This window comes from Coloeus monedula, assembly GCF_965178545.1.
Source record: "Coloeus monedula genome assembly, chromosome: 14".
Lineage (NCBI taxonomy): Eukaryota > Metazoa > Chordata > Aves > Passeriformes > Corvidae > Coloeus > Coloeus monedula.
This window is the reverse complement of record NC_138794.1, coordinates 12,131,618-12,252,543: the sequence shown is the minus strand read 5'-3', so window position 1 is coordinate 12,252,543 and position 120,926 is coordinate 12,131,618. Positions and strand designations below refer to the sequence as shown.

Sequence of the window (120,926 nt, the reverse complement as noted above, 5' to 3'; positions counted from 1 at the left end):
CTCCTGCTCCTCCCCGTGGATCCCAAATCCCGGGATTTTCCCCCAGGAGGCGCCAGCAGAAGGCGGAGTTGTTCCCATCGAAGCTTCTCCAGCCACAGCCTGGCACGGTGGCGGCTTCCCGGCTGCTGGGACAGCCCCGCCATTCCCGGGATGATGCAGAACCTCTGGAAAAGCTGGGATTGGAATCGCAAATCCCGCTGCTTTTCCCGGCCGTATGGTAAAATTCCAGGGAATTGCCGGGTTCTCCTTCCCTTTGGGAACGTGGAACCGCCGTGGTTCCCAGGGAAAAAAAACCCTTCGGGAATGTGGAACCACCATCGTTTCCAGGGAGAACCCTTTGGAACCACCGCTGTTTTCCAGGAAAAGCCCCTTTGGGAATGCTGTTTTCCAGGAAAAACTCATTGGGAACGCGGAACCGCCATGGTTTCCAGGGAAATTCCATCGGGAATGCGGGACCACCGTGTTTTCCAGGAAAAGCCCCTTTGGAATGCCACGTTCTCCAGGAAAAACTCTTTGGGAATGCCATGTTTTCCAGGAAAAGCCCTTTGGAACCACCGCTGTTTTCCAGGAAAAGCCTCTTGGGAATACTGTGTTTTCCAGGAAAAGCTGGGATTCGCTGGGCTCTGGCCGTCCCTGTGCCCTCCCTTTCCCAATTGATGGAATTTTTATCCCGTTCTCCCACTTTTCCCCCTTTCCTTTTCCCCAGCAGCTTCTCCGAGGAAATATTTGGGACAATTCCCGGGATCGGGTGGGAAAATCCTGCTGGAAATTTCCCAGGTTGGGGGGGGGATCCATCCCGGATTTGGAATTCCCCGAATCCCAGGAAAAGCAGCTCCCGAACTCCGCCATTCCCGAGAAATCCCTGGCACCTCAAAGTCTGGGAAAGCCACAGGAATTCCATTGGAATTGCAGGGCAGTCGAGGCCCAGCGGGATTTTCCGGGAGTTAATTCCATCGCCGCGCTCCCGCGAACTCGGAATTCCCGATGCAAGCCGGGATCTCCACGGATTTCCCTTGGGAATTGTCGGAGCCGCGTTTGGCAAAGCGGGAGGAATGAAACCTGGGAATGCCGGGATTTCGGGAGCGGGAATTGGGGATAACCCAATCATTGGCATATTCCTAAATTTCCAGGGTTGACTGATTCCCAAAAAAACCCCGCAGGATTGTGGGAATGTTTGGAGGGATGGAAAAGCAGGATGGATTTCATGGAATTCCATAGGAACGGACACTTCCGTTCTCCCGGCAGTTTTTCCGGGAATTCCAGCCCAGGCAGGAATTCCTCCCCGCTCTCCCGGGCCTCCGGAAGCGGGAGCCATTCCCTGTTTGCCACCTGGCCCGCGGGAATGCTGGAATGGCATCCCAGGACACAAAGAGCAGCGGGAAAAGGGAAGCCGGCAGCTTGGGAAGGGAAGGGAGGAGCAGGGCAATGCCGACGGATCCAAGGAATGCCGGGGGAATGGAAGGAAGGGCTGCGGGATCATTCCGGATCAGCTTTTCCGCACTTTCATCCCAAAGTTTTCCCGGGATTCCGCGGGATTTCCTCATTTTCCCAGGAGCTTAATCCCTGTTTTTTATGGGAAACCACCTCCCATTCCCAAGTTCTCCTCAAATTCCACAGGATTTGCTCATCCTGAGGAATCCAATCCTTGGTTTTTACAGGAATCTCCCTCCATTCCCAAGTTTTCCTTGGATTCCGTGGAATTTCCGCATTTTCTGAAGAATTCAACCCCTTTCCATCCCTGACTTTTACAGGAACCACCCTCAATTCCCAAATTTTCCTGGGATTCCACAGCATTTCCTCATTCTCAGAGGATTTCCATCCCTGATTTTCACAGGAAACCACCTCCCATTCCCAAGTTTTCCTTGGATTCCGCGGGATTTGCTCACCCTGAGGAATTCCAGCAGCTCTTCCCGTGGCAGGAGCCTCTGGAAAACCCCATGGAAGCAGCTCCTGCTCCAGGAAATCCCATGGGATTTATCCCTGGAAAAGGGCAGGAATGGGCAAACATTCCCAAAAGGAACAACCTGCAGTGAAAACTCTTGGAAAAACAGGAAACCAACCTCCGGATTCATCACAATGTGCTGGGATTGGAGCAGAATTCCCAAATTTTCTGTTTCCTTGGAATCCTGCCAGTATTTCTGGGAACAGCTCCATCAATCCTGCAAAGCTTCCTCAAGGAAATCCCTTGAAGACCTGGAATTCCGCCATTCCCATTCCCAGTTTTCCCATTTTCCTTTTCTATCCTTCCATTTCCTGCAAGTTTTTAGCCCCAAAAATCCCCTTTCCCCCCCCCAATTTCCCAAGGAATTTTCTCAGGAATTTTCCAAGCATCCCTGAAGGGTTTTTTTCCCCACTTTTTTCTCATCCCCCTCATGGATTTCCAACAGCAAAAATCCCCCCAAAATCCAGGATTTCCCAGCTTTGATTTTAACTCCCGAGTCATTCCAGCTTTTCCATGCTTTACACCCATTTTTCCCTAAATTCCGAAGGTTTACGCCAGAATTCCTTGGATTTTTCATTATTCCCGAATTTTTTTTTTTTGGGGGGGGGAGGGGATTTGACCGAGTTCTCCCATCGCTCCAGGCCAAGGGAAGCAGGAAAACCATGGAATATTCCACTAGAAAATCGGGAATATCCCAATTATCCACCAGGAATTTTTACCAGGACGAAAGAAAATAGAATTTAAAACAAACCAAAAAAAACGGGAATAACGATTCCCACTCAATTTTAGGGAATTTTGGGGGGGATTTGGAGCCATTCTGGGATTTTTTCCCTCATTTTTTAACTTCAAATCAGCTTTTCCTCGTTTTATTATGGGATTTTCCCCATTTTTTCCCCGGAATGCTGCGAAAATTCCGATTTTAAGGAGCTGAACCACAAATTGGGGTGGTCAGGAAATTCCTATGGAATCCCAAGGCTCTTTTCCATGGAATTCCTGGATCCCAGGGATTGCTTTGATCCCAAACTCCCCTCAGGGAGCTCTGCTGGGAATGCTGAGGGTGGGAAAAAAGGGAATTTTTTCCCGTTGGCATTCCCAGCTCCGCAGGCAGAGCAGGGAGCTGCTCCCAGGGAAAAGAAGGAATTCTTTGTGTGGGAAAACAAAGGGACATTCTCTGGGATAAACAAACAGCTCCCAGGGATTTTCCAAGGGGAATTCAGCGGGGTGGGAATGTGGGGCAGCAGGAGGATTCCCATGGAAGCTGGAGGGGGTGGAATCCTGGGAAAACAAAGGGAAAAACCCGAAATTCCCGTGGAAAACAAACAAGGAAAAATGCCACAAATTCCTGGTGAAAATAAACCGGGAAAATCCCACAAATTCCTGATAAAAACAAACAAGGAAAACTCTCAAATTCCTGTTAAAAATAACCAGGGAAAAAAACCCCCAGAAATTAAAATTTCCTGATTAAGAAAAAAAAAGGGAAAACCCTCAAATTCCTGGTAAAAACCAATCCCACAAATTCCTAATTCTGGGTGAAAAATAAACCAGGAAAAACCCTCAAATTCCTGATTTAAAAAAAGCAATCAGAAATTCCAAATTCCTGATAAAAACAATCCAGGAAAAACCCTCAAATTCCTGGTAAAAACCAATCCCACAAATTCCTAGTTCCTGGTAAAAATAAACTGGGAAAATCCCATAAATTCCAAATTCCTGGTGAAAACAAACCAGGAAAAACCCTCCAATTCCTGTAAAAAAAAACAAACCCAGAAATTCCAAATTCCTCATAAAAATAAACCAGGAAAAATCCCAGAAATTCAATTCAAAATTCCTGTTCAAAACAATCCCCATGAATTCCAAATTCCTGATAGAAAGAAACCAGGAAAAAACCCTCAAATTCCTGGTAAAAACCAATCCCACAAATTCCTAATTGCGGATAAAAATAAACTGGAAAATTCCACAAATTTAATTTAAAATTCCTGTTCAAAACAAACTCCAGAAATTCCAAGTTCCTGATAAAAACAAACAAGGAAAACTCTCAAATTCCCCTTAAAAATAAACAAGGAAAAAACTCCCCAAATTAAAAACTCCTGATAAGAATAAACAAGGGAAAGCCTCAAATTCCTGGTAAAAAAACCAATCCCACAAATTCCAAATTCCTGGTGAAAACAAACCAGGAAAAACCCTCAAATTCTTGGTAAAAAACCAATCCCCCAAATTAAAAATCCCTCATAAAAATGAACAAGGGAAACCCCCAAATTCCTGGTAAAAATAAACAGGGGGGGACCCAGAAAGTAAAAATTCCTGATTTAGAAAAAAGGGGGAAACCCCCTCAAATTCCTGTAAAAAACCAATCCCACAAATTCCAAATTCCTCTAAAACCAACCAGGAAAAATCCCACAAATTCAATTCGAAATTCCTGTTCAAACAATCCCCATGAATTCCAAATTCCTGATAAAAAACAAGGAAAAAAACCCCTGAAATTAAAAATTCCTGATAGAAACAAACCAGGAAAAACCCCTAAATTCCTGGTAAAAACCAATCCCACAAATTCCTAATTCCTGGTGAAAATAAACCAAAACATACCCTCAAATTCCTGGTAAAAACCAATCCCACAAATTCCTAATTCCTGGTGAAAATAAACTGGGAAAATCCCAAAATTCCTGGTAAAAATAAACAAGGAAAAATCCCACAAATTCCAAATTCCTGAAAACAAACCAGGAAAATCCCTCAAATTCCTGTAAAAAACCAATCCCACGAATTCCAAATTCCTCTGAAACCAACCAGGAAAAACCAATCCCACGAATGGAAAATTGCAGAAGGAAAAGCAAAAAAAAAAATTCCTTAAAATTTATTCCAAATTTATCATTCCTTTTCCTTTTTCATTCCCAAACTCCTGGAATAGGAACCATGGAAGGAGCAGCTTTAAACATGGAGTTTGGGCTTTAAACTCGGAAGAAATTCCCTCAGTCATTAAAAAAACCAGGAATTTTCTGCACCTTTCAGTACTCGAAACACAGATTTTCCTCAGGAGAAAACAAAGGAAAAAGCAGCTCTGGATCCCCAGAAATTCCTTTTCAATCACAGCTTATCCCAGCAAATTCTCTTCCAGGAAAAAAGTCCTTTTCCAAAGGTCTCCTCCCGGGCCAGGAGCACAAATTCCATCAAAAATTCCTGAAGATTCAGCCCAGGAGCCACCTCTGGTCGCACCTGCGAAGGAGAAGTTCAAAGAGAGCTGAAAGAAAATTCCACCTTCATTCCCAAATCCCAAGCGATTAGAAAAGTTTGGAATATTAATCACCAATCGAGGATTTATCAGCCAATCCCAAAATTCCATCATAAACTCCTAAAACATCCCAAAAAGATGAACTTTTTACAGAATATCACTTTTATTTTGTTTTCATTGGAATTTTTACCTGGAGCTGGATGCAGCTTTTCCTGTCCCATTCCCAACACAATTCCTGCTGTCATCACCCACATTCCTGGGATTTATCCACGCTCACAGGTGAGACTTCACCTCCATCCAGCGCTGCAAAATATTTGGATGAAATAAAAGTTTCCCAAGGATTTTCAGCATTCTCTCGATGCTTTCCAACAGCTCTTAGGGATTTTCCAGCCCTGTGTTTTCCAGGGAAAGCTGGACAAGCCCAGCCACATTCCAGGAACAGCAGGAAGGGACAAGTGGAATTTTGGAAGGAAAAAAAAAAGCCCTTCTTACCTGTGTTCTGCTCCAGCTGATGAAAACGGTGCCCGCGGTTCAGAAATCCCAAATCCGTGGGCTTGGATCCTGCATCCAACAGCTGCCACCTCAGCCAGCAGCGCCTGGAAAAGGAGCAGGAGCAGGGAATGCTTTGGGATGGAAAGGAGCTTAAAGGCCATCCCATTCCACGGGCAGGGATAACTTCCACTGTCCCAGCGTGCTCCAAGCTGGCCTTGGACATTCCAGGGGCAGCCACAGCTTCTCCGGGAATTCCAGCCCCTCCCCACCCTCCCAGGAAGAAAATCCTTCCCAAAATCCCACCTAACCGTGCCCTCTTCCAGCCGGAATCCATCCCCCTTACCCTGGCATTCCAAGGAAAAAAAAATCCCTTCCAATCTTTCCTGGCGGCTCCCACCGGGAACCGAAGGATTCCCGTCCTTGGCCCTGCTCAGGGCTTTTCCCGGGGGGATCCTCCCGAGCCTCCCGCCCTGCCCTGTCCTTCCCAGGGACCCCGGACCCCGCCGTTCCGCCCCGGAGCCGCTCCCAGCCCGGTGAGGCGGCCCCAGCTGCGGGGACCCCGCTGAGGGCGGCCCGCCCGCTCCCCTCCCCTCAGCACCGCCCCCGCCCCGCCGGGGCCTTTCCCGGGGAGACCCTCCCGGCACTCCCGGGCACGGGCAGCGACTCCCGCCCTTCCCTTCGCCTCGGGAACAGCTCCTCAGCCCCCTGAGGCGGCCCCGGCCGCGGGGACCCCGCTGAGGGCAGCCCGGGCGCTCCCCCTCCCCTCAGCGCCGCCGCCCCTCCCTCCTTCCCTCCCCGGCCGCGCTCCGCCCGCCGCTCACGCTCCGCCCGCCCCCCGCCGCCGGGGCCCGCGCCATTACCCGCGCCATTCCCGTACCCCGTTCCGCACCTTTCCCTCCCTCCTGGCTGCGCGCCCCGGGCCGGGCGGCTCCGGCTCGGCCACCGCTCCCCGCCCCGGCGCCTCCCCCAGGCTCGGGCAGGCGGAGAGGGCAGCGAGCGCCGTGCCCGGCGCGGCAAAGCCGCGGCCGCTCCGTCTCCATCAGGCGGCAGCGCGGAATGAGCCTGGGCTCGGCGCCGGGCTGTCCCCCTGCCCGGCCGAGCCGCTCCCCCATTGGCTTCCGCCGCGCCTCGCGCTGCCGGTTGGCTGAGGCGCGGCGGCGGCGCGCCCTGATTGGCCGGCGGCGCTGTCAATCTCGGCGGAGCCCCCGGAGCGCCCGCCCCCGCGGTTATCAGGTTAGTGCGCGCCGCGGTGCTGCGCTCGGGCTTCCGAGCGGCGCTGGGCGAGCCCGAGTCCCTCCGCGCCCCGCGATCGGGGGGCTCTGCACAGGGGTCACTGCGCCAGCCGAGCCGGGCACCCTCCGCGCCTCCCGCCAGCCACGGACATGGACATGAAGAAAAGGATCCACTTAGAGCTGCGGAACAGGACGCCCTCAGATGTAAGCAATGCAATGCCAAAAAAAAAAAAAAAAAAAAAATTAATGATAATAATGCTAATGATGAGAATAATAAAAAGGCATCCCACGGTTATTTTTTTTTTTTTTTTTTTGGCGGGGTGGAGCGTGCCAGGTGTTGGCGGGGCCGCTGCTGCCCTTGAGGTGCCTACCTGTGTGTGTGGGGGGCCGTGCCCCCCGCTTTGGGGGGCGCGGGGCGCTCGCGGTGAGGTTTGGGGGGGTCCCCGGGGCTGCTCCTGCCCGTGCCGGGCTGCGATGCCTCGGAGAGGGCTCGCCGTGCATTAAATAAAAATAAGTTGCTCGCTCCTCTCTCTCTCGGCGTGTTTAGTTCGCAAATATTTGTGCAGGGTGCTGGGCAGGGAGAGGCAGACAGGGACTGCGAGTGAGTTGCGAATGGTTTAGTTTAAAGTGCGTCTTCATTTCTTTGCAGTGATCAGGCAAGAGAGACTGGGGAGCCATATTTGTAACTTTGTAGTCCTCATGAACGCGCCCTTTCTCTCTCTCTCTCTCTCTCCCTCTCTCCAGATGCTGAGAAGATAAAAGGAAAGAATTTTGAAACCAATGCTTAGCGTTGGTTGGGTTTGCTTTGGGCTTTTTTTTTTTTTTTTTTTTTTTTTTTTTTTTTAATTTTGCGGGCGATGGGGCATCGCCGCCGGTAGCGCGAGCGTTGAATAATAAGAATAATAATCATAAGAATAATAAAAAAAAAAAAAGGAAAGAAATCAACGCACTCTCCACCCCCTCCATCCCCACACACGCACAAAAAGGCTGGATGTGTGTGCGTGTTTTTCCTTCTTCCCCCTTTTCCCCCCCTTCCTTCCCCCGGGGCCGGACTTCAGGTTGTTGTTCCGCGTCTCGCGGAATAAACGGGGGACGGCGAAAAACTTTGGCAGGACAAAAAAAAAAAAAAAAAAAAAAAAAAAAAAGCCAAACAAACAAAAAAAAAACCCAACCAAAAAAACCAACAAAACCCCAAAACAAGCAAGAAAATAGCGGGGGGGAAAGGAAGCGGAAAAAATAGCAAAACCACCCCAAAAGAGTGGGCGGGAGGTGGCCGGGGGCAGGCGGGGCGCGAACCCGCGGCGGGGAAGCCCCTTCCCCTCATCCCCCCCCGCCCCGCCGGGCCCTCGGCGGTGACCGGGCAGGGCTCGCCGGGCCCCGGCCCCGCCGCGTCCCCCGGGCCGCCGGAGGCTGCGGGAAGGGGAGCGCGGGGGGCGAACGTACCTCAGCGGGGAGCGCCCGGGGCAGCGCGGCGGGACGCGGCCGGGCCGAGCGCGGTGTTGTCCGGGGGACAAAGGCGGGCGCGGGGCGGCGGAAGCTGCGCTTTAAAGTTTAAAAACTCCTGGGCGAGCAGGAGGAGGAGGAAGAGGAGGAGGACGGCACGGAGGGGGCACGGAGCGCAGAGCCCCGCGCCACAGCCGCCATGGCCGGCGCTGCGCTGCCCGGCGCGGGGAGCGCGGGGGCTCCGTGAGGCGAGCGGGGCAGCGCCGCACCGCAAGTAGGACGCGGCGCCATGTTCTGTGCTGCCCCCCCGCCTTCCCTCAGCGCCGCCGCCTCCTTCTCCTCCTCCTCCTCCTCCTGCCGCTGCCTCGGCCGCGGGCGGCCCCGCGGGGCCGTGAGGGAGCCCCGCTGCCGCCGGGGCTGAGGCGGTGCGGAGGCTGCGGTGGGGCCGCCCGGCGCCCTCCCGACATGACGGGCAGCGCCGCCGCTGCCATTTTGTCGCCGGCCGCGGGGCGGGAGGAGGCTCGTGACGGCCGCGCCGGGGTAAAAAGGGATAAAAAGCTTTTGAAAAATCGGGTTTTATTGAATATTCGGGGCACGGCGAGGCAGCGGCCGCCAAAGCGGGGCCGGGGCCGCCAGAGCGGGGGGAGCCCCGCGGCCCCCCCGGGCAGCGAGCGCGGAGCCGGGAATCCGCCTCCTTCCTGGGCAGGGCCCTGCGGGGACGCAGCGCTGGGCTTGGGGAAGTGTTTCTCTCCTTTTCAGCCTATTTTTAAAATTAATTTTCCGTGATTTTCTTCTTCTTCTTTTTTTTTTTTTTTTCATAGTTTTCTATCTTTTGGTGATTGTTTGCCCCCATTTCGCTTTGCTGCCTTTTTAACTGGAGGCTTCTTGCCCGGTTTAAACTCAGACTTAAGGATTTAAATGCAGCTTCCAAAGGTTTAAACCGGGCTTTCACCCCCCCGCTTTCCACGCTTGGATTTTGTGCTGTTTCTGCTCAGTTTTGCCTCACGCCAAAGAAAGTTGGGACAGCTCGGAGCAGGAGGGGCTTCCCTGCTCCTCAGGGCTGGGAATGGGCAGCAGGGAGCTGGAAAATCAGGATCATTTCACCTGGAAACGCTTGTTTTTCCTTGGCACCCTTGGAATCTGTCCGGGAATTTGGTGTCTCGGTGTTCCCAAGGTGTCCTAAACCCCAGTTTTCCAGGTTTTTAGGCAGAGGGCTAGAGATTCCAGTTGGGAATGTTGTTGTGTTCCGAGTTGCTTCCAGCTGTGTGCGCGTGTTTTTTAGGGGTTGGAGTGTGGGGGGTGAATTCTGTTCCTCGGCAATATTATTTAAGGAAAATTCCTTCCAAGTCCACCCTCTGAAAGTGGGATTGGGAAGGAATAGCTGTGCCAAAGTGATTTATTTCTGGATTTCAGGAAGTTCTGGGGTATGAGGAGGATGCGTTTGGGAATTGTTTTCCTTCGTTTTGGGCGGTCAGTGTTTGTCCTTGTCGTTATTCCCCAGTTTTGATGTGGAATAGAAAGAAATCCTGGGAAAATCCCTCGGAATTTCGGAGTTCCCTCAAATTCCGTGCTGCTTTTTTAGAGAGTTTATCCTGAAATCAGCCAGGACCAGCCCTTTTATAAGTCAGGCTCAAATAATGGGACACGGGTGGGGTTTGGTGCTTCTTCCTGAGCCTGCTTGGGAGATTTTATTGCTGCGCCGCCTGGTTTTCCATGGAATTCTGTGCTTTCCCATCAAATCATCCCATCAAGTGCCATCCTGATTAAGAAAACATCCTCCGGCTGTCCTCAGGTGGATTCTGTGGGAGATATTCCTTCCTTTATCTCATTTTTGTTGTTTAATCCTGTCATTTTCCCATTATTTTCCGTATCCACCTGGATTTTACTGCTGGAAATTTAGGATTTCTGGCTGTTGTTCAGGCAGGTGTTTTCCCAGATATTCCCACTTTTTCTCCTGTTCCATTCGTGAGGCGCAGCAGAATTATCCCTTGGTTTCTTTTCTCAATACGACTTTTCATTCTAATTCATCAGCTCCTGATAATTGTCATGAATTCCCAGGAATTTCCCTGATCATTCCCATGGGAAAATCCGGAGTAAAATCCAAATACTGGGAAGCACGTGCGGGTGGGGGGTCAAAATGAGGCCCAAAATTTGGTTTATCGGGAGAAAGAATTCCTTTATCGGCTCCAAACTGCGGCAGGGATAAAACTTGGAATTTATTCTGGCTCATTCCTGGGGTTTTTTTCCTCCCCTGGAAGTTTTCATTCTGGAGGGAAACGGTGGAAAAATGTGTGGGAAATTCCCTCTGAAAGTAGAACTGGATTTGAAAAGGCTTTTTTCCCTCTTCGTTGCTCTTCCCGTTTTCCCGTTTCTCTGGGATGCCGCTGGATTTAGTTTTGGCCTCCTGAGAATTCCCTTTTTTTTTTTGAGGAAGCTCCAAATGTTCTCTGGGATTCGGGTGTCCAAATTCCAGCTGGAAGGATGGGAATAAGAGGAAAAGCTGGGGTGGAACTGATGGAATTGTGTGGGATTCCAGCCCTTGGAATTCCCGAAGGAACCGAGCTTCTCATCCTGCCCTCGAATTGGTGGGAAAATCTCAGTCCAGACTTCTCCTGGATTAAACCTTGTCCTAACCCGGCCCTGGAGCAGGAATTGCTGGAATTCTCTGTTATTTGTCATGGAATAAATCCACATTTCTGCTGCTCTGCTCCAAGTGTGGCCCAAAACCTGGGAATTCCATGGGCATTTTCAGGGATTTGGGAATTTTAAATTCTTGTCCATTTCCCCGAGTTTCAAAAATCCATTTGTTTCCATTGGTGAGCCATCTGAAATATCCATGGAATGCTGGGAAAAGCAGCCCTGGCTGCTTCCTTAAATATTTCCATCCTGAATATCCATTGGCACCAGAATCCCTGGCTCTTGCCCTAAATATTTACATCCCATCAAACTGATTCTCCTTAAATCCTTCCATCCCGGGAGGCTGTGCAGTGGTTATTCCCATTCCATCCCTTCCCTGGATTGCTCCCTCCTCCTGCTGCTCCGGGTGCTGGAGAATCCTGGAAATTCAGGATTGGGATGTCTGGAATAGAGCCAGCTGTTGTCCAGGAATGGATGGAGAGTCAGGGAATTTGGGAATGCTGCTGGATTGCACTTCTGGGATCTCGGGAAGGCGCAGGGTTTTCCTGGGATAATGGGAAGGGAGAAGGGTCTGGATTGAGGTGGATCAAATCCTCTGTATCCACAAATGCCAGCTGGGAATAGAGGGTGGGAATGTTGTCCTTGGGAATGCTGGAATTCCTTGGGAGTGTTGGACAACATTCCCAGCTTTTTCCATGATGTTGCTGCACTTTTCCTGCAGGAATTTTTTCCCCGTCTCCCCTGTCCTGCAGACAGAACAACTGGGAAATTGGGATTTCCCTGGATTGCTGCAGTCAATCCCGAAATTTAGGGAAGCACAATCCCTGACAAACTTCCAAAAGCAGGGAAAAAAATCCACGGTTTTCCTTTCCACTGAAAGTTATCCATGGATTCCCTTGGATCCTTCAAAGCCATGAGAAAAGCCGGAAAAGCTCTTCTTTCCCAAATATTTCTCCTCATTAGTCCTTAATTAATCTTCATTTAAAGGCAGGGATTTTTTCTGCGTCTCCGCCTCATCCCGGGAATGCCCAGCTCCACATCCGAAGGCTCCCAATCCCAACCTGCGGAGTTTTCCAGGGAAAGCTGCACTGCAGCCCTGGGTTTTCCTTCCGTTTTATTGGATTTGGGAGCTGGCAGTGGAGGAAAAACATTTGGAATGTGGCAGCGCCGCTCCTCCAGGAAAAATCCCTGGAGCTGGAGCGATCCAGGGCAATTCCAGGCAGGAGCAAAGTGATCCCAGCTGGTGGAAAATAACGGGAATATTCAAAGGGAGTGGAATTTCACGGAAGGATGGAGCTGTTTATTCCCGGGTTTGGAAGAACAGCGTGTCTGGAAAATTGGGAATTTTTATGGAGTTGAAGGAACAACCCCAAGAATTCCCAGTGAAAGTTTTCCATGGAAAACTCTGTGTGTTCCTGGTCTGTTCATAGATGTGACTGTGGATCTTGGAAATGTGGGAAAGGGGATTTGGGGAATTTCCTGGGGGGTCAGCGATGGATTTTCCCTCCTGGAATTTCTTTGGGATTGGAGATGCCCCAGAATTAGACACAAGAATTCCCAGGATTCTTCACCTTTCTGCCACTTAGGGATTTCCTGTGGATCTTTGGATTCTCCCAGAACGGAGCAAAGGGATGTGAAATTACTGGAGCCATCCGTGAGGGGTTTTTTTGTTGGGATTAGAGCTGGAAAATCCAAACTCTTGCTGAAAAATTCCGGATATTGAGCCAGGTTTTTTTCTGGAGCTGTCTCCGAACACGGAGCGGCTTTGAGGTAAAAGAACTCAAGGAAGAATCCCTCAAAACCATCCCCAAATTATCCAAACTCCAGGACTTTCCTGTCCCTTTTCCCAGCCCGTGATGTGGGATTTTCCGGAGTGCCGGCGGGAAGAGGCCGATCCTTGTGGGATGAGCCTGGATAAGCCCGGCTTGAGTGAGCCGAGTTTAAAAGGTGCCTTTAAGCTCCTTTTTAGGGATTTAGGAATCCTGGGCTGGGGATCCACAGGGATATCCGGGTGTCAGTGCATTCCCAAAATTCCGGGTGCTTGTGTGGCTGCTCTCTGTCCTTCTGTCGCCCTTAAGGACACACCGGGATTTGGGAATTTGGGCCCAAATTCCTGTCTCTCCCTGCCCGTGGAGTGGAGATTTTCTGAAGGAGAGACTTTGGCTTTTTTTCCCAGTTTATCCTGGAAAAAAAGGAGGATGAGGAAGGAATCCTGTGGCTCTGCACAGCTCCCGGACAGGAGGGGGCAGGCAGCGGGATCGGGATCTGCTCCCAGGGAACAGGGATGGGATGAGCGGGAACAGCTTCCGGCTGTGCTGGGGGAGGCCCAGGTTGGACATCAGCAGGAATTTTTTCATGGAAAAGCTGGTTAAATATTGGAAAAGGCTGCGCTTGTGGAATTCCCATCCCTGGAAACATCCGAGGAATTCCTGGATGCGACACTCAGAGCTCTGGGGGGGATCGGGCACAGCTTGGACTCAATCTTGGAGGTCTTTTCCAAGCTCAGGGATCCCGGGATGCTGGGAGTTTAAGTCATCCCTGGGATTGTTCCAAGAAAGTTGCAGCAGAGGAGGAATTCCAATCTGGATTTTGAGGTGGGATTTTGGACACCCCGGGATGAGCTCTGAGGTGCGGCTGGAGTTTCACAGGATGGGAATTTGGTGTTCCCAGGACAGGCTGAATCCTGGAAAGGTGCTGGCCTTGGGTTGAGGGCTGCACTCCATGGCTTCGTGGTGTTTTTCCGAGGATTCTCTGATTCTGGTTCGGAATTCCAGCTGGGCTGAGGCGGGAATGGAGCGTGTTCCCGAGGAACCCGGCTTTGCTCGGCAGTTGTGGATTGCTCAGCCCCAACAGGGAATTCCTGAAGGGAACAGGGTTTTTTGGATAGGGAGAGTGTCCCTGGGGGAATTCCCATGAACTGGAGCGCAGAGAAATCCTATGAAATTCCGGGAATTCCTGGCAGGCGCTGGCATTGAGCCACGGTGTCGCTTCCATCCGTAGAGGTGCTGATGGAATTCTGCTCCCAATCCCAGGTATCCGTGGGATCCACGTTAATCCCATCCAGTCCCTTCCCTGTGGGATTCTCAATCCTCCGGCTGCTGGATTTCCAGGAAATTGGGCTGTGTTCCGTGGCCGTTTTCCTGCAGCGTCTCTCCTTGCCCCGGGATTTTCTTGGGATTCTCTTCCCAGTACATTCCCAGCCGGGAGATGGTCATGGATAACTGGTTGGAAATCGATTGATCCCATCTCCGCTATTCCCGAAAAAGCCTTGGAGGGCTGTATCCATATCCTGAATCCTGTGCGGCTTTGGGGAAGGAAATCTATCCGCTGTCCCCCGATGTCACCCAGGAAAAGGATGGAACACCTCGGGAATTTCCCCTTCCCTGGGGAATCTAATCCTGCCCCAGGTCACATCCTCATTCCTGAGCAGCAGGAGCAGCTGAGGCTCCCCCCATGGAATGGGAATCCCATGGAACGGGAATCCCCGGTGGCCACGGGCCATGGCACCTGCTGCCCTCCCTGCTGTGGGCAGAATTCCAGCTCTGGAAAACCGGGAAGAGCTCAGCAGCTCCGGAGCTGCGGCCGAGCGGACACGGGGCGGCCCAGCAGCTGCTCTGATCCGGGCTGGAGATATTCCATGCTCCCCTTGCCTGTTTTCCATGGAAGCCGTACGCAGGCTGGGATCACGCAGGGTTGGATCACGGAGGGCTTGGAATTGCAGCTGGAAAAGGAGGCTGGATTTCATTAATGAATGAATGAGTTGATGATTTTAATTGGGTTCTCCGGCTTGGGGACCTTTGGGGGTCAAGGAATGATCTTGGAGCAGGGATTGGCTCATGGGAGCAGCTCCGTCAATCCAGGGATCGAGTCGGATGCTCATCCAAGCTTTTGTTGGCCTGGTCACATTCCAGGTGGGATTGGAATGGGAAATTCAGGCAGTTCATCAGCTCCAGTTGGAATTTTGGGAAAGCTTCCAACATCAGTGTGGGGAATCCTTGTCCGCACTCGGAGCTGGCCATGGACGTGGGCTGCTGCAGGAGCTGGGATCGTGGAATCCCATGGAATTCCACAGAATAAGTTGGGTGGGAAGGACCTTAAGCTCATCCTTGAGCTGGGCAGGGAACCTCCCACTATCCCAGGCTGCTCCAAGCCTTGCCCGACTCGCTCCAGAGGGATGGGGCAGCCACAGCTTGTCTGGGAATTCCATCCCAGCCCTGCCCCAGCTCTTCCCAACTTCTGAGCCTTGCCACGCCCACGCCCTGCCCAAAAAACCGGGAATGTTGTGCCTGTGGAGGGCGGGCGGGCTTCCCTCCAACGCTGCAGCACAAACCCAGCGGAGCGGGAACCTGAGGAGATCCATTTCTGCTCAGGATTCCCGCGTCCGTGTGAGGAGCAATGGGGAATACGGGGCAGGACGCAGCAGGACACAGGAGCCAGCGAGGTCATTCCTTACTGGAGAGAGAGCCAAGGCTTTTCCTGGACTCCACAGGCTTGGGAGAGCAAGAAATTCCCCAAATTCCGGGTGCATGTGTGGCTGCTCTCTGTCCTTCTGTTGCCTTTAAGGACGCACTGGGATTTGGGAATTTGGGCCCAAATTCCTGCCTCTCCCTGCCCGTGGAGTGGAGATTTTCTGAAGGAGAGACTTTGGCTTTTTTCCCAGTTTATCCTGGAAAAAAAGGAGGATGAGGAAGGAATCCTGTGGCTCTGCACAGCTCCCGGACAGGAGGGGGCAGGCAGCGGGATCGGGATCTGCTCCCAGGGAACAGGGACGGGATGAGCGGGAACGGCTTCTGGCTGTGCTGGGGGAGGCCCAGGTGGGAAATTGGGAAAATTCCCTCCTGGAAAGGGCTGTAAACACTGGAACTGCCCCGGGAGGTTTGGAGTCCCCATCGCTCGGAATTCCCGAGGAATTCCTGGATGCGGCGCTCAGAGCTCTGGGGGGGCTGGACTCAGTCCCGGCTTGGACTCGGTGAGCTCGGAGGGCTTTTCCAAGCTCAGCAATTCCATGACTTGGGATGTGTTGATAAGGCCCCCTGTGGAGAAGCTCCAGGTCTCGGATGTCATTTGGAATTCTGTGAAATCCAGTGGCTGCTTCCAAAGAGTTCCCTGTTCCTGCCCTTGGAGTAGGTTGGATGCTCCCTGTGGATCCCGTGGCTATGCCTTTGGGAACCGGGAATTCCGGGAAGAGACAAGAGCCCTGCTTATCAAACAGTGTGGAGCGATGGTAGGAAAGCCCTCAGGAGCTCCAGGGAATGTTCAATCCAGAGGGAGCGTCCCCAGCCAGGATGTCACAAGCTGGAAGCAGCTGGGAATGTCAGGAACAGAATCTGGGACAAAAGCTGGGTGAGGAACACTGGGAAGCTGCAGCTGCTCCAGGTGGGATATCCCAATCCAATGGATTCTGGATTCGCCCTGGGAACCAACCAACCTGGCACCTGCAGCCTGGCTTTTATCCCAAACATTCCCTTGGGAGCGTGTTCCAGGGAGTGTTCCCATGGAGTTTGGGCCTGTGGGTGTGGCTTTTCCAGCGGGTAGCAGTTTTTTGGGATAAGTACAGGTCCTGTGGTTGATATTCCATGAGTGCTTATCCCTTCTCCGTGCTGTAGGGACGGAGTTAAGGATACCTGACTTGGATTTCCAGATCTTTGGAGCAGCTTTTGGACACAAATTCCCGGGGGATTCTTAATCCCAGATGTGTCCACCTGGAGCGGCGCAGGGATTTCCGTGGGATCCACCTGCACCCCCTCACCTCATCCAGGTGTGCTCCAGGATTCCTGTGTCCGGAAAGGTTTATCCCATATTTCGGTGACAAAAAGCGAGGAAAAAGGCGGCAAAATTGTCGCTTTTACACATTGCCAGGGAAGTTCAGATCTTTGGAGGGATTCAGGAGGTGGAATTTTCCTCGATATTCCCAGAACTCCTGAAACACAAACGAGGAGGAGATTCCAGTGCTGCTGGACTCCGGGGAGCTGGTTTAGCTGGAATGTGGTCGCATTCCCGCTTCCCTGTGCACACACTGCCAGCTCTGTGCTCCTGTCGGGATGCAGCGAGCCTGGATGAGATCCAGCGTCCCTCCAGAGGGCTCAGGACAGAGAAGGGATCTCTGTGTGGCAGCCAAATCCTTGGAAAAGTTCCCTGTCGGAGGGGCTGCAGAAAGCGACGGCCTCTCCCGAGGGCCGCAGCTGCTCCTCCTTGAAACTCCTGGGATTTTATGGAGAGGGAATGTGCCGTGGAAAAGCTGGAGTGGGATGTGCAGGGCTGGAGGCAGAGAGCTGTGGGGTGTTGGGAAAAATCCCACAAACCCAGTTCCTCCTCCTTTGGCACACCTGGATTTCCTTGGGGATTCTTAGGACATAGAGCCCTCCTGGAATTTTGTTGGGAACGCCGTTGTTTCCAGGGATTCAGGGAGTTAACACCATAAGCACCGACACCGTGTTGCTTTTGGGAAGGGTTGGGAATGTGCTCTGCTCTTCCCAAACAGCCTCGGAACTCATCCGAGCTTTCCAAACGTGGATTGCAGGATTCCGGGAGGTTTCTCCATGGATTTGTTGGCTGTGCCAACAGGGAAGGTGGGAACGTGGCACTTGTGCATCAAAACTTCCTGAAAAGTGGGGAGGAAACAGCCTTCCCTAAAAAATTCCATGGCAGGGTTGGAATGGGATGATCCTAAAAGTCCCTTCCAACCTAGAACGTTCCAAGATTCTCAAAAAATGCAAACTAAAAGGAAAACAAAGGCGCTTGGATCATTTGCCTTCGTGCTAAAGGCTTTTCCTTTACATCCAAGGCTGTTTCCAGCTCTTCCTTAAATCTCCGCTCTGCTCCTGAGGGAATTTTTGTCCAGTTCCCTGGGTTTTCTTGTCCAGTTCCCTGTTTTCCATGCTCAGGGAGGATGGAGGGATGGATATTCCCCCTCCTGGATCAGGGCAGGAGCTCTTTGTCCCTCAGCGGGCGAGCTTTGGGCACATTCCCTCCCCTCCCCTTCCCTCCCTTCCCACTCCCCTCAGCCCCCAAAATTCCCCGTGAGCAATTCCCAAACTCCTCTGAGGCAAAACCCACACCTTGAGCTTCTTCCCGGTGTGAATCCTGAGGTGTCCTGGCTCCGTGTCCGTGGCTCTTGGTGATGGAGCAGGGACACCCGGATCAGGAGGAGTCGCCTCCATTGCCCTTTTCCCGCCTTTTTTGTTTTGGCGGGAACTCCGGGGGCGCGTGTGGGGAAGATGAGGGGAAAAACTCTTTGTTTACCCCCGAAAGGATCCTCTGGAGAATCCTGATGATTAAACAGTGCCCAGGGAAGAGATCCACGGTTTTTCCTTCACTTCTTGGATTGGTTTTTTCCCCCATGTAAATTTCAAGGCAGTGAGTGAGTGATTTGGGAGTTTTATGTGGGGAATTTTGGGGTTCGTTTTTGCCTCATCTCTGTGGGATCAGGAGCACCGCCTTGGTCTTGGGTTTCCTCTCCCCACCCTGGGATTCTTCGGGAAGAAGAACTCTTCACCCTGGAAAACTTTGGAGTCATTCCTTATCCTAATTCCAGGAAAACCATGGATTTCTCCTGTCTGACACTGCCCCTCCTCCTCTCCACAATTCCCTCCTATTGCTCTGGGCTCCTTTCCCTTTTCACTCCAGGGATTTAATTAGAAATCCAAGGATGTTTGGAGCTGGAAAACTCCGTCGGATTCTTCCCTGTGCAGCAGGATTGCAGGAAGAAAAATTAAGGAAATGAAATATTTGCATATTAATTGTCCTTGCTGGGAGCTGAGCTGTTATTCCATGTTTCTGCTCACATTCCTGCGGGTTCTTTATCCCAATCCCAGCATTATTTTTCCCACATGGAAACAACCCCTGTGCACCGTGCAGTGCAGGGGAAGGGCTTTTCCTGGGATTTAGGGGAAAAGTTTATAGGGGAAAAATGAGCTGTTCCTGGGATGGGTGGGCCCTTCCCGTGGAATTCCACAGAGCCCAGGAGAACTCACTCTGGCTGCAGAGGGACAGGAATCCCAGGAAGTTTGGGATAAAAGTGAGCAATTTAGGTAAAAAAGGAGCACTTCTAGCCAGGCTGGAGTGCATTTCGGGAATCTGGGATTGGTGATGGTGTATCCAATGAAAAAAACACCGGGAAAGGACCCCCAAAACAACACCCAGGCCCTTGGGGCCATTTTCTCCACACCTGAGGATGTTTCCCCTCCCCCCGTTTTGGGGCCATTTTCTCCACCCCTGGGACTATTCTCTCCCCCTGTTTTGAGGCCATTTTCTCCCCTTTTGGGGGCATTTTCTCCACCCTGGGATCATTCCCTCCTCTTTTGGGGCCATTCTCTCCCCTTGTGGGGCCATTTTCTCCACCCTGGGATCATTCCCTCCTCTTTTGGGGCCATTCTCTCCCCTTTTGGGGACTTTTTCTCCACCCTGGGATCATTCCCTCCCCTTGTGGGGGCATTTTCTCCACCCCTGGGACCATTCCCTCCCCTTTTGGGGCCATTTTCTCCACCCTGGGACCATTCCCTCCCCTTGTGGGGCCATTCTCTCCCCTTTTGGGGACTTTTTCTCCACCCTGGGACCATTCCCTTCCCTTTTGGGGCCATTCTCTCCCCTTTTGGGGACTTCCTCTCCACCCTGGGACCATTCTCTCCCCTTCTGGGGCCATTTTCTCCACACTGGGATCATTCTCTCCCCTTTTGGGGCCATTCTCTCCCCTTTTGGGGCCTTTATCTCCCCTGTCGCTCTGCACCTGGCACAGGAGATAAGGGGCCAGTGCTGTGACTCTGGGAGCCTCCCCTTCCCTCATCCCCCACCACATCCCTCCAAGTCCCCAGGAAAACCCTTGGAGCTCTTCCCTAAAATCCCACATCCGCTCTCCCTGCTGATGAGGGCCAGGGGTGCTCCCGCTTTCCAGGGGTTGGAAAGATCCAGCAGCTTTTCCGTGCGTTTTACCAAAACATTGTCATATCCCAGGAGCTGTGTGGAATTTAATACTTCTTAGTTGAAAAATTCATCATTTGGGAGTGGATTTTTGGGATACTTTTACTCGGGTTTCCATATTTTTTTAGGAATTCTCTGTCACCTTTACCACAGACCTCTCCCGAGCCAAAGGATTCGTTTGTAACAGAACGGAATAACAATGATTTCCATGATTAATTAATTCTAGATCAGTTTATGGGCAGGATTAGCTGTTTAAATGGTTCAGTATTAGTTTCAATGGTATTATTTCAATTAAATAATTCATTTAACTAACATTATTTAATTTTAAAAAGGTATTTTGAGCCGGAATAGTTTTTGGTGGGAACTCTGGCGGCGTGTGGAGAATGTGAGGGGGAAAAAACTCTGTTTATCCCCACATGGATCCTCTGGAGAATCCTGATAATGAAACACAGTTGAGGGACAAGATCCACGTATTTTCCACCTGAATTTCAGCCCAATGAGTAATTTGGGAATTTATTTGGGGAATTTGGGGGTTTCTTCCCACGCTGTGTGGGAGCACTGCCTTGATCTGGGCTTTCTTCTCAACGCATCCCCCAAATTCCTGCGCTTTGCTGTTGAAAACCTCCCGATTCTTACCAATTCCTTGGAATTCCTTCTATTTCTCCTCGATTTCTTCCCTTTCCAGGTGAAAGAGCTCGTTCTGGACAACTGCAGGTCGTTCGAAGGGAAAATCGAGGGCCTCACGGATGAGTTTGAGGAGCTGGAATTCCTCAGCACAATCAACGTCGGCTTAACCTCAGTCGCAAATTTACCAAAGTTAAACAAACTCAAGAAGGTAAATTCCACCTCCCCGGGCCAAATCCGTCCCTTTTCCCTTCCCCGCCTGTGGAAAAGGGGCTGGAATGGGCTGAAATGGGATTTTTGAGGATGTTTTTGGGCCCTTTGCAGCTCGAGCTGAGCGACAACAGAATCTCAGGAGGCCTGGAAGTGTTGGCAGAGAAGTGTCCGAACCTCACGCACCTAAACCTAAGCGGCAACAAAATTAAAGATCTCGGGACAATAGAACCTCTGGTGAGTTGGGATTGCTCCAAGCAGTGGCATTCATCCCGCTCCAAAGCCCTTGGAATACCTTCCTCTATCCCAGCTTGCTCCAAGCCTGGCCTTGGGCACTTCCAGGGAATGTGGCTCCTTGAACCTGTGCCAGGGCCTTTCCCCCCTCATTCCCTCCCAAAATCCTGCTTATCCCTGGATCTAGGCACAGATCCCAAGTCCTGGTGAGTTGGTTTTGCTCCAAGGAATGGGATTAATCCCATTCCAACCCTTTGGAATAGCTCGAGCTCTCCCAGGTTGCTCCAAGCCTGTCCTTGGGCACTTCCAGGGAATGTGGCTCCTTGAACCTGTGCCAGGGCCTTTCCCTCTCCTTCCTTCCCAATATCCCGGCTAATCCAGGGATCCAGGCCCGCATCCCAAGTCCCTCTCCCTGTTCCCGGTGAGCCGCTGCTTCCCTCTAGTGGCTGCTGGGCCGGGCTCCCCCATTCCCGGCGGGAATCGCCACAGCTTCCCAGGATTCTGTGGGCTCTGGATCCATCTCCAGGCTCAAAAATTCCCATTAAAACCCCTCCAGGAGCCCTTCCCTTCATGGATCTCCTTTCCTGCAGCACTGTTAAGCTCACAGGGAGGCCTGGAGCTGCTCCCAGTGCTCCCAGTTTTCCCAGTTCCAGCCCTTTTTCCCCAGTGCTTTCCACATTAAAGGGAAGGGAGAGATTCCCTAAGAGTTGCTGTTCCTTATCCATGGATAAGCCTTAATACAAATCCTCATTTCCATGGGATTTTATTATTAGGATTCCCAAGTGCTATGGGCAGTGCAGACCTCTTCCCAAAAAGAAATCCCACAAAACCCCAGGAGCTGAATTCCTGTTCTGTTTCCATGTGTTTTTTCATTTTCCATAGGCTAAGGAAAAATCATTCCATTTTTTAAAGCTCTCTTGGCAAAATTCTTGTGTCCAAATGCTCCATTCCTGCTTCCATCTGCAAGAATTCCTTTGGGATAACTCCCTGCACATCAGTTATTCCCAGAGCAGTTCAGAGCTCTTCCCAGATTTAACTTTTGGGAAGTTCTGGACTCCAGGGAGAGCCTTTCCCATCCCAGATCCCAACTGGGAGAGCCCAAAACACCCCCGGGAATCCCTTGAGCACATTCCCCGTGGCATCCTTGCCTTCAGAGGGAATTCCTGCACCAGCAAACCTCTGGAATTCCTTTGTTTTCCCAGAAAAAGTTGGAAAACCTGAAGAGCTTAGACCTGTTCAACTGTGAGGTGACCAACTTGAACGACTACAGAGAAAACGTCTTCAAGCTGCTGCCGCAGCTGACGTACCTCGATGGATACGACCGGGATGACAAGGAAGCGCCGGATTCCGACGCCGAGGGATACGTGGAGGGCCTGGATGACGAGGAGGAGGATGAGGATGGTACGTGGGATGGAGGAGGTGGGATCACAACCCGCTCCTGGAGCTGCTGGGGGAGGAGAAGGGTGGGAGCGGCGAGCTCGGGGTCCTGAGGGAGGGAGGGAGGGGAGGGAATGAGGGGAGGGAATGAGGGGATGGAATGAGGGAATGAGGAGATGGAATGAGGGAATGAGGGGAGGGAATGAGGGAATGAGGGGATGGAATGAGGGAAAGTGCCTGAGAGAGTGAGGGGAGAGAATGAGGAGAAGAAATGAGGGAATGAGGGGAAAGAATGAGGGGAAGGACCTGAGGAAGCGAGGTGGGGGAATGAGGGGAAGGAATGAGGGGAGGGAATGAGGGGATGGAATGAGGGGATGAGGGGAAAGAATGAGGGGAAGGACCTGAGGGAATGAGGGAAAGGAATGAGGGGAGGGACCTGAGGGAATGAGGGAAAGAAATGAAGGAATGAGGGGAAGGACCTGGGTGTCCTGAAAGAATGAGGGAAAGGAATGAGGGAAAGAACTTCATTTTCCCAAAGGAATGAGGGAAAGGACCTGAGGGAATGGACCTGGATGTCCCAAAGGAATGATGGGAGAAGGATCTGAGTGTCCTGAGGGAATGAGGGAAGAGACCTCCGTTTCCCAAAGGAATGAGGGGAAGGATCTCAATGTCCTGAGGGAATGAGGGACAGGAATCAGGGAGAGGAACTGAGTGTCCCAAAGGAATGAGGGGAAGGAATGAGGGAATGGCGAGAAGGAGGAATGGTGGGAAGGAGCCAGGAAAGGAATGAGGGAATGGCGGGAAGGAGGAATGGTGGGAAGGAGCCTGGCTGGGCCTGAAGGAGCAACTTCCTCAGTTTTATCCCTAGTGAAAGACCGGGATGACAAGGAAGCACCGGATTCCGATGCCGAGGGATACGTGGAGGGCCTGGATGACGAGGAGGAGGATGAGGATGGTACGTGGGATGTGCTCCATGGGATTCCCGGCAGCTCCCGCATCCCAAAGGAATGCGGGGAGGAGGTGGCAGGGCCTGGAAAATCCCATTCCTCAATCTGGGAATGGAGGGGTGGGATAAGGAAGGAACCAAGGGAAGGGACTGAAGGAATGGAAGGAACGGGGAAGTCCTGGAATTGTGGAAATCCTCATGGAAAAGGGTGAGGGGAGAAGCAGCTTGGGCATGGAAAAAAGCAGGAATTAGGGAAGTGCATGGAAAACATGGGGGAGCTGCAGTGAATTCCCAGTTCCGAGCCAGGCCCTGAGGAAGGAACACGCCAGAATTCCAGGGAATTCTGGGGGATCCCAGTGCTTTAGGTGCCGCCTTTCCCCGGCTGCCCCGGAGCCATCCCTGGCTGCGGATCCGGCTGATCCCGGGGAATTTGCTGGATTCTCCCATCCCAGCGGCGCAGCAAAGCAGAAAAGCTGGATGTGCACTTTTCCCGGGAATGCTGAGTGGGAGCTCTGGGAAGGGCCACTTCCCAAAAGCTCCCAAACACACGGAAAACACTCCTGGGGCTCCGCACTTCCCGCTTTTCTGCTGGGAATGGTCGGATTTGGGGGCTTTCCTTTCGGGAATTCCCGAATAGGCCAGAATTTTGTGTCCCTGGGAGGGCTCCCGCTGGATAATGGGAAAGTTCTGCTCCGGATTCCTGGAATAGCCAGGATATCCTCCAGCTCCCAAATCCTTGGAAACAGTGGGAAGTGGAGCAGCCGGAGGCTCCATGAGCGACTCTGACCCTGCATTCCCAGAGCTGCTGCCAATCCCGTGCTATCCCTAAGGAATTCTCCACTTGGATTGCCAGGGTTTGGGGTGGAATGAGGAGAAGTTTTCCATGGATTTTGTTTTTCCAGAGGAGGAATACGATGATGACGCTCAGGTAGTGGAGGACGAGGAGGATGAGGAGGAGGAGGAGGAAGGGGAAGAGGAGGATGTGAGCGGAGACGAGGAGGTGAGGCTTGGAATTCCACAGCGGGAATCAGCGGGATCCGACCGGGAAGGGCTGGGCAGGAAAGGGCTCAGATCTGGGATTTGAGGAGTTTTAGGATGGGGATTCGGGAAAAATGGGATTGGGGGGAGGTGGGGGATGGGATTGAGGGAGGGGAAAAGGGATGGAAGGAGGGGAAGTGGAACTGGAGGGGGAAAATGGGATGGGAGGGAGAGAAATGGGATTGAGGGGGGGGAAATAGGATCAGAGGAGGGAAAATGGGATTGAATGGAGAATGGGATTGGGAGCGGGGAAAATGGGATTGCAGGAAAGAAAATGGGATTAGGGAGGGAAAGTGAGATGAGAGAAGGGAAAAACTGGGATTGGGAGGGTGGGAATGGGCTTGAAGGGAGAATGGGATTGAGGGGGGAAAATGGGATTGGGAGGGTGGGAATGGGATTGAGGAAGGAAAAGGGGATTGTGGGAAGCTGTTTTCCCTCTCCTGCAGCCCCGCCCCCTCTCCCACCCCTCTGGAATGTTCCTCAGCCTCCCCAATCCACCCCTGAGGCTCCGGAGGAATGCGCTCCAATAAATCCCGGTTTTCCCGGAGTCGGGAAGGGCAGCCCCGTTCCCAGGCGCAGCTCGGGAATTCCCGGCCGTTCAGTGCCGGATTCCTGCTGTTCCATCCCGAACCAGCCCCCCTGGGAAGCGGCTCCTGCCTGAGGACATTCCAAGGCCTCGGGAAAAGGGCTGTCGGGAAGGATCCCGGGCCGATGCCGAGCTTCTCATCCCGCTTTTCCTTGCCCTTGCAGGAGGACGAGGAAGGCTACAACGACGGCGAGGTGGACGACGAGGAGGACGAGGAGGAGGCCGGTACGGAGCCCGTCCCGATCCCGCTTTTCCTGCGGCTGCAGCGCCTCGCTCCCAGGGCAAACGCCGGCCCCGCCCAGCGGGAATGCCGCCGCGGCCGGGAATAACGGGAATTGTTTGTGTTTTCCAGAGGAAGAGCGGGGCCAGAAGAGGAAACGAGAGCCGGAGGACGAGGGCGACGAGGACGACTGAGGCGCCCCTTCCTTCCCGGGAGATTCCCTCTTGTGATTTGACTGTTTTTATCCCGGAATTCCCTCTTTTCCCACCTCCCGACCCTTTGGAATTCCTTTTCTTTTCCCGATTTTTTTTTTTTTTTTTTTTTCCGTTGGTTTTTTTTTCCGGATTGTAACGTTGCTGTGGGAACCGAGCGAGGGTGGGCACGGGAATAAAATCCTATTTTTACTGCCACTCCTCCTGGAATTCTTTGGGAATTTCTTCCTTTGGATCCCTTCCCGGAGTCCCTGGAGCTGCGAGAGTTGAGTAGGAACCTGAGTTTGGGAATTCTTGGAAGCGGAGCTCGGACATCCCGGAAGCGGAAACGAGGAGAGAACCGAGTTGAGATCCGTGGATGAGCCGGGATTTTCCCACCTCTGATTCCCAAATCCCCACTTTTTTCTGGGAGACACTGCTGGAATGTGAGCCAGGCCTCTTCCCTGGGGTGGGAGCGGCGCCTCGCTCCATGGTTTTTTGGGAATGGCCGCCATTTCCAGCCCCTTTTCCCCAGCGTTGGGAATTCCCCGGGCTTTTCCTCGTTGTAAATAGCGACCAAACGTCGGTTTTTTGGGAATGTTGGATTGTTCGGGATGGGGTCGGAGCTGCTCATTGGCAATCCCGGTGTGTTGTGAGTTTTCCTGGAATTTTGGGAGGGAATTCTTGGCTTTTTTGGGAATTGTTTTTTTTATTTTCAGGGGATTTTTTGGAGGGGGGGCGGGGTTTGGAGGGAATTTCTGGGGGGGAATTTTCACGGCTGGAGCGCAGCCAAATCCCTGGAAATGGCAGGCATGGAAAACAAATGGGAATCTCTCTAAAAAACCATCCCAAATTCCCAAATTTCCCAACCTCAATTCACCACTTGGAATAAACCCAACTCCTCCTGCCCTTCCCAAGCAGCTTTCTCCGGAACATCCGCCCCTAATCCCAGAGAAACCGCTTGGAAAATCCAAATTCTCCACCCAAAAAGCCAGGAATTCCAGGAGACGCCGGGAATTCCATGGAAATTCCAGAAAACTTGTATTTTCTTACCTCGTGGGAGGCAAAAACCTGGAAAATCCTTGGGGAATGTACAGATCCCACGGGAAAAATCCCTCTGGAAGTGACTTGTATTGCCCAGGAAAGCTGCCGGCTGTGGGAATCCAGCGGCTCCCGGGGTTTTTGGGGAATTTGGGGGCCCAGCAGAGCCACCTTTGGAGTTTTTTGTCTGTTTGGCTTTGAGGAATTTCAATAAAAACTTTTGATACAAATTCCGCCTCTGGAATTCCTTCCAGGAAAACACCCGGAATGGCAAAGCGGGAATGGCCGGATCGCTGCGAAACGTGTGGCTGCCGGAAAACAAGGAATGGTGGGATGAGCGGGCTGGGAAAGTGGGAATGTGGGGCTGGGAAAGGGGGAATTGGGAGGTGGAAAAAAATGGGAATGTGGGGAGGAAAGAGTGGGAATGTGGAGGTGGAACAGTGGGATTTAGAGGATGGAAAAGTGGGAATGTGGAGGTGGAAAACGCAGGATTCTAGGGATGGAAAAGTGGGAATGTGGGGAAAGAAAAGTGGGATTTTGGAGGTGGAAAAAGTGGGAATGTGGGGCTGGGAAAGTGGGATTTTTGGAAGGGAAAAGTGGGAATTTAGGGGTGGAAAAAGTGGGATTTAGAGGATGGAGAAGTGGGAATGTGGGAATCCCCCCTCGGGTCCAAAGGCTGCAGTGCAAAATTCCTAAAAACCAGACTAAATCCATCAAAATTCCCTCGGATGTGCCCCGAGGGAATTGTGCTTCCAGCAGAGCCCCGGAACGCGGGGCTGGAGCTGCGGAATCCGGGGGGGCTGGACCTGAAGGAAAAGCTTCCCTGGATTTTAAGGATATCGGGAAAAGGAGGGATCAGCCCCAGGAAATCCTCGGAAAATTCCCAATTCAAATCCGCCCGGAGCGGGTCCTCTGCGTCCTGTTCATTCCCATTCCCGATCCCAGATTTTCCTGGGAATTTTAATCTCAATTCCGGTTTTAACTTTAAGCAGGGCCCCACAAAATCCTGGAGAACGGAGCATCCCGAGAAACCCGCGGCTGGGAAGCCTCGAACAAAGGGAAAACTCCAGGAAGCAAAAGTAGGTCAGGATCCTTGGGATGAGCAGGGAGGGCTGGGAAGGGGAAACCGGGAAAGGGAAAAACCAGGAAAAGGGAAAAACTGGGAAAGGAATCATCCCACGGGACCTGGAGAGGGAAGGGGCGGATTCTGCCGGACACCGGAGCGCCCCGAGCCTTTTCCCTGAAATCCTGGAATCCCTGGAAGTGTGAGGGTGGGAAAGGTGCAATTCCAGCCTGGATTTAGGCCTGGGGAAAGCTTGGGAAAGGCTGCGAATCGATGGGAATTTGGGCATTCCTGAGGGTCCTGGAGGGGACTGGAAATCCAGGGAATGGGCGGGAGGCTTTGGAATGAAACCAGGGAGAAGGACGGTAGGGAGAAAACTGGGAATTAGGGATTCACTGCTTGGATTAAACCCTGGAAAACCCAGGGAGCCACCCAGAAATACCCGGAAAATCCACACCTATCCCCATGTCCCGATATCCCGATATCCCGGTCCTCCGGCAGTGGGAAGCCATTCCCTGTGTCCTGTCCCTCCATCCCTTGTCCCCAGTCCCTCTCCAGCTCTCCTGGAGCCCCTTTAGGCCCTGGAAGGAGCTCTGAGCTCTCCCTGGAGCCTTCTCTTCTCCAGGTGAACATTCCCAGCTCTCCCAGGCTGGCTCCAGAGGGGCTCCAGCCCTTGGAGCAGCTGCGGGGCCTCCTCTGGAATTGCTCCAGCAGCTCCACGTCCTCGGGAATTTGGGATGCGGAGCCGGAGCAGCTCCGCAGGCAGGGACAGCGGGAGATTGGGATAATCCCGCCGTTCCTGCTGGGAATGATCCCGGCACGCGGCGCCACCGCTCCGTCCCAGCCTCTGGATCCCGTCCTGTCCCTAAAACGGGAATTCCTGCTTGGAACAGCAGCCGGATGGAGACGGGGAAACGCTGGGAAGAGCCGGAGCTGTCACTGGCAGAGGGGAGCCGCAGGCGGAGCAGCGGGATCCTGGGGCAAGGCTTTTCCTGGGAATTCTGGCAAATCCCCAACCTTCGGGGAGCCCTTGGAGGAAATCCACGTTCCAAAGGCATCCCTGGAGCCACGTCCTGCTCCGGCCTCCCGAGACCTGTGCGGATTGTGCCGGAATTGGTGGGAATGTTCCTGGAGCTCGTTAACCAGCCCCACTCCCAGCCGGAATTGGCCTCGTTTCCATGGATCCAAGGAGAAACGTTGGATCTCCCCTTCCAGGGGATCAGTTAGCACGGGAGATCCCAGCGGATCCCTTGGAGGCCGTGGAATATCAGGAATCTCACCTGGATCCGCACGAGAATTCCAAGATCTCCCTAAGCATCCCTAAAAAATCCCGACCTGGATTTTCCTTCCAGGCCCGAGGCAGGATAAAGCCGGGAACGCATTCCCAACACCAGGAAAAAAAGGGGAATAAAGCTTCGAATCCCGTTTCCATGCTGGCTGCCCTCTGGATCACGAGGAATTTTGACCTGGGAATTTGGGGCCGGGAGAAAACAGGGATGGAATTTTGGGAGGATCTGTGGGAATGGGATGGGAGGAGAACGGAAAGAGAGGGAGTTTCCATGGATATCGGGAAGGAATTCCTGCCTGTGAGCGTAGGAAAGCCCTGGCACAGATTCCCAGAGAAGTTTTGGATTCCCAATCCCTGGAATTTTCCAAGGCCAGGTTGGAGTGTCCTGGGATAGCGGGAGCCGTCCCTGCCTGTGGAATGGGATTTAAATTCCTTTCCATCCCAAATTATTCCAGGATCCATCTGTGGCTGCTCCCCCCTCCGGCCACCGGCGGCTCCCTTTTCAGAGGAGCTCATCCCAGAATTTCCCTTGGGATCCCCCCAACCCTGAGGCAGGAGCAGATCCCCCGGTGCCCCTGGATGGAGAAGGAAAGGCAGGAACGCGCTGCTGGTATCCTGAAAAGATTTTATTCCATCACTATCCCGTGGGAGCATAAATAATCAGGAATGACAGCACATGGAACGCAGCAGGGAACGCCGGGAACACCGGGAACGCGGGACACGGACGGGACGGAGCCACACCAGGAGCGCCGGGAATTTCAGCAACTTGGATTGAGTGGAAATAGGGATCTCCAGGAAAAACCAGCAGGATCCGGTGTCGTTCCCTGTGCTCCGGGCAAATTCCATCAATCCCGGGATTGTCCAACGTGCCGAGCCCAGCAAGCGCTCCGGGGGTGTCCCTCGGGATCCATCCGTCAGGATCCATCCCTGGGGCAGCACCCCCAGGAATATCCTTCCCCCTGCTCCATGGCCCCTTCCCGGCGGGCAGGAGGAGGGAAAATCCCGCTTTTCACAGGCGGAGGGAGCAAAAATCCCTCTCTGGGCAGGAATTCCAGGCAGGTTTTGTTATTTTAAAGGATCTTGGAGCAGATCCCTTCCCATGGGCTGCTGCCGCCACATCCCGGCCGTGCCGCAGCCCCGGCACCGTGGAAGGATCCCGGGATCCCAGCGTGGGAAGAGTCTTGGGATCCCAACATGGGAAAGGGTCCTGGGATGGATCCCAGGATCCCACTGTGGGAAGGATCCCAGTTTTCCACCATGGGAAGAGCTCCAGGTTTCCACCATTGGAAGGATCCTGGTTTCCCACCATGGGAAGGATCCCAAGGTCCCACCATGGGAAGAATCCCAGATTCCCACCACAGGAAGGATCCCAGATTCCCACCATGGGAAGAGCTCCAGGTTTCCCACCATGGGAAGGATCCCGGTTTCCCACAACGGGAAGGATCCCAGATTCCCACCAGGGGAAGGATCCTGGTTTCCCACCAAGGGAAGGATCCCAAGCTCCCACAAGGGGAAGGATCCCAGATTCCCACACGGACACCCCCTCTGACGATCAAGCCCTTCCCACTTCCCACCCTTTTCCCAGTTCCGCTCCCGCTGTCACATCTTTGCATAGGAAAAGAAATTAATAGCAAGGAAGCATCGCGCTTTCCCGGGAATCCGCCTGGGCTGGCCCATCCCGACGGAACGGACACGGCTCCGACTTACTGGGAGCCTCCGGGCTTTCCCAGGGATCGGGTTAGAGCGGGATTAGTGCCGGACAAGACGCGCACGACGTGATTCCAGGCTCTCGGCAGCCGCGGATTCCGGAATTGTGTTGTGGGTGAGTGGATCCAAGGAATTCAGGGGCGGAGTAGAAACAAAGGAATTGATTTAGAAAACGTCCCTGGAGTCAATTGTTCTTCGGGATATTCCGGAAGTTCTTTAATTCCAGCTGCAGCTGCCGGATCCGAACGTCCTTCTGCGAGAGCTCGTCCTTCAGCCGCCGGATCTCATCCTGCTGCCGGAAGAACATCCGGAGGAGCTGGAAAAGGAGGATGGAGATGAGGGGATGGAGCTGGTGGGATCACACCAGCCACTCATCCCAGGATTTTTGGGAATGAGCCATAACTCGGCTGATTCTGGGGACAAGGGGATGGATTTGAACTGAAGGACAGGAGATTTTGATGGGATTTTGGGAAGGAATTCCTCCCTGGGAGGGTAGGGAGAGGCTGGGATGGAATTCCCAAAGAAGCTGTGGCTGCCCCTGGATCCCAGGATCCCAGCGTGGGAGAGGGTCATGGGATGGATCCCAGGCTCCCACTCTGGAAAAGGGTCGCAGGATGGATCCCGGTTTTTCACCCTGGGAAAGGGTCTTGGGATGGATGCCGGTCTCCCACTGTGGGAAAGGTCCCAGGCTCCCACCTTGGGAAGAATCCTGGGATTCTACCATGGAAAAGGGTCCTGGGATGGATCCTGGGCTCCCATCCCTAGAAGGATCCCACACTCCTGCCTCCATTGGGATAGAGATCGGCAGAGCAGTGCCTTTCCAGGTTCTTCCCATCCCATCCCATCCCATCCCATCCCATCCCATCCCATCCCATTCCCATTCCCGGGCTGCCCCACCTCGTTCTCCGTGCGGGGTGGGACGTTCTCCAGGAGGTCGATCCCGTTGACCACCACGCTTTTCTTCTCCCTCACTGGCGCCTTGAAGACGATCTTGGAATTCCTCTTGTATCCCTCCTTCAGTGACATCAGGATGGGATCTGAGGGAGAGCCGGCAGATCAGCGGGATGTGGCCCCCTCCTACATCCCGGATATTTTTGGGATATCCCCACCGGTGGCTTTACCTCTGTTGACCCCACTGAGCCACTCGTCCGGAGTCAGGGCCGGCTCCGTGCCCGGAGTCATGGGATAAATGTCCTCCTGGTACGTCTCCGACTGGGAACACGGCAAGAGAAGAGCAATGGCATCCGGGAATGCTCTCCCTGGGCACATGGGAATAATTCCCTCCCCCACAGAGGGGATGAACACCCGGATCGTTGGGAAATGTGGGGCACAGGGAGGAAATTTGGGAAGTGCTGGCTGGAGCAGAGAACCTGGGATTGCGTCCTCCACCCAGCCCTGGCCAGCACAGCTGGATTTGCTTCCCGGAAAACCCTGATCCATGCAATATTTGCCTGGAAACAACTCCCAAACCCCAGGTGAGACCGATCCCTCAGGGGAACATTCCCTACAATCATTCCCACTAAACCATGGCTGAAAGCTCCCTGGGACGTGTAAGGACAGAGAGGTCCCAGGATGGTGGGAACGGAGCCATCTGTGGGATTGCTCCAAGTGGGGCATCTCCACGACTCCGGAGCCACCCCAGACCCTCTGGATCCGGCTCATTCCCGCATTCCAGGACTCACCCGCCTCGGGACGATCATGGAGATGGGCTCGATGAGGCCCTTGAGGGTGATGAGTTTGTAGAAACGGAAAACTTCGCAGGCGGAAACGTCCAGGCCGTGCTTCGGCATCACCCCTGCGGAGAGGGACAGGGATCGGCCATCCGCATGGAATTCCCACCATGGAAAAGCCCAACCCCTCCCTGCTCTCCACTGGGACATGCGGGGCTCCACTGGATCCATCCTTGTCGTGGCTCTGAGGTGCAGAGCGGGGATGGTGGGAAAAGGATGAGCAGCTTTTATTTGGGATAATCCCGGGAATGCCGGACTGACGGCAAGGTGGGACAGCAGGAATGGTGTCCCTGGATATGGACCCGGCCAGGATCCAGCAGCACCACGTGGGGATCTCCACAGGGATGGGAATGGTGCCCTGCAGGAGCCGAAGCCGATGCTCCGGAGCCGGAATAGCGCCCACCAAATCCAACCCAATCCTAATCCAAATCCAACCCAAACCCAGCCCAATTCCAACCCAAATCCAACCTAATCCCATCCAAACCCAACCCAATCCCAACCCAATCCCAACCCAATCCCAACCCAATCCCAACCCAATCCTAATCCAAATCCAACCCAAACCCAGCCCAATTCCAATCCAAATCCAACCTAATCCCATCCAAACCCAACCCAATCCCAACCCAATCTCAACCCAATCCCAACCCAATCCTAATCCAAATCCAACCCAAACCCAGCCCAATTCCAACCCAAATCCAATCCCAACCCAAACCCAACCCCAACTCAAACCCAACCCAATCCCGATCCAGTCCCAATCCAAACACATCCCAATCCCAAACCCAATCCAATCCCAACCTGATCCCAACCCAATCCCAACCCAATCCTAACCCAATCCCAACCCAGTCCTAGTCCAATCCCAATCCAATCCCAATCCAAACCCAATCCAGTCCCAATCCAAACCCAAACCCAATCCCAGTCCCAATCCCAACCCTCTTCCCGGTGCCATGTAATCCAGCACCTTCCCCATGCACCTTTTCCCCGCTCCGGGAAGCGGAGCAGCAGCACGTCCATCCTTACCCAGTCCTTTCTGCGGAGCCGGAGAGCGGAATTCCATGAGGTAACTCAGGTAGGGCTTTTCCGAGCCGATCTCGTAGTAACGGATGTTGCCATCACCCTGGAGCAGCAGGGAAGAGGGATGGGAATGGATTTGGAAATGAGAAGGCAGATAAAAACCAGGATGAAGAGCATTTAGAGGGCAGGGACAGATGGGATACAGGGAAGGAATTCCTGCCTGGGCTGGAATTCCCAGAGAAGCCGTGGCTGCCCCAGGATCCCGGGAAGTGTCCAAGGCCAGGCTGGCCGGGGCCTGGAGCAGCCTGGGATAGGGAAAGGTGTCCCATGGCAGGGACATCCATGGAACTGGATGAGTTTTAAGCTCCCTTCCAATCCAAACTTTTCCATGATATAATTCCAGCCCCAATCCCTGGGCAATGCTGGGGGCTTTTCTGGGAATGCCACATCCCGCTGCTCCGCGCATCCCTACCTTCCCAGCCAGGTACAGCATGTGGGTGTCGGCATCGTAGAACGGGAAGAGGAGCCCCGAGAGCCCATCGATCTCCTCCTCGATCAGGGGCATGGATAAATCCTCCTGGAAAACAGGAAAATCCCGGTGTTAGCTGTGGCCCGATGGCGGTGCTGAGCGGGAATTCCAGTGGGGATGGAGTGGGGATTTGGCAGGGATGGAGCAGGAATTCCATTGGGGATGGAGCAGGATCCTGGCAGGGATGGAGCGGGAATTCCAGCAGGGATGGAGTAGGGATCTGGAAGGGATGGAGCGGCAATTCCGGCAGGGATCTGGCAGGGATGGAGCAGGAATTCCATTGGGGATGGAGCAGGGATCTGGCAGGGATGGAGCAGGAATTCCATTGGGGATGGAGCAGGGATCTGGCAGGGATGGAGCAGGAATTCCATTGGGGATGGAGCAGGGATCTGGCAGGGATGGAGCGGGAATTCCATTGGGGATGGAGCGGGATCCTGGCACCCACCTGGTCCCAGAGGGCGATCTGCCGGGTGTTCCAGCGGGACACTCCCGTGGTCAGGAGCCGTTTCGTGCTTCCCAGGAAAACCACGCGGTTGACGCGGTGGTTCTTGCAGCTGGCCTCCTGCAAGACGGGAATGAGCTCTGGAATTCCCTTTGGATCCAGCTCTCATCCCAGGAAAGCCCCTTCCGTCTCCCCCCTCGCCTCTCCCATCTCATCCCATTTTCCAGCTCTCTCCTCCAGCCAAAAATTCCCATTTTCCTGAATATCAGGGAGAACCCACCATCCTCCTCCTGCACCTTCCCCTTTCATTCCCACCATTTTCCACAAATCCTTAATTAACAACGGAATCAAAGCCTCCAACTCCTCTCCTCGGGACGAGGCCAAACCCTTCCCATCCTCTCCACACCCAGCCCGGGAACTGGATCCCGCCGCACGGAAAACATCCCACCAGGAGCCCCGCCAGCACCTTACGGACATTTTCAGCCATTCCATAGGATTCTTCCCTAAAACCTCATTCCAACCCCTCCTTCCACGGCACCTGCAGGACCCTCCCGGAGCGCGGCTCCACCACGCGCAGCTTCTTGTCCTTGCAGGTGGTGGCCAGCAGGCTGCCGTCGGCGTTGAAGGACATGCACAGGATCACGTCCGTGTGGCAGTCGATCATCTTCACCGGCTCGCCCACGTCCAGGTTCCAGATCAGCACCTGCGGGAAGGGCCTTTGGAGCCACCCGGGACGGGGGGAGGTGTTCCTGCTCTGTGGAAGCTGCCCCTGCCCTGTGGAATGTCCCCCTGGCCTTTGGAAGCTCTCCCTGCCCTATGGAAGCTGTTCCTGCCCTATGGAAGCTGTTCCTGCCCTATGGAAGTTCTCCCACCCTATGGAAGCTCTCCCTTCCCTATGGAAGCTCTCCCATGCTATGGAAGCTGTCTCTGTGCTATGGAAGCTCTCCCACCCTATGGAAGCTCTCCCTGCCCTATGGAAGCTGTCTCTGTCCTATGGAAGCTGTTCCTGCCCTATGGAAGCTGTTCCTGCCCTATGGAAGCTCTTCCCGCCCGATGGAAGCTCTCCCACCCTATGGAAGCTCTCCCACGCTATGGAAGCTCTCCCGCCCTATGGAAGCTCTCCCACCCTATGGAAGCTCTCCCATGCTATGGAAGCTCTCCCACCCTATGGAAGCTCTCCCACGCTATGGAAGCTCTCCCGCCCTATGGAAGCTCTCCCACCCTATGGAAGCTCTCCCATGCTATGGAAGCTCTCCCACCCTATGGAAGCTCTCCCACCCTATGGAAGCTCTCCCACCCTATGGAAGCTCTCCATGCCCTATGGAAGCTCTCCCGCCCTATGGAAGCTCTCCCATCCTATGGAAGCTCTCCCATCCTATGGAAGCTCTCCCGCCCTATGGAAGCTCTCCCATCCTATGGAAGCTCTCCCATGCTATGGAAGCTCTCCCACCCTATGGAAGCTCTCCCACGCTATGGAAGCTCTCCCACCCTATGGAAGCTCTCCCATGCTATGGAAGCTCTCCCACCCTATGGAAGCTCTCCCACCCTATGGAAGCTCTCCATGCCCTATGGAAGCTCTCCCGCCCTATGGAAGCTCTCCCATCCTATGGAAGCTCTCCCATCCTATGGAAGCTCTCCCGCCCTATGGAAGCTCTCCCACCCTATGGAAGCTTTCCCACCCTATGGAAGCTCTCCCTGCCCTATGGAAGCTGTTCCTGCCCTATGGAAGCTCTCCCATCCTATGGAAGCTCTCCCTGCCCTATGGAAGCTCTCCCACCCTATGGAAGCTCTCCCTGCCCTATGGAAGCTCTCCCTGCCCTATGGAAGCTCTCCCACCCTATGGAAGCTCTCCCTGCCCTATGGAAGCTCTCCCTGCCCTATGGAAGCTCTCCCTGCCCTATGGAAGCTCTCCCACCCTATGGAAGCTCTCCCTGCCCTATGGAAGCTCTCCCTGCCCTATGGAAGCTCTCCCACCCTATGGAAGCTCTCCCTGCCCTATGGAAGCTCTCCCGCCCTATGGAAGCTCTCCCTGCCCTATGGAAGCTCTCACATCCTATGGAAGCTCTCGCACCCTATGGAAGCTCTCCCTGCCCTATGGAAGCTCTCCCGCCCTATGGAAGCTCTCCCACCCTATGGAAGGCATGGAATGAGATGAGCTTTAAGCTCCCTCCAACCAAACCATTCCAGAATTCCACGACGCCGCTCTGGCCATCCGCAGGTGACTCCCAGCAGCACCAAAAGCCTGGGAAAACCCTTTGGATCGGCATTCCCGGCAGGCCTGACCTTGTAGTCGTATCCGGCGCTGAGGAGGATGTTGTTGGTGGTCGGGTGCCATTCCACGATCCCGACCCTGCGGCTGTGTCCGTACAGCTCCAACACCGCCTCCGTCATGTTCCGCTTCAGGCCGCCCTCCGGAATCTCCCAGATCCGCACCTGGAACGTGGTTCGGAACATCCCAATTCCTGTCCTTGAAAGCTCCTTCCCCAAAAAAAAGCTTCCCCAGCATTTCAGGAATTTTGGGATCAGCCCTGGTGTGGATTGTACCTCAAGGATAAATAACGGATTAACGGCTCCGGCATCCCTCGGGAAAAATCCAGCCCGGATAGACGGCCTTATCCAGGCAGGGATTTGAAATCCTCATCCCGAATTCCCGGCTTCTTCCCAGTATCCCAGATCCCACCCAGCCCTCTACTCCATGGTGAATAAAAGCTTTTCTGGGAAGTGGGAGACGGCTCCCTGTGACTCACGGCCGTGACAGGAATTCTTCCCACTCCGTGTGCTCCCTGCCAGGCTCCCAGCTAATAAAAAATGCCAGATTTATCCGGATGAGGATGAAAAGAGGAGGATCAGGAGAGGCAGGATCGGAACGGGATAAAAACTGGATCATCCCAAACCCCGGCTCTTGTCCTGCAAAACCAGGGATGGATCCCGGTTTTCCCCTTTGCACATGGGATTTTTCCTTTAGGATGCAGCCTTTGGGATGGATCACGGGATCACTGAGGTTGGAAAAGCTCTCCAGGATCATGGAGTCCAAGCTGTGATCGTTTGAACCGGCCCAGAGCGCTGAGCGCCACATCCAGGAATTCCTTGGATACCTCCCAGGATGGGGACTCCAAACCTCCCTGGGCAGCCCATTCCAATGTTTGAGCCTTTTCCATGGACAAATTCCAAGCTGAACCTTCCCTGGACACATTCCAGCCCTTCCTTGTCCCAAGACCCCAAACCCGACCCTACAAACTCCACATTTCGGGATCCTTTGGGATCAAAACTCCCGGATTTTCCAGGTGAGCTGCTCTAAAAACCACCAGCAATTTTCCCCAGGATTTAGCTCCTCTTTTCCATCTCCATGGAGAAATTCCAACCTGAACCTTCTCTGGGATCCACCCCTGGCTGCTCCCTCCTGTCAAGGATTTGTGGAGAGCCAGGAATTCCTCCCGGATCCCGTTTTTCTCCAGACTGAGCTTTCCCAGCTCCCTCAGCTGCTCCTTGTGGGAATTACCCTCTGGACCTTTCCCCAGCTTCGTTCCCATCCGGATTTGTATCCAGAAAATAAAGAAAGGGAGGGAATTCCGGCCCAGGAGCCAGGTAGGGCACAGGTTGGGAATTGATTGGCTTTGATCTCCTGGCCCTCAGCATTCCCAAAAGAAATGCCATGGAAATCCGGGAATAGAGAATCCATGGCATCGGGAGGGTGGATGGATCCGGGAAGCGCATCCCAGGATCCCGGCTCACCGAGGTGTCCTCGGAGCAGGAGGCGATGATGTTCTCAATGAAGGGGTTCCACTTGATGTCCAGCACATTTCCCTGGTGACCACAAACTTTGGGATAGTTCGGCTCGATCCGGCCGGTCTGGAAGGGAAAATCAAGGAAAACGATGGGAAAACCGTCCAAGTCAGGGAGAAGTTGGTGTTTTCAGGGATGGGAAATCGTTGGAGGAGGGAGAGCCAGCTCAGCCTGGGATGGGCCAAGGCAAGGATTGGGTTTATCCCGTCGGTATTCCCAGCTATCCAGGGGTCAGGGGTTTCTCCAAACACAGCTCCGTGGAGCTCGGTGGGAATTCACTGAATCACGGAATCATTGGGGTCGGAAAAGCGCTCCAAGATCCCGGAATCCAACCGTTCCCAGCACTAATCCGTGTCCCCAAGGGCCGCATCCGCAGGGATTTGCAATCCCTCTGGGAACGGGGCCTCCACCCCTGGCCATGGACAACTCTTTCTTTCCATGAGGGAATTTTTCTGATATCCAAAGCTCTCCTTCCACGATGGTCCGAATCCATGGGGAAAGGATGGGAAGAGATTCCAGAGGCTCCAAAGCCCCTGAGGTCAGCTCAGCCATGGGATCACGCATGAATCCCAGAATTCTGAAACAGTTTGGGTGGGAAGGGACCTTCCAGGAGATCCATTCCCAATCCCTGCCATGGCCAGGGATCCCTTCCCTAATCCCAGTTTGCTCCAAGATCATCCAACCTCGCCTGGCCTTGAAGCCTTTGGCATTTCCCTCCCAAATTTCGGAAGGGCCCTTTCCCAAGGTGCTCCTTCCCCAGGACAAACCCCAGATTCCGGGATCACCAACTCCTGCTAATCCTAAATCCGTGACCCCACAGGATGGGATCCCTCCGTGCGGATGGAAATCTTTCCCAAGCTTTTACGGAGCCTCCTGGGAAGATTCCCACCGGGATGGGCCATAGGAATCCCTTCCCTTCCTGGGAATGCTCCGGGTCCGGTTGCCGCCCCAGAGTCCTTCCCTGCTCCGTGCTGGCTCAGTGCCGGCTCCGTGCCGGATCCGTGCCGGATCCGCGCTTGGAGCGCGCGGAATAACTGGGTCAGCTCGGCACAGCCACTGAATATTTCATGGATTTTCCCTGCCGACCTTTCCTGGCTCTGTTTAATGGGAACAAAGGAATGTGCCGTCGGAACGCGCCGGGAATTGTGCCCTCGGCAGCTCGGGGAAAGCGGGAGAGCTCCGGGCACTCGGATCAGGGCCAGGGAGAGCCCCGGAGCTGCTGCTCCCAAGGTTTCTCAGGATTCATTTGCTCGTTTGGAAGCAGCATCCCGAGCTGCAGGGAGGAATTTGGGAAGGAAAAATTCCTTCCGAAGCAGGAAAGCCGGGAATATTGGTGATTCCTTAGTTCTGCATCCCAGAACCACCAGTGAATTCCTGGGATGCAATTCCCGGTTTTATCCAAGGGCTTGGCTCATTCCCCTTTTCTCGAATTTCCAATTTGCTTTGCTGTGACTTTATTCAATCCCCAGCTACCGCAGGAATTCCTGTGGAATTCCAGGTGGATGGAATTTTTAATGGCACAAATTAAAATCCCACCGCTTCTATTTGGAGGAATGAGTCGAGTGAATTCCTTCGAAAAGAAGATTCAATGGATTTTCCCCAAAATTGATCAGGATTTTAAGAGGAAAACGCTGAGTCTGATTTTTAGGGATCGTTTCTTGCAAAGAAATCCGGAATTTCGATTCATATGGGTTGAGCACAGTGGGAAAAGGACAAGGAATGTGCCATTCCCAGGGCTCCTGGAAAAGGGAAAGGAAAACCAAAGGCAATAAAAGGGAAAAAAGCCGGAAATATTCCTGGATTCCGGTTGCGTTTCCCCGTTTTTCAGTGGGACCTTGCCGGCAGCTGGGAGTTAATCCAAGGTGAATCCTAATCCCTGGATCCCTGATCCCCGGTTGAGGGAAGCGCAGTGACCCAGATTCCGGCCCTGCAGGGACTCTCCCGGCTCTGGCAGCTCCGAGGTTTTCCACGGAAAAGGCTGAAAGGAGGAAATCGTGGGAAAGGGAAAAGAATTGGGGTTCCATTGGGAAAAGGGAGAATTCCTTGGATAAATTGTTCATTTTGGGATTGGGGGTGGAGAGGGAATTCTTTCCCTGGGAATGGCCGGAATGGCAGCAGGCAGAGGGATGGAAACTGCCTGCATTCCGGAGTCTGGGATGGAGAGGGATGGAATTTTCCTCCGTGATGGGAATCCAGCAGGAATTTCCCTGTCGGATCCATCAGCACCGGATCCAAGTGTTGGGAAGAATCCCTTGGAGCAGCACAACCGCTCCGGCTACGGCTGAGTTTCACTTTTCCCGGAAATCCATCCCACAGGAGCCTTGGAGAAATCATTCCAATATCCTCAATTCCCAAAATCTGCTTTCCCCTTGGAAAACACAACCTGGCGGCGCTTCCGGAACCTCCCATTCCCTGGAGAACTCCACAAAGGCGGAAAAAATCCCTGTATTCCGCTCCATCCTTCAATCCCACATGGAAAACCTCAGCCATGGAAGCAGCATCCAGCCGGCAGCGCCTCCGGATCCCATTCCCGCATGGAAAATCCCATTCCCGCATGGAAAATCCCATTCCTGCATGGAAAATCCCATTAAGGGAGGAGCAGCCCCCACCCCCCAGGGCCGCTCTTCCCATTCCAGCAGCTTCTCCGGCTGCTCCCTGATCGGCTCCAGGAGCTGGATCAGGGAAGCGCTGCCAGAGCTGGGGGGCATTTCCCAGGAAATCCTGGAGTCTCCAGGGGCTGGAATTTGGGATAAATCCATTCCCTGGCTTTTCCAAGGATCTCCCTCCTCCTTGGGAGCCAAAGAGGAGGAAATCCCACGGAACTGAGCTCATTCCCACTTTTCCTGTTGTTCCCCGGGAGCAAATCCCGATCCCAGCTGGCTGCTCCCTCCTGTCAGGGAATTCCAGAGGGGGAAATTCCTCATCCCCCTTTTCTCCAGCCGCTTTCCCAGCCCCCCGGATCCCGGTTTTCCAGCCCCTTTCCCAACTCCATTCCCTTTCCTGGACAAATTCCAGCCCTTTCTTGTCCTGAGGCCCCAAACCCCACCCTACGAACTCCACATTCTGGGATCCTTTGGGATCAGAATTCCCAGATTTTCCAGCTCAGTTGCTCTAAAATGCACCAAAACTTTTCCCGGGATTTAGCTCCTCTTTCCCATTATCCCCAGGCCAAAAAGCAGGGAAGAAATCCGCCCTTTTTCCCGGGATGAAGGTTGAAATCCATGGAATAGAATCCCTCTTAAATTAAGGATAAATCCCATCACATCCCATCAGCTCCCTGGATCCCACTGGGAACAACCCCGAGGAGCTGCTGGAGCACAAAAGCTGCATCCCAGATTTTCGGGATCAAAGCCACGCCAGGAGCAGGAAAAGACGCTTTTCCCTGTTTTCCCTGTTTCCCTTTTGCACCTTTTCCCTCGGCTTTTCCAGCCAGGTGCATCCAGAGGAAGAAACCCGGGAATTCTCCTGCCTCCCGTGGCATTTGGGGCTCCAAAGCGGCTTTTCCCTGCTCCAAGGGCCGTGTCCGTGTGGGAATGCTGGGAACAGGCATCGAGCCCTGGGATGGGAGCTCCAGCTTCGTATCCATGGAAAACGGAGCTGCTGGGATGAGCTGGGAGTGGGAGGAGCCTCTCCCAGCACGGCTGAGCCATGGGCCACGTTCCCAAGGGATCGGGGGCTGCTGGAATCTCATCCCAGCCCAGGAACCCGGCACGGGATGAGCTCTGGGGCTCCACGACAAAGCCAAAAGGATGGAGTTTAGGGATGGGATTTAGGGATGGGATTCCTCTCCAGCTCCCAGATTTTAGGGATCAAAGCCATGCCAGGAGCAGGAACAAAAGCTTTTCCCTCTGTTCCCTGGGTCCATCCCCATCCCGGGAGCCTCCGGAGGCAGCGGGAGATGGATGAGAGTTGGGAGATGGATGAGGCTGGAATCAGAATTCCAGAGGCATCCCGGCCCCCCTCCTGGGGCCCTTTATCCTTCTGGATCCATGGGGGGATTCCAATGGGATGGGCGATTTTTCCTGGCTCATCCCTGCTTTTCATGGTCCGTGGATAATCCTGATCCGACCTCTCAGGAATTCCTTGTTCTCCCGGGCCCTGGAATGTTCTCAGGCCCTCGGGATTATTTTGGGAATCTGCTCCTTGGCACCGCAGTGGGAGCTCCCAGTGACATTCCCAAATGCCGGAGCTGCTCCTGGGATTCCCTGGATGAGCCGTGCCCAGCTTTCTGCAGAAATTCTATTCCCAAATTATGGGATAGAAACCTTGGGAAAGGCTCTGAAGGCTCCATGGGAAGCATTTTCCCCATTTCCGTAAAAATTCCCAAACACCCCCAGGATTTCTGGATAAAATTTTGGGATTAATTTCCCCCCCCCCTTCCCAGGATTTGTTTATCCCAGAAAAGGAAAAGCTGGGCTTAAGCTGTTGATTAAAAAGCCAAAAGGCCCCATAAATTCCCATTCCATGGGATTAGGGACATCCCAAAGAAATCTCAGGAATGAGCAGCCCTGTTTTCCTGGGATTCCTGTGGATTCCAGCCGGCAGAGGGGGCAGGAAAAGCTGGGACAGTGCCGCAATTCCCGACCTCGCTTCCTTGGGCTCAACCTCCGGCTTAACCGCAGACTGAATTCCCAATTTCCCGTCCCGCATCCCTCATTCCCGACCCTTTCCTGCTCTGCTCTGCTCCCAGCATTCAAATCTCATCCCGATTTTTTCCTTGGGAGCGATCCAGGTGTTTAAAGCCAGGCGGATGGCAGGGCTGGGATTCCCGGAGAATTTTTGGGATATCAGCTGGAGCAGCAATGCTGAAGAATCAGGGATTTTTTGGGAGCCTCAGGAATTCTTTTGCCGATGTTTAAAGGAATTTTCTCCCACAGACTAAAACAGGAAGAGGAAAATCCCAGGAAATTCCTTCAGGGAATCTCTCGTATCCAGAGTTTAAGGGGGAAAAGCTCCAAGGATGTGGGAATTGGAGCAGAGGCCGGAGAGAATCCTGGATTTTGTTCCTGCAGGAAAAATTCCTGCTGCTTTGAAAAGCGGGAACTTTGGGAAGAGAACATGAGAGGGAATCCAGGGAAATTTGGGAATTCCATGTGCTGTCCCATCCCAAATCCAGCCTTTTTCCCATCCCAAATCCATCCCTGCCCCATCCCAAATCCAGCCTTTTTCCCATCCCAAATCCATCCCTGCCCCATCCCAAATCCTTCCCTGCCCCATCCCAAATCCAGCCCTGTCCTATCCCAAATCCATCCCTGCCCCATCCCAAATCCTTCCCTGTCCCATCCCAAATCCATCCCTGTCCCATCCCAAATCCATCCCTGCCCCATCCCAAATCCTTCCCTGCCCCATCCCAAATCCATCCCTGCCCCATCCCAAATCCTTCCCTGCCCCATCCCAAATCCAGCCCTGTCCTATCCCAAATCCATCCCTGCCCCATCCCAAATCCTTCCCTGTCCCATCCCAAATCCAGCCCTGTCCTATCCCAAATCCATCCCTGTCCCATCCCAAATCCATCCCTGCCCCATCCCAAATCCTTCCCTGTCCCATCCCAAATCCATCCCTGCCCCATCCCAAATCCTTCCCTGCCCCATCCCAAATCCAGCCCTGCCCTGTCCCAAATCCCGCCCTGTCCATGGATGCAATGGGATGAGCTTTCAGGTCCTTTCCCACCCAAAGCATTCCAGGATTCCAGGATTCTCCCATCACTATGGAGCGAATCCTGCAGATCCCGATGCCGGTGCTCTCCTTCCCCTGCTCCCTTGGGATATTTTCACCCCGGAGCTGGGAAGAGCCTCATTCCCAACGGCCAAGGCTCGGGAATGTGGGAAGAAGGAGGAGCCAAGCTCCCTCTTCCCAAGGCACCCATCCCCTTGGATCGCTCCGTGAAAACGCCGGGAGCCGGATTTGGGATTCGGGATGTGCGGGAGGAGCAGCTGGCCCGGCCCAGATCCCGGGAGCTTTGCTGAGGGCAAAATCCAGGGAAAGGATCCAAAAATACGGCGGCAAATCCACGGAGCGGCGCCCGGTATCCGGGTTACCTCCATTAGCTGCTAATTATGGATCCCAATTAATTCGTGAGCTGCTGAATTCCAAGGAAAATGAGTTTCTCCTTAATGAGCTAATCAGGCTCCAGATAAAAACCCCCTGGAATTTATTAACTCCTCTCGCCACGGAGCATCCAGGGCCACTCCAGCCGGGATTGATGGGCCGGCTATGCCAGGATTTCCAAGGATCCCTTTGGAACAGGTGGCAAAGGGCATCCCGGCTTTTATCCCGCCGGGATTTTGCCAGGGAAAATGGGGATTTGCTGGGAATTTGGGGTCGTTCCGCAGGATTCGGGATGCAGAGGGTGCGGAAGGAGCAGGGATGGGGATGGAGCCAGAGCGCTCCGGGTGCTCAGACAAAGCTGCCGGGGATTTTTTTCTGGGAATATTAATGAGGCTCAAGCTGTGCTCGGCAATTAAATCCTGATTGGAATTCCTTCGAATTCCTTCCATCTGGAGCAGCTCCCAGAATGAAAGAGGAATTCGGGAGAGGCGGGAATGCTGCACAGGGAAAGGAATGATGGGATGGGGAGAAACGGGGAGAGCTCCTCCATTCTCCCAGCTTCCCTTCCCAGCTGGAATTTGGGGATTTGGGAATTTGGGAATTGGGTTTGGCCCTGGATTTGGTGTCCGGGAGAACGGGAGACGCTCCATGTGTGGAGTGTCTTCATGGAATGTGGGATCGGTGCATTCGTAGGGAAGGGAATGCCACTCTTCCGTGGGAATGCGGCTCTTCCAGGGCAAAATTCCTCCTGGGAATGAGCCTGGGAGCTCCTTCAGGTGCCCAGGGTGGGATGTGCATTCCAGCTGGGAATGCAGGAGAATCCCAGGGCAGTGCCCAAATTTTGGGAGCGAAGCAAAGAATCCAAGAATCCCAGAATCCTGGGATTCGGGTGGGAAGGGATTTTATCCCATTCCGATGGCCCAGCTTGCTCCAAGCTGGCCTTGAACATTCCAAGGATGGGGGAGGCACGGATTCTCTGGGAATCTGTGCCAGGGCCTCACCTCCCTCCTTGGAAAAATTCCTTTGATCCGATTTTAACGGATTCTCTTCCTGCCAAAACCCTCCCCCTTCCCTATCCAAGGTAAATTCCAGGCTCAAGGTCGCCGCCGCCGCCGGACTGACGGGAATTTCAACTTGAGATGGAGCAGATCCCGGGGGAATTCCTGGGAAAGGCCAAAGGGAATCTTGGATGGAGATGGAAAAGGAAAAGCACAACGGGAGAAGGAGGAAGATCCTGGCAGGATCAAGGATGAGTGGGATCAATCCCGCTTTTCCCATGGAAAGGAGCTGTTCCAGTGCCCGAGCACCCTCTGGATGAGGAATTTTTCCCAAATATCCAACCTGAAATCCCAAAGGGCTCCAGCCGTTCCCTTGGCTCATGGAAAGCCCAGCTAAAGGGATGAGAGGCTCCAACAAGGAGCCACGTCCTCGGAATTCCGGGATCCGAGCGGCACCGGGATGGGACTGGGCGGAGACATTCCCGCTGTCCGAAATGCCGGAAAAACTCCCCGAGAGATTCCAAAAATGCTTTTATGGGATGCTTAAATTCTTCCTAAAAAACCCCAATTCACCCCAATCCCGCCCTGTCCCATCCCAAATCCATCCCTGCCCCATCCCAAATCCCGCCCCGTCCTATCCCAAATCCCATCCTTATCCCATCCCAAATCCAGCCCTTTGCCATCCCAAATCCCGCCCCATCCTATCCCAAATCCATCCCTGCCCTATCCCAAATCCAGAATTCCTAAAAAACTCCAATTCACCAATTCACCCCACAGAAAATCCCGGGAAAAGCAGCAGGGACTGGGACACTTTGGGATGGCTCCAGCTGGGAATTCCCTTCCTAAATCTCTCATGGGATGTCGAGGAAACCCCAGGAATACCAGCAGGGAGTGGGACACCGTGGGATGGCTCCAGCCAGGAAATCCCATTCCCAGATGCTCCAAGGAAGCCCCAGGAATACCAGCAGGGACTGGGACACTGTGGGATGGCTCTGGGCAGGAATTCCCATTCCCAGAAGCCCCAAGGAAACCCCAGGAATACCAGCAGGGACTGGGACACCGTGGGATGGTTCCGAGCGGGAATTCCCATCCGGAATCTCACCTGCTCCAGCGGGATGACGAGGAAGGAGCCGCCGCCGGCGCTCTCGGTGACGATGGCGAGGAAGCGCGCGTTGACGGCGCAGAAATGGTTGTCGTGGACGTTCTTGGTGATGGGAACGCCGTCGAAGCAGTGCTCCCGGCTCGCCGCCTTCCCGTAAACATTCCGGAACTTGGAGCTGCGGTACTGCGGCCGCCATGACATCTGCGGGGAAGCGCAGGGATCAGCGTTCCCACGGAAACGCCGCGTGCCCGGCCGCTCTCCCGTCTTTAGCTGCTGGAAGGGTTGGGATGGCCCCATTCCAACAGGAACATTCCGGATGGATTTAAGCAGCCCCCCAGTGCTGGAATGGCTCCCAAAAGGCTTGGAAAGATGGCTCAGCATTCCCAAAAAACCGATTCCTGCTTGCTCTCCCATTCCTATTTCAACCTGGCGGGATACAGAAATGTTGGGATGGCCCCGATCCACCCGGAACATTCCTGGAAAATCTAAGGGATCCCCCTGGAGCGAGGAGCAGCTCCCAGAAGCTCTGAAAGCCTCGGTGCCACTGCAGAATTCCAGCCGCTCCCCTTTGGAGCGGGAATGCTCAGCTGGGCTGCGCTGGCTGCACACGACAATGGAATTAGGGCTTGGAATGTGCCGGCTTGGAAATGGATTGACCTGGATGGCGGGAGAGCGGGAATTGGAGCGGGATGGGAGCGCTGAGGGAGCGTCGGGAAGCGGGAATATTCCATGTTCATTTGTCACACGGAGCAGCACAGGAGCCAGCGGGGATCCCAAGGATCCACCAGCAGATCCTGAAAGCTCTGGTATCCTAAGGATCCACCAGCTGATCCTGGTGGATGAGGGATCCCAAGGATCCATGAGATGATCCTGAAGAATCCGGGATCCCAAGGATCCATTGCCTGATCCGGGTGGATGAGGGATCCCAAGGATCCACAAGATGATCCTGAAGAATCAGGGATCCCATGGATCCATCGCCTGATCCTGGAAGCTCAGGCTTCCTAAGGATCCATCACCTGATCCTGGTGGAAAAGGCATCCCAAGGATCCACCGGGTGATCCCGGCAAACCAAAAATCCCAAGGAAAGGGATCCCAGGGCTCCCACATGGAAAGATTTTCCCGCCCTGCAGCCGCTTCCAGAGGATGTGGCCAAAGCCCCCCCAGGGACACCAGGGAGCAAAGCCAATGGAATTCCAGCATCCCGAGGGGGACGCTGCAAACTCGGGAATTTTTCCCAGGAAGATTCCCGCATTCCCAAGCACCACTTTCCATCGGCACAGAGAAGCTGTGGCTGCCAAATCCTTGGAATATGCGAGCTCGGATGGGACTTGTAGCAGCCCGGAATAGTAGGAAGTGCCCACGGAAATCCCAGGATGGGCTTTAAGGTCTCTTTCCATCCAAAGCATTCCAGGATTCTGGGATTTACGGCGGAAAATTGTGGGAAAAGAATCCAATTTGCCGGGTGAGAGGATGGAAATCCCAAAGTTTTTACAATCCAGGCGAGAATTCCAAGCAGGAAAAAGGTTTGGAATTTCTTTCTTTCTTTCCTTTCTTTCCTTTCTTTCCTTTCTTTCCTTTCTTTCCTTTCTTTCCCCTCCACACATCCAGGCTCTTGAATCCCTGGAATTCAGGGCTGGAAAAACAATGGATTTCCTGGACGGAGACAATGGATTTGAGATTCTCCAGCGGGATGGATCCCACTCCGGCACCGGCAGCATTCCAGGCAGGGCTGACATTCCCAGCGGGAAGGAACGGAGCCCCTTTCCCGACGGAATGAGACAAAGCGCGAGAGGAAAAGGTGGGAACGGGAGCAGCTGCAGCCCCACACCGGGACTGGCCAGGAGCTTCCTCCGGCGGGAATGCTTTGGGAATGGGAACTTCCCATGGAAGCTTTGGACGTGACCCGGCCAAGGGGACAAAACCCTTCCCAAAACCTCAGGAAAACATGGAATTCCCTGTTTTCCGCTGGAATTTAAACTCTCTTTCCACTGCCTTCCAGCAACTTGGCAGCATTCCAAACCCCTGGGATATTTTTCCCACTTTCCTTGGTCTTTCCCAATGATTTGACCCAATTTTTCCTGAATTTCGTTGCCTCAGAACCTCTCGGTTTTTATCTCGATTTTTTTCCTCTCTCTGAGCATCCGTTACTCGGGAACAAAGACACGGATAACAGGAATGGGGGGAGGGAATCCGGGACTCCGGAGCAAACTGCCAGCTCTGCCCTCATTCCCTGGGAACAGCAATTCCTGGAAAACCAGGAAAAGCAAAATTCCAGCAGCTCTGCCCTCATTCCCTGGGAACAGCAATTCCTGGAAAACCAGGAAAAGCAAAATTCCAGCAGCTCAGCCCTCATTCCCTGGGAACAGCAATGCCTGGAAAACTGGGAAAAGCAAAATTCCAGCAGCTCTGCCCTCATTCCCTGGGAACAGCAATGCCTGGAAAACTGGGAAAAGCAAAATTCCAGCAGCTCTGCCCTCATTCCTTGGGAATATTCCTGCCCAGAAAACTGGGAAAGGACCCCCAGCAGCTCTGCCCTCATTCCCTGGGAATGTCCCTGCCTGGAAAACCGGGAGAAGGACCCCCAGCAGCTCTGCCCTCATTCCTTGGGAACAGCAATGCTGGAAAACCGGGAAGAGATCCCAGGAGCAGCCCCCGGCCGTGCTTGGACGCTTTCCCGCTTTCCTGGCAGCCACGGCCTTTCCCGGGAGCGGCTCTCGGCTCTGTGGGTTTGGCTTTTCAAAGGATCCTTTCATCCCTCGGGAGTCTTGGAAACAGCGGGAGCAAGGGAAAGTTCGGGAAAGGAGCTCCGGACACGGCAGAGCCCCGGCCCTAATCCCGAAAAAAACTGGATATCCTAAATATAGCTCCCGTTAATCCGCCCCGAGTGTCGGAGCTCACGGAGAACAAAAAAACCCCTGGAATTTCTGGGAGGAAGAATTCCCGCCCCTCAATCTTTTTGGTGTTTTTTTTCCTTGGAATTGGGCCCTTCCCGCTTTTGGGAAAAATCCCATCTGCCATGGATTTTTCATGGGAAAAAAGGGCTCCTTCCTCGGGATTGGCTGTTCGTGGATTCGCTTGAGTGGCGGGAAACAAAAAAAGAGGGATTTGCCTGGAAAACCACGTTGGGAAAAGGAAATCCAACGCTGAAAATTCCAGGCTTTTCAGAAGGGGGCTTTGAGGCTTTCCAAAATCCCATTATTCCCGATTTTCCTGCCTCCCTCAGAGCTTGCGACAAGGATTCCATGCCTGGGATTTTCCAGATCAAATCAAGGCTGAGTTTTGGAGGGAGAAATCCCAAATCCAAGCCAATCGCAGCCCCGTGGGCATCCTGCGCATCCCTGGGAGCCTCTGGAAGTTCTTTTCCATGGGAAAGGTCAGGAACGCCGGAGTTTGACATTCCAAGCATCAATCGCTCGTGAACTGGGCACAAATGGGAGCCGCTTTTCCAGAGGAAAATCAAGGATCTGGAATCGCTGGGGAGGAGCTGGAGCTGCCCAATCCCAGCCCACGGAGATCCCGCGGTTCCCTGGTGCAGAAAACAGGGAACAAATATGAATTTTGGGATTTTTTGGAGTGAAAAATCCCTCCCAGCCTCGCTGCCGGGCCACATTCCTGGGGGGATTCCTGGGATGGAGCCGTGATCCCAAATTCCCGGCGGATTCTGCAGGGAATCTGCACCTTGGGAGCATCAGGACTGGGGGTTTGGGAGCCTCAAGGAACAAATCCCAGAGAATTTGGTCCATTTGGGAATGGATTTGGGCTGATCCCAGATCCCGCCCAGCTGGAGGCAGGAGATGGTTTGGGATTGAGATCCAGAGCTGAAATCCAGCTGGGAAGGCTCAGAACGCGACGGCAAAGCCGCAGCCGCATCCCAATCCAGGGATCCTTCCCATTGGGAGGGGAGAACTCAGGAGCGGGAGCTGGCTGGAATTCCTGATCCAGCCTGGCAGTGGGGCCGGAATTCCCGATCCAACCTCACTGCGGGGCCAGAATTCCCAATCCAACCTCACCACGGGGCCGGAATTCCCGATCCATCCTCACCGCAGGCTGGAATTCCTGATCCAGCCTGGCCAGAGGGCCAGAATTCCTGATCCAACCTCACAACAGGCTGGAATTCCCAATCCAACCTCACCATAGGCTGGAATTCCCGATCCATCCTCACCATAGGCTGGAATTCCCAATCCAACCTCACCACAGGGCTGGAATTCCGGATTCATCCTCACCACAGGCTGGAATTCCCAATCCAACCTCACTGCGGGGCCGGAATTCCCAATCCATCCTCACCACAGACTGGAATTCCCAATCCAGCCTGGCTGCAGGGCTGGAATTCCGGATCCAACCTCACCACAGACCGGAATTCCCGATCCAGCCTCACCACAGGCTGGAATTCCCGATCCATCCTCACCGTGGGCTGGAATTCCCAATCCAGCCTGGCCATGGGGTTGGAATTCCCAATCCATCCTCACCACAGGCTGGAATTCCCAATCCAACCTCACTGCGGGGCCGGAATTCCTAATCCAGCCTGGCCAGAGGGCCAGAATTCCCAATCCAACCTCACCACAGGCTGGAATTCTCAATCCAGCCTCACCGTGGGGCCGGAATTCCCAATCCAACCTCCCTGCGGGGCTGGAATTCCCAATCCAGCCTCACTGTGGGGCTGGAATTCCTGATCCATCCCCACCACGGGGCCAGAATTCCCGATCCAGCCTCACCGCGGGATGGACGCCTCGGCCCCCCCGATGGCCAACCCAAAGCAGCGCGGGATGAGCGGTGGGAATGACGCGAATTCCCTTCGTTCCAAGGGATCTCCAGAGCGGAGCCGGCCCCTGCCGGGGGCTCCGGGCTGGCTCGGGATGTGTTTTCCATGGATTTAGTCCCGGCTGTGTGGGAATTCCCAGCTCGGGACACTCACCAGGCCGCGCTTGCTCCCGAGCACCTCAGACTTGTGCAGGTCCCTCATGGACTCGCCCAGAGCTCTGTGCAGAGAGGGAAAGGAAAACATTCCATTCACAATCCCGGGAATTCCAGGGAAAACCCCCGCTCCCTTCCTGCTGTTCCCGAGGGCCTCGGTCCGACCCCCAGCAGGGAATTTTTGGTGGCTCCGAGCCCGTCTGCTCCTCCCAGGGTTGGGATAATTCCACGTGGCAGCTCAAGCTCTTCGAGAGGATGAGGTAATTCCATAAAAATCATGGATTTGTGGTAAGAAAAGGTGGGATTATGGCATATTGGGAAGGAATTGCTCCCTAGGAAAGCGGAGGAGGGGCTGGGCAGGAATTCCCAGAGCAGCTGTGGCTGCCCCTGGATCCCTGGAATGTTCCAGGTGAGGTTGGACGGGGCTTGGAGCAGCCTGGGATAGCGACGGAATCCATGGAATCCATGGAATGTGGGAAGTGGGACATCTCCGGCCTCGTTATTCCTTCAAATCCATCTGGGTTCGGTTGGGATTCAGGGAGGGGGCAGCTGGAAGAGTTTCCCTCACTTGGATTCGGAGCAGCCTGGGACAGCGGGAATGTCCCTGCCCATGGAATGCGATCGGCTTGGAGATGCCAGCCCGAAGCATTCCGGGATTTTCTGGTTATCCCAGCAATCCCGGTTCCTGCCGAGCTGCTCCCTTAGCAGGGATATCGGGAAGGGATTCCTGGCTGGGAGGGTGGGGAGGGGCTGGGCTGGAATTCCCGGAGCAGCCGTGGCTGCCCCTGGATCCCTGGAATGTCCAAGGATGGCTCGGAGCAGCCTGGGACAGCGGGAATGGATGGATGGGGTTTGGGAATGGATGGATGGATGGGGTTTGGGAAAAGCCACTTTTCCATATGGACAAGAAGAGGGAGGAGATATCCATGTTTTTCCAGCTTGGAAAGAGCAGGAGATTGGCCGCCCAAATATTCGGGATTCATTCCATGAACACAAAGCTGGATGAACATTCCCAGAGGTTCTCCCAGCCTGGAATTGCCTGGGATTTCTCTGAAGTTGGACTTTCCAAGGATTTCCACTTCCTAGAAATCCTGGGAATGGCCTCTCCTCTCCCCAAACCTTGGGAGAAAGCTCCAAGTGAGGGCGGACGGAGCTGAGCTCTTCCCAGGAATCCTCATCCCTCCCGACCCATGGAGCTGCTTCCCGAATTCCCACAGATATCATGGAATGCTTGGAAAGGGGCAGAAATCATCCCTGGCACCCTCAGGGAGCCGAGTTTGGATCCTTTTCCCTCCAGGAAAACTCCTGGAGGAGGAAATCCAAGCTTTCCCAGACCCCACGTGCCGGGAACAATCCCAAAATTCCCCCTCTGGAAGAAATTCCGGAAAGGAGCCCAGTTTTCCTCCCACTCTGTTTGCTGAGTCCTTCCCACCCCGGGAAGCTCTGGATGGAGCACAAAGAATTCCCAGCCCCCAGAGCTGCCCCGGGGCACCACCCCCGGGATTTTCCCTCCTCCAGCTCCTTGGAATTGCATTTCCTTGAGGAAAAAGAACATTCCAGGCTCTTTCCCAACTCGAGGGGGTTTTAGGGAATTCAGAGAGGCGGAAAAGTCACTTTTCCCATTGGAATGAGCGGAACCAAGCCAGGGGCTCATCCATGGGAATGATTTCACATCCCATGACAGATCCTTGAATCCGACGGGATTTTCCAGCCGGGATTTTCCAGCAGTTCGGAGCAGGATAAGCAGGGCGGGTCTATCCCAAGGAAAAGCCTCCTGTGGGAAGATCCCATCAATCCGACCTTTCCCAAAGTCAGCTTTTTGATCGGAAAAAGTGGGAAAAGCCACATTAAAGTGGGAATTCAAGGGATGGAATTGTCAGGGAAAACGAATCCCACGGAGAAAAAATTCCTTCAGGAGATGCTGGGTGAGAGAGAGGATCAAAAAATTGCAGGAAAACTCCACCGGGAGCAGAAACACTGGGATAACCTGGGAAAAATCCCTTCCCAAGCCCCAGCTTTGCACGGGACACGAACCAGGGGAATTTATTTATCCCGGGATTTTTCCAGAGCAGGGCCCAGCGCTCCAGGGAGCAGCTCTCCCTTTCCTCCTCCGAAATTCCAACTCTTCCTGGCAACCAGCACCCTGCGGTGCCGCATCCCACAGGAAGCTCCAGCGGCTCTGTTCCCATCCCGCCTCCTTCCAAACCGCAAGGATTTTTCTCGGGAACTTTCTCCCGGCCGGGGGTGAAACTTTTCCAGCAGAAGCGACGGAACAAGAAAGGCCAAATCCAGAAATAAAAGAGCAAGGAAAACAAACAGGATCCGGTCAATATTCCAGGCTGCACATTCCCGTTTCCCGGGAAGCGCCGGAGGAGCCTGAAGGTCACGGGATGGCCGGCTCGGGATGCGGGAGGCACCGACCCCCCCTTCCCAACCCTCGGGAATCCAAGCCTGGACAAGCCTTTCCTTGTGCTCCGGCTCCCGGGATGAGCGGAACCCTCCGGAGAAAGGCAAGGGAGCCTTGTTTTCCTTGTTTTCCTTGTTTTCCTTGTTTTCCTTGCTGTTATCCTTGTTTTCCTTGTTATTCCAGCGCAGAGCCAGGAGCTGCCGGAGCAGCGGCGGTGATGTCCCTCCCCTGCCCCGCGATGTGCCTCCAATGCTGCTTTTTTCCCAGGTTTTCCTTGGATGTCTCTGGAATCGGGGCTCTCCGCTCTTCCCACCAGAGTGGCCCAAGCGATTCCCTTTTCCAGAGGTCGGGGTGATCCCACCGGGAGCTGGGATCCCTCTGGATGAGCCGCCATGGAATGCTCATCCCTGATCAGTTTTTCCAGGCCTTTTGGATCATTTCTGTAATTCATTCCTTTCCCCCTCATTCCCGAGCGTTCCCTGGATTTGATCCACAGGGATTCTTTGGGATAACAGGTCAAATTCGGGGAGGAAAGGCACGGATCAAAAATGCTCCTCCAGCCACAGGAGCGCATTCCCAGCTCCCAGCAGAGACATTCGGGATGGGAGAGGCTGCGGATGGGAGATTCCCACCCTGGGCACGGCAGCTCATCCCGGGAATGTTCCCATCCCTCTCCGGGTCCCTTGGAATCCTCACCTGCCCTGCTCTGCTCCGGCGCCTCCGGATGCCCCGGGATGGACACGGAGCTCAGGGAATCGGGGCTGCTGCAGGAGCCTGGAAAAGAGGGAAACCCTTTGGATACGGGAGCTGCCGCCTGTCCCGATTTCCAACCGGGATCGACCCCGAACTGCGAAGTTACCAAAACCGGGGAACAGGGATCATGACCCAGAGCATGTTGGGATTCACTCCAGCCCCCAGCGGAATTCCAGGGGCTGGGCTCCACAAGGATCCACATCCGGCATCCCAGTGGTTCAGGTTTACCAACCGGCATCCATGGAAACCATGGAATTCTGGAATCCTGGAATGCTTTGGGTGGGAAGGGACCTTAAATCCCTTCCTATTCCATGGGCAGGGACACTTCCCACTATCCCAGGCTGCTCCGAGCCCCATCCAAGCTTTCCTTGGACATTCCAGGGATGTGGCTCAGCCTTTGAGGCCATTCCCATTCCCAAATCCAACCGGAATTAATTCCATGACAACGATCCCTGTCCCCACCCCGGTCCCCAGCAGCTTCCCGGGAATTTTGCTGGAGTGTGGCTCTTCCCAACATTTTGGGACAGGAGGATTTTTCCAGAAGGCCCAGTTTGCTGGGATTTGCACAGCAGGTGCTGCTGGGAGAAGCCACCATTCCCAGAGGGGAAATTCCAGGTGGGAATCCTGTCGGGATGGGGCTGAGCTGTGCGGAATTACGTTTCCTTGAGGGGAACGAATATTCCAGGCTTTCTCCCAGCTTGAGGGGGTTTTTGGGAAGTCAGAGAGGGGGAAAAGCCGCTTTTCCCATTGGAATGAGCGCGAGCGAGCCAGGGGCTCATCCATGGGAATGATTCCATATCCGTAGGGAGGGCAGGCACAGCTCCTGAAATTCCCGATCCTGAAATTCCTTGGCTTTTAGGTGAGCTTGGAGCAACCAGCTGGAAAACCTCATGGATGCAGGGATGGGGCTGGTACCATTCCCAGAATTCCCACATTTCCCATCAAACCGCATTTCCTGCAGCCACGCCCCAATCTGGGCTCAGATCCTGAGGGTTGATCCCTATTTATCCCGATTTATCCCGATTTTTCCACTCCAACAACACCTTGCCCGCTTCCAGCCTTTCCCTGGCACGGCCTCTTCCAGGAATTCCACTCCCAGAGCTTTTCCCGGCGCTGCCGGAGGCTCCCGGCCCCATTCCAGCCGGAGATCCGCAGCCTTTGCCAGCGGCTCTGCCATGAACAAAGGAGCGCGGGATTTCTGGGAGCGGCGCTTGGCACGGCTCCGGGAACTCTGGGATCTGTGGATTTGGGGGGCACCAGAGCAGCTGCCTCCATCCGGAGATTTCCCCCCCTCCCCTCCGCTGCCAGATTTAGGGAATGACTCGGGAGATAGGAATCCGGGATTGGGCTCCTCAGAGCTGCGGGATGAATGGGACTATTCATCATTGGATAAAATTCCATGGAAAGGAGCGGGAAGGGGGGGGGTGGGAATGAATGGGCCTGCCCGGCTGGGTGTGAGTTACAGATCCCGCCAGGCCCCATTAACGACCCCAATTAATTCCATTGAATCCCAATTAATTCCACGGAATCCCAATTAAAACTCATTAAAAAGCTGAGGGCCGGAGTTGCCTTGGATGAGGGGAATATTCCTTGGAACAGGGATCTTCCCTTTCCAGGCTCCAATGGCTCCACAGCCCCGTTTCCAACCCTCAGCGATCCCAAAGATTGGTGACCCCACCTGGGCTTTTCCCAGGCTTTATGGACAATTTGGGAATGAGGGAAGGGAAGGGAAGGGAAGGGAAGGGAAGGGAAGGGAAGGGAAGGGAAGGGAAGGGAAGGGAAGGGAAGGGAAGGGAAGGGAAGGGAAGGGAAGGGAAGGGAAGGTGCGGGAAGGGAAGGGAAGGGAAGGGAAGGGAAGGGAAGGGAAGGGAAGGGAAGGGAAGGGAAGGGAAGGGAAGGGAAGGGAAGGGAAGGGAAGGGAAGGGAAGGGAAGGGAAGGGAAGGGAAGGGAAGGGAAGGGATAATGAGGCAGGAAATTCCCACTTCCCACTTTCCATGGATTCTCTCAATCACTATCCCAGGTTGCTCCAGCCTGGCCTTGGACACTGCCAGGGATCCAGGGGCAGCCACAGCTTCTCTGGGAATTCCAGCCCAGCCAGGAATTCCTTCCCAATATCCATCTAAATCTCCCCTTTCCCAGTGGGAAGTCATTCCCTGGCGCCCATCCCTCCATCCCTTATCCCACATCCCTCTCCAGCTCTCCTGGAGCCCCTTTGGATATCTGGAATTCTCAAGGCCAGGCTGCTCCATCAAATCCATTTTTAGCATCCCCCCGGAGAAGCTTTCCCCCTGCATTCCCAGGAAATCAATCCATGTTCTCCAATTCCCAATTCCCTGCTACCACCGCGATTCCATCGAGCTTCCCATGGATTGATCCGGTATCAGCTTTTCCATGGATCAGCATTTGCTGCGGCCACTAAATCTGCCCTTCCAAGGCGGCAGAGGACACCGGGACTTCCCACCGGGAATATCCCGGCGTTCCGACCTCCCAGCTGTGGAGAACTTCCTTAGGGCAGCACTGGTTTGATCCCAATGGGGAATAGTCGGAATTTCCTCTCTGGAATTTGGGGTTGGCTCCATTTCCTTGCTGCTCCCAGGATGAGCCATTCCCGTTCCTTCAGCTCCATGATTTTGCCAGTTAAAGCCAGAGGAGCCGTGGGATCATTCCCACATGGAATCCTCCTTTCAACAGCGTTTTTCGGGGAAAATTCCACTCATTTCAAAGCCCCTTCCCAAAATTCCCACAGCCCCAGATCCCACTGATTTATTCTGGGATTTGGGAGCAGCCTCTGGAATGGAAGTTGGGAGAACCAATGGCTCCTGCCCCAACCCAAGGTTGAATTCTCTGGTCCCTCTCTGACCGCAGAATTCCCACTTAGACATTCCCACTTGGATATTCCCATTGGACATTCCCACTTGGACATTCCCAACAATCCCGGTACCATTTTCATGGCAAAAGGAATCTCTTTCCCCTCTTTCCGTTCCCCATCCTGACTCATCCCTTCTCCCTGAAATCCTGCTTCCATCAGCTTCCCGCACCTGCTGCTTCCCAGGGCACGGCAGAGTTATCCAGGATAATTCCATGGAGGAATTCTCAAAATTTGGGATGGTTTCCCTTCCCAAAGCACAGAGACCAAACTGGACTCCACAGCAGGGATGAATTATCCCAGATTCCTACAGATCTTCCCTGGGAAAAAAAGCTGGAGTGGCCATGCCATGGTATCCATGCCATGATTCCAGGGAATTTGGGCAGCTCCCAGAGCTCACTGCAGCATTTTGGGGGAGCAGATCCCAGGATCCATCCCAGAATTTGGGTGGCAGATCCCAGGATCCCTCCCAGAATTTGGGAGCAGATCCCAGGATCCCTCCCAGAATTCTGGGTGAGGCGTGGGCTCTCCCAGCATTCCCATGGATCCAGCTCCATCCTATTTTTAATTCCCTGTTCCCAAACTCCCCCAGGAGCGGGATCTGGGCCGAGCCGCGGCTCTGGCTGCTCCTTCCCGTGGGAAGGGAGGAGGTGGATTGGGACAGGGATGGATCCAGCAGATATTCCAGCCCCCCTCCAAGGCTTTTCCCAGCCCCCACATCCCGGGAAAAGCTCATGCCTCGGGATGCTTCTGCCTGGCTTTCGTTCCCTGCTCCCGATTTTCAGCTGGATTTTCCTCCAAGGATGAATTGCTCGGGAATATTTACAACGTTTGGAAAAGCCTATCCATGATTTGCAGCTCTGCCTGGGAAGCGGCCCCGGCGTGGGAGGAGAATCCCAAATGCCTGTCCCGGATAAGGCCAGGAGCTGGGGCAGGATGCAGATCCCGGAATTCCCTGGGGCTCCCCCTTTTCCTGCCTGGCTGTGGGAACAATTCCCATCCCCAAATCCCACCATTCCAACAGCTTTGGAGCAGCTTTTCCTGAGAAACTCCCGAGAGGCAAACACTTCCCAGAAAAGCCTCTCCTCTCCCCCAGCTCCTTGTGCCGCTTCCCTTTGCCCTCTCCACATCCTGGGAATGTCGGAGCACTGGGATCTGTGTCCCAGTTTTGCCTGGAAAAGCCCTGGAATCGATGCTGTGCCAGGTCAGGAATCTGCACTTGGAATTTCTTTGGATTTCATCAATCCAGGTTGCAGGAGATCAGATCCAGAGGGAGAGCTTGGATCTAACCAAGGGAATTTTGGGACAGAGGATGGAAAACTTTTCTGTTTGATTTCCCTGAAAATCAACTGGGAATTCCCATCCTGCTGCAGGGGCTTTCCCTGGGGCCTTTTTCCTGGATAAATCCATTCCTGCTCCAAAAAAGACCCTGGGAATGAGAGCTACAAATTCCCAGCCTGGCTTCCAACCACGCCCCTGGATATCTGAGAATTTGGGAATATTTCATCCCAATTGCAGTTTTTTATAACCCCAATCCCGGCCTGCTCATCCATCCCTCTCTGGAATTGCTGGGAACACACTTTTCCCAGGATGCTGGCACAGATTGGGAATTCTGGGAATACCCAACCCCCAAGGCAGCACTGGTCACATCCCACAAGTTTTTCCTTAAGGAAAAAGATGGGGAAAAGAGGGATTCTCCCTGATTTCCCTGGGAGCCACCAGCATGGGGTTATCTGGACATTCCCACATCCCATTCCAGGATCTGGAGATGGATCAGCTCCAGTCCCGTTGGCTCCCACTCCGAGTGCCCCAAGCCAGTCTTATTCCCAATATCCTGGCCTGTTCCAATCCCTGTCACATCCCAGGGCTTCCCGGGATCATCATTCCCAGATACCACTGAGGCCATTCCAGACCCTTCCCTGCTCCATGACCTTTCCCAAGGCTGCTTCCCTGCAATGTCTGGTGACCCCCAGAGCCGTGGCTATGCCACACCCTCGGGATAGGACAGGCTTGGAGCTCTCTGCTCCCAAATCCCACAGCTCCAGGGTCTGGAATCGCCCCCTTTGCTCCACGTCACCAAATCCAGCAGGATCCGGAGCCTCTGGATGGCTCCAGGGGCACAACCTCGGCCGCGGGATGGGAGAGCGGGATCAGCTCCGAGGGATCGCGGGATGGGAAGAGCACTGGAACAGGGATCTTCCATTTCCAGATTCCACCGGCTCCTTATCCCTGTTCCCAACCCCCAGCGATCCCAAAGGTTGGTGACCCCACCCAGGCTTTTCCCAGGTTTCCTTTTCCCAACCTTCCCTGCTCCACAGGAATCCGGGAGAGCCGTGCCGGGAATGCTCCCGGATGGATTTGGGGGCTCCGCACCCCCCGCGCCCCCTCCCACCGAGCTCCCCCCGTTCGGCTCCTTAATCCCAAATCTCCCCCGCGCCATTCCCGAGGTTTTCCAAGCCATTCCAGCCACCTGTGGAGGTCCGGGAAGCTGGAAAGCGACTCAGGGAGGGGTCCCGGAGGATGCTCGGTCCGGGGGATGAGGGATTTGGGGGATGCTCGGTCCGGGGGATGCTCGGTCCGGGGGATGAGGGATTTGGGGGATGCGCAGTTCGGGGGATGAGGGATTTGGGGGATGCGCGGTCCGGGGGATGAGGGATTTGGGGGATGCTCGGTCCGGGGGATGCGCGGTCCGGGGGATGAGGGATTTGGGGGATGCGCAGTTCGGGGGATGAGGGATTCGGGGGATGCGCGGTCCGGGGGATGAGGGATTTGGGGGATGCGCGGTCCGGGGGATGCGCGGTTCGGGGTCCCAGCGCCGCTCGATTTGGGGTCAGGGGGTCTCCACTCCCCCCCCGGGTGCTCCCCCCGCGCCGCCGCCCCCTCCAAGGGTTAAAACTGCAGCAGAGCTGCGGGGCCGGAGCGGCCGCGGCCGCGGGAGGGGCTCGGCCACGAGCAAATCCCGGGAATCGGGGAGAGGAAAAGCGGGAGAGGCTCGGCCGGGAGCGGGGAAGGGCTGGGGCGGGCCGGGCTGCGCGGCACCTGCGGCCGGGTGGGGGCGGCGGCGGCGGAGGGCAGGTCCTTACCTTGGGGACAGTCATGCGGCTGGCGCGGCGGCGGGCGGGCTGGAACCGGAGCAGCGGAAAAGAAGGAGAAGGAGAAGGAGGAGAAGGAGGAGAAGGAGGAGAAGGAGGAGAAGGAGGAGAAGGAGGAGAAGGAGAAGGAGAAGCAGAAGAGGAGGAGGAGAAGGAGGAGGAGGAGGCGGAGGAGAGGGAGGAGGAGGCCGGGCTGTGCCCGCTGGCGAGCGGGGAGCGCTGCCCGCAGCTCGGCCGGTGCTCGGCGCGGCGGGGCCGTGATGTCAGCCCCGCACCGCCCCCGGGGAGCGGCCCCGCGCGGGGGGGCCCGGCCCGGCCCGCGGCCTTAACCCTTTGCGAGCCCCGGGCCGCTCCCCCGGGCCGCTTTAACCCTTTGCGAGCCCCGGTTTGGTCCCGGTGCCGCTTTAACCCTTTGCAGCCCCGGTTCGGTCCCGGTGCCGCTTTAACCCTTTGCAGCCCGGGCCCGCAGCGCGGCCGGACGGGGAGGGCTCGGCTCTGCCGCCGGCAACGCCAGAAAGGAACGCGCGGTGCCGGCGATGATTCTCCGCTGTCGTGACATGTCCCGATAGCTCCCAGAAAATCCTGGAATGCGGAGCTGGGAAGGACCTTAAAGCCCATCCCACCCCACCCCTGCCACGGCAGCGCCGCTTCCACTGCCCCAGCGCCGGCCTCGGCCGCTTCCAGCGATCCAGGGGGACGGATATTCCACAGAAATCGATCTAATCCGCCGATATTCAGATATTCCTGTATATCCCAGCATCCAGAAGGATCCATCCGCACGGAAAAGGAGATGTTTTCCCCGTTTTTATTATCGACGGTGACGCCGGCAGGGCTGGCAGCTCCGTTCTCCAGGCCCAGCTGGAAGGGACACCCGGAGTCATTTAGGACGCCGATGTCCCCTCGTGTTCCCAAACAACCCAAAACCCAGGCCCCAAAGAGCTGCCAGCAAGGGAATAAATCCTGGGGAGTTGCATCCCGATTCCCGTCTCCCCACCAAGGAAATCCCGCTCCTGGTGGCACCGATTCCAAATCAATTCCAGGTAATTTAGGGAATTCTAATAGGAATGAAATCAATGGAGGCGCGCCCCTGGCACCCATCCCTGCATCACCTCCACGCCCCAAATCCAGGAATTTTCTCCCATACTGAAATATTCCCAGGATTGCAGATGAGGGAATAAATATTTAGGGGGGGAAAAAGAACTTTTGAGCTCCTTGTTTCCAGGGAATGAAACCAGGATACGGCCCAGGCCTGGAATTCTCCAGGATTAGGTGTTGTCCCAGTTAATTTTATTTCTTTCAAAGCCACTTCCAAAGGCATTCCCAGTTTTCCTGGAAGAAAAGCACTGCCCAGAAACCAAGGATTTCCTTTTCCTAAGGAGATTATTCAGCCAAGAACCCGATGGAAGATGAGTTTTATTCCAGGGTCACGCTTCCCTGTAAAAAATCAAGGGATCTGAGAATGAGGGGAATAAAAATCCCAGATATTCCATGAAAATCGACTGTTTTTAAGGATAAACCACGTGGGCTGGGCTGGAAAATGTGGGAAAGGTTAATGCAATTAACGGGAATTAATGACATCAGCCAAGCTCTAAATCCCGGCCCACCCAGCTGTGACCTTCTCCTGAAAAAAACCCCTTTTCCCGGGATCTGGGCTGGATCAGCAGGATCCGTGTGGAACGAGAGGATGCCTGGAATGAAGCAGAGCTCAGGACAGGGAATATCCAGGCCTGGATAAGTTGGAAGAGGAGAATCCCAGTTTTTCCAAAGCCTTGGAGGATCTCCGTGTGCCGGCTGCCTCATTCCAGAGGTGGAAGCAGCAGCGCCCGGAGCCTCCTGGAGCCGCTGGAATCAATTAGCCCCAATTAACTTGGAAAAACTCGCTGGGAGCTGAACTGGGAGAGCTGGAAAAGGTAGGGATGGGATGGGAAAGCTGTAGGAAGGTGCCTGGAGCTGGGAGGATCCCGAGAATCTGGCGCTGCTGATGGCTGGATCCGGATTTTCCATGCTGTGGTAAATCCCAGCATCTCCCAAATCCCAAGTGCGGCTCAGGAGGAGCCTGGAAATGCTGGGAAAGGGGCTGGGAGTGGGGAAAGCTGGGGGAGCCCCTCATCCAAAAGCAGGAATGCTGGGGGCTCAGCTCTGGATGGGGTGGGAATTTTGGGGAATTTTTGGGAATTTGCAGCACTGCTGGTCCTGCCAAACATGGGATAATTCCCTTCCCTGAGGGAATTCCTCAAAAAATTCTGGCTCCACCAGGACAGCCCAGCAATCCCGAAGCCCGGCTTTGGGAAGACTGGGGAGGATTTGATTCCGTTTGGGATCCAAACGAAGGCAGTGACAGATCCCAGGGATTTTGTGCCTTGGGTTCAGCTTGGAATCTTTGCTGGGATCCCAACTGGATTTGCTTTCCTGGAGAGAGCTTTGTTGGAGACCTGCACGGAGAACATCCATGATCCCGCTGCAGATCCCAGCAAATGGGATGCTCCGCACCCGGAAAGAGTTCCCAGAGTTCCGATCTCCTGCTGGCACCGGGATCCGGGAGCTGTGTCCCGGCCTCCTCCAGCTGGAGCTGCTTCTCCATCCCTGAATTCCAAGCAGCACCCCTGCATCCCTCTCAGCATCAGAGATCCCAGAATTCCCAGCAGCATCCCTGAATTCCCAGCAGCATCCCTGCATCCCTCACAGCATCAGAGATCCCAGAATTCCCAGCAGCATCCCTGAATTCCCAGCAGCATCCCTGCATCCCTCACAGCATCAGAGATCCCGGAATTCCCAGCAGCACCAGAGGTCTGGATTGGTCCGTGTGCCCTCTGGAATGTGTCTCCCACAGCCCAGGACGATCCCCATGGGAAGGCCGGCGGGAATGCTCCAGCGGGACTGGATCCCGGCTGCCCCATTCCCAGGCAATCCCATTCCCAGGCTGCCCCACTCCCAGAGCTGTGGAGCAGAGTCCCGGCTGCCAGGAGTGGGAATTCCCCACCCGCGGCGTGTCCCAGGATATGGGAAGAGCGGATCCCGCTGGATGCGGCCTCGTGGAGCGGAGAATCCTTGGAGCGGAGAATTCCTGGAGGCGGCAGCAGCTCGGGCTCCCTCTCCTGGCGCTGCCGGGAGGGAATCGCTGCGGAAATCCTTGGGAATGGGAATGTGACGGGAGCGCGCGCGTGGCACGAGGAGAGCGCGCATCCCTTGGGGTGAGTGGAATTCCATGGAAATTCAGGATCAGGGATTTGAGCCGGGATAAGGAACAAAACCATTCCCAAAATCCGCTTTGGGGGTTCCCGTTCTCCCCCCCATCACCGCATGGACAATTTTCCATCCTTCCTCATCCCATCCCTGCGCTTATCCCGGAATTTCCTTTCCTGGCGCTGCCGGGCTGGATGCGAGCAATTAAATCATAGGGGAAATTGGAGCCTGGGAATGCGGGAAGAGCGGAGCGGCCGCGTCCAGGGATTGGGATCAGCACCGGACTTCACCCGGCTCAGGGAAATCTCCTGGGAAAAATCTCATCCAGCCCATCCCAAATCCAAGGATGGAGAGGCTTCCTCAGCTCCCTCCTCATTCCTTGGCTTCCCGAGCTCCAAGAATGAGCTTAACGCTTCCTTGGATGAAAATCTTGGGAAGACCCAACCCACAGCACCGGGATGGGCTCGGGGACAAGGGAGAAGCCTCTGGGACACGGAATTCCTGGAAAATCCTGGAGCTGGGATGCAGGGCCAGGATGGATTCGCTCCAGGGATGCAGCTCCAGCCCCAAATCTCCGGCTCCAGGGGTGTCCAGATGGATGGGAGATGGAAAGTGGCTGGAAGATGGGAATGCTCCAGGTTTGGGAATGACTGGGATCTGTCAGCACCGGAGCGCTGCAGGGACTGACCGTGACCCACCCAGCCATCGGATGTGGTGATCCCAATCTTTCCGTTGGACATGGTGATCCCAATCTTTCCATGACACAGAGTTTTCCCAATCTTTCCATGGGACACGGTTGTCCCAGTCTTTCTCTCAGACACAATCCCAATCTTTCCACTGGACGTGGTGATCCCAATCTTTCGTGGAGTTCCCGTAGCCCCCATGATCCCAATCCCCAGGGACAGGTGGGACCATTCCAGGTGCTCCAGGTTTTCCTCAGCACCAGCATTCCCTCTGAAATTACGGATGGTCGATCCTCCTTGGCAAAACCTGATCCTTAGGGAAAACCCCCGGAGCTGCCACCGTGGCCCATCCAGGGATTCCAGTTCCGGGACATTCCCGTTGCTGCCGGAGCCGCGTGGCCAAATTCGGCACATCCCTGGCTCTGCCCACAATTGCAGAGGAACGGGAATGCCATGGATACAGCACCCGGAGTGTCCTGGAATATCCCGGAGCCGCCGCAGCTGCCAATTACCGGGAGCGGCATGTTTGGATTCCAGAGCGGATAATTTATGGAGAAGTCAGGGCCGGGCGTTCATCCCTTTGGATGAAAGCTCCTCTGGAATAACAATACCTGGCGCCGGGAGCGCACGGACAACCTGAATCCCGGCATTGAAAGGGAGAAGATTCCATTTCCAACTGCCGGCAGCGGGAACAAACAGCTCCGTCTGCTGCCGCTTCCCTCCGCCACCGGCATCTGCTTCCCATTATCCCTGGAAAAGATCCCGCTTTTCGCAGGGAGGGGAATTCGGAGCCACTTTTACTCATTCCGAGTATGAAGTGAATGTGGAGCACATTCCGGCGGGAGAAGGGATCGGGATGAGGCAGCTCCTCCCGGTGGGAAAGCACTTCCAAAGGCTCGGGGGAGGGAGCTGGGAGCTGAAATTCCCAAGTGCTGCTGCCCTCGGCTTCCAATCCCCAGGTGACCACCAGGATTGGGAATCCCTGGGAATGGAATCTGTGGATCAGGGGGAGAAGCTTTTCCCAGTGGAAAATCACTTCCAAAGGCCCAGGAAATGGAAGTGGGAGCTGAAATTCCCATCTCCAAGTGGTGTCTTGGCTTCCAATCCCCAGGAGACCACCAGGATTTGGGATGCCTGGGAAGTGGGGATTTGGGGGAAAAGCTCTTCCCAATGGGAAAACGCTTCCAAAGGCTTGAGAGAGATGGGAACTGAAACTCCCATCTCCGAGGCTTCCAATCCCCAGGTGAGCACCAGGATTGGGGATCCCTGGGAATGGGACGTGGATGAAGTGTGGATTCCACAGGATGGGAAAAACTTGGGAGAGGATGAGGGGGAAGGGAGCAAGGCAAGAGATCCAGGGAAGAGACCAGGCTGGCTGAGGCTTGGAACAGCCTGGAATGGTGGGAATTGTCCCTGCCCATGGAATGGGATGGGTTTAAGGTCCCTTCCCACCAAAGCATTCCAGGATTCCATAAGTTTTGGTGCCTATCCCAGCTTCCTTCTTTTCTGCCCATCCGGATTTATTGTGAAGTGGGAAAGCCGAGGGATGGCAGAGGAGGAACCTGTGGGATCCTGGGAAAGCCAGGCAGGAGAGATTTAAATGAGGGATAAATGGGAAAATCCAAGGTGGTTACAGCATTCCCATGGGATGCAGGTGGGCCGAGGTGGGAATCTCCCCATGGGGGTGGCTCTGCTCCATCGCCATTCCCCAAATCCAACATTTTCCCAGAATTCTCCCAACATCCTCCACGGACTCGGAGTTATGGCGATGCCTGGATTTCTCCTGCCGAATTCCTCTCTCTTTCCAATGCTGATGGATAAAGCTCAAGGATTTGAGGGAAAAGTGGGACGGATTTTGGGATAAAACCCTGCGGCAACATCCAGGGTTACAGGGGACGTTCCCAACCCAAGCATTTGGATCCCATGGGCTCCCTGAGCTGTGGGAGCTTCCAGGAAATTCCCAGAGTTTTCCCATCCCATCATTAATCTCCCATAGGGAGCAGCGGCCAGTGGAACGGGAATGAGGGCAGGAATCTGGCAGGAATCCCACCTGAGCCTCTGGAATTGCACTGGAAGCTCGTTCCCCATCCCTCCTTGGCCTGGCTCCGGGATGGATCCAGAATTCCATGGAAACAGAGCCTGGATTTACGGCTGCCCCATTCCCGTCTGCCGCGGGAAAGCTGAGTTTGGAAACTGCGGGATCCGGTGGCAGCTCGGAAAACAGTGGGAGTCGGGCATGGAAAAGGGCTCCTGGCAGGAATCCCAGGCTGCGGGAAGCCAGCCCAGGGAATTGAAGGAGCGTTTTCCATGCCTGGACTCTGATGTTTGATGGATGAGCTCGGACTTGGCTCCAACGGGAATTTTAAAGGGGAATCCGACACCTCTGGCCTGGCTGCTCCTTCTCCCCTCGCTCCAGGAGCATTCCCAAATTTCCGTGGGGTGACGGAGCAGGGACAGAGGCACCAGGTGGCCTCCGTGTCTCCCTGCGAGCCAAGGATTCCCACGATTCCCAGGAGTGGGAGCAGGGATTGGAAAGGGCCCCTGGAGGAGCAGCTGGTGGGAGACCCCCAGAGCCCCTCATCCCTGCCAGTATTCCCAAAATTTGGACCCCCTGTCTGCCAGAAGCCATCCCAGAATTCTGGGGGCAGATTCCAAGATCCATCCCAGAATTTTGGGAGCTGATCCCAGAACTCGCTGAAGATTTGCGGGGGGTGGCTGAATTTGGGATCCATCCCAGAATTTTGGGAGGATAATCCCAGGATCCATCCCCGAATTTTGGCAGCAGATCCCAGAACTCATCCCAGAATTTTGGGCCAGATCCCAAGATCCATCTCAGAATTCCAAGAGCAGATCCCAAGATCCATCCCAACATTTTGGGAAGCAGAACCCAGGATCCATCCCAGGGGTTCCCCCGGGCCCCTCCTCCCCAGCCGCTCCCCCCCTATCCCTTTCCCAGGAATCTTTTGGGATCATCCCCGTTTTTGGGGCCCCTTTGGAGCTGCAGCTGTGGCTGCATATGCAAATGAGCTCATTAAACTGCCAGTGCTAATTAGGAGCCATTAATTAAAGGGGTCGGAGGTGGGCCCAGGTGCTCCAGGGATTTGGGGCATCCCACAGATCCTCCGGAGCAGGAATTTAGCTGGAAAAGCTCCGAATTTTTCTGCATCAGGGGAAAGTCAATCCAGGCTGATCCATGGAGAATTCCAGGTGGGATTCTGGGGATGTTTGTCCCACTGGTGGCACCTGTGGTGTCACGTGAGGGAGTGAATTCCATGGAAAACTCATCCCGAAATTCCTTGTGTTCAATGAGTTTTCCTTTAAGAGCTGCCAGTGTGGGAGAGGCTGGAATTCTGATTCCAGCTTTTTTTTTGGACCAATTCTCCAGAGCTCTGAGCTCAGCAGAGCCGCTGGATCGGGAATGAGGGATCCACATGCTCCGGCTTGGAGCTGCTCCCTGGTATCCAGAGGGACAAATCCCAATCCCAAATCCAGGTCTGGGGTGGGTTTTGGTGTTCCTGAGCATCCATCCTTCCCTGGAAAGTTGGAAAAGCCCCCTGGGAGCAGCATCCAGACCGGGATAAAATCCCTGCACTCCCCCTCGGCTCTTCCTGTGCTGAAATCTGGGAATTCGGGAATTGTTGTCATTCCTGCCCTGTGTTTACATTCCTGGTTTCCAGCCTCGCTCTTCCCAAACTCCCGAGGCAGCTGCATCCAAGGCCGGACGCCTCCCAAAGGTCAGGATCAAGGAGCTGCCGTGGGAGCAGCTGGAGCCTGGAAAAACCGAGCCTGGACACGGGAAAACTTCCTGGGAACGGATCCCAAAATGTCGGGAAGGAAGGCCGGGAAGGGGTGAGGTGGAAGCACAAAATCCTGTGGGATTTGGAGGAGCTGGCCTTGGGATCCAGGGATTTGTGGGTGCCATTCCTGCCCATGGAGAGGGATTGGAATGGGATGAGCTCCCAGCCCAAAGCATTCCATGATTCCATGACTAATTCCCGTTATCCGTAGGTTTTTCCAGGCAATCAGGGGCTTTTCCTGGATCCAGGGCTCAGCCACGCTCCAGCTGGGAGGGCACGGCCAGAGCAGCCTCCTCCTTATCCAGGGTTTTTCAGGAGTCATCCAAGGATTTTCATTTGGGGAAGACACGGGATCTTCCCTTTGGGAATGGCTTATGTAATTCCCAGATCCGCATCCAGCTGAACTCGCTCCCTGGGATGAAACATTCCCAGTTTTCCCTCCCACTCTGCCAGATTTTCACCCCCCTCTCTCTGAGATTTTTCCCTTTTTTCCCAATCTTTCCCCCCTTCTTTTCCCAGTTTTTCCCCCTTTTTTTCCCCACTTTTCCCCCCAAATTCCACCCCCCCCCCCCCTCAGTTTTTCCCCTCTCTCTCCCAGGTTTTCCCCCTTGTTTCCCAGCAGAGGTGGCACCTGGGCAGGGGTGACATCGGGCGGGGGGTGACACCCAAAGAGAGGTGGCACCCAAAGGGAGGTGACACCCAAAGAGAGGTGACACCCAAAGAGAGGTGGCACCCAAAGGGAGGTGGCACCCAAAGGGAGGTGGCAGCCACATGGAGGTGGCAGCCACATGGAGGTGGCACCCAAGTGGAGATGGCACCAGATCAGCGGTGACACCCAGAGGAGGTGGCACCTGGGCAGGGGTGACATCGAGCTGGGGGTGACAGCCAAGCAGAGGTGGCACCCAGAGGAGGTGACACCTGGCTGGGAGTGGCATCCGAGTGGAGATGGCACTGCAGGGAGGTGGCACCCGGGAAGTGGTGGCACCCAAAGAGAGGTGACACCGAGCTGGGGGTGGCAGCCACATGGAGGTGACACCTGGGCAGCGGTGACACCCAGCAGAGGTGGCCCCGAGCTGGGGGCGGCACCATCCCGGTGGAGGTGCCAGTCCCGGCGGTGCCACCAGTGTCCCCTTGAAGGCAGCCCCACCAAGGTGTGATCCCACCGGGAGAGGCCCAGCATTCCAGGCCGCAATTCCCAGCTGGAAGCCGCTCCCTGAAGGGTGGCACGGCCCTGGCAAAGGCGTCCCCATTCCCAGCCTTTCCTGCGGGACCTCATGCCAGCATTCCCGGTCGCAATTCCCGGCTGGAAGCCGCTCCCTAAAGGGTGCCGCGGCCGGAGGAGGCTGTTCCCATTCCCAATCTTTCCCGCTGTCCCTCCTCCCAGTTTCCCTCGTCCCTCCCACTCCCTCCCAATGCTCGCCCGCTGTCAGGGAGCCGGGAAAAGCTTGGGATAAGGGAAGGGATTTGGGATAGGAGCTGCCAGTCCTGCCTCCCGCCGATGCTCGGGAGCGGGCATTGGGGCAGCCGGCGATTCCATGGCCTTTCCCAGCGGGATTCTCCTGGCCTGTTCCCTCTGCCTCCTGCCCGGTGAGTGCCCAGCCCGATCCCCAAAAAGCGGGAATCGCTTGGAAAAGCCCATGGAGAAACCTTAATGCGGCTCTTTGGAAAAGTTTTGCCGGGAGCGGGAGGGAGCTGGGAAAGGATGGAGATCTTGGATGGGATTCCCGGCATCGGGATTTTCCCGAAGGATCCGATGTTGAGGGGGGGAAAGAACCACCCCCCCACCCCCCCCAAAATGAAATCCCCTTTTCCCTAAATCCAGCTTTTCTGAGGTTTGTCCCGTTGGAAAAATGGGAATGCTCGGGGTTAAAGGAGTTAGGAGCGGCTTTAGGCGGAGTTTAATTCCAGGAGCTGAGCCTGCGGCTTTTCCCCTTCTGCTCCGGGGGGGCTGGGATGGATTTTTAGGATTTTTCCCGGCTCGCTCGGGCTTTTCCTTGGAAAACGAGCCTCCCCAGCAGCGCTCATTCCCGTTTCAATCCCAGCTGGAATCCACCCGCGCTGGGAGCCACCAAGGGGGGGGGGGGGGGGACCGGGAAAAAAAAACGGGGAAAAAGAGCTTTTCCCCAGCCGCGGCAGCGCGGCCGCCGGCTCGCGCCTGCTCCAGCTGCAAACATTCCCAAACTTCCTGCTGGAAAAGGCGCCAGGACGGTTGGGGTTTTTCTGGCCGCTTTTAGGGAATTTTTTCCCTTTCTGCTGGGGGATCCTTTCAAGGGAGCCGCGGCCGAGCTGCTTTTCCTGGGATAATTGGGAACATGTGTGCCGGGATGGAGGGATTGGGGCTGCCGGCGTGGCCGCGGCTCTGGAATAGGATGCTGGAAAAATCCCGGGAGCCGGCGGAGCCCCGGGGAATTCCCCCATGGACGCGCTGCTGGTCCGTAATGGGGGGATTGTGGCAGGGGGATTTGGGAATGTGGCGGGATTTGGGAATGTGGCACAGCGGGAATTGGGATGGGTGGGATGATCCCTGCGAGGGGTCTGTCCGTGGATGGTTCTGTCCGTGGGGATTCTCATTCCCAAGAGTTTCTGACCTTGGATATTTCTGTATCCAGGCATTTCCAGCCTCGGGGGCTTCCATCCATGGATGGTTTTGTCCGTGGATGTTTTTATCCCCAGGGATTTCCATTCCCATTCCCAAACGGTTCTGGCCCTGGAAGTTTCTGTATCCCAGGATTTGTGTCCCCAGGGATTTCCATCCATGGATATTTCTATCCACGGGAATTTCCATTCCCATTCCCGACTGTTTCTGCCTCTGGAAGTTTCTGTCCCTGGATATTTCTGCCCACGGTGCTTCCTGTAGCCAAGATTTTCTGCCCCTGGAAGTTTCTGTATCCCGGGATTTGTGTCCACAGGGATTTCCATCCATGGGGGTTTCTATCCATGGATATTTCTGTCCATGGATGTTCCCACAGGGATTTCCATCCTCGAGAGTTTCTATCCATGGATGTTTCTGCCCCCGGATATTTTATCCACAAGGATCCCCATTCCCATTCCCAAACATTTTTGCCCCTGGAAGTTTCTGTATCCCGGGATTTATGCCCACAGGGATTCCCATCCTCGAGGCTTTCTATCCGTGGATGTTTCCATCCCTGGATATTTCTCCCCATTTCCATTTGGAATTTCCATTCCCATCCTGAAGTGTTTCTGCCCCTGGAATTTCCTGTATCCAGAGGTTTCTGCCCACGGGATTTGGTGCCCACAGGCATTTCCATTCCCGGCAGTTTCTGCCCCTGGATCTTTCTCCCCATGGGAATTTCCATTCCCATCCCGGAGCATTTCTGCCCCTGGATCTTCCTGCCCAGGCTGCTTCCCGGGGTATCCAGGTTTCCCGGGGTATCCAGGTTTCCCGGGGTATCCAGGTTTCCCGGTATCCAGGGATTTCTGCCCCCAGGGCTTTGTGCCTCTGGGGTGTCCGGAATGAGCCGTATCCCGGTGGGAAGGGTTCCCATTCCCGGCACTCCGCAGTGCCTCCGGACCGGGACGTGTTCAGCTCCTGGTGGATTCCTTTTTCCTGCTGTTTTCCATCTGGATCCCAGCAATTTGCAGATGTTTGGGATCTCCCAGATCTCCGGGATGAGCTCAGGGTGTTGGGATGGGATGTGAATCCATGGGAAGATCTCTCTGCTCCCTGTCCTGGCTGCTTTTCCCAAGGAAATCCCGCTCCTGGCTCTCTCCATAGCCCCGGGAGAAGCTCCAGGGCTCTGTTCCTGCTTTTCCATTGTCGCACGGGCTGGGAATTCCGTGGTGTCCCTTGCGATTGTTCCCTTCCAGTGACATTCCCAGCACGAATCCCATCCCGGGATGTTCCAAGGTATCCCGAAATTTCGGAGCAGCTCCAAGACTCTGGAGCCAAAGTGGGAGAGCCCATCCAAGGAATTCTGAGCCTCTCTTGTCCATCAACATTTCCCATGGGAATGGGTGGCCCTGGGATCACCGACGTTTCCCAGGAAATCTGGGAATTCCAGGGGGATGCGCTGAGATTCCATAAATTCCCGGGTTGGTTTTCCAGGGAAGGAATTGGCTCCTTCCCTTTCTGAAGGGTGGAATGGTTGTGGGGAACATCTGGAATTGGGAATTCCCAAGGATCCTTGGGAATGCTGGGGACTTCCTTGTGGGCGGCTGCACAGTGGGTGGGGCTTTGTCCATCCAGGATTTCGCCGGGAAAGATCCCATAAAACCCCCCCAAGGTCCTTGGAATTCTGAGCAACCACTTCCCCCAGCCTCTGGATTTCCTGGAATTTTCCCGGGAAGTGCTGCCGTTATTAATTCCTGCTTGGCGTTATCCCGGAATGCCTGAGCCTCCGTTCATCCCCAGCATTCCCGGGCTCCAAATCCCAGGATTTTCCCTAATAACTGATGCCAAACTCTGGCTTGGAGATGAGAGAGCAACCGGGAGCTGCCAGCATGCCCTTGGCAAAGCGGGATTCCCGGGAATTCGAGCCCACCCTGCCCATTCCCGGAGTTTTTTCCCAAATATTCTTCTCCTTTATAAAGTTTTCCTTGTTCAGCTGAATATTCCCTCTCCAGGAATTCCATCCCGAACTCTGGCAGTGCCAGAGCCCAGGGAAAAAAGCTGGATTTTCCTGCCAATCCAATAAAAACTGGGATATTCTTCCGGCAGCTCCCGGAATCAGAAAACTTTGGAGCAAAAGTAGCAAAATCCAGCCCCAAATTTTCATGGAAGTAGAGCCAGGCTTGGGAATCACAGGAAAGCTGCCAGGAACATTCCCAGAGTTCCTTTTTCCAGCTGGAAATCCCAAAGGGTTCAGGCAGGGAAGTTTTTCCCCCCTTTTTTCCCAGATTTTCCCCCTTCCCCCCCCAGTTTCCCCCCTTTTTTTCCGCCAGTTTTCCTTTCTTTTTTCCCGGATTTCCCCCCTTTTTTTCCCGGATTTCCCCCCTTTTTTCCCAGATTTTCCCCCTCTTTCCCCCAGTTTCCCCCCCTGCTGCCGGAGCCTTTGGAATCCTCCCTATCCTGGAGATTTCCCTTCCAAGGAGTTCTTTTTATCCTGGTTTTTCTCCTGGCACGATTTCATTCCCATTCTTCTTTCCCAAAGTTTTTCTCGTTTTCCCGAGATTTTTCCTGACAAGAATCAAAAGTTTGGATGCTCCAGAAGCTCCAAAGGAAAGGAGGAATCTGAGGCTTGGAATTCCAAGGAAGTTGCCCTTGGAATTCCAAGGAAAACCTGGATCTTGTAGTCCCTTCTTTGGGACGGTGACATCATTCCCGGCAGGAAAACCTCTCAGGCTCCTCAATCTCCTGGAGAACCTCTCCTGAGGTTCCCATGGAAGCTGGAGCCGGTTGGAAAATTCCCAATCTTTTGGAAAATTCCCAATATTTCTTTTTTTCCGTTCTTTCCATTGGAATTTTGAGGTTCTATCCATTGCTCGGAATCTTCTCTCCCAGATTTTTTCACTTCCCTGGGTCCATTCCCTGGGATTGGGATGCTCCAGCAGGAGCCACTCCCAGCTCTTCTCCCTGTTTTCCCAGAGATTTCCCATTCCATGGAATATTTCCCATCATTGGAGAGTTTCTGTTCCTTTTCCAGAGTTTTCATCCGGAAGCTGCAGCTCCTAAACCAAGGAGCCATGGACTGGGATTCTCCAATTTATCCGGCATTCCCATTCCCAAAAATCCTCTGCCTGGGTGCAAAATCAAGGCAAATTCAGAGGAAAACTCATCCCATCCTCTCCAACACTTCCAGATCTTGGAATTCTTTGTTGGGAAAACCAAATCCCTTTCCCGAAATTCCCGCCGATTCCAGGCTGCTCTCCACGCCCTTCCTGCTTTCCCTTTCCCATCATTCCAAGCCCAATCCCAGCTTCCCTCTCTGCAGCCGGGAACCGGGAGAAGCTTTTCATTCCTTTGGGAATGTGAAACAAGGTCAACGCTCCGCAGAACTTCTCGGCTCTCCTCCCTGCTCCAGGGGTTTTTTATCCCTGCTTCCCTGCGTTGCTTTTTGGAGCACTCGGAAGTTCCTTCACCTTGGATTCCGTGGTCGGATTCCGCCATTCCCCGCTGCCAGCACTGCGAACGTTCCCGTTAGCTCGGGCATTCCCGTCTATCCAAACATTCCCAGCCTGGATTTTTCCGCGGTGCCGAACTTTCCTACTGATGGATCCCTGTAAATTCCTCCTTTCCATCCCTAGAAATTCCAACACGAGCCTCTTGTCCCTGTCCTGGAGGAGGATTCCAAGGTTTTTCTTCGAATGACGCATCCAGCAGGATGCAGGGAATCGAATCCGGGATATCCTGGTTATCCGTGTCCATCCTGCCGCTCTCTCCTGGGATTTGGATCTTCCCATGGATAGCAAAGGGGCGTCTCCAGCATTCTCAAATCCAATCCTTGAGGAATTCCTGATCTCCCAATTTCCCACCTGGATCTGCTTCCAGGCAGAGGGAGGAGCTGCCAGAAAATTCCCCAAAATTTGCTCCAGGGCCAGGAAATTTCTCGGGAATTTGTCCCACATGAGCACCAGGATCCCGGGATTGGGATGCCATGGACAGGGAATTCTGTGGGAATGGGAATTTTCCAGAGGATCCTTACGGTCCTAAGCCCCAAAATGGCCCTGTCCCAGCTGGAATTCCATCCTTAGGGAGATCCCCCTCTGGAGCTGCCTCTCCTCAGCTCCTGCTCCAACAGGGAATGGGAATCCCAGCTTTGGATCCGTGGGAAAAGCCTCGGGAATGGCTGGGCTGGGAGGCTTTGGATCCTTGGGAAAAGCTCCTCGGGAATTCCGGGCTGGGAGGCTTTGGATCCTTGGGAAAAGCCTCGGGAATGGCCGGGCTGGGGAGCTCTGGATCCTTGGGAAAAGCTCCTTGGGAAAAGCCTCAGGAATGGCCAGGCTGGGAGGCTTTGGATCCTTGGGAAAAGCTCCTCGGGAATGGCTGGGCTGGGAGGCTTTGGATCCTTGGGAAAAGCCTCGGGAATTCCGGGATGGAGAGCGGAATTTTGGGAGGCTGCAGGTGAGGTGGGGCTGGAATACTTTGGAATTTCCATCCTGGCTGGGGTGGGAATGGGATCAAACCATCCCTGCTCCATGTCGGACGCTCCTGGAGCAATGCTGGGAGCAGCTTTCCCAGGATGGGCGAGCTTGGAAGCGCCTCTGGAATCACCAAATCCGACCCCAAGCGGGAGCAGCGGGAGTGGGGCTGTGGTTGGAATCATTCCATGGCTGGAGCCTTCCCAAGTTCTTGCATTCCCGGTTTATCCTCTGGCCACGTGGAATTTGGGGTTTCCAGCCAAATCCTTGCCTTTTTTCCCAGGATTCGGGCATTCCTTCAACATCGACACCAAGAGGCCCCAGATTATCCCGGGATCCAGGGAAGCTTTCTTTGGATACACGGTGCAGCAGCACGACATCGGCGGGAAGAAATGGTGAGTGGGCTCCGGAAAACCGGGAATTTTGGCGGGAATTTCAGCAGGAATTGCACAGATCCACCCCAAACCTGACAATCTCCAAGAGAATTCCCAGTTTGGGGTGGGAATTGCTGTGCCAGGATGAGGCTGATTTTGGACGTGCTGAATGGAAAGGTTTTCCTTCCAAAAAGAGGAATTGCCGGTGGGAGAATGGAATATTGGGAATTTGGGAAGGACGGGTAGGGAGCAGCTGCTCCAGGCGGGATCAGGATTCCTTGGAGGCTCTCAGGCTCCGCAAGAGCTGCAATTCCATCTGGAATTTGGGTGGGGCCATCCCGTTTTTTAGAGTTTCCGTGGAGGAGCTGGGACCTGGAGAAGTGCTCCATGGGGAATATCCATCGGGAATGTGGGATGAGCCTGGGATTGGCTCTGGTCTGGGATTTGATGCGTTTGGCTGATCCCAGGGGATCCCAGGGCTGATCCCAGGGCTGATCCCAGGGGATCCCAGGGCTGATCCCAGAGCTGATCCCGAGGCTGATCCCAGAGCTGATCCCTGGGGGATCCCAGAGCTGATCCCAGGGAATCCTGCCCAGATGTTGGCCAAGACCTTTGGTGCATTCCAGGAGCACATCCGGATGCTCCAAAGCCCCTGGAATTCCCTGGAATTCCGGATCTGCCCCCCAGGGGGATGAAGCTGGGCTTAATCCCATAATGAACGCAATGGATACTCCCGGAATTCTGGAATCCGACCTTCTCCGCCCTGCTGGGGGATCCCATGCCGTATCCCAAACCTGGCATTCCTGTTCCATGGAAGTTTGGGAATTCTCCCAATTCCACCAGGATCGGGGCTTTTTCCCAACGGGAATTGTGCATCCTATGCAAGGGGTGATGCCTTGGGATCAATGGCTCTGCATAAAAGTTGGGAATTCAGTGTTTCCCGGGATTTCCAAGCTCTCTGAGGGAAACTACTGGAAAAGCTCAATGTTGGGAATAATCCCATCCCGGTTTTATCCCTAGGAGCTGTTCCCAGCTCCATCCCAGCAGAGGGGCTGCAATTCCTGGGATATTTGGGATCTCTTATCCCATTTTTCCATGCCCCACTACTGATGGGGTGGCCAAGGGCTGGATTCCCTGGAAAACAGGAATTTTTTCCTGCTTTCCTGAGCAGGATACTGCAGCAAAGACCAACTCTGTCTGATTTTCCCAACTTTTCCCGCCAACTTTTCCCAACTTTTCCCACCAACATCCACAGGATCCACCTTTAGCTTGTCCTTCTGTTGGTTCCCTCTGCTTGGAAAAATGGAATTTTTCCAGCAGGATCCTATGGATGGACACGGACATAAAAACTCCGGACAGCGCCGTTGGAATCTGTGATTAAGCGGGAAAAAATTCCAAGGAAAAACGTGGACGCAACTAAAAAATGGAGGCAGCAACTCAAAGGAGAAATGTGGGAGCAACCAAAACCTCTGGAATAAAAACCATGGATGTGCAGAGGGAGCTGGATAATAATTCCAGGAGCTTGGTAAAAATTCCAGGAGCTTGGTAAAAATTCCAGGAGCTGGATAACAATTCCAGGAGCTGGATAATAATTCCAGGAGCTGGCAGGACACGGAAGGAACGGGAACGTTTTGAGACCCCAATTCCTGGTGAGCATCTTCCAATCGCATCCCAAAGAATTCCCCCGAATCCACTGGAATTCGGCAGACTCCGTGGTTCTCTGAGAATCCCAGCGATGGGATCCAGCTGCCAAATTCCAAGCGTGGAATCCCAGGATTTTGGCGCCTCTCCTTCAGTCTGAGCCTTTCCGTGCTGCTTTTGCCTGCTGGGAATTGTTTGGGAATGGATTCCAAGGATGTGGGGTTGGTATTTTTTTCCATAGATTTATAAAGGAATATTGGAGTGGATCCAAACAGTTCGGATTCTCCAGGTGTTTGTTTAAAGCTGGGAATTGTTCCCCCTTTTCCAAACCTTTCAAGGAACCAGCCAGCCTCACAGGTGGGGGCTGGAACTGCATCCCAGAGAGCGGAAAATCCGGGACCAAATCCATGAGGGAAGAATTCGGGTTATTAAACTCCAGGGGGGTGGGGGGGAAATTCCACGTGAATTTTTAAGGCTGGAAAAGCTCTTCCATGTGGGATTTGACTTGTGAGGGGTTTCCAGGCCTCCTTCTCCGCACTTTTTTCCCTCTTTTCCATGGAGCTGGAGGTGCCTCCTCCAGGTGGGAATGGAAAAGATGACGACAGGTGCCTGGAATTCATCCCAAAAAACACCGGAGCTCTGTGGAATTCCAGCTTCCCAGGCCTGGAGCGCTCCCGGAGCAGGCAGGGAAAGGGAGACCTGGAATTGTGGGATCAGAGCATTCCCACTGTCCAAGCTGGGGATTTTTGGGAAAAATGGGAATTCCCTGCGTTGCTGTGTTTGGGATAAAACGACCTGGAAGGAATTTTGGGATAAGGAGAGGGAATTCCTGGGAGGACGGAGGGGATTTGGGGGGATTTAAGGTTGAATCCCAAATCCAGGCAGGTTAGATGCTGTGGATGGATTTATTTGGGAGAAAGGAGCAAAGAATTGCCACAAATGTGGGATTCGTATCCCTAAAAAACATGGAAGCTCCCATGGGAACAGGAGCTCTTCCCATGGAGCTCCTGGATGTTGGTGGCCAACACAACCTGGAATCTCACGGAATTTGGGAAAAACATTCCTAGAGGTCCAAGAGCAGGGGGAAAAGGGAAAAAATTCCTTTCATCTTTCACCTTCCCCTTCCAAGTGTTTGTCCCGGTTGCTTCCCGTCATTCCAGGAGCTGTGGAATCCTGGCGAGGGGCACCCAGAGCCCCCTTCCCGGAGTTTTTGGGATGCTGGATGCTTCTGGGAAGTTCTTTCCCTATCCCAAGCTTATATCTCAAAACTCCTCCCTGGGAGCACCCCAGAGCTCCTTTTCCAAGGAATCCTGGCGAGAAGCACCCAGAGCCCCATTCCCAGATTTTTTGGGATGCTGGATGCTCCTGGGGAGTTCTTTCCCTATCCCAAGCTCGTATTCCAAAGGGAACTTCTGATCCCAAAACTCCTTTTCCAAGGAATTCTGGCGAGGGGCACCCAGAGCCCCATTCCCGCGGCTGCTCCGGGCACAGACGTGACATTCCCAGTCGGAGCCCGGCTGGAGAGGGGAATAAAAAGAGGGGGGAAAAAAGAGGGAGAAATCCTGCGGCTGGATTGGAAGCCAGAGTTGTGCTGATCTGGAAAAACACTTCCAGGGATCGCTGCTCCCAACTCCCGCCAGAGGTTTCTTGGCTGGAATTCTCCGTGGCTTGGCCGCCGCCCGAGCGCTCGGAATATTTGGGTGGAAGGGTAGGAAGTGCAGAGAATTCCATAATGTCTGCTCCCAGCTCTCCCTCCCAGCCCTGGATGCAGGATCCCACCCTATCCCTGGTTTTTTGGGGGATTTTCCCTCTTTTTGGCCTCGTTCTCAAGAAAATCCTGGCTTGGTTTGGGTCATTCCAGCCCTGCTTCCAGAGGTTGCTCTGAGCTGGATTTGAACATTCCAGGGATGGGGTGGCAACAAATCTGGGAATCTATGGTGCTTCCAAAAGGGAAGGGTTTGTTTGGGATGGAAATGGAAAACTGGGAAGAGTCGCCTGGAGAAAACTGGGATCACAGTTTTCTTGGGAATCTCCAGAGGGGAGCTGGAGGTCCCACGAGAGCCTATGGATACGTGCTGATCCCGAACGGCTCCATGGAAAATTCTGGCTGATCCAAGAACCATGGGCAGGCATCGCCTGTAAACACCTCTTTAACATCCCGAAAACCAGGAAAAAATGACGCCGAGAAAAACAGGAATGTGGCATTCCTGCTGCCCATGGTATTCCAGGGTTCCTCAGGCTGCCTTTGCTCCCAGAATCCGCTGTTTTCATGGATTTGGGGTCCGGTCATGGATTTGTCACTGCTGGAGCTGCAGCAGTGCCGCCTGGCCCCATAGCCCAGGAAATTGGGAATAACCGTTCCCGGCTGGATGAGGAGCGGCTGGAAAAGGCTGGGAGCGTTTAGGTTTGGTTTTTCAAGGGAAGAGGGGAAAACCCTGGGAAGGCTTGGAAAAACAACAGCAGGGGTGATCCGGGGGATTGGGGCACGGGAATGGCAGGAGGGGACAGGGATCGGGATTGGGACAGGGATTGGGACAGGGATCGGGACAGAGACTGGGATAGGGACAGGGATCGGGACAGGGATCAGGATTGGGATTGGGACAGGGATCGGGACAGAGACTGGGATAGGGACAGGGATCGGGATTGGCATCGGGACAGGGATTGGGACAGAGATTGGGGCAGGGATTGGAATCAGGACAGGGACAGGGATCGGGATTGGGATCAGAACAGGGATCGGGACAGGGACAGGGATTGGGATCGGGAAAGAGACAGGAACAGGGATTGGGAAAGGGATTGGGACAGGGATCGGGACAAGGACAGGGATTGGGATGGGGACAAGGGACAGGGATTGGAATCAGGAAAGAGAGAGGGATTGGGATCGGGACAGGGATCAGGACAGGGATCAGGACAAGGCTCAAGTCCAGGATCTAGGCCTGGAATGGGATGAGCTTTAAGGTCTTTCCCACCCAAATCATTCCATAATTCCCTGATTTTGTAGGATTTGAGCCTTTCCCAGCCTGCAGATGTGGACACAACCGTCCCATTCCCAGGCTGGAGAGAAAACTGGGAATCAGGACCCAGCACTGGGCTTTGCTGGAGCTCCTGGGATATTCTCACTTCTCCTCTCCTGATTTTTTTTTTGGGATGCAAGTTAAGGATCCATCCTCAGACTGCTCGGGGCAGCCTGAGCTTTTCCCGCTTCATCCCTGTTTTATTCCCCTTTTGCTTTGCTGGGAGCAGGGAAAGGAGAGGAAGGTGAGGCAGGAATGGTTCGGTTCCAATTTTCTTCCAAAGTCTCATTTTTTCCCTCTTGGGAATCCAGGGAAAAATAGGGAGATTTGGGATCATCCCAAGGTGTGTGGAGGGGGAAAGCTTGGAAAAAGCCGGGAATGTCTCCCTTCTATGGCGGGATGCTCCAGTTGGTTTGGGATGATCGGGATTATTTGGATATTCTGGGTGATTTGGGATAACCCATCCCAAATCCTTCATTTTTTTTAAGGAGAAATCCAGGGTTTCAAGCTGCAGTTTCCAAGGAAAGGAAGAGTGGAGCAGCATCCCTAAAAACACCTTCCAAACAGCTGGAAAAGCCTTTTCCCGAGCTGCCAAGTTTCCATGAGGATTTGCCAGCTCCAGCTGATGAATCATTCCCAGTTAACTGAAAAGGGAAAACAATTCCATTGTTTTTTGGGAGACAAGAATTTCAGCTCCGGGAGCTCCACAGCCCCTTCGGATTCGTGGCAAAAGCTGGGAATGTTTGGGTTTCCTTTGAGCTCCCGGAATTGGGGAATGGGTGGGTTTGCCTCGTCATCCCGAAGGAATGATCCGACCCCCAATCCGCTGGTTTTTTGGGAATATTTAGGAGTGGGTGGTGTGATCGTGTTAATATGGGAATATCAATTAATGGAAAAGTCTCCAAGAGGATTTCTGCGGGGGGGGGGGGGGGGGGCGTGCATCCAGGTGGAGCTGCTCCGAGACGTTCATTACATTCCATTTATCCGGAATTCTTTGGGAATTGGGAATTATGCCAGGAGAGCCTCGTTTTGCCAGGTGCCTCCACCTTTATTCCTCCTCATCCCCAAGGTTTTTCCATCCCCCTTCCCCATCTTCCAGCTTTTCCCTCCTCTCCACATCCACATGGACAGTGTGGGAGAGCCTCAGGAAAACCAGCAAATTCCCAGAAAATCCCAGATTTCCCTGAGCTCCTGGATGCTGTCGAGGACAGCTCCAGCTGGGGACAATTTTCCCATCCCAAATCCCCACATTAACACTCGAGCCGTAAGACAGGAAGCGTTTCCATGAGAATCCTTGGATTCGGGAGCTTTTCCTTGGGTGAGCGGTTCCGCTTGGGAGCGCTGGGATCAAAGAATGCGATGTTTGTCCTTGGAGGAGCAGCATTTTTAAGGGATGACCATTCCCGGTCTAACCGGGAACATCTGTGCCGGTGGCTTTTCCAGCTGCTGGGAAGGGCCCTGTGGAACAAAAGAGCTCCTGTTTATCCGGAGATCCAGACTCGGACGGTTGCATCCATAGGATTTTTGGGAAGCTACCAAAAAAAGAATCCCATTTCTTTTGGGAGCGAGAGTTGCCAACAACTCGTGGTGCTGAGGATTTTTGGGATAGCCGGGAAGGAAGAGCCGGATTCCTCCGGTCCTGCGCTCTTCCTGCTTTGGGTTGCTGGGTCGAAGTGTTGTGGTCATGGAAAAGTGGGAAAAATGTTTGGATGTCCCAGAAATATCCGGCTGGAAGCTGGAATCCTTGCTGGGGGAATGGGATTTCGCAGCTCCCTTCTTTTGGAGAGCAGGGAAATTCCCGATGTCCACCAGAGATCCCAAGGTTCGGCTCCTGGTGTTTGGAACAGCCCCGGCTTGGAGAGAATTCCCTTTTCCAGGGTTTTCCTGGGAAAAATTCCTTCCCAACATCCTCACTTACCACTGGAGATCCCGATGTTCGGCTCAGAGCTGTTCACAGCAACCCCGGGTTGGAGCAAATGCCCTTTTCCAGGCTTTTGGTGGGGAAAATTCCTTGTGGATCCCAGGGGGATTTGCTGGAAGTGCTCTACCAGCTCCTTGCTTTTCCCTCTGGTTCTGCTGGATCCCTGCATCCACATCCATGTCCTGGAGACGCTCTCAGAATGAAGTGGGAGGTGCCCATGGAAGGGGTTGGGATGAGATGATTCTTAAGGCCCCTTCCATCCCAAACCATTCCATGATCCTATGGAAAGGCTCCTCCACAGGCAGCCGGAAGAAGGGCCAATCCATGGGCACCGCAGCTGATTCCGAGGGATTTGGTGCCATCCTGGAGCTGGTGCCCTGCTCCTCCCTGTGCTTCCGGACGGGCTCGGAGCCCTCCCTCCCTGCCAGGAATCTGTTCCTTGCAGCTGATGGGCACCAATTCCATAATTCCCGGCAGCAGGGAGTCACATTCCCAGCTTTTTGCTGCTCCAGCGGGAAGGGAAGGAGAAGTTGTCCTTGGGACCATGACTGAGGTTGGGACACTCTCCTGCCACTCCCAACCACAAGCAGGGAATTGGGGCTGAGGAATCCTTTTTCCCAGGGGGATTCCCGTTCTCCAGGCGCTGACGGATCCGTCTTTTCCGCAGGCTGGTGGTGGGAGCTCCGTATGAATCCAATGGGCAGCAGAAGACGGGAGACGTCTACAAGTGTCCGGTGCCGAGTGACGGCCACAGCAACTGCACCAAGCTCAACCTGGGTACGGCCCCTTCCCAAATCCCAAATGATCCCTGGAAGTGCTGAATTGGGTATCGGGAAGGAATTCCTCCCTGTGAGGGTGGGGAAGGACGAATGGAATTCCCAGAGAAGCTGTGGCCGCCCCTGGAAGTGTCCAAGGCCACGCTGGAGCAGCCTGGGATGGTGGAAGGGGTCCCTGCCCATGGAATGGGGTGGGACTGGCTTTAGAGTTCCTTTCATCCCAAATCATTCCATGATTCCCAGTTTGCTTCCCAGGCAGACAGCAAAGGGGGAGCTCTGGCTCACGGGGAGCTGCTTTTCCCAGAGAAATGGTTGGATCAGGGATTTGGGATGCGGCTCAGTGACATTTAGGATTGACAGGGCTGCCCTGGGGCTGTTTCTGCTTTCTGGGCTGTGCCATGGAGAAAACAGGGATGCACAGGGATGGATCAGCCACCGGCCCGGGAATACGGGACGAGGCGCTGAGCCCTCCAAGGGATTTCCTCCTCTCCCAGCCTCATTCCCCAAACAATTTTCCTTCCTTAGTTGTTCATCTAGGAAAAAAACCCAATCCTCACCTCACCAACCGCTTCCAAAAATGCCCCAAACCCGGAGTTCCACCGGCACAGGCTCCTCTGGCACAACTCCCGGTTGCTCCAGAGATGCCAGGGAGCGCTCCCGATCTGCCGGGAGCTGTGCCCGATGCCACCCTCTCTCCCAAGGGCGGGTGACGCTGTCCAACGTCTCGGAGCGCAAGGACAACATGCGCCTGGGCCTGAGCCTGGCCACCAACCCCCGGGACAGCAGCTTCCTGGTGAGCAGCAGGAATGTGGGAATGGGGGGCGGGAATGTGGGAATGCGCAGCGGGAATGTGGGAATGCGCAGCGGGAATGTGGGAATGCGCAGCGGGAATGGGCAGCGGGACGTCAAGGGGTGAGAGGCTCCTCTCTGGGGGTTTTGTTTGTGTGATGGAGGGAGATCGATGCGGATTTAAGGGTGAGGCACAATAAAATCAAGTAAGTTATGATGAAATGAAATGAAGTAAAAATGAAGTAAAAATAAAAGAATGTAAAAGAACAAAATAAATTAAAAATGGAATGGAATGGAATGGAATGGAATGGAATAAAGTAAAAGGAAATAAAATTATGTAAAATTACATAAAGTAAAATGAACTAAAGTAAAATGAAATAAAATTACATAAAATGAAATAAAATAAAGTAAAATGAAATTAAATAAATAAAAATTAAAATAAAATAAAATAAAATAAAATAAAAATGAAATGAAATAAAATAAAATAATGTAAAATACAGCAAAATAAAATAAAATAAATAAAAAAGAAAGTAGAATAAAAGAAAATAAACGTAAAATAAAATAAAAAGAAAATAAAAATTAAATTAAATTGTTAAATTAATTAAAGTAAAATAAAATAAAATAACATAGAAAGTAGAATAAAAGAAAATAAATATAAATGAAAATAAAAAGAAAATTAAAAATGAATTAAATTCAATTAATTAAAATAAAATAAAAATAAAATAAAAAAAATAAAAATAAAAAAGTAAAATAAAATAAAATAAAAAACCAAAAAGAAAATAAAAAATAAATTCAATTCAATTAATTAAAATAAAACATAAATAAAACAAAATAAATAGAAAATAAAAATAAATAAAAATAAAAACATAAAATAAAATAAATAGAAAATAGAAATAAAATAAAAGTTAGAAAAAATACCATAAAATAAATTGAAAATAAAATAAAATAAAATTAAATTAAATTAAATTAAATTAAAGAAAAGTTGGGCTTTGATGATCCTGTAGGTCCTTTCCAGCTCAGGACAATCGGTGATTCCCTCGTTATATTTCCATTACATGGATTTAATGGATTCCAAGAGCACACGATGTGTGCTGCCCGTGCCAGCACCGAGCCGCCCTGCGCTCATCGATCGCAGCCCTTACGGGAGCAGCTCCTGGATGGCTCCGGCTCTGTCGGAATGCCGGGAATTACGGACACCCCCTCGCAGCGCTTCGTTTGCCCTTCCTTCGTTTCTTTGCACAGCATTTCTCGTTTATTCCCTCAGTCGCTCGTTTGCTGGGGAGTCTCCATCCCTGGAAGTGTCCGACACCAGCTTGGGCGATCCTCGGAGCACCCTGACCTCTGCAGTGTTTGCCTGCCCTTGGCCAGGGCTGGAACGCGTTCTTCCAGCTCCATTCCAACCCATCCCGTTCTGTAATTCCATGATTCCCTGTTTCACACATCGCCTCACGCGTTCCATGGGGAAAAGCTGCCAACACATCCATGGAAAAGGGGTCGTTTTATCCCATTCCTACTTTTTCCCGTCCCCGCCAGGCCTGCAGCCCCCTGTGGTCCCACGAGTGCGGCAGTTCCTACTACACCACGGGAATGTGCTCCCGAGTCAACTCCAATTTCCGCTTCTCCAGGACCGTGGCTCCGGCTCTGCAGAGTGAGGACCGATGATCCCTGCTCCGATCCCGGCTCCAATCCCGGCTGCGATCCCTGCTCCGATCCCGGCTGCGATCCCTGCTCCGATCCCGGCTGCGATCCCTGCTCCAATCCGTGCTCCAATCCCAGCTCCGATCCCGGCTCCAATCCCTGCTCCAATCCCGGCTCTGATCCCTGCTCCGATCCCGGCTCCAATCCCGGCTCCGATCCCGGCTCCAATCCCGGCTCCGATCCCGGCTGCGATCCCAGCTCCGATCCCAACTCCAATCCCAGCTCCAATCCCAGCTCCGATCCCTGCTCCAATCCCTGCTCCAATCCCGGCTCCAATCCCAGCTCCCATCCTGGCTCCAATCCCGGCTGCGATCCCTGCTCCAATCCCGGCTCCAATCCCAGCTCCAACCCCGGCTCCAATCCCTGCTCCAATCCTGACTCCAATCCCAGCTCCGATCCCAGCTCCAATCCCAGCTCCAATCCCGGCTCCAATCCTGACTCCAATCCCAACTCCGATCCCGGCTCCAATCCCAGCTCCAATCCCGACTCCAATCCCAACTCCAATCCCGGCTCCAGTCCCTGCTCCAATCCCAGTTCCAATCCCGGCTCCCATCCCACCTCTGGAATCAGAGGGAATCTCTGTTCCCAACCCCAGGGAGAACACAAAGCGCTGTCAGTGCTCAGAGGAAGCGATTCCAAAGGGTTCCACACATCTGGGAATGATTTTCCTTGTGATTGACACCTCGGGAAGACAAAAACACCTTCTTCTTCCCGAGCCTGGAATCCAACATCCCGAATATTTTATCAGCAGAGCTAAGGAGGAAATAGGGAAAGAATTCCGAGCTTGGCTGCACGAAACAAAGCCCTCATTTACTGCAAGTTAAATACCTTGGAATTTGGGAATTTGGAGCCAGTGTTTTATTCTGGGAGGTTTAAACGAAGTTTCCTGGATTTCCTGGAGCTGGAAAGGATTGCCAGAAGCCTGTCCTGCTCCTGGAAGCTCCTCATCCCATGGCATGTGATTCCCCAGCTCCAGCACCCCTCTGGTGTTGGTTAATTCCCAGGGCAGAGAGATGGGCTTGGAAAAATGGGATTTTGGGGGATTGAGGCAGGAAAGGCAGGGCCCACCACCAAATTCCCAGGGCATTAAGGAGGGCCTTGGGAAAACGGGATTTTCAGGATCAAGGCAGGAAAAGCATCACCAAATTCCCAGTGTCGCTTCCCTCGTTATGTTCAAGCCCTTCCTGCAAAGGACATTTGGGATTTCAGGGAGTTTTAGGAAGTGTTCGTTTAGTGGGATGCAGGGTCAGCTGCTCTCCCTGATTCCCAGGATGGGATGGAGATGGAGGCACACAGAGGATCCCAGTGATCCAGGAGTGACTCCAGTCCATGGATTCTTTAATCCATAAAGACCTAGAGGATGGAAGAGCAGCTGGTAAGTCCCTGAAATCCACGATCATCCGTGACTTTTCCAAGGAATGTTATAAAACTTCAGCAGACTGAGACAATCCTGAGCAATTTTCCGCACTGGAAAAAGGCAGCTCCTGAAATCCCTCCTGCTCCGGCTGCAGAGCCGAGCCCTGGGGTCCCCTCTGGGGTTTTTGGCTGCCTCGGAGCTAAGGATTTCATGGGAAGGGAGGAAATGCCCGCCTTGCGTTCCATGGCAGGGCTGGGAATGACTCAGGGATCAGGAACGGCTCTGTGGGAGGAACGGAGCCGGATCCTGCTCCTCTTTGAAGTGTGGAATGGTATTAGATTGGATCAAATTCCAAAGCTGAATCCCAAATGATGCCACAGAGTGTTATTCCTAGGAAGTGATCCCATCTTCTCTCAGCAGAGTAGATTCCTGTGGCTTCTCCCCACCTTGCTGGAGCCCAAAGTTCTTCCCCAAATGATTGAAATCCCATTGTTTTCCCGATAAATCCTAAGAGGAAGTAGCTGGCTGGGAGTGAAGCCACAAACCTGCCCCTTTGCAAGAGGACTTTGACTAAATCCCTGGATTTTCCACAGGATGCCAGACCTACATGGACATCATCATCGTCCTGGATGGATCCAACAGCATTTATCCATGGGTTGAAGTCCAGCACTTCCTGATAAATATCCTGAAAAAGTTTTACATCGGTCCCGGACAGATCCAGGTAAGGCCCTGAACCGTTTGTGTCATCCCGGGGCCATTCCCAACACCCCTTTTCTCTCAATCTGCTGGAATTTGTCCAAATATTGGGATTTTTAACTCATTCCGTGGAAAAAACACTGCCATTAATGTCCCTAAGTGAGCCACGGAGGGAGCACATCCCACATCCCAGTGGGAACAGGGAGGATGAAACCCTATGGAAAGACAGGCAGCTGTGAGGAGCTCTCCATCCTCTCGCTCCGAGAGATCATGGCTGGATTTAGGCAGGAATTTGGGCAGGGGTTTGGGCAGGAATATCCCCAATTTTCCCAAATAATCCAGTTTGGTCCCACCTGGAGATGCTGTGGGTCCAAACTGGGACACATCTGGATCACCCCAAAACTTGGGAGCAGGGCAGGGGGGAGAGCTGTAAAATTGGGAATTATTAATGACCCGGTGGAGGGAAAACGGGAGGAAAATTCCATGAGAGATGGAATTTTCCTGGTGACTGGTGCTTCCCGTGGTTGACAAAGCTCCTTGCAGACAGGACCTCGTTTCATTGGCATTTTTGGTGACATTCCTGTCGTTCCCAGGTGGGAGTTGTCCAGTACGGAGAGGACGTGGTCCATGAGTTCCATCTGAACGACTACAGGTCCGTGCAGGACGTGGTGGCGGCCGCCAGCCACATCGAGCAGCGAGGGGGCACCGAGACCAGGACTGCCTACGGCATTGAGTTTGCTCGGTAAAACCCCTCCCACTCCCGGTCCTATTCCCAGGAAAACCTTCAAATCCCCGTTTTTTTGCCCTTCCTTCCCTCTCCATTTGTTTTCCTGGCTGCTTAAAAATGGGGGAACCACCAAGGTTTGGGAAAACTTCCGTTTGTGGGAAGCTTTGCTAATGGTGCTTCCCAAAGTTCTTCATCCTCGGTTGCAGCTGGAGCAGACTCTGGAATTGTGTCCTTTTCCCGGAAGCCCTCAGGGATGAGCTCCCAGCCCCCGAATTCCACTCCAGGCACTGGAGCTCTCCTGGAAATCCCTGGAGGGTCCCCGGAAACTCAGGACAGATCCAGCTCCATCTCCTCCCTTTCCAAGGACAAATCCCTGCTCCTGCACTTCTCCTTCATCCCAACCAATATTCCTGCTGCAGATCATGGAATCATTTAGGTTGGAAAAGAGGTCTAAGATCGACTCCAGCACTGCCAAGGCCACCACTAACCGTGTCCCCAAGGGCCGCATCCATATGGTTTTTAAATTCCTCCAGGAATGGGGATTCCAGCCCTGCCCTGGTGGGCAGCTTGGGAAAGTTTTAGATGGGTCCTGGCTGGATCCAAGCAAGGTCCTGGATGATTTGTGTCACACAGAGTCCCCCGACCCTGCTCAATGTCCCTTTTCCATAAATATGCTGGAATTTGGCTCCATGTTTTGTCAAAATAGTGGGATTTTGGACGACTGGGTGAAGAAGTTTTCCCTCACGGGGGAAGAGCCCACAGGCCACGGCCAAAACTCCGCTGGCCAACTCCAGATCCATTCCCTTGTCCAATTTTGCAGAATTAGGGCCTCTTTCCCGCAAAAAGTGGGAACATCCACATCCGCAAGCATTTCCCAAGAGTTCCTGCACCTCCCCAAGGGGCAGCGGCCCCAAAGACCCCTCGGGGTGGGCTCGGTGGGGCAGCGGAGCCCCCACGGAGCAGCCCAGGGCATCTCTTCACTTGCAGCTCGGAAGCGTTTCGGAAAGGTGGCCGGAAAGGGGCAAAGAGAGTAATGATTGTCATCACAGATGGAGAATCCCACGACAGCCCAGACCTGGAGAAGGTGATCGAGGACAGCGAGAGGGACAACGTCACCAGATACGCCGTGGCGGTGAGTGAGGGGACCTCTGGGCAGTGGAAGAAGTCCTGCAGAGCTTGGTGGTACTCCAGGAATCCCAAAACACCAGGACAGCCCATCCCCACTGCTCCTGGAGCATTCCAAGAGCTCCTTGTGGCTGTCCATCCCCACTGCTCCTGGAGCATTCCAAGAGCTCCTTGTGCCTGGTGCTGCTTTTGGGATGCTCAGCTCGGGATTTGGCTGCGGGAGCAGGTGCTGGGACCAGGAACAGGCAGGACCCCAAATTCCACAAGGAATGTCCAGCCTGGAGAAATCGCAGCAGTTCCTCTGTTTGTTCCCACAAAGTGGGGGCAGATCCAAGGATGGGGCTTCTCCCATATGGACACCCCAAAAGGCTTTGGGATGGTTTTATCCATCACGGTAGAACTGCCCAGAGAAGTTGTTGACCCCTCATCCCTGGAAGTGTCCAAGGCCAGGTTGGACAGGGCTTGGAGCACCCTGGGAGAGAGGAAGGTGTCCCTGCCCATGGAATGGGATGAGCTTTAAGCTCCTTTCCCACCCAAGGCATCTGGGAATTCTAATTCCATGAAAACCCCTGAGCCTTGTGTTTTATTCCCAACCAGGTCTTGGGTTATTACAACAGGAGAGGAATCAACCCTGAGGCCTTTCTGAACGAGATCAAATTCATCGCCAGCGATCCCGACGACAAACACTTCTTCAACGTCACCGACGAGGCGGCGCTCAAGGACATCGTGGATGCTCTGGGAGAAAGGATTTTCAGCCTGGAAGGTGAGGGATGCTCCTACCCGGCACATCCCAGGCTGGGAATGCGCTGCTGATCCTTTGTTTGCCCGATTTGGACGTGGCTTCTGTCCTGAGCCTAAAATCCCACTTGGAAGATCTTCAGGTTTGAGGAAATGTCTTTATTTGGAGTGGTTGCATCCCTTGGATATCGGGAGCAGAGATGCCTTTTCCAAAGGACACACCTCATTCCGGCCACCGAAATTCTGGTGGCTTTGATTTTTCTTTTTATAGAAAACCTTGGAAATCTGGTATGGGGGGAATTTGGGTGCCAGTGTCTTCCTCATCCATCAAAATTCCAGGGTTACAAACAGGAAAACCCACACACAGGGGTGCCAGACATCAGGAGATTATGGGAATAATGTTGGAATTTTGGCTTTATTGGCCGAAGTGAAATATCAGGAAATATTTCTGTCTTAAATGTCAGCTCTTGTGACAACTTTGTCCGTCTCCCAAACTAAATTTATCCGAATTTCAGAGGAAAAATGCAGCCTGGAATGAACAATTGGAACAGAAGATGGAGGGCTCGCGCTGGGAATTAAACATCTTGGATTTGGGGCATTTTTGCTCAAAGCAGCTCGCAAACTCCTCACAAGTTTCCCAGTTTTCTCCATCCAGCCTGGCTCTTCCATGTGGAAGTTGCCCTGAATGAGGAGATTCCCACAGTTGGAATTACGAAGGAGCAATTTCCAAAGCTCCGTTCTTGGTGATCCCGCAGCTCTGAAAGGGGAGGAGCTGCACCCCAGCACAGCTCCCAGACCTGTTAACAGCACGAGGTTGTGGAACAGGCGGGATTTAGGGAGAAATGGGATCATCAGCAGGACCTGGAGCTGCTGGAGCAATTCCAGAAGAGACCCCGGAGCTGCTCCAAGGGCTGGAGCCCCTCTGGAGCCAGCCTGGGAGAGCTGGGAATGTTCACCTGGAGAAGGGAAGGATCCAGGGAGAGCTCAGAGCCCCTTCCAGGGCCTAAAGGGGCTCCAGGAGAGCTGGAGAGGGACTGGGGACAAGGGATGGAGGGACAGGACACAGGGAATGGCTTCCCACTAGGAAAGGGGATATTTAGATGGATATTGGGAAGGAATTGTTCCCTGAGAGGGTGGGGAGGGGCTGGGCTGGAATTCCTGGAGAAGCTGTGGCTGCCCCTGGATCCCTGGAAGTGTCCAAGGCCAGGCTGGAGCACCCTGGGATAGGGAAAGGTGTCTCTGCCCTTGGAAGGGCTGGAATGGGATGGGAACCCACCAAGGCACTGCTCAGCCCCTCCAGGAAAACAAAACTCCGTTAAACACAAATTCCCTCTTTTTTTTTTTTTTTTAAGGAACCAACAAGAACGAGATCTCCTTTGGACTGGAAATGTCCCAGACTGGATTTTCATCCCACGTTGTGGAAGTAAGAGAGGAAATGTGGGATTTTATTGCTCCTTGCCTTGTCCTGTTTATCGCAGCCCGCTCCAGGTGGGAGATCGGGATTTGGGATACGTTATTAGTTATGGAGTTAAATCACTGATGTGAGGACAAGGAAATGCTGCTGGATTATCCCATGGGAAGGGGAGGTGTTGGGAGACCCGAGCATTCCTTGGGATCTGCAGCAGCTCCTCCTGATGCCACAGCCCCTTGGGAAGGACGAGCTGGGATGTCCATGGAAAAAGCATTTGGGAATTTCCTGGGGAGGAAAAGCACACTGAGAAGACAAGAATAGGGTGCAAGTGTCATTCCAGCATTTTTAAAACCCCTCAGCATTCCAGGTGTGCTTAGAAGAACGGTTTCCTGGTCTGTATGGGATCGGAGGGATGGAATCACCTCCACTTGGGAAGAAATCCCGTCAAACCCCTCCTGTTTTCCCACAGGACGGGATCCTGCTGGGAGCAGTGGGAGCCTACGACTGGAATGGAGCCGTCCTGAAGGAAACCAGCAGCGGGAAGGTCATTCCTTTGCGGGAATCTTACCTGCAGGAATTCCCGGAGGAGCTGAAAAATCACGGAGCGTATTTAGGTGGGAAAGCTGAACGAGACCACGGGGGAGTTTGGGATTTTATCCATAATAATAGGAAGCACGGGATATTCCTCAGTGGGAGTGGGATCATGGGAGACCTGTGGGATGCAGCACAGGAGCATCCTCACCTGGGAAGAGCCCGGCTCCAACCCTGGAGCGCAGCACAAACGGGATTTAAATTCAGGAGTGGCTGAGCCAGCGGGTCATCCGCAGCTTTCCTTGGAATGGTTTCAAAGCGCTGATGGAATTTCATGCCTAGGCAGGAAATACCTGCTGGGTTAATCCATTCCATGTGCAGCCACTGAAGTTCTGAAATAAAAATAGCAGCCTGGATCGTGAAATGGAGCCTCTCCTTGGAGATGTGGCAGGGAGAGAGGTGGGATTCTGTGGGATCAGCACGTCCAGGCTCTTTCCTGGGAATGTGGAGAGCCCCTGGATACGTGGTTCATCCTTGGGGTGACAGTAGAGTGTCCCCCAGGCTGGGAGTCCCCGGAGCAGGGGTGGCTGTGGCTCTCCCACGGGAATCCGTGTGGGAGCTCAGCCGGGCTCTCTTTCCCACTGCCTGGAGTGAGAAATCCAGGAATATTGAGAAATGCTGGTGTATCCTGCTGAGCAGCAGCCGGGGGGCTCAGGGATGGTGCTTGGTTTAGGAATATCCCTCCAGGGGGGGCATTTTTAGGGAAAGAGGGACCCCCAGGTAAGTCTGGTGAGCAGGGAAAGGGGTCTGAAAATCCCTGGAGAAACTCAACATTTAACTGGATGTGCTTCCAGGGAATGAGATTCAGTTTCATGGTTGGCTAAACTTTGAGTTTCACAGAATCCCAGAATCCTGGAATGGTTTGGGTTGGAAGGGACCTTAAAGCTCATCCCATTCCACCTTCCCCTATCCCAGGTTTCTCCAAGCCCCATCCAACCTGGCCTGGAACATTCCAGGGATGGAGCAGCCACAGCTTCTCTGGGCACCCTGCTCCACTTCTAAGAATTTAAGTGGAATTTAAACCTGAGCCTGAAGGTTCAGGATCCTGGACCTGGTGTTGAAAACTGGGATTTAGGAGCCCCAGCTTTATATTCCTACAAAATCCCGTCTGCAGCCATGGAAGTGCCGCAGCCCAGGGAGTGATCCCAGTAGGAAAGAGGGATTGCTCTTACGCTTAGGCAGCATTATTTCCAGAAGGGGGAATGGTTTTGATGGATTCATGGCTCCTATTGGACTGGGAATGTTGACATCAAGCACCGGCAAAGCTTTTCCTGCCCGGTGTTCCTGGAGGAGCAGAGCAGCGGGAGCTGCAACTTCCCAGCACTCAGCACCTCCCGAGTGTTTGTCCGACTTGATGTGAGGCATGAAATAAAAGGCTCGGAAGCCCGGGAATTGCAGGAATCAGATTCACCTTCGATTAAAGAGATTTGGCAGCAGTGCCAAAACTCCTGGCACAGCTCCAGCTGTGGCAGCACCAGAGCAGTGGCTTGGAGGCACCGGGGTCCATCTGGGTGACTCTACCTTTGGAAAAATCCGGGATTTTTAGCTTCCCTCTCTGGGAAGTGGCCAGAGCTGTGTCAGCAGCCAGGGGCTCATGGAAAGCAGATCCTGGGAGCAGGCAGGGAATTCTCACTCTGTGTCCATCCCTTTCCAGGTTACACCGTCTCCTCCGTCATCTCCACCAAGCACGAGCGCATTTATGTGGCGGGAGCGCCGCGGTTCAACCACACCGGCAAAGTCATCCTGTTCAACATGCACAGCAACAGGAACCTCACCATCCACCAGGCCCTCAAGGGAGAGCAGGTAATTCCAGCCGGGAATGCTGCGCTGATTTCCCCCCACGGAAAAATCAACCCTCTCCCTCGATTTTCCAAAGTTGGAATGGCTCGGCAGCGTCGCGCGGCCGTGGATGTCCTGGTGGTCGCTGCATCCACAGCGTGGCTGTAGCAGGGAGAGGGCTTGGAATATCCCTATGGATCCCGGGGAATGGTGGCATCATTCCCATCCCGTCCGGTCTCCTGCAGATCGGCTCCTACTACGGCAGCGAGATCAACTCCCTGGATGTGAACGGCGACGGCGTCACCGACGTCCTGCTGGTGGGAGCGCCCATGTTCTTCAGCGAGGGCAGGGAGCGGGGCAAGGTCTACGTGTACGCCCTGCAGGGGGTGAGTGGCGCCCGGGGACACGGCGGGGACGTTCGGGCGCTGCCGTGGCAGCTGCGTCCCCTTGCGGGGTCTGGCACGCCCAGCTCCCGGGGAGGTGCGCAATGGGATCTTTGCCACGTGGGAGCACGGATGTCCCTCTGGAGAAACCATCTCCAGGCGCGTGGCCTCCTCCAAACTCGCTCCCTCCAGGGAGAGCTCAGAGCCCCTTCCAGGGCCTAAAGGGGCTCCAGGAGAGCTGGAGAGGGACTGGGGACAAGGGATGGAGGGACAGGACACAGGGAATGGCTTCCCACTGCCAGAGGGCAGGGATGGATGGGATATGGGGAAGGAATTGTTCCCTGGGAGGGTTGGCCACTCACGGGGCTCTGGGGACAGCAAGTGCCCTCCCTCCACCATGGGAATGGGGCATGTGCCACCCCTGTCCCCTGTCCTGTCCCAGCTTTCCTGCTGGGCCACCCCCAAATCTGGCTCAAAATGCAGCTCCTGAGCCAAATCCATCGGGATCCAGGGGCACGTGGGAAGGTCGTGCTCTACATCCAAGGATGCAGAGCCCGCCTGGAGCGTGGAATCCTGCACCTAAAGCAGGATTGTTTATTAGTCATGGAATTTCTTCCATAGGGTGCAAAGCAGATGTGGGGCTGGCTGGGGGCTCCAAAATCCCACATCCCTGGGAGCGTTCCCACCCCCTTCCTTGAAGAACCCCTCCCACATCACTGCACGTTTGCATGAGGGTTTCTCCTCTTTCCAGTCTTGCTGCTGATGCTTTGGGAATTGTTTTTCTTTCTTTTCCCTTTCCCCTGGCAGAACCTCTTCGTTCCCAGCGGAGCCCTCACGGATCTCCAGAGTTACCAGAATTCCCGTTTCGGCTCCTGCATCGCCGCCGTTCCCGACCTCAACCAGGACTCCTACAATGACCTGGTGGTCGGGGCCCCTCTGGAGGACGAGCACCAAGGAGCCATTTACATTTTCCTTGGATTCCAGGAGACCATCCTGAAGAAGTACAAGCAGGTGGGGCTGCCCTGTGTTCAGTTTTCCTCAGCCTTCGTGGGAATAAATGTAATTTGTCCCCATTTTAAGGAGGGATGGAGCAGGACAAATCCACACCCAGGATGGAATTGTTAATTATTACGGCCAGATATTCCCTCTTTTGAGACATCCAAGACAAAACGTTGGAATTCAAGCACTGGAACAGCAGTGGTGGAGTCCCCATCCCTGCTGGGATTTAAGATGGGTGGATGTGGCACTTGGGGACATTTGTGGTGGCCTTGGCAGCGCCGGGGGATGGTTGGACTCAACAACCTTGGATGGCTTTTCCAACTTAAATTATTCCGTGGAATAGCAGGAAAAAGGCTTGGAATTTGAGGCAATGTTTAGCATTGCAAGGGATCGCTACAGATTAATTAATTAATTAATTATAAAGAAATAATTTGTTTATTTATTACACTTTTGATAAATCTTAAATACACAGGGTAAATCCAATAGAAATCTTGGATGGTGTCTCGAAAGGGAAACTGCTCTCATTCCCTGGAAGATCATGTTTAGTACAACCACTTGGAATGGGGAATTTTCAGCGGTGAGGTGGAGTCAGCCTGGCAAACCCTTGGCAGGCACGGATGCTCCTGCTGGAATCCAGCCTGGATTGTTCCCATTCCTTTCCAGCGGATCGCAGCCGCTGACCTCGCTCCGGGCCTGATGTATTTTGGATGCAGCATCCACGGGCAGCTGGATCTGAACGAGGATGGACTCGTGGACTTGGCCGTGGGCTCCCTGGGGAACGCCGTGGTGCTGTGGTGAGCCAGGGATCCTTTGTGCCCTCTCCTGATTTCCTCTGCCCAAATCATGCCGACGTTTTTCCAGGGAAAACTGGTCTCCCAGCAGTCCAATCCGTCTTTCCAGAAATACTGATCTCCCAACAATCTTTCCTGAATAACCACCCCTTGTCCAGCGGGGCTGTGGGATCTCGGGCCCTAAAAAGATGCCAGATCTGGTTTTCCGTTGAGTTTCATCCATAGTTCTCCAGAAGTTCCAAACTGATTTGTGGGGATTTGCCCGGGATCCCTCTGGTCTGATTTAATTAGAGCAATATTTTCCAATATTAATTAACCTTTGGAGAGTCCCTTGAAGCTGTTGGGACGGAGGGTGGCTGTGCCCAGCTGAGATGGGTCACCGTGGGCTCTGCTTGGAGAGGGCCTTTGGTCTTCCTCAGCCTCCTGGGAAAAGGAGGGAAAAGGAGGGAAAAGGAGGGAAAAGGAGGGAAAAGGAGGGAAAAGGAGGGAAAAGGGCAAACCTGGAGCTGTGGGAGACTCCAGGATGTCCCATCCCGTGCTGGATCCCATCCCATGCCCTCTCCCCACCCCCCAGGTCCCGCAGCGTGGTCCAGATCAATGCCAGCCTCCGCTTCGAGCCCTCCAAGATCAACATCTTCACCAAGGACTGCAAGCGCAATGGGAAGGAGGCCACCTGCATGAGGGCCTTCGTCTGCTTCACCGCCCTCTTCCTCTCCGCCCACTTCCAGACTGCCACCGTGGGTAAGGACAAAATCCCAATTCCTGCCTTGCTCAGGTCTCCAGCCCCGTGGGAACACCGAGCTTTTGGGATGGAAACCATCCCAGAGCTTGGTGGAGCGCACGTGTCCCTCTGCCACATCCCTCTGGTGTCACCCACGTTTGTCCCTATCCCGGCCGAGTCTCCGGGTTCTGGTGACTGTTGTGCCGAAAGAAACACCCCCGGGATAAATCCTACCTCATCCCTCACCTATTCCCTGGGCTGAGCTCTCCCAGGATTTCCCTTCCTGTGCTCCATGTGACGGGAATGTCACCCCAGCGGGACAGGAGAGGACGTGGCCGGCCCGTGTTCCGCAGGGCTCATCCATCCCTCCCACCGCAGCAGCGGGACACATCTGCCGGCCAGATGTGCATGTTGCCCTAATATCCCAGGGAATCTGTGGAGCTGGCCGGTTCTCCTATTAAACCCTTGGATGGTGCCGTGACCCCGAGTCCACCCGGCAGATTCCTGGGACTCAGCGGAGTGAAGGGAAGCAATAGTGGCTCAGCTCCTGCGGTCCGGCAGGAAACGCTGGCAAAGGAAAATTGGGATCCAAAGCCAAAGGGAAAATTCCCATCCCCCAGCACAAGAGTTTTGTTTTGTGCTGTCAAATCCAGTGTTTTTCTCCCTCCTGCTGTCCCTGTGGGATAAAAACTGAGTGGGATTTCCTTATTTATTTGATTTTACCTTTCTTTCCACTTGGAAGAGTCACCCCCTGGATGAGCCCCTCGGCTCTGGAGCCAGCCTGGGAGAGCTGAGGGTGTCCAGGCAGGAAAAGAGAAGGATCCAGGGAGAGCTCAGAGCCCCTTCCAGGGCCTAAAGGGGCTCCAGGAGAGCTGGAGAGGGACTGGGGACAAGGGATGGAGGGGCAGGACACAGGGAATGGCTTCCCACTGCCAGAGGGCAGGGATGGATGGGATATGGGGAAGAAATTCCTGGCTGGGAGGGTGGGGAGGGGCTGGGCTGGAATTCCCAGAGCAGCTGTGGCTGCCCCTGGATCCCTGGAATGTCCCGGGCCAGGCTGGACAGGGCTTGGAGCAGGCTGGGATAGGGGAAGGTGTCCCTGCCCATGGCAGGGGCTGGAATGAGATGGGATTTAAGGTGTGTCCAAAACAAACCACTCTGGGATTCTGTGGTTCTCTGAAATCCCTGCTTGGTGCTGGGCTGGGAATCTCCAGTTTCTTTCCAGCAGCAGCGCAGGAAGCAAAGGATCTCCATAAATCATCCAGGTGTGCTCCGACACCTCCAGAGCAGCACGTGAACGTATGAGAGGCAAAAAATTCCATCTCTGCACAGATTTTCCACAGGGTCTTGAAATAACTCCTTTCTTAAGCTCCTCGTTTGGAGAGGGGAAGCTCTTCCCAGAACGGGCTGTCAGCAGCAGGCTATAACCTGATTTCCCTGGATTCCCCTCAGCAGGGAACGGGCACTGGGGCCACTCTTTGCCCTGGGATTGGGCTGTGCAGCCCCAAGGCCTGAGCTGGGCCTGTCCTCGCAGGGCTCAGGTACAACACGACCATCGACGAGCGCCGCTACTCGCCCCGGGCACACCTGGACGACAGCGGGGACAGGACGGCACAGAGGGCGCTGGAGCTGCCGGCCGGGCGGGAGCTCTGCCACACCCTCCCCTTCCACGTCCTGGTGAGTGTGGAGCAGGACGAGGCTGCCATGTCCTCCTCAGCCAGCCCCGAGATGCATCCCTTGGTGGCTTCCTGGGGTGGGAATGAGCCTCATCCCGCTGGATTCCTTCCCGCTGGATTCCTTCCTGCTGCTTTGGTGTGGTCAGGGACGGAGCTGCCAGCGCGGGCGGCTGCTGGGTCCCCAAGCAGTGACATCATCGCAGGCCCAGCTTCCACGTGCTCCGTTCCACGGGCCGTGTCCTTGGGCAGGGCGTGCGCTCCCGATCCTGGGCTCAGGTGGCTTTTCCTGCTCCAAAACCAGGAATGCCCATTTTTTCCATGGGGAATCGAGTGTCCCCGTGCCAGTCCCTGGTGGTGTCCCCCTGTGCCCCTCTAAGCCAGCAGGGCCCCACCCCTGGGTGCAGTGCTGGTGAATCCCTCGCTCGCAGGGAACAGCTGATGAACAAAGCTGGCCAAACCCAAACATTCCCAGGGAATGAGGAGAGCCTTGAGCAGGCCAGGCAGGCCCGAGCTGCCAGACTGGCCCAGCCCCAAGCCCCAGCCTGAACTGCCATGAACTTTTGGGAAATTTGAGGCTGGAGCTGGAGCTGGAGCTCATGATTTAGCCTGAAAAACATCTCCCTTCAGATCATCCCTCTGCAAAGCAAAGGAAGAGCTCCTAGGGGCTTCCGGAGGGGAGGGATGGATGGGATATTGGGAAGGAATTCCTGGCTGGGAGTGTGCTGAGGCCCTGGCACAGGAATTCCCAGAGAAGCTGTAGATCCCTGGAAGTGTCCAAACCCAGGCTGGACGGGGCTCAGAGCAACCTTGGAGCACGGGATCTGTTTTGTCCTTACATGCCAGCCCAGGGTGGGGCTGCAGGACAGATCTGTGACCTTTGGGGGACACCCCGAGGTGCTGCCCACCCCAGGCAGCAGCCCTGGGCTCCTCTCTGACGTTTTCCATGTGCCACAGGACACAGCCGACTACGTGAAGCCGGTGACGTTCTCCATCGACTATGAGCTGGAGCATCCCGAGCACGGCCCGATGCTGGATGATGGGTGGCCCACCTCGCTCAGGGTCTCTGTAGGTAGCAGCTGCCACCTCCCAAAGTGTCACCTCCCAGGTGCCATCTCCCACAGTGCCACCTCCCAGGTGCCACCTCCCAAAGTGTCACCTCCCAAAGTGCCACCTCCCAGGTGCCATCTCCCAAAGTGTCACCTCCCAAAGTGTCATCTCCCACAGCGCCACCTCCCAGGTGCCATCTCCCAAAGTGTCACCTCCCAAAGTGTCATCTCCCACAGCGCCACCTCCCAGGTGCCACCTCCCAAAGTGTCACCTCCCAAAGTGTCATCTCCCACAGCGCCACCTCCCAGGTGCCATCTCCCAAAGTGTCACCTTGCAGGTACCATCTCCCAGGTGCCATCTCCCAGAGCACCAGGGCAGATTTATCTCCAGGGGAATCGTCACCGAGCTGCTCTCGCTGTCCCCTCAGGTCCCTTTCTGGAACGGCTGCAATGAGGACGAGCACTGTGTCCCCGATCTGGTGCTGGATGCCAGGAGTGACATTCCCAGTGCCATGTGAGTGGGTGACCCAGAGGATCCTCCAAGAGTGTCACCAGCTGGGGGAGGCTCCAAAATCCAGCCCTAATCCATGCTCCATAAATTCTGTCATCACCGGTCGTTCATCCAGCATCACCACAAGGTTCATCCAAGCCCTCCATGAGGTGCTCCTTGGCATTCTGAGCCTCTTCCTCTCCATGTCTGGAATGAATCGGTGGTTTTTTAGGGAATCCACAAACCAACTAATATTTGGTGCCATGGTGATGAGATCCAGGGATACAAATCAGGAAATAACAGGGAATAACTGCAAGGCTGGCATTACCCACCTGGCAATTACGGCCTTGACTCATGGAAATAATTCCACACTGCAGCTCCGTGGTTAAGGAGCTATTAAAGGTTGTCCCTGAATCCAGAGGAGGCCCCAGAGCTGCTCCGAGGGTGGAGCCCCTCTGGAGCCAGCCTGGGAGAGCTGGGAATGTTCACCTGGAGAAGAGAAGGATCCAGGGAGAGCTCAGAGCCCCTTCCAGGGCCTAAAGGGGCTCCAGGAGAGCTGGAGAGGGACTGGGGACAAGGGATGGAGGGGCAGGACACAGGGAATGGCTTTAAGCTGAAAGAGGGATGGATGGGATACTGGGAAGGAATTGTTCCCTGAGAGGGTGTGAGGGGCTGGGATAGAATTCCCGGAGCAGCTGTGGCTGCCCCTGGATCCCTGGAATGTCCCAGGCCAGGTTGGACGGGGCTTGGAGCCACCTTTGCTAATGGCATGGGATCTGTTTTTTCCCTACATCCCAGCTGTCCCAAGCATTCCCAATAATGTTTGAGAAAGCTTCACACCGTTGGCCAAAAATCCCAAAATTATAGACAATGGGAGGAATTCGTAATTCCTCTTTCAGCACGGCAGGACAGAGGGAGAGCAGGGATTTCCATGCACTACCCAGGGACGTAAAATCCCGGGAATGCCCCTTCTTTCAGGGAATTCTGCCGGAGGGCGCTGCGGAGGGGGGACTGCTCAGCCTTCAGCCTCTCCTTCGACGCCTCCGTCTTCGTCATTGAGAGCAGCAGGAGAAGGGTGGCCGTGGAAGCGACGCTGGAAAACCGCGGCGAGAATGCCTACAGCACCGTCCTCAACATCTCCTTCTCCAGGAACCTCCAGTTCGCCAGCCTGATCCCCAAGGTGAGGCTCCCAGGGCAGATCCAGGCCTTTCCAGAGGAGCTGCTAATCCCAGCCCGATGAGAAAGCTGCAGCCTAAAGCAGAGCCCAAATCTGGCTCCATCCCTCATAAATCAGAGCTGTTTATGGGCTCCGTTTCTAAGCACTTCCAGCTCTTTATTTTGGAAATACAAAAACGTTTGAGTTTTAAGAGCCTGAGCGAAGGTCAAACCCAGAGGAAATTATTTCCCTCTATTTTTCTCCTCCAGTCATTTAAAAATGCTCCCTGCACATGGCCAAGTTCCTGTCAGGAATGAGTTTTTGCAGCTGAGAAATAACTCCTGGAAGTAGGGGCTGATCATGGGAATGTGGCCACAGCTCAGCACTGAGCCGGGCGATGCCACCTCTCCATGGCTTTCCCTGGATGATCCTAGAGTGTCCCATCTGCTCCTGAAAATTTCACCCCCCACACTCACTCGATATTGGAGCAACTCCTCCCTATTCCCAGTGAGGTTTGGGAATGTGCTGATACTGCTGAGCATTCCCTCACCCCGCCATGACTTCATCCCCGCCCGCAGATCCCATCTCCTTTGTTTTTCTCCGAGCCATGCCAAGGGAAAATTGTGGGGCTCGTTGCCCACAAAATAAGAAAAATGCGTTTTTTGGAGATTATTCCAAACGAAGTGAGGGGAGCAGGGAAAATCCCCCGTGTGGTGGGGAACAGAAAGCACTGGGCAGCAGTGGCTGCAGGGAATATTTGCAGCTGGTCGTGGAAGAGTCACAGATAACGGGCTCCTGGCTGCTGCTCCTTATAAAGGAACATCCAGAGGGGATGGATATCAGTGCCATACAAATTAAAAGTTGCTGGGGCCCCAAAAAGTCCATAATTTCAGCAGATGAGTGGGAGAAGCTCCAGGCTGTTGCTGGTGGCTGGTGCTGGGATATTCCAGCTCCTGGGTAGGACTTTCCTGGAGGCAGTGGTGCAAACTGAGACTCTTGTGGGGTCTGACACAGGGATAAAAGCTGGAATAGCTCATGGTGAGGTGGACACACACTTACAACCAGGCTACAACCTCTGGTAGGGCTGTGGAGGAGGCAGAGTAGGGTTGGTGTCTCTTCCCATCCCATCCCATCCCATCCCATCCCATCCCATCCCATCCCATCCCATCCCATCCCATCCCATCCCATCCCATCCCATCCCATCTCACGAGGGCTTTGCGATGGGCAGGAGTTTCTCCAGCCTGGCTAGAGAGATGGGAAGTTTTCCAGCAGCAGGAATGTTGGTGTTGAGGTGAGGGAGTTCCGGCTTAGCTGGTGGCCATGCAGGATAACAGCCTTCGGTGCTTCCCAAAGACTCCTCATAGCAGAAAAATCAGGAATGCCAGGAATAATCAGGTTCATTCCTTCACTGCAGTTAGATCCATTCACTGCTGTAGATTCAGAAAGAGGATTTAAACCAGGAAGCTGGAAATGACTTGGTAGAGATGCCCCTTTCCAGGAACATCGGTGAATGCATGGGAAGGATTCCCAGCTGCAGCAAGCAGGCTGATTGGTTGGATGGTCCATTGGTTGGGTTTTGGTTGTTGGTTGGTCACTGGTTGGTTGGTCATTGGTTGTTGGTTGGTTGATCATTGGTTGGTCATTGGTTGGTCATTGGTTGGTTATTGGTTGGTTGGTCATTGGTTGTTGGTTGGTTGGTCATTGGTTGGTTGGTTGTTGGTTGGTCATTGGTTGGTCATTGGTTGGTTGGTCGTTGGTTGGTCATTGGTTGGTCATTGGTTGGTCATTGGTTGGTTGGTCGTTGGTTGGTCATTGGTTGGTCATTGGTTGGTTGGTCGTTGGTTGGTCATTGGTTGTTGGTTGGTTGGTCATTGGTTTGTTGGTCGTTGGTTGGTCATTGGTTGGCCATCGGTTGGTTGGTCATTGGTTGGTCATTGGTTGGCCATCGGTTGGTTGGTCATTGGTTGGTCATTGGTTGTTGGTTGGTTGGCCATCGGTTGGTTGGTCATTGGTTGGTCATTGGTTGTTGGTTGGTTGGTCATTGGTTGGTTGGTCATTGGTTGGTCATTGGTTGGTTGTCTCCCCAAAGCCAAGGCCCATGTTGAGCCCCTTGGGTGTTTCCCGTTTCCCGAAGCACCGGCTCCCGGGGCTCATTCCCGATGTCCTGGACATTCCGTGTCTCGTTTCAGGACGACACAGACATCAACATCGACTGTGCCAGTGACGACAGACACCCCACGCGGAGGGTGTGCAACGTCAGCTACCCCTTCTTCCGTGCCAAGGCCAAGGTAGGACATTCCTGGCTTCCGACTGCTCCTTCACCCACGGGACACGGACCCCCTGCCCCCGGGGTCACATCTGCCACAGCTGGGTGACGCCGAACAGGATTTTAAATATAAACATTTGGTTTCTTCCCTTTTGGAGTCTGAAAGGCGTCTTAGGGACGCTGGGATGCTTGGGATCCTGCCCTGGTGCTTGGGAGAGCCCCAAAATCCAACCCAGCTCCTCCAGGTGACAGGATTTGCCTCCAGCCCTTTGGAAAAATTTAGTGTCGGCTTCAAACCACTGATGGGAACTTCCCTGAGCTTGCTCCCTGCAGGATGAAGCTCCTTCCCTGCCTGAGAGGTTTTCCTTGCTCTGAGGTGCCTCTGGATCCTGCTGGGAGCCTGTCCAAACCCCCCTGGGTGGTGGCATCCTCCAAACCGGTGTTCCCAGTATTTGGGATGAGCCCAGATCCAGTTTATCATTTTTATAAGCCATAAACCCTTGGAACACATCAACTTCAGGGATAAAGCAGGGAAGGAAAAATGGGGAGATGCAGCCACTGAGGATCCACATGGAATTCCCCCTCCCCACCCCATACTCCCATGGGAAAAGGGACCAACACCAGCAGGATCCGCAGATAAAATCTTCCCAGCTCCCGTATCCTTCTGAAACCTTTCCTGGATAATGATGGATGAGCCTCAGGCAGCAGGCTCGGCTTTAAAGCTCCCAAAAAATCCCAGCGGGATGCCTGTGGCTGCACGCGGAGCGCGGCTCCCCATGACCTACGGGGGCCGGGAATGCATCCTGGGCCATCAGGTACTGCCGGGCCTGCCAAAACAAAGACTGGCTGGAAATGGAATTTTGGCCCAGGAGCAGCGGGAGCTTTGATATTCCAGTCAGCTGTGGCGGCCCAGACGGTTTGAGGTCACCGCAGATGTGACATTTATCACATTGATCCCATTTTATTGCTGTTGGCTCTCTCCAGCTGCCTCCCCTTCCCGCCGATCTGGGGCCTCTGCAGGGATCTGCTTCCAAAGGGAGCCACTGCTGCTCCGATGGCAGGGAAGAACAATTCCTGCAAATCTCCTCTCTGCCTGGAAAGGCTCTGGTGGGATCGGGAACGGTGTCACCCGCAGGGTCCCGCATGGTCCCTGCTCAGCACTCGGGGTTTTATTCCCGCTGATGTTTTTCCCGATATTTTTCCCTTCTCCACAGGTCGCTTTCCGCCTGGATTTTGAATTCAGCAAGTCCGTGTTCCTGCAGAGCATGGAGATCTACATGGTTGCCAGCAGGTGTGGGGATGCTTTCTCCCTCTGGAATCATAGAATCATGGAATGGGTCAGGCTGGAAAGGACCTTATGGGCCATCCAGTCCCAGCCCTTTCCCACACCTTCCCCTATCCCAAGCTGTCCAACCTCGGGCACTTCCAGGAATCCAGGCGCAGCCACAGCTTCTCTGGGCACCCTGGGATGCTGCCAGCTTCCCTTGGGATTCCCTCCTCCAGAGCCAGAGGCTTTCCGTGGAATAACCCCATGGGGAGCCAGTTGCTGTGGGTTATCCCAGCCCTGCGCTGCCAAACCTGGCTGCTTTTATTTATCTGGGGATTTAGATCCATGATTTTTCCATGCCTGTGGAAGCTGGATCTCCAGCCACTGGTGCTTTCCCATCCATATTCCCACTGCAAAAAATTCCCGGGAAAAATATCTCCTGATAATTTTGCAAAACTCTCCTTACTCCCAATTCCTGCACAGTAGAGATTTCCCACAGGGAAGCGAAGTTTCTTTAATTGATTACTATTTTTCAAGGTTTTTTTTAATTTTAATTTTTTTAATTTTAATTTTTTAATTTTAATTTTTTAATTTTTAACCTAAAAAAAATTCTAATAATTTAATTCTAATTGTTAGAGCAGGGGAGGATTCCCCTGCACCACTTTAAGCTGGTGATGCCTCCCTCTGAATAATTTCAGGGAGATTCATAAAAATCCCCGGCTAAAACCCTGCTTTGACCAAAAAGCAAAAAAAGTCCAGTCTTCCCCAAAAAAATTCCCGAGGGGATTTGGCTCCTGTCTGACCCCCCGGGCCCTGCTGCTGTTGCAGTGACAGCGAGGAGAAGGAGAGCACCAAGGAGGACAACTTTGTCCACCTCGACTTCCAGCTGAAGTACGAGGCCGACCTGCTCTTCACCAGGTGAGGTTTGGAATGGGATGCGGCTCTGGGGAGGTCACGGATTGGGGAATATCCCTTGGGAAAAGCAGCCAGGAGCAGCCTTCAAACAGAGCTTTCACTCGGGAATTTCTTGAGAAAGCAGGAGCTGGAGGAACCATAAAATCAGGGAGAGCTTTTGCTAAAATTCCCGAGCCGTGGAGAGCTGGATTCTCCAGATGTTTAAAGGCACAGAGTTATTAAGGAGGTGTGAGGGCGAGTTTTTATGGGAAAAAAAGGGATTTCTTGGAGGTAGTAATGGCCCTAACAGGTGCTCCCGGTGTCTGGGCCGCTGGCCATCCCACAAAAGCATCGGAGGGAAGCTCAGCTGCGGGCTGAGCGTGGAAGCAGCGGGAATTTGAGTCTGGGAGAGCCAGGGATGAAGGCAGAGATGATTCAGGAACGTGCTGATGGGAAAATCAGGGATCCCAAAGCACATTCCCTGGCAGCGCTCGCTGGAATTTTTCGGAGGTTTTTCAGCCCTTGGGCCATTTTCTATTTTTCACTCCGACACTGCAAATAAAACTCCTTTAATGTTCGGGATTTACGGGGAGCCAGGGGATTCTCCGGGTCAGAACGAAGGGAAAACTCAGAGGGAAAGAAGAGCACAGAAGATATCAAATTTGGGAACTTTGGGGTGCAAAAGGAGGGACATAATTTTAAAGAATGTGGCGATTTGGGGCCATCGCAGGTGCTCCCGAATGGATTCCCACAGGATATTCCTGGCTCTTTTCCCACCTTTCCAGCTGCAAAGAAAGGGATTGATTTACCTCCTGTGATGTCCAAACCTCAGCCAGGGCCTTGGGTGGCTCTGCTTTATTAAAGAGGCGAGAAAAGCCTGCAAAGAAAGGAAAAATCCTGCAAAGAAAGGGGAAAATCCTATAAAGAAAGGGGAAAATCCTATAAAGAAAGGGGAAAATCCTGCAAAGAAAGGGGAAATCCTGCAAAGAAAGGGGAAAATCCTATAAAGAAAGGGGAAAATCCTGCAAAGAAAGGGGAAATCCTGCAAAGAAAGGGGAAATCCTATAAAGCAAGTGGAAATCTTGCGAAGAAAGGGGAAAATCCTGCAAAGAAAGGGAAAATCCTGCAAAGAAAGGGGAGAATTCTGGAAAGGAAGGGAAAATCCTGCAAAGAAAGGGAAAATCCTGCAAAGAAAGGGAAAATCCTGGAAAGAGAGGGGAAAACCCTACAAACCCTTTTGTCACCCCTTGTCCCACAGGACGTCGAGCCTGGACTATTTCGAGATCCAATCCAACAATTCCCTGGATGGATCCAACCCCATTGGGCCCCCCTTCCACAGCACCTTCACGGTGAGCAGGAATTGGATCCCTGAGGGATTTGCCGGGATTTGGGATCTGTCCTGGGAGCCAGGATCCCCATGCCGCGATCCCGGCACATCCCAGTGCTCTTTCCCGGCAGCTGCAGAACCTGGGATTCTTCCCAGTGCGAGGGGTGACCCTAAAGCTCACCGTGCCCGTGGCCACCCGCGTGGGCAACCGGCTCCTGCTGCCCACGGAATTCCGGGCGGACCAGGTAGGATGGGATTCTGGCCTGGTTTGGGATGGGATTCCAGCATGGTTTGGGATGGGATTCCAGCATGGTTTGGGATGGGATTCCAGCCTGGTTTTGTTTAGGATGGGATTCCAGCATGGTTTGGGATGGGATTCCAGCATGGTTTAGGACAGGATTCCAGCCCAGTTTTGGGTATGGGATGGGATTCTGGCCTGGTTTGGGATGGGATTCCAGCCCATTTTAGGATGGGATTCCAGCATGGTTTGGATGGATAGATCCCTCCTGCACAGGGATGGGAATGGAGGAATTCCATGGAATGTCCCTCCATCTTTTGGGAACGCTGCTGTGCTCATACCTGGCTCGTGCCTGGAGATCCTTCAGCATTCTCTTGGCTGGGAACATGGAAAACCCCGAGGCCAAAGGGTTTAGTCCAAGGAATTCCCCGATCCCGACCTCTCTCCAGTGTGCAGTGAATTCCTGAGGGTCTGGGAGGCAGCGGCTGGGCCTGGGATGAACTCCAGGCTTGGGCCTGCACTGTGAGGGCTGGGAGCAGATCCTGGGGCTTCCCAAGCCCATGGAAGGAGCCTGGAATTTTTATGGATGGGATTTTTATGGATGAGGTTTTTATGGATGGGATTTTTATGGATGAGGTTTTTATGGATGGGTTTGGCCTCAGCTGGGAATGTTTCTGCTGCAGCTCTGGCAGAGTCCCCGTGTCACCGGTGCCACCCTGGCACACCTGGCTGGAATCTGGGATGGGGCTCCCTGCCAGCCTGAGTTTTGCTGGGAAGAGGCACAAAACTCAGGAATTATTTCAAGTAGGATTCCAGGACTTCCTCCAGCCACATCCCACAGCGAGCCCAGCTCAATCCCAGCCCCAGCAAAGCCTGGGGGATGCTGGGGATCCCCAATTCCATTGGGATGGGAGCACAGGGAAGCGGTCACCATGATCCCTGTGTCCATGCTGGAATTCCATCAGCTTCTCCCACAGGAAAACACAACCTGCAGCATCTGGGGGAACACCACTGACTACCGGAGAACCCCGGCGGAGGAGGACCTGTCCCGCACCCCACACCTGGTACTCACCCCCACGGGGCTGGTCCTGGCTCCAGGATATCCCAAACCAGGGAAAAACGTGGAACAGGGATGGCCCATGGACATGGGAGGGGCAGGTGGATGCTGGAATTTTTTAGGGGATTTTGAAACCCTTCCATGATTTGGTTTTTATTTCTCCTCTCAGCCACTGCAAATAAAACCCCATTAATACTCGGGGTTGATGGGGAGCGAGGGGATCCTCCAGCTCCCAAAGATTGGGATCGTTCTTTTCCAAGGGAAAGCTTGGAGGAAAAGAACAGCACAAAACCCAGCAAGTCTGGGAAGCTTGGGCTGAAAAAGGTTTCAAAAAGTTTTAAAGAACGTGGGGATTTGGCCACGCAGGAGGACAGGAACGTGGGATTCTCCCCCACTCGGTGTGTGCCAGGGATGGATCCCGGTGGGATTCTCCCTCCTTTTCCAGCGATGATCCCACATTTCCCTCTGCAGAACCACAGCAACTCCGACGTGGTTTCCATCGACTGTGATGTGGAATTGGCGCCCAACGAGGAGCTGAACTTGCACTTGTGTGGAAATCTGTGGATGAAGTCTCTGAAAGCAGTGAGTGCTCCCACAAAAAACGGGGATTTGGGGGAGAAATCCCCCCACACCCCGGAAGTGTGGGGATTTTCCCTCCCCCAGGAAGCCCAGGCATGTGGGGGGTGATTTTGTTCCCAAAGCCACTTATCCCACGTGTGGGATTGTGCATCCAGCATCCCACACAGCACCTCGACATGGATTATTGGATTCCGTAACTAATTAATCCATGCCAATTTAATTAACTTAAAACCTCCTTTTTGCTGTCATTGGGATGGATCCCATTGGGAATGGGGGCTCCTTTTCCATGTGGGATGCTCATCCTGGCCCTCTCCATGCAGCTGAAGTTCAAGGCACTGAAGCTCACCATGAACGCCGCTCTCCAGCGGCACTTCCGGAGCCCCTTCATTTTCCGGGAGGAGGATCCCAGCCGCCAGGTGAGTCCCGGACTGTGGGATCCGGAGCTTTGGGATGCTGCCACACCCTTCCCTGATCCCACTGGGAAAATCCCTGTGGATAGCAGAAGGGCTGGAGTGACCCAGGCTGAGCACCGAGGTCTGGAGAAACGCGGGGCAGCCGTGGCCGGAGCCAAGCTCCAATCCTGGAATCACCGGATTCTGCAGGGAAAACTGAGCCAAATCCTTGGTGCAGCATTCCCCAAGGAAGGCGTGCTCAGCATTCCCACCGTCCCCTTTTGCCCTCCATCCCTGCCTGGAATCTGCAGTGCTTTTTTCTCTCCTTCAGATCACTTTTGAGATCTCCAAAGCCGAGGAGTCGCAGATTCCCATCTGGATCATCCTGGGAAGCACCTTCGGAGGTCTCCTGCTCCTGGCCCTGCTCGTCCTGGCGCTCTGGAAGGTGAGCAGCCCTTAGGCCGCACCTTTTGGGGGAGTTTTGGAGACTCCATGCCTGGAAGGACCCTCCGGCTCCGTGTCCAGCACCTCACAAGCCCCTCAAAGCCCCCCAAAACTCCTCTGAAATCTCCTTTTCCATATCAATTATATCCAGGGTCAACTCCCAGCTGCTCTCCCACTGAAGGCAAGCTCCTGGGATAACAGCAGGGTTGTGTTTCTCTTCCCTCCCCACAGCTCGGGTTTTTCAAGAGCGGGAGCCGCCGGCGAGAGGCGGAGCGGGAGCAGAATTCCCAAGGCATGGAGTGACACTGCCGGGGCCAGGAGCCCCTTCCCAGCTCCGGAGCCCGGGATTCCCGGGATCCCGAGGGATATGGGGGCTGAGCTTGGCTTTGCAGCGGGATGAGCAAACACCCCTTGTGAGACAGCACCTAAAAGCCATCAAAACCCCCTCAAACCAACGGGAAATTCCCCAAAATCTCCTCCTCGGAGCTTCCAAGTGGGATTCCATGGAGGTGGCAGCAGCGGGGACGAGGGGACACCGACGTGAGGCGTCCCTGATGCGGGGCTGGAAAACTCCTGACAATAATAATAATATCCCAAAAAAACCCCCATGGATTGCTCCTTCCCGTGGCACAGCCACAGCAAATCCCGGGCTCTGCTGGCCACGGCTCTCAAACTGCCTTCGTTAAGCGGAGTAATTAAGAGGAGGCTTTAATTAGTCTGAATGCACTGAATGAAATTGTTGGGATTTCAAGCACCTTAATGCAAATCTCCGGTGTCCAGCTGTACATAATTATTCCAAAAATAGGAAGGAAGGGGGGGGGGGAGGGGAAGAAAAATCCTGGGGGAAAAAAAAATTAAAAATCGTTTAGAAAAAAAAAAATTAATTAATTAAAAGCAGTTTGATGAGTTTCGTCTCGGCAGAGCAGTTTGGGGAGCTGGTGGCCAGCGAGGGCCCCCACCTGTATCATACCTGTACATAGCTGGAGCCATGGAAATCATGGGAATCTAAGGGCAGGAATGTGTCCCTGGCATAGCAGAATTATTTATGCTAATATTAATTTTATGGAGGAAAGGGAAGCGGATGTTTCTGGATGCGGGATGAGGTTCGGGAAATACTGTCCTGGTATTTTTTAAGGATTAAAAATACGGTATTTTAAAAATTCCTGGTGTCTGTTCCCTTCCTTCCATGGGTATGAGGCAGGGCCGCTCCCGTCCCTCTGGGATCAGGAGAGGAGGATGGATCCCAGACTTTTCCCATCCTTTGTGGCATGGGCGGCTTTTCCAGGCTGTTTTGAAGGGATGCTCTCAGGTGCGATGAGCAGTCGGATGAAGCCTTTGGGAGCCCCGAACTTGGTACAAAATGTGGGGAAAAACCTCCCAAAATCAGATTTCCATCCTCAGCTGGAGTGGGAATTCTGCATGTCCGAGTTTCTGATGGATCGAGAGCTCAGGGGTCCGCCTGGGGTGCAGGGATACCCCGGAGAGCCCAAATCCTGGGATTCCGGTCCCAGCTCGGGCCTGGCGGATGGCACAGCGTCCCCGCTGCCTTCCCGCATTGCCAGGCTCCAGAGCCCTGCAACGGAGGGAAAGAGCTGGAGAGCAGCCAGGAATGGGCAGGATGCTCCGGGAAAGCCTAAATACAGGTGTACATAAAAAGAGATCTTTTCTAATGGATGTGCATTTAGATGTGAAAATTACCTTTTAAAATATATATTATATACATATTATATATCTTAAAATATAGAAATATATATATTTATATATATAATATATGTAGTTAGGTATTTTTATATATTTATATATATGTATATAAATATATATTATACATAACATATATATGCTATATAGGATATATACTATATACTATATATAATATAATATATATAATAAAATATACATATGATAAAATACACATATAATATACATATTATATACATATTATATATAAATATAAACATATTCTTATATATTTATATATATATAATATGTAATGTATACTATAATATTATATACAAAATATCTATTCTATTATATATTTATTTATTTGTTTTTAATATATATTTTTATATATGATATATCTAAACACATATTTTTACCAAAATATATATTCATATTTATATACATGAATTATATCTCTATGAATATATATTTTAAGATATATCGAATCTTTATATTTCATATATATTTCTTTATATTTCATGCATATTTACACATATATATTTATCTTTACATGTACATGCACACGACATTATCTATAATATATATATATATGATCATTTATGTAACTATTATCTGTAATATAATAGATGTAATATATTTATTTAAATTATATGCCTATTTCTTTATATTATTTATAGGAAATATTTAATATATATAATATTTAATATAGATACTACTACTGCATGGTATATAGAGAACAAATACCCCACAGTGTATGTATATATATAGAATATATATAAAACCACATAAATATACAAATATATGTATACATATACAGGTAAGAAATAGACTAATAATGATATCTTTATATATATTAGATATAAAACTATATGCATTTACATCCATACATATAAACACACATACACGCAGAGGTATATTGATGTGCTCTATAGAATATATTCTATATATATATTGCACAGAGTATATTACAGATAAGGTATATCGAGAGATATGTATAGACATAGATATAGATATAGATATAGATATAGGTATTGATATATAGACCTATACATAGAGCATGCAGTTCTATATGTGCTACCTCGTGTGCCTATCTATAGATCTATAGGTATATAGAGCACACAGTTCTATGTGTGCTATCTCGTGTGCAGATCTATAGATCTATAGGTATATAGAGCACACAGTTCTATGTGTGCTATCTCGTGTGCCTATCTATAGATCTATAGGTATATAGAGCACACAGTTCTATGTGTGCTATCTCGTGTGCCTATCTATAGATCTATAGGTATATAGAGCACACAGTTCTATGTGTGCTATCTCGTGTGCAGATCTATAGATCTATAGGTATATAGAGCACGCAGTTCTATGTGTGCTATCTCGTGTGCCTATCTATAGATCTATAGGTATATAGAGCACACAGTTCTATGTGTGCTACCTCGTGTGCAGATCTATAGATCTATAGGTATATAGAGCACACAGTTCTATCTGTGCTATCTCGTGTGCCTATCTATAGATCTATAGGTATATAGAGCACACAGTTCTATGTGTGCTATCTCGTGTGCCTATCTATAGATCTATAGGTATATAGAGCACACAGTTCTATGTGTGCTATCTCGTGTGCCTATCTATAGATCTATAGGTATATAGAGCACACAGTTCTATCTGTGCTATCTCGTGTGCCTATCTATAGATCTATAGGTATATAGAGCATGCAGTTCTATGTGTGCTATCTCGTGTGCCTATCTATAGATCTATAGGTATATAGAGCACACAGTTCTATGTGTGCTATCTCATGTGAAGATCTATAGATCTATAGGTATATAGAGCACACAGTTCTATGTGTGCTATCTCGTGTGCAGATCTATAGATCTATAGGTATATAGAGCACACAGTTCTATGTGTGCTATCTCGTGTGCCTATCTATAGATCTATAGGTATATAGAGCACACAGTTCTATGTGTGCTATCTCGTGTGCCTATCTATAGATCTATAGGTATATAGAGCACACAGTTCTATGTGTGCTATCTCGTGTGCCTATCTATAGATCTATAGGTATATAGAGCACACAGTTCTATGTGTGCTATCTCGTGTGCCTATCTATAGATCTATAGGTATATAGGGCACACAGTTCTATGTGTGCTATCTCGTGTGCAGATCTATAGATCTATAGGTATATAGAGCACACAGTTCTATGTGTGCTATCTCGTGTGCAGATCTATAGATCTATAGGTATATAGAGCACACAGTTCTATGTGTGCTATCTCGTGTGCAGATCTATAGATCTATAGGTATATAGAGCATGCAGTTCTATGTGTGCTATCTCGTGTGCAGATCTATAGATCTATAGGTATATAGAGCACACAGTTCTATGTGTGCTATCTCGTGTGCCTATCTATAGATCTATAGGTATATAGAGCACACAGTTCTATGTGTGCTATCTCGTGTGCAGATCTATAGATCTATAGGTATATAGAGCACACAGTTCTATCTGTGCTATCTCGTGTGCAGATCTATAGATCTATAGGTATATAGAGCACACAGTTCTATGTGTGCTATCTCGTGTGCCTATCTATAGATCTATAGGTATATAGAGCACACAGTTCTATGTGTGCTATCTCGTGTGCAGATCTATAGATCTATAGGTATATAGAGCACGCAGTTCTATGTGTGCTATCTCGTGTGCAGATCTATAGATCTATAGGTATATAGAGCACACAGTTCTATGTGTGCTACCTCGTGTGCCTATCTATAGATCTATAGGTATATAGAGCACACAGTTCTATGTGTGCTATCTCGTGTGCAGATCTATAGATCTATAGGTATATAGAGCACACAGTTCTATGTGTGCTATCTCGTGTGCCTATCTATAGATCTATAGGTATATAGAGCACACAGTTCTATGTGTGCTATCTCGTGTGCCTATCTATAGATCTATAGGTATATAGAGCACACAGTTCTATGTGTGCTATCTCGTGTGCAGATCTATAGATCTATAGGTATATAGAGCACACAGTTCTATGTGTGCTATCTCGTGTGCCTATCTATAGATCTATAGGTATATAGAGCATGTAGTTCTATGTGTGCTATCCCGTGTGCCTATCTATAGATCTATAGGTATATAGAGCACACAGTTCTATGTGTGCTATCTCGTGTGCAGATCTATAGATCTATAGGTATATAGAGCACACAGTTCTATCTGTGCTATCTCGTGTGCCTATCTATAGATCTATAGGTATATAGAGCATGCAGTTCTATGTGTGCTATCCCGTGTGCCTATCTATAGATCTATAGGTATATAGAGCACACAGTTCTATGTGTGCTATCTCGTGTGCCTATCTATAGATCTATAGGTATATAGAGCACACAGTTCTATGTGTGCTATCCCGTGTGCCTATCTATAGATCTATAGGTATATAGAGCACACAGTTCTATGTGTGCTATCTCGTGTGCAGATCTATAGATCTATAGGTATATAGAGCACGCAGTTCTATGTGTGCTATCTCGTGTGCAGATCTATAGATCTATAGGTATATAGAGCACACAGTTCTATGTGTGCTATCTCGTGTGCAGATCTATAGATCTATAGGTATATAGAGCACACAGTTCTATGTGTGCTATCTCGTGTGCAGATCTATAGATCTATAGGTATATAGAGCACACAGTTCTATGTGTGCTATCTCGTGTGCAGATCTATAGATCTATAGGTATATAGAGCACACAGTTCTATGTGTGCTATCTCGTGTGCAGATCTATAGATCTATAGGTATATAGAGCACGCAGTTCTATGTGTGCTATCCCGTGTGCCTATCTATAGATCTATAGGTATATAGAGCACGCAGTTCTATGTGTGCTATCCCGTGTGCCTATCTATAGATCTATAGGTATATAGAGCACACAGTTCTATGTGTGCTATCTCGTGTGCAGATCTATAGATCTATAGGTATATAGAGCACGCAGTTCTATGTGTGCTATCCCGTGTGCCTATCTATAGATCTATAGGTATATAGAGCACGCAGTTCTATGTGTGCTATCCCGTGTGCCTATCTATAGATCTATAGGTATATAGAGCACACAGTTCTATGTGTGCTATCTCGTGTGCAGATCTATAGATCTATAGGTATATAGAGCACACAGTTCTATGTGTGCTATCTCGTGTGCAGATCTATAGATCTATAGGTATATAGAGCACACAGTTCTATGTGTGCTATCTCGTGTGCAGATCTATAGATCTATAGGTATATAGAGCACACAGTTCTATGTGTGCTATCTCGTGTGCCTATCTATAGATCTATAGGTATATAGAGCACACAGTTCTATGTGTGCTATCTCGTGTGCCTATCTATAGATCTATAGGTATATAGAGCACGCAGTTCTATGTGTGCTATCTCGTGTGCAGATCTATAGATCTATAGGTATATAGAGCACACAGTTCTATGTGTGCTATCTCGTGTGCAGATCTATAGATCTATAGGTATATAGAGCACACAGTTCTATGTGTGCTATCTCGTGTGCAGATCTATAGATCTATAGGTATATAGAGCACACAGTTCTATGTGTGCTATCTCGTGTGCAGATCTATAGATCTATAGGTATATAGAGCACACAGTTCTATGTGTGCTATCTCGTGTGCAGATCTATAGATCTATAGGTATATAGAGCACGCAGTTCTATGTGTGCTATCCCGTGTGCCTATCTATAGATCTATAGGTATATAGAGCACGCAGTTCTATGTGTGCTATCCCGTGTGCCTATCTATAGATCTATAGGTATATAGAGCACACAGTTCTATGTGTGCTATCTCGTGTGCAGATCTATAGATCTATAGGTATATAGAGCACGCAGTTCTATGTGTGCTATCCCGTGTGCCTATCTATAGATCTATAGGTATATAGAGCACGCAGTTCTATGTGTGCTATCCCGTGTGCCTATCTATAGATCTATAGGTATATAGAGCACACAGTTCTATGTGTGCTATCTCGTGTGCAGATCTATAGATCTATAGGTATATAGAGCACACAGTTCTATGTGTGCTATCTCGTGTGCAGATCTATAGATCTATAGGTATATAGAGCAAGCAGTTCTATGTGTGCTATCTCGTGTGCAGATCTATAGATCTATAGGTATATAGAGCACACAGTTCTATGTGTGCTATCTCGTGTGCCTATCTATAGATCTATAGGTATATAGAGCATGCAGTTCTATGTGTGCTATCTCGTGTGCAGATCTATAGATCTATAGGTATATAGAGCACACAGTTCTATGTGTGCTATCTCGTGTGCCTATCTATAGATCTATAGGTATATAGAGCATGCAGTTCTATGTGTGCTACCTCGTGTGCAGATCTATAGATCTATAGGTATATAGAGCACACAGTTCTATGTGTGCTATCTCGTGTGCAGATCTATAGATCTATAGGTATATAGAGCACACAGTTCTATGTGTGCTATCTCGTGTGCCTATCTATAGATCTATAGGTATATAGAGCACGCAGTTCTATGTGTGCTATCTCGTGTGCAGATCTATAGATCTATAGGTATATAGAGCACACAGTTCTATGTGTGCTATCTCGTGTGCAGATCTATAGATCTATAGGTATATAGAGCACACAGTTCTATGTGTGCTATCTCGTGTGCAGATCTATAGATCTATAGGTATATAGAGCACACAGTTCTATGTGTGCTATCCCGTGTGCCTATCTATAGATCTATAGGTATATAGAGCACACAGTTCTATGTGTGCTATCCCGTGTGCCTATCTATAGATCTATAGGTATATAGAGCACACAGTTCTATGTGTGCTATCCCGTGTGCCTATCTATAGATCTATAGGTATATAGAGCACACAGTTCTATGTGTGCTATCTCGTGTGCCTATCTATAGATCTATAGGTATATAGAGCACACAGTTCTATGTGTGCTATCTCGTGTGCAGATCTATAGATCTATAGGTATATAGAGCACACAGTTCTATGTGTGCTATCCCGTGTGCCTATCTATAGATCTATAGGTATATAGAGCACACAGTTCTATGTGTGCTATCTCGTGTGCAGATCTATAGATCTATAGGTATATAGAGCACACAGTTCTATGTGTGCTATCCCGTGTGCCTATCTATAGATCTATAGGTATATAGAGCACACAGTTCTATGTGTGCTATCTCGTGTGCAGATCTATAGATCTATAGGTATATAGAGCACACAGTTCTATGTGTGCTATCCCGTGTGCCTATCTATAGATCTATAGGTATATAGAGCACACAGTTCTATGTGTGCTATCCCGTGTGCCTATCTATAGATCTATAGGTATATAGAGCACACAGTTCTATGTGTGCTATCCCGTGTGCCTATCTATAGATCTATAGGTATATAGAGCACACAGTTCTATGTGTGCTATCTCGTGTGCAGATCTATAGATCTATAGGTATATAGAGCACACAGTTCTATGTGTGCTATCTCGTGTGCAGATCTATAGATCTATAGGTATATAGAGCACACAGTTCTATGTGTGCTATCTCGTGTGCCTATCTATAGATCTATAGGTATATAGAGCACACAGTTCTATGTGTGCTATCTCGTGTGCAGATCTATAGATCTATAGGTATATAGAGCACACAGTTCTATGTGTGCTATCTCGTGTTCCTATCTATAGATCTATAGGTATATAGAGCACACAGTTCTATGTGTGCTATCTCGTGTGCCTATCTATAGATCTATAGGTATATAGAGCATGCAGTTCTATGTGTGCTATCTCGTGTGCAGATCTATAGATCTATAGGTATATAGAGCATGCAGTTCTATGTGTGCTATCTCGTGTGCAGATCTATAGATCTATAGGTATATAGAGCACACAGTTCTATGTGTGCTATCTCGTGTGCAGATCTATAGATCTATAGGTATATAGAGCACACAGTTCTATGTGTGCTATCTCGTGTGCAGATCTATAGATCTATAGGTATATAGAGCATGCAGTTCTATGTGTGCTACGTCGTGTGCAGATCTATAGATCTATAGGTATATAGAGCACACAGTTCTATGTGTGCTATCTCGTGTGCAGATCTATAGATCTATAGGTATATAGAGCACACAGTTCTATGTGTGCTATCTCGTGTGCCTATCTATAGATCTATAGGTATATAGAGCACACAGTTCTATGTGTGCTATCTCGTGTGCAGATCTATAGATCTATAGGTATATAGAGCACACAGTTCTATGTGTGCTATCTCGTGTTCCTATCTATAGATCTATAGGTATATAGAGCACACAGTTCTATGTGTGCTATCTCGTGTGCCTATCTATAGATCTATAGGTATATAGAGCATGCAGTTCTATGTGTGCTATCTCGTGTGCAGATCTATAGATCTATAGGTATATAGAGCATGCAGTTCTATGTGTGCTATCTCGTGTGCAGATCTATAGATCTATAGGTATATAGAGCACACAGTTCTATGTGTGCTATCTCGTGTGCAGATCTATAGATCTATAGGTATATAGAGCACACAGTTCTATGTGTGCTATCTCGTGTGCAGATCTATAGATCTATAGGTATATAGAGCACGCAGTTCTATGTGTGCTACGTCGTGTGCAGATCTATAGATCTATAGGTATATAGAGCACACAGTTCTATGTGTGCTATCTCGTGTGCAGATCTATAGATCTATAGGTATATAGAGCACACAGTTCTATGTGTGCTATCTCGTGTGCCTATCTATAGATCTATAGGTATATAGAGCACACAGTTCTATGTGTGCTATCTCGTGTGCAGATCTATAGATCTATAGGTATATAGAGCATGCAGTTCTATGTGTGCTATCTCGTGTGCCTATCTATAGATCTATAGGTATATAGAGCACACAGTTCTATATGTGCTATCTCGTGTGCAGATCTATAGATCTATAGGTATATAGAGCACACAGTTCTATGTGTGCTATCTCGTGTGCCTATCTATAGATCTATAGGTATATAGAGCACACAGTTCTATGTGTGCTATCTCGTGTGCAGATCTATAGATCTATAGGTATATAGAGCACACAGTTCTATGTGTGCTATCTCGTGTGCAGATCTATAGATCTATAGGTATATAGAGCACACAGTTCTATGTGTGCTATCTCGTGTGCAGATCTATAGATCTATAGGTATATAGAGCACACAGTTCTATGTGTGCTATCTCGTGTGCAGATCTATAGATCTATAGGTATATAGAGCACACAGTTCTATGTGTGCTATCTCGTGTGCCTATCTATAGATCTATAGGTATATAGAGCACACAGTTCTATGTGTGCTATCTCGTGTGCAGATCTATAGATCTATAGGTATATAGAGCACACAGTTCTATGTGTGCTATCTCGTGTGCAGATCTATAGATCTATAGGTATATAGAGCACACAGTTCTATGTGTGCTATCTCGTGTGCCTATCTATAGATCTATAGGTATATAGAGCACACAGTTCTATGTGTGCTATCTCGTGTGCCTATCTATAGATCTATAGGTATATAGAGCACACAGTTCTATGTGTGCTATCTCGTGTGCAGATCTATAGATCTATAGGTATATAGAGCACACAGTTCTATGTGTGCTATCTCGTGTGCAGATCTATAGATCTATAGGTATATAGAGCACACAGTTCTATGTGTGCTATCTCGTGTGCAGATCTATAGATCTATAGGTATATAGAGCACACAGTTCTATGTGTGCTATCTCGTGTGCAGATCTATAGATCTATAGGTATATAGAGCACACAGTTCTATGTGTGCTATCTCGTGTGCAGATCTATAGATCTATAGGTATATAGAGCACACAGTTCTATGTGTGCTATCTCGTGTGCCTATCTATAGATCTATAGGTATATAGAGCACACAGTTCTATGTGTGCTATCTCGTGTGCAGATCTATAGATCTATAGGTATATAGAGCACACAGTTCTATGTGTGCTATCTCGTGTGCCTATCTATAGATCTATAGGTATATAGAGCACACAGTTCTATGTGTGCTATCCCGTGTGCCTATCTATAGATCTATAGGTATATAGAGCACACAGTTCTATGTGTGCTATCCCGTGTGCCTATCTATAGATCTATAGGTATATAGAGCACACAGTTCTATGTGTGCTATCTCGTGTGCAGATCTATAGATCTATAGGTATATAGAGCACACAGTTCTATGTGTGCTATCTCGTGTGCCTATCTATAGATCTATAGGTATATAGAGCACACAGTTCTATGTGTGCTATCTCGTGTGCAGATCTATAGATCTATAGGTATATAGAGCACACAGTTCTATGTGTGCTATCTCGTGTGCAGATCTATAGATCTATAGGTATATAGAGCATGCAGTTCTATGTGTGCTATCTCGTGTGCAGATCTATAGATCTATAGGTATATAGAGCACACAGTTCTATGTGTGCTATCTCGTGTGCAGATCTATAGATCTATAGGTATATAGAGCACACAGTTCTATGTGTGCTATCTCGTGTGCAGATCTATAGATCTATAGGTATATAGAGCATGCAGTTCTATGTGTGCTACGTCGTGTGCAGATCTATAGATCTATAGGTATATAGAGCACACAGTTCAATGTGTGCTATCTCGTGTGCCTATCTATAGATCTATAGGTATATAGAGCACACAGTTCTATGTGTGCTATCTCGTGTGCAGATCTATAGATCTATAGGTATATAGAGCACACAGTTCTATGTGTGCTATCTCGTGTGCAGATCTATAGATCTATAGGTATATAGAGCACACAGTTCTATGTGTGCTATCTCGTGTGCAGATCTATAGATCTATAGGTATATAGAGCATGCAGTTCTATGTGTGCTATCTCGTGTGCCTATCTATAGATCTATAGGTATATAGAGCACACAGTTCTATATGTGCTATCTCGTGTGCAGATCTATAGATCTATAGGTATATAGAGCACACAGTTCTATGTGTGCTATCTCGTGTGCCTATCTATAGATCTATAGGTATATAGAGCATGCAGTTCTATGTGTGCTATCTCGTGTGCAGATCTATAGATCTATAGGTATATAGAGCACACAGTTCTATGTGTGCTATCTCGTGTGCAGATCTATAGATCTATAGGTATATAGAGCACACAGTTCTATGTGTGCTATCTC

The 120,926-nt window shown here is 52.6% G+C and overlaps 3 protein-coding genes and 1 long non-coding RNA gene across 10 annotated transcripts; 2 read left to right on the top strand and 2 right to left on the bottom strand.

Moving 5' to 3' along the window:
• Positions 1–4,221: 4,221 nt before the first annotated feature.
• LOC309578123 lies at positions 4,222–8,686 on the bottom strand. 2 transcript variants are annotated; one of them, XR_014226811.1, is made up of 5 exons: positions 8,330–8,686; positions 7,258–7,633; positions 5,655–5,758; positions 5,353–5,465; positions 4,222–5,146 (listed from the first exon to the last, which is right to left on the bottom strand). It is a non-coding gene; the product is annotated as an uncharacterized lncRNA (long non-coding RNA). The 2 variants fall into 2 exon arrangements; XR_014226812.1 differs by lacking the exons at positions 7,258–7,633; positions 8,330–8,686 and adding an exon at positions 6,544–6,742.
• ANP32A (acidic nuclear phosphoprotein 32 family member A) lies at positions 6,872–26,028 on the top strand. 5 transcript variants are annotated; one of them, XM_082290520.1, is made up of 8 exons: positions 6,872–7,090; positions 20,568–20,717; positions 20,831–20,953; positions 22,153–22,351; positions 23,196–23,282; positions 24,176–24,273; positions 25,062–25,122; positions 25,250–26,017. In XM_082290520.1, exons 1-8 carry the CDS (start codon positions 7,037–7,039, stop codon positions 25,309–25,311), a joined length of 834 nt encoding a protein of 277 aa, XP_082146646.1. In that variant the 5' UTR covers positions 6,872–7,036; the 3' UTR covers positions 25,312–26,017. The 5 variants fall into 5 exon arrangements, with proteins under 5 accessions (XP_082146646.1, XP_082146645.1, XP_082146644.1 ...); XM_082290519.1 differs by having other exon boundaries at positions 23,184–23,282; XM_082290518.1 differs by lacking the exon at positions 6,872–7,090 and adding an exon at positions 8,757–8,869 and having other exon boundaries at positions 25,250–26,024.
• A 4,257-nt stretch (positions 26,029–30,285) lies between these two features.
• CORO2B (coronin 2B) lies at positions 30,286–60,187 on the bottom strand. Its single transcript, XM_082291030.1, has 12 exons — positions 60,069–60,187; positions 46,048–46,248; positions 37,849–37,965; positions 36,400–36,549; positions 34,655–34,819; positions 34,120–34,236; positions 33,618–33,722; positions 33,152–33,248; positions 32,090–32,202; positions 31,529–31,619; positions 31,305–31,444; positions 30,286–30,723 (listed from the first exon to the last, which is right to left on the bottom strand). Exons 1-12 carry the CDS (start codon positions 60,081–60,083, stop codon positions 30,592–30,594), a joined length of 1,443 nt encoding a protein of 480 aa, XP_082147156.1. The 5' UTR covers positions 60,084–60,187; the 3' UTR covers positions 30,286–30,591.
• A 9,088-nt stretch (positions 60,188–69,275) lies between these two features.
• Positions 69,276–109,441, top strand: ITGA11 (integrin subunit alpha 11; the record flags this gene model as incomplete). 2 transcript variants are annotated; one of them, XM_082291092.1, is made up of 30 exons in its annotated part: positions 69,276–69,327; positions 75,062–75,173; positions 82,393–82,502; positions 83,203–83,294; positions 84,824–84,938; positions 86,939–87,066; positions 87,635–87,783; positions 88,756–88,900; positions 89,491–89,656; positions 90,984–91,054; positions 91,512–91,656; positions 93,288–93,436; positions 93,658–93,798; positions 94,603–94,806; positions 95,458–95,588; positions 96,160–96,326; positions 97,841–97,983; positions 98,937–99,047; positions 99,457–99,542; positions 100,497–100,698; positions 102,864–102,962; positions 104,155–104,231; positions 105,036–105,125; positions 106,360–106,450; positions 106,560–106,673; positions 107,644–107,730; positions 108,195–108,305; positions 108,623–108,718; positions 109,026–109,139; positions 109,370–109,441. In XM_082291092.1, the coding sequence occupies 30 exons, from the start codon at positions 69,276–69,278 to the stop codon at positions 109,439–109,441; spliced, it is 3,570 nt and encodes a 1,189-aa protein (XP_082147218.1). The 2 variants fall into 2 exon arrangements, with proteins under 2 accessions (XP_082147218.1, XP_082147217.1); XM_082291091.1 differs by having other exon boundaries at positions 107,632–107,730.
• Positions 109,442–120,926: the final 11,485 nt, after the last annotated feature.

Coding starts and splice junctions, on each gene's coding strand:
- ANP32A (XM_082290522.1), top strand. CDS start 8,795: ATGACGGGCAGCGCCGCCGCTGCCATTTTGTCGCCGGCCGCGGGGCGG. Junction 20,718..20,830: donor AGTTAAACAAACTCAAGAAG/GTAAATTCCACC, acceptor GGCCCTTTGCAG/CTCGAGCTGAGCGACAACAG. Junction 22,352..23,183: donor CGAGGAGGAGGATGAGGATG/GTACGTGGGATG, acceptor CAACTTCCTCAG/TTTTATCCCTAGTGAAAGAC.
- CORO2B (XM_082291030.1), bottom strand. Junction 37,966..46,047: donor TCGTCATCCCGCTGGAGCAG/GTGAGATTCCGG, acceptor TTTCCCTTCCAG/ACCGGCCGGATCGAGCCGAA. Junction 33,249..33,617: donor TGCTGTACCTGGCTGGGAAG/GTAGGGATGCGC, acceptor CTGCTGCTCCAG/GGTGATGGCAACATCCGTTA.